Source organism: Scyliorhinus canicula, chromosome 15 (genome assembly GCF_902713615.1).
Source record: "Scyliorhinus canicula chromosome 15, sScyCan1.1, whole genome shotgun sequence".
Lineage (NCBI taxonomy): Eukaryota > Metazoa > Chordata > Chondrichthyes > Carcharhiniformes > Scyliorhinidae > Scyliorhinus > Scyliorhinus canicula.
Window position 1 is genome coordinate 139,788,132 of NC_052160.1, and position 144,179 is coordinate 139,932,310.

General features: G+C 47.5%; 4 protein-coding genes across 4 annotated transcripts in view; 1 reads left to right on the top strand and 3 right to left on the bottom strand.

The window, feature by feature from the left end:
- Positions 1 to 1,628: 1,628 nt before the first annotated feature.
- LOC119978187 lies at positions 1,629 to 94,245 on the bottom strand. The gene is made up of 18 exons (XM_038819617.1): positions 94,059 to 94,245; positions 93,497 to 93,662; positions 88,808 to 88,925; positions 88,569 to 88,687; positions 84,546 to 84,745; positions 80,754 to 80,876; positions 77,839 to 77,983; positions 76,496 to 76,594; positions 73,639 to 73,792; positions 20,015 to 20,144; positions 17,928 to 18,090; positions 16,348 to 16,465; positions 11,900 to 12,018; positions 8,528 to 8,727; positions 6,933 to 7,052; positions 4,235 to 4,379; positions 3,908 to 4,006; positions 1,629 to 1,865 (listed from the first exon to the last, which is right to left on the bottom strand). The coding sequence occupies exons 1-18, from the start codon at positions 94,112 to 94,114 to the stop codon at positions 1,719 to 1,721; spliced, it is 2,421 nt and encodes an 806-aa protein (XP_038675545.1). The 5' UTR covers positions 94,115 to 94,245; the 3' UTR covers positions 1,629 to 1,718.
- Positions 42,452 to 59,760, top strand: LOC119978023 (gastricsin-like). The gene is made up of 9 exons (XM_038819349.1): positions 42,452 to 42,572; positions 44,349 to 44,514; positions 46,238 to 46,355; positions 46,472 to 46,590; positions 47,760 to 47,959; positions 50,211 to 50,333; positions 51,031 to 51,175; positions 57,089 to 57,187; positions 59,306 to 59,760. Exons 1-9 carry the CDS (start codon positions 42,517 to 42,519, stop codon positions 59,459 to 59,461), a joined length of 1,182 nt encoding a protein of 393 aa, XP_038675277.1. The 5' UTR covers positions 42,452 to 42,516; the 3' UTR covers positions 59,462 to 59,760.
- Positions 94,246 to 103,982: 9,737 nt separating the features above from the next.
- Positions 103,983 to 127,375, bottom strand: LOC119978025 (pepsin A-like). The gene is made up of 9 exons (XM_038819351.1): positions 127,248 to 127,375; positions 125,710 to 125,872; positions 124,525 to 124,642; positions 122,178 to 122,296; positions 117,593 to 117,792; positions 116,653 to 116,772; positions 115,447 to 115,591; positions 115,113 to 115,211; positions 103,983 to 104,420 (listed from the first exon to the last, which is right to left on the bottom strand). The coding sequence occupies exons 1-9, from the start codon at positions 127,301 to 127,303 to the stop codon at positions 104,274 to 104,276; spliced, it is 1,167 nt and encodes a 388-aa protein (XP_038675279.1). The 5' UTR covers positions 127,304 to 127,375; the 3' UTR covers positions 103,983 to 104,273.
- Positions 127,376 to 143,854: 16,479 nt separating this feature from the next.
- LOC119978022 (pepsin A-like) overlaps positions 143,855 to 144,179 on the bottom strand; it is a 12,914-nt gene continuing 12,589 nt past the window's right edge. The window contains exon 9 of the mRNA XM_038819348.1: positions 143,855 to 144,179. This exon is cut by the window's right edge and continues 341 nt beyond it. The gene's annotated coding sequence lies outside the window, so the exon portion shown is untranslated.

A 144,179-nucleotide genomic window follows, 5' to 3' on the forward strand; every position in this document is an offset into this window, starting at 1 on the left:
CACACTCAGCCATACACACACACACTCAGCCACACACACACTCAGCCACACACACACACACTCAGCCACACACACTCACACTCAGCCACACACACTCACACTCAGCCACACACACTCACACTCAGCCACACACACTCACACTCAGCCACACACACACACACACACTCAGCCACACACACTCAGCCACACACTCACACTCAGCCACACACACACACACTCAGCCACACACACACACACACACTCAGCCACACACACACAGACTCTGCCACACACACACACTCAGCCACACACACACACACTCAGCCACACACACACACACTCACACACTCAGCCACACACACACTCAGCCACACACTCAGCCACACACACACTCAGCCACACACTCAGCCACACACACACACTCAGCCACACACACTCACACTCAGCCACACACACTCACACTCAGCCACACACACTCACACTCAGCCACACACACTCACACTCAGCCACACACACTCACACTCAGCCACACACACTCACACTCAGCCACACACACTCACACTCAGCCACACACACTCACACTCAGCCACACACACACACACTCAGCCACACACACACACACGCACACAGCCACACACACTCAGCCACACACACAGGCACACAGCCACACACACACAGGCACACAGCCACACACACACAGGCACACAGCCACACACACACTGTGGTCTGTGCATGGGGTTCCTTTAGGCCGGTGGTCCCTGGGGGGGGTGATCCCTATTACAGGAAAAACTGGTGTCAAAAGGCCACAGATTCACCGCCTTGCAGGAGGCTAGCAGGCAGCTGTCTTGGAGCTCACAGCTCCAGCTACCAGTACGGCCTCCCCGCACTTCCCAGTCAGAGGCCGTGCATGCACATGGCGGCGGCCTCTAACGGGCACGCCGTGGTCCATGGCAGACTCAGACCGCAGACATGGACCACGCAAATAGTGCCCCCGATCGGAAATTGCTGAGGTCTTGACCCGGACCGCCCGCACATTAAAAGCCCACTCCCGAACAATGCCCCCCCTGCCGTCCAATCGGCCCGCCTCCCGACTGTGGCGGCAATGGACTGAGTCCACGGCAGGACCATGTTAGAATTACACCATCAGGAATTCGGCTAGTCGGGGCGGAGAGTAGCGGGGTGGACCTCTGGCAATGGCCTCAGGTGCTGGATACTTTGCACGGCATACTCCCCGAATACGTGCTATTAGGGGGTCGGCGAATCGCCGAACCGTGCCAGTCCCGATTTCATGCAGGAAACTGGATTCTCCGCCCCGTCGCCGAACGCGATTTCGCCATCGGGGTGCAGAGAATACAGCCTCAGACACATGTCTAATGCAAGCAGGAACTAGACAGCATCTCTTTCTCCTCCAATACCCATATCAAAAAAAGAGATCAGAGCTATTAATGCATTTCTGATACTTTAATGTTCATTTTTTAATATTCTCCATTAATCCTTTCCAATAATCATTTGCAAAGTACATCGGTACGCAGCTAAACAGGTAACCTTTATCTTGTTTGGTTTAATAACAAATGTCATCTTCATCTGTACAAATAATTACTAATAATATTTTTCACCATTTGTGCTGCTACTGTGTTGGCCAGTGCATTTGGAGATTGTGAGGAATTCAGGCGATGTTCGTAGTTGTGATTTGGAGAGAGGAAAAGGAAGCAACTTAAACAACGTCATGGAGGAATAAATTAGGCAGCCTTGGCGAAACCCACTTGGTTGTTTCCTCGGTCAAAAATGGAATAGTAGACTCCAATGAAGACATCTCCAAGAATCCAGACGTCGTCGTTCCTGTTCTCAAATCCGCTCCCACAATATTGTTTTCCATTCAAAGTTCTCTGCAAGTAAAGTAATAAAGAACAAATCAGCCGATTTTCCTATATTTGTTTGCTTCTAAGATTACACTTGCTTTTGCAGCATGCGGTATTACACGCAAACATATTGCATTACATACAAACATACTTAATTGACAGATAGGAAACAAAGTACTTGCCCCAAACTTCACGATGAGCAGAACACCCTGATGTTTCCTTGGGAAAAAGACCAAAGCGCTTTGCGCAATTAATTACTTTGAAGGGAAAGAGTCTGCAGTAAGGGAAAATCCAGCAGAAAACCTTCAACTTTAAAAATTAATTTAGAATACCCAATTTTATTTTCCAATTAAGGAGCGATTTAGTGTGGCCAATCCACCTACCCTGCACATCTTTGGATTGTGTGGGTGAAACCCACGCAGATACAGGGAGACTGTGCAAACTCCACACAGGCAGTGACCCGGAGCCGGGATTAACCCGGATCTCAGCGCCATAGGTAGCAGTGCTAACCACTGCGCCACCATGCCCCTGTTGAAAATATTCACATCACCACATGGATGAATGAACATTTCATCACAGTGGCACAGTAGCACATTGGTTAGCGCTGTTGCTTCACAGCTCCATGGCCCCAGGTTCGATTGGATTGGATTTAGCGTCCAACAATGTTGGGTAGGGTTACCGGGTTGCGGGTAAGGGGTAGACGTGTGGTGCTCTTTCTAGATGCTGGTGCAGACTAGATGGGCTGCATGGTCTCCTTTGGCACTGTAAATTCCATGATTTCTATGGTCATTTTGTTGCCGGTGCTGCTTCAAGGAGTGACAGGGGTCAGGACACAATTTGGGGAAGAACAAGAGGATATTCTCATTCTCAGGGTAGATGTGTTAGTAGCTGGTGGAAAGGTTCAGTCAGAACTCCCCTCCGTTATGGTGGGAGAACAAACCAGCCTGAACTCCCCTTCATGGTTACCATGCTGCAGTGTGTCCGGAGACATATTCTATTGGATTGGAGGACGGTGCAGCCACTGGGGATGTTGACGTGGCTGGGAGACGCAGCAGAATTCCTTGTATTAGAAAAGATTATGTTCTTCCTGAGGGGCTGGGAGGGGGTGCGGGGGAGGGGGGGGGGGGTTCTGGCCACGATGGAAGTTGTTCTGATGCCTGTTTGAGGGCTTGTTTGTTTCCAGTGTGTGGGAAAGGAGGGTTGGGGAAGTGTTCAGGGGAGAAAGCGAGGAACAAAATGTCAAATTGTGGGGAGTGGGTTATGTTTGTTGAATGACTGTGTGTATATGTTCATATATGTTCTGGTTTAAATAAAAATATATTTTTAAGAAGCACACTGGGCTGGGTTCTCCGATTCTGAGACTAAGCGCTGACCCCGGCGTGAGAACGGTGGCTTTTTACCGACCGAACAAACGCCGCAAATTGGCCACCAATCCTCCGACTGGCGGAGTGGGCTAGCAGGCACATAGCATCGAGCCCCTGGCTCTAGTTGCGGATACAGCCGGAGAATTGCCGGGTCCGTGGCCACACATGCGCAGGGCAGTGCTCGCACCGTGCAGCACGGTGTCGGCCTGCCAAATAGTGACCCCCCTTTGGCCAGGCCCGCCAGCCTTGGGCCAATCCCACCATTGCCCCAGCACCCGGCAAAACCCCCTCGGCCCGCGGATCGGCTCCCCCCGCGCCACCCCCCACCCCCAACTGTGGCTACGCTGGACTTAGTCCGCAGCTGCTACGCCGAGTTCCCGAAAATAAATGCCACACGGGACCGACGGCGTGCGGTGTACTCCTAAAGTACGCCGTTTCTGGTGGGGGCGAAGCATCGGAAAAGAGGCGTCACCTGCGATTTCGGCCCCAACATCGATTCTGCGGCCGATCATCGAACACGATTTCAGTGTCGGAGACCGGAGAATCCCACACACTGTTCCCGAACATTACACAGAGTCAGCTGGCATCAGGGTTCACTGTAAAAACTGGGCTATGCCATTGCACTGAAATCTGTTCTAAACCCAGTAACCCGGAGATGGTGTACGGTGCTGTGGGAATTCCAGCAGCTTAAGGGTTAAAGCATACCTTGAGCACATAAGCAGAAGAAGGAATGGGATAGTCAATTCCATTGATGACGAATGTCACATCGGGCATGCTGGACACGGAATTGCAGTAAACGTAATACTGTAGGACAGAGAAAGAAGAAGTCAAGAGTGGTATAATCTGAAGGGGCAGCTCACATCTATGTTTAAATTGAATTATTGACCAATTCTGATAATTTACTTAATTTTAGCATAATTGTGAAATATCGTTATCAATGCATCTGAACCTCCTTTAATATAAGAAACTTCTGTACTTTAAGATTTGAGATGAAATTATCTCCTTCCCATGATAAAATACAATGCAAATTACCCAATAATTATTTTCTGGGCCGGCGTCAATCGCGCGCAGAATTTTCTGAATAGGTGCGGTAGGTCCATAGATCAGCGAGGTTCCAGTATCAACAATGGCCTGACAACCACTTTGGCAAGCCACCATCTGGCCATTTAATTTCACACTAGGAAGTAAAAGGACATTCATAGTTAGGTGACCTGTTTTGGAAATCTAATTGACAACTGAGATTAATGTGCGCAAATGTGTGCATCGTGCATCAAGATGTTTATTATACTTGCGGTAAATATAAGACATAGCATTCGGATTGTATTTTTGAATCGCTCAGTATGGCTACTCTATTTTTCGTACACTTTCAACTATTGTCTTGCAATGTTTTTCCAGATCCATGTATCTTGATTCTCACTTTTCTGGTTTGCATTTGACTGTCTGTCATCCAGTGTATTGGCTTCAAAACCTCCCTCTTTCCGTTCATATTCCTCAACCGGCTTGCTTACCTCAATCATTGTGATCTTCTCCAACACTAAAGCACATGCCGTCAGCTGTGCCTGCCAATTACTCTGCATTCTTTGTTGGTTCTATCGGGCTTGTCTCTGTCGTATTGTTTTGCTGGGAATTCTGTTCCCTCACGGTAGCATGGTGGTTAGCATCAATGCTTCACAGCTCCAGGGTCCCAGGTTCGATTCCCGGCTGGGTCACTGTCTGTGTGGAGTCTGCACGTCCTCCCCGTGTGTGTGTGGGTTTCCTCTGGGTGCTCCGGTTTCCTCCCACAATCCAAAAGATGTGCGGGTTAGGTGGATTGGCCATGCTAAATTGCCTGTAGTGTAAGGTTAATGGGGGGATTGTTGGGCAACGGGTATCGGGTGGCGTGTCGCGTCTTTTCGTCCGACGTCATTTCGTCCAACGACACTTCGTCCACGTCTTTTGGTCCAACGTCTTTTTGTCCGCCCGTCTTTTGGTCCAACGTCACTTCGTCCAATTAACCAATTACAAATCAACTCCGTATAAAAGCATTTAATTGATAGAAAGCAGGCACAATACAGCAAGTGAATTTAATTGCTAAAATGCAAGTAATTGATGAAATGCAAGTAAAATGCAAGCTGAAAAATGCAGTTAAAAAGTTAAAAAATCTAAAAATGCATTTAAAAATATCTAAAAGTTTACTAAGGATGAATTCCCGAAATTACTTAAGAAATCAATTTTCGCTGTAGGAACATATTCAACGACCAATCTTTTGAGGCGTTCAGTTATTTTCTTGTATCGCGTACATGACGTCGACTGATCTCCCCGAAGAATTTGAGCCTTTTTGCCTATTATTAGCCCTTCCCTGAACTTTGCCATTTCTGGATGGGCGAATTCGGGATTAGGAAAGAGACCGATAATATCTATCCTTTAACGAGGCTCGTTAAAGGGGAGAGAAAGATAATAACTATCCTTTAACGAGGCTCGTTAAAGGAAAGAGGCTGGTAATAAAGATCCTTTATTGTATATTATGTGCATTTGAGAAGATTTCTATTTACAAAAGTTAAAGTGGAGTGGAGTGCTACTAAGCAAGTTTGGCCATGCTAAATTACTATGCTACTAAAAAAGTCTTTGACAAAAAAAATCATCCGACAAAAACACGTAAAAAGTCAAAAAAATTCTTTGACAAAAAAAATCATTCGACAAAAACACTCAAAAAGTCACAAAAATTCTTTGACCAAGAAAATCATCCGACAAAAACACGTAAAAAGTCACAAAAATTCTTTCACGAAAAAAATCACCGGAAAAAAATGACGTTGGACCAAAAGACGGGCGGACAAAAAGACGTTGGACCAAAAGACGTGGACGAAGTGTCGTTGGACGAAATGACGTCGGACGAAAAGACATAGCACCATCGGGTGGATACGTGGGTTTAAGTAGGGTGATCAGGCCCTTCGGCACAACATTGAGGGCCGAAGGGCCTGTTCTGTGCTGTACTGTTCTAATATCTAATATTCTAAAAAAACATTCTTCATCCTCAAAAGTCTCTTCAAAACTCAATTCTTTAACTGTGCATTTAGTTCATTCCCTCTTTCCCATCCTTCAGTGACTACCATCCGGTGGCCCTGACATCAGTCGTAATAACTCTGGATTATGCATTTCCCAGCTAATTCCTGATATTACTCTTTGACACGCCTGTAATGTTAAACTACCCAGCAAGCACTGCAACATTTAACCTCTTTCCATTGGAAATTATTTTGGCACAAATCAGGGGCGGAATTCTTCGCAAAGGCCGACGCTGTTGTGAAACTCGGAGTATTTCACAACGGCGTCGGAGGCCACTCCTCGTGCACACCGATCGCGGGCCAGTCTCCTCCCGAGCACGGCCGTGGTGCTCGATCCCCTCTCCGACCCCCACAGGCCCCAAACTTACCATTCGCACGATCTTCACGCCGGCAGCGACCAGGTGGGTTCGCTGCCGGCGTGTACAGGTCGGGAACGGCAGGCCGCTCGGCCCATCCGGGCCGGAGAATCGGGGGTCGCCGTGAAAAACGGCTACCTGCGATTCTCCGAGCGGCATGCCGCAAAACGCGACACGCCATTTTGGGGGGAGGGGGGTGGGAGCATCACGGGGGGTGCCAGAGCGGTGCTCCCGCGATTCTCCCACCCGGCCTGGGGAGCGAGGAATCGCGCCCCACATCTTTGCAGCTGAATTCTATCGCGAACATGTAACATTTATTAATAGGCATTTACTCACCCGTCGAGTTGGATTTGCCAGTATCCTTGTACGGTGACGGGAACCCAGTTAATTTGACCTGTGTAATGGTTTGGATCAACTCCACCAAATGTAACTTCACTTCCAGACTGACCATTCTCTCTGTAAATCAAAGGTTAAAAATGAATTAAATCTGGAAGTATGCAGGTTCAGAATTTCTGTCAGCTTCTACGATCACATCATATTAGCCTTTTGTCAAATATGTGCCTGAAAATAGTTGTTAACCTCTTGGAAAGCTTGCTGGAATGTCTGGAGAATTTGATAACTTAAGTGTAGGATGCAACTATATCCTACCACAGCACAGTGTGAATCCACAAGGTTTTAAATGTTTGCATCGTGATCTGGTCAGATTTATTTGATTTGTTGTTGTGATGGGGAATGGGGAACAGCCTGGGCAGAAAATGGAAGCGGATTCAAGAGTAAATTGCAAAAGGGAATTGGGCATATGTTGGGAAAAGGATTATTGTGGATGGGCAGGGGAGTCAGACTAATTGGATAGTTCCTTCAAAGCGCTAGCACACGCACAATGGGCCGAATGGCATCTTTCTGTGCTGCATAGGATTCTATTAACCAGCACGGTAGCATTGTGGATAGCACAATCGCTTCACAGCTCCAGGGTCCCAGGTTCGATTCCGGCTTGGGTCACTGTCTGTGCGGAGTCTGCACATCCTCCCCGTGTGTGTGTGGGTTTCCTCCGGGTGCTCCGGTTTCCTCCCACAGTCACAAAGATGTGCAGGTTAGGTGGATTGGCCATGATAAATTGCCCCTAGTGTCTAAAATTGCCCTTAGTGTTGGGTGGGGTGACTGGGTTATGGGGATAGGGTGGAGGTGTGGACCTTGGGTAGGGTGCTCTTTCCAAGAGCCGGTGCAGACTCGATGGGCCGAATGGCCTCCTTCTGCACTGTAAATTCTATAATTCTATTCATTAAAGTTTACAGGGCTGGGTGGTGGGATGGGCCGAAGAATGATAGTCAGAGCAAAGCCAGAGAGGGAAACTGGAGCAGAACAAAAGGGGATTCTTAAAGGGGGCATAAGCAATTCAAAGACATCAAATATTTTTTTCCAAGTGAGTCTTTCCATGAGCTGTGGCCCTCCAGGAGAAACGATGAGCCCTAAGGGACGTAGTGATGACCAATGCTCGCCCTCACACTGCCAACAGAGCTTTTATTGCTTCCTATTTCTGCCCCATGATGTACTGCTGCCATATCTGGATTCCCTGTTGGTGATGGTCCCGAAGCAGAACGGAGGGAAATTGGCTGGTTTCCCTGACCCTGGCCTTCCCACCACCATTTGAATACACGGAGTGACAGACAGTCAGGCAGCTAAAACCCCTGACAGATGGGGCAGGGAGCTGGAGGAAACTTTGCTGCAGGGCAGATGGGGGGGTGGAGTTCTATCTACGGGCATCCCATCCCTACATTACTCAATTTCCCAATGCTGTATCGCCTATTGAATTATGCCAGAGAAAAATCCAGGTGTTGATAAAGAGGGGTTGAAGAAAAGGGTAAGTTTGGTGCAGGTTATGTTGGAAGCTCTTTATGAAGGGATTCATCAGTGAATGTTAAAAAATACTTCACCTGGTCAGGTAAAAAGCAAACAGAGGCTGCTCCAACAGATTCTTGGACATCATGTTATCGAAAACAGTTGTGGCGCCTGATACGGCATAATTTGGATATCCCAATCCCAGAATTCCATCAAATTTAGCGTAATAAAAGTAACTGCCAGGCTCAGTCATACTTATTGCAAATTCTTGTTGGGTGATATCAATGTTGCCGACCTAATTGAAAAGAAGACAGTTTAAATATTTACAGTCGGTCGTCCTGTAAGAAGGTCAAGTTAACATATGAACACATTAGGGTATTGCCACCTTCTTGGTCTCTGTTTAAAATTGCCCTTGGAAGGTATAGAGCCTCAGGCTGCTCCTCACTAGGTGAATGTCTTCGGAATGTGAAGATAGGGACATAAACACTCTGTTCTGGAGGTTTCTGCTGCAATGTCTCAGTCATTGGGCACTAATGTATCGAGTGAGGTGAGGCACTGCTGTCTCTAAATGGGCAGATGTGGGCCCCACTAACCCATCCCACTGAAGAGTTTTAAAGAGTTTCCGGAACATCGTGTCTTCCTCCAGGAGCTGAGGAAGATATGTGATGTGAGAAATAAAGGGTAAGCACGATTACTTTGAGTTGTAAAGTGAGATACATTTTTGAAAGCTGTTTCATTTGCTGTATTTGTCCAGAAGCTTTATCTTACACATTATTCTCGATACGTTTTGTTAGCGATGAAGTTACTGTAGCTGTTTTTGTTTATTTTTAACATTTCGCACTTTCCCACGAGCTGTGAGAATATGATGGGATGTGCTCAATGGGAACACATTGAAGGCCAAGAGCAGTCAAAATAACCTTTGGTACGCACCCACAAGAAGCTGTATTGTGTATAAATGTGTGTTATTGCAACTGCTCAGTGAGACATTTTGTGACTTGAATCTTTCCCTTGCACACTGTAAATAAACGATATTCTGACTTTAACTATTTCTGGACTCCAACTGGCTTTTGTCGCACAATATATGGAGAAGATGTCAGGGGGAACGCGGACAACCTTCCAAACTCCCAGGTGGCATCCGAGTTCATGACCACATGGGTCAGGTGTGCACCCATAGTTGGCAGTTGCACTGAACTCGTCAATTCTAATTACGTGCTCTTACACTAGCCTCAAAAGCTCGAGTAGGGCAACATGACAAAGATTGTGGACTTGACAATGTTTGCAAATTAAAGAAGAGAAAATTCTTTATTAATAAATTTCGAGTACCCAATTAATTTTTTCCAATTAGGGGGCAATTTATCATGGCTAATCCACCTACACTGCACACCTTTGCTTCTGGGGGCGAAACCCACGCAAACATGGGGGGAATGTTCAAACTCCACACGGACAGTGACCCAGGTCCGCAATCGAACCTGGGACCTCGTGCCGTGAGGCAACAGTGCTGACCACTGCGCCACCGTGCTGCTCCAGGAAACCTCTTCTTATGCTGCACCTTCAGAAATTGTTTAGATATCCCAAAATGTTTCCCAGCCAATGAGTTACTTTTGAAGTGCACCCAGTTATTGTCTGTCACTATGGTGTGTGTGATGCAGCACTTAAACAAATATGAACTGGACAGAGAGAGCCAATGTGCCTCTATTAAAGGTTAGGCATGTCTGTCCAAACCTGCCAAATCTTTTGAGTAGGATTGGATTGGATTTGTTTATTGTCACGTGTACTGAGGTACAGTGAAAAGTATTTTCCTGCGAGCAGCTCAACAGATCATTAAGTACATGGGAAGAAAAGGAAATTTAAGAAAATACATAATAGGGCAACACAAGGTATACAATGTAACTACATAAGCATCGCTTCGGATGAAGCATGCAGGATGTAGAGTTAATGAGGTCAGTCCATAAGAGGGTTATTTAGGAGTCTGGTAACAGTGGGGAAGAAGCTGTTTTACAGTCTGTTTGCACATGTTCTCAGAATTTTGCATCTCCTGGCCGATTGAAGAAGTTGGAAGAGTAAGTAAGCCGGGTGGGAGAGTCTTTGATTATGCTGCCCGCTTTCCCCAGGCAGCGGGAGGTGTAGATGGAGTCAATGGATGGGAGGCAGGTTTGTGTGATGGACTGGGCGGTATTCGCGACTCTCTGAAGTTTCTTGCGGTCCTGGGCCGAGCAGTTGCTATACCAGGCTGTGATGCAGCCCGATAGGATGGTTTCTATGGTGACCATAAGGGTAGATAAAGGTAGATAATAGCGATTTTACATCAGGGGCACCTCAAAAGGCATTGGATAAGGTTCCAAACAAATGATTATTGGAAAAAGTAAGACCACTCTTTGAAGATGGACATGTGGCTTTGGTTAGAAATGGTTTGGTAGGTAGGATGCAGAGAGTGGAGATAAAGGATATGTATGTGGAAGGTGGAATGTGGTAGGGATCTGCTCTGGGACCTCAGTTTTTTGCCATATTTTTTGATGACTGTTATAACCCACGCGTGTCTCACGGGGTAGGGATGATCGACTATCCCGTGGAGCTTGTACAATATGAGCTCCCTCGATAAGGGGACAGCGGACCCTTAACAAGGACCATGTGTCTTTGTATAAATAGAGTCGGCCAGTCAGGCACCGACTACAGAAGGCCCAGTAGGGACTATGTTAAATAAAATAAGTTTTGTTTCTCTCTAAAACGCGGTGTGGATTCTTCATTGCCCCCTTACAAAAATGACTCAGATGAAGGAATTGATCACTGTATAAGATTGCTGATGACATAAAGTTAGGAGTAACAGTACACAGTGCAGGTAGAAGGTCATTCTTGCAAAGGAACATAAATAGAATAAGTGAATGGCCATTCTGAGTTCAGTGTGGGCATGTGTGAAGTCATGCACTTTGGCAAAGATATTTCCCAAATGGTGAGGAATTAAAAATGGTAGAGGAGAGTGACTCAGGAGCCCAACAACACAAATCATTCAAAGCCAGTAGGTAGGTACAAAAATCAATCAGAAAAGCCAATGGATTGCTAGTGTATAAAAGGGGCTAAAAGGGGCTGGTTTAGCACAGGGCTAAAGAGCTGGCTTTTAAAGCAGACCAAGCAGGCCAGCAGCATGGTTCAATTTCTGTACCAGCCTCCACGAACAGGCGCCAGATTGTGGCGACGAGGGGCTTTTCACAGTAAATTCATTTGAAGCCTACTTGTGACAAAAAGCGATTTTAATTTCACTTCATTTCATTATAACTCAAGGACGCTGAAATACAAAGGGCAGGAAGTTGTTCTTCGGTCAGGTGCTCAAGGGCAATTAGGGATGGGCAATAAATGTTGACCTAACCGGCGATGCCCACATCCAACGAAAGGATAAAAAATCAATCTGTGAAGCTGAATTCAATCGGGGCAATGAGCCCCGCAGAGATGGGTAATCAACTAGTTTGACTTACATTGACAGTATCATATGACAGTATACCAGTCATGCTGCCACCGCCATATTGAATGGAAACAGATTTTGCGCCCATCCGAAATGTTGAGGAGGCTTCTGGAATGAACTTGGCATGATTCCCTACGAGAAAAGCACATTTTATCCACTCAGTGTTAGTAGTGATGAGACCATTAATTCACGAGATATGTGCTTTAAGATATGAACAGTGGTTTTAATCTACTTACAACAGAGCCAGCCTGTAACACGATGAACCCTGGATGAACTGGTCGGCTGGCTCTGGGCATCGATCTTTATACAGCAGTCCAGGGGGAGGAGCCGTAGGCGGAGCCAAGGGTGGAGCCCTGTACAAACTCGTATGCATTCCCAGTGCTGCTCCCCCTAGTGGTCAGGCAACACAACTGCGCTTACAATAATATGGTATCATATATATTACAGTGTGAATTACATTCACCACATTCACCCCCTACAAACAAATCAAGTCCGGTGGGGGTGGTGGTTCACAAATTGAGTCTGTCCGGTGGTCGAGTCGTCCGCTGCGATCTGCGGAGCACCGGGGTTGCAGCCTCTTGTGGTGGCTGGATGGGTGTTGTGGGTTGGAGTACGATGGCGGACTCCGGGGGGGTAATTGCGTCCGAGCTCCATACCCGTCTGGTTCGACTGGGGACTGGGGGCACTGGGAGCTAGCCGGTGCGGGTACGCGAAACAATTGTAGCGAGCTAGTGGGCTCAGGAGCGCGAGGGGGTGGCTGGGTGGGGTGTAGAGTGAGGGGTACCTCTGCAGTGATAGTGGGGGTGCTGGATCCTGCAGGTGCTAGGTCCCGGAGGGATACGGTGTCCTGACGGCCATCAGGGAACTCTACGAAGGCGTACTGGGGGTTGGAGTGAAGCAGGCGCACCTTCTCTACAAGGGGGTCAGTTTTGTGCGCCCTGACGTGCTTCCTGAGGAGTACAGGGCCCGGTGTCTTCAGCCATGCCGGGAGAGAGACCCCCGCGGTAGTGCCCCTGGAAAAACTAAAGAGCCGCTCGTGAGTGGTCTGGTTGGTCGCGGTGCATAAGAGGGACCTAATAGCGTGGAGCGCGTCTGGGAGGACATCCTGCCACTGGGAGACTTGGAGCTTTCTAGACCGGAGGGTCAGTAGGACGGTCTTCCAGACCGTCGCATTCTCCCTCTCCACCTGCCCGTTCCCCCTGGGGTTGTAGCTGGTAGTCCTGCTCGAGGCAATGCCCTTGTCGTGCAAGTACTGACGCAGCTCGTCGCTCATGAAGGACGAACCCCGGTCGCTGTGTACGTGGTTGGGGAAACTAAACAGGGTGAAGATACTATGCAGGGCCCTAATGACTGTGTGGGAGGTCATATTGGGGCACGGGTTAGCAAAGGGGAAGCGGGAGAACTCGTCTATAACGTTTAGGAAGTAAACGTTCCTGTTAGTTGAGGGGAGTGGCCCTTTGAAATCAATCGCGAGGCGTTCAAAGGGCCTAGAAGCTTTGACCAGGTGGGCCCTGTCTGGTCTATAGAAGTGCGGTTTGCACTCCGCACAGATCGGGCAGTCTCTGGTGATGGCTTTTACCTCCTCAGTGGAGAAAGGCAGATTTCGGGCTTTGATGTAATGGGCGAGCCAGGTGACCCCCGGGTGGCAGAGGTCGTTGTGGATGGCTTTCAGGCGGTTGTTTTGCGCGCTGGAGCACGTGCCGTGGGACAGGGCATCTGGGGGCTCGTTGAGCTTCCCCGGTCGATACTTAATATCGTAGCTATAGGTGGAGAGTTCGATCCTCCACCCCAGATTTTTATCATTTTTAATTTTGCCCCTTTGCGAGTTGTCAAACATGAAGGCAACCGATCTTTGGTCGGTGATGAGGGTGAACCTCCTATCTGCGAGGTAGTGCCTCCAGTGACGAACAGCCTCCACAATGGCTTGTGCTTCCTTTTCGACTGCCGAGTGTCGGAGTTCCGAAGCGGAGAGGGTACGGGAGAAGAATGCGACTGGTGTCCCTGCCTGATTTAATGTGGCTGCAAGAGCTACCTCTGAGGCGTCGCTCTCAACCTGAAAGGGGGTGGATTCATCCACCGCCCGCATGACCGCTTTGGCGATGTCCTCCTTGATGCAGCTGAAGGCCTGGCGCGCCTGAGCAGACAGGGGAAACAGTGTGGCCTTGAAGAGTGGGCGGGCTTTGTCCACATATTGAGGGACCCACTGGGTGTAGTAGGAAAAGAATCCCAAGCACCGGTTGAGGGCCTTGGGACAATGAGGGAGAGGGAGTTCTAAGAGGGGGCGCATACGATCCGGGTCGGGACCCAGGACTCCGTTTTCCACGACATAGCCGAGGATGGCTAGTCTGGTTGTGCGGAAAAAGCATTTCTCCTTGTTATATGTGAGATTTCGTTTCTGAGCCGTCTGGAGAAAACGGTAGAGGTTGGCGTCGTGGTCCTGCTGGTCATAGCCGCAGATGGTAACGTTATCCAAGTACGGAAACGTGGCCCGCAGCCCGTACTGGTCCACCATTCGGTCCATTGCTCGTTGGAACACCGAAACCCCATTAGTGACGCCGAAAGGGAACCCGGAGGAAATGGAAGGGGCGGCCATCGGCCTCGAATGCCGTGTAGTGGCGGTCCTCCGGGCGGATTGGGAGCTGGTGGTATGCAGACTTCAGATCCACTGTGGAAAAAATCCGATACTGGGCGATTTAGTTAACCATGTCTGCAATCCTGGGCAACGTAACGGCGCTTACAATAATATGGTATCATATATATTACAGTGTGAATTACATTCACCACAAGTAGATGATTCTGTTCATTTCAATATAACAAGTTGACCAGGACTAATGGTACAGAGATATGGTTAAATCTCACCTCAACAGCTGATGAATTTAAATTCAATTAATTAAAAATAGATATGGAATAAAAAGCTAGCATTGGTTGTGGTGATTCCTTCTTGGTCCCTCAGGGTCAAGGATGAATTTTTGGGTGGGTGGGGTAGGGTTGGGATGAAGATGCCTGTGTATGGATTTGTTTAACATGGGGTGGTCGTTACAACCTCCACACGGTCCCAACAGAGCGAGAAGTTGGCCCAATGGGAGGGAAATCTGAGATGACTGGAGACCGGGCTTTGCTATAGGACTGGGTCTAACACACACCCATCATCCTCACTCCCCGTTGCTGCTCCTCTCCCCCCGCTGCTGCTCCTCTCTCCCCGCTGCTGCTCCTCTCTCCCCGCTGCTGCTCCCCTCCCCCCGCTGCTGCTCCTCTCCTCCCGCTGCTGCTCCTCTCCCCCCGCTGCTGCTCCTCTCTCCCCGCTGCTGCTCCCCTCCCCCCGCTGCTGCTCCCCTCCCCCCGCTGCTGCTCCTCTCTCCCCGCAGCTGCTCCTCTCTCCCCGCTGCTGCCCCTCTCCCCCCGCTGCTGCTCCTCTCTCCCCGCTGCTGCTCCTCTCTCCCCGCTGCTGCCCCTCTCCCCCCGCTGCTGCTCCTCTCTCCCCGCTGCTGCTCCTCTCCCCGCTGCTGCTCCCCTCCCCCCGCTGCTGCTCCTCTCCCCCCGCTGCTGCTCCTCTCTCCCCGCTGCTGCTCCCCTCCCCCCCGCTGCTGCTCCCCTCCCCCCGCTGCTGCTCCTCTCTCCCCGCTGCTGCTCCTCTCTCCCCGCTGCTGCTCCTCTCTCCCCGCTGCTGCTCCTCCCCCCCGCTGCTGCTCCTCTCTCCCCGCTGCTGCTCCTCTCCTCCCCGCTGCTGCTCCTCTCTCCCCGCTGCTGCTCCTCTCCCCCCGCTGCTGCTCCTCTCTCCCCGCTGCTGCTCCTCTCTCCCCGCTGCTGCTCCCCTCCCCCCGCTGCTGCTCCTCTCCCCCCGCTGCTGCTCCTCTCTCCCCGCTGCTGCTCCCCTCCCCCCGCTGCTGCTCCTCTCTCCCCGCTGCTGCTCCTCTCTCCCCGCTGATGCTCCTCTGCCCCCTGCTGCTGCTCCTCTGCCCCCCGCTGCTGCTCCTCTCCCCCCGCTGCTGCTCCTCTCCCCCCGCTGCTGCTCCTCTCTCTCCCCGCTGCTGCTCCTCTCCCCCCGCTGCTGCTCCTCTCCCCCCGCTGCTGCTCCTCTCTCCCCGCTGCTGCTCTTCTCCCCCCTCTGCTGCTCCTCTCTCCCCCCGCTGCTGCTCCTCTCCCCCCTCTGCTGCTCCTCTCTCTCCCCGCTGCTGCTCCTCTCCCCCAGCTGCTGCTCCTCTCTGCCCGCTGAATCCTGACAGTATCTCAGGAGTTCTCTGTGCTGCTCATTTGAAGTTTTCCCACCTCCACGATCAGCTGCTTCCCACCCAGCCAAGTGGGGATTCAGTGTTTAACAATTGCACTATCAGCTCATAATGAAGCAACTCTAAGTCAAGAAGAATAACTGTATCACCTCAAGCTTCTGTAAACCGTTATGCGTTCAAAAAAAGCCAACATGTGCTATTATGAGAACTTCTGCTATTATCTGGAAGTACTTACTGCAGGCATAACTGTAGCAGTAATTCGATGGAACCCAAAAGTTTGAAGAGCCAGTGTCAATGATGACAAGGAAACTCTGAGGTGGAGTCCCAATGCTGATTGTAGCATAGTACGACAGCTGTCAGGAAATTGAAAGAAAAATGTATAATTAGGAATGTGTCTGTTTCTCAGATAGTAAAGTGCAGTAGAGTTGCGTTACAGGTCAGACCTGCTTAAATCTTTGGAGTTTTCTAAGAATAATTTAGGGAGTGCATACTAACCAACCAAAATGGGAACAAGTTTTGCATCCATTTTCCAACCAGCTAAAATGTTTCTGTCCTCAGAGTTTAATTAAAACAAACTCCTTTGGTTTTCAAATGTCAAGCTAAGATTTTGAAAGGTGGCGCAGCCACTTTTAGCAAATATTCCACAGGTTCACGTAGTGAGGCAGCTTAAAAACTTTGTAATAAATGTGTCGGAATGGCGAGTGGCTATTGTCAGTTTCATTAGCGATCTTGAAACTGAATTAATCAGATTCATTACCTGTTCTATTATTCTGGTAATGACAAAAGAAATTGTGTATTTAAACCGAACAACTTCAGGATATCCCGAAACACTTAGCCCAGTAAAGTATCTATGAAGTGTAGTCACTGTTATGGTGTAAGAATCATGATGACAATCAGGACAGAATGGCTAGGAGGAGAGATTGGGTAGGGTGGGATTATTTTCCTTCGAACAAAGAAGGCTGAGGGGGTGACTTAATTGAGATGTACAAAATTATGAGGGGAAGAGATAGAGTGGACAGGGTTGATTTATTTCCGTCGTGGAGAATTCTCGAACCGGGGACATAGATTCAAGATAAGTGGCAGAAGGTGTAGAGGGGACACGGGGAAGAACTTTTTTACGCAGAGGGTAGTGGGAGTCTGGAATTTGCTACCCGGGTTGGCGGTGGAGGCAGAGACCCTAAACTCTTTTAAAAATTACCTGGATCTGTACCTTAAGTGCTGTAAGGTACAGGGCTATGCAGGAAGGTGGGGTTAGAAAGGGCACCTGGGTGTCCTCAGGCTGGCATGGTCAAGATGGGCCGAACGGCCTCCTTCTGTGCTGTAACTTCTCCATGAAGAGAATGAGGAGCAGAAGTCAGCAATGCAGCCCCTCGGGCCTGCTCCAACATTCAATAGAATCATGGCCGATCTCAACTCAGCCAATCTGCGCACAGCACGATCCCACAAACAGCACTGTGATGACCAGCAGATTTTTATTAGTAACTTTGGTACAGTGATAACTGTTGGGTAGATCTCCCCTGCACTGCATCAAAAGGTGGCTCGAAATTGTTTACATCTATGTGACAGGGCAGACATGGTCCTGGTTTAATGTCCATTCTAAAAGAGGGTATCCCTGACAATGCAGCACTCCCTCAGGGCTGTGCTAATATATATCCATCGCAAAATGACCAACTTCAACACTTGCTGCACTTTTGGGTTTCAGATACACGTGGCAGTGTTAATAAAGGGCAGAATGCAATAAACACCACCGGGATGTGACTGTTTCAATTGTATTCTGTAAGCTGATCTCCTTTAAAAACAGTACAGATTACTTACATCCAGGTAGTTTACTAGTGGATCTGTTGAAGCCAATGACTGCCCCTTGGATGCTCCACGGAATCTTGGGTAGAGATTGTCTTTGTGTTCTTTCAGAAACTCCTCGAGTAAACCACGCTCTGCCAAGACATCGCGGACAGATTTACCCTTAAAGAGTTTCACTCTGCAAGGATCAGAGTGAAAATGGATCAACATTCAGGCAGATACGTCCTTCTAAATCAAACCAAATTTCTTTTTCTGCACCTTTCAGTTTCATGTGTACAAGCTATAACCTTCTGTGTACTATGTTGTGATTGGTAAACAAAAGAAGCATTTACAAAAAACAGAGATTGATGTATGAAGGTACACGTACAAACTGATTCAAAATTGGCTGCCTTAGTGAGGCTACAATATGATAATTGAGTCAACATGAAGCAGCTGGTTGCAACGTCCCTGGCAGAAGGGACTGAGGGTAAAGCTAATGGAAGCTTCTTCGCCCAATTTCCTGAGCTTTCGTAGCCATTTTATAACTGTGCAGACATCTGAGTGAAACATTGGGCCCGACAGCAAATTGGCCCATTAAGAACCCAGGCATTGTTACTATTGTGCACAAGTCACAAGCAGACAGAGAATAATCTAAAAGGCTCGTGGTGACCATTATGTCTATAGGACTACAATACATGGGGGTAGAAGTCATGTTTCGATATTCAAATCCCTCACACCCGGAGTGTTATTATAGAATTATAGAGAAATACAGCACAGAACAGGCCCTTCGGCCCACGATGTTGTGCCAAACTTTTGTCCTAGGTTAATCATAGAATTTTGGACACTAAGGGCAATTTATCATGGCCAATCCACCCAACCCGCACGTCTTTGGATGTAGGTTAGAGGTAGAGGTAGACAAACTCACCACAGTCCCAGATGACCATAGGCTGCTTTCCTCTTTGAGGGGCAACGCTGACTGGTGGAGATTTAACCTGAGGGTCACCACACCTCAGGCGAGGGGCAGGGTTGAGAAGGAGGGTCTGTGATGAATGGTTACTGCACCTTTAATGTAATGATCCCTTTAAGACCGGGTTTGGAATCCTGGGGTACACCGCCTCCGGTTCCAACCCCCAGGGAGCCATATATAAGGTAATGTCCAGTGGGCAGTGTGCAGTGAACACACTTCTCGATAGCTGTCTGGTTCTCTGCTAATTAAAGCCTTTGTGTTACCAACCATCTCTCTCGAGGTGTAATTGAGGGCATCTCAGGGTCCTTCATCAATCACCATAGATTTACCAGAATGACACCTGCATTCCACATGATTAATTATGAGAGGGCCTTGCACACACCAGGGTTTCATTCCCTTAAATTTAAAAGATTAAGAAGTAATTTGATCAAACTTTTCAGGATATTAAGGGGAAAAGATAGAGTAGATAGAGAGAAACCAGTTCCGTTGTTTGAGGTGTCACGGTCTAAGGGAATAGTCTACAGATTACAGCTGCTGAACCTTTCAGGACTGAAAGTTGATAAAACTTCGACACACAAAGGATGGGAGACGTTTGGAACTCTTCTCCACAACTGGCAGTGGCTGCTAGATCAATTGTATATTTTAAAGCTGAGATTGTTAGAATTTTGTTGCCCAACAGTATTAAGGGAATAAGTCAAAGGCCGCTATATGGAGATCATGCACAATCTCATTGACTGGCAGAACCAGCACGAGGGGATTAATGGCCCACTCCTGTTCCTACATTCCGAATGGTGGGAGAGAGAGAAACATAATTGAAGCGTTCAAACCAAACACCAAGTGTTTTGATAGCATTATTTTCTTCTGTGAGGATACATTCAACACATATCCAAACTTCAAAACCAAGGATGCTCACAAATTCCCAGCTGACTGGGCAGCTCGGTGGCGCAGTGGTTAGCACTGCTGCATCACGGCACCTAGGACGCGGGTTCGATCCTGGCTCTGGGTCACTGTCCAAGTTGAGTTTGCACATTCACCCCCTGACTGCATGGGTCTCACCCCCACAAACCAAAAAGATATGCAGGGTAGGTGGATTGGACCTGTAAATTGCCCCTTAATTGGAAAAAAACAATTGGCTACAATCGAAAAAAAACCTTACCTGACTAAACATTCAGAGAGCTGAATGCACGCAAGGGCAATGAGCAACCACTTCATTTTTGCCTCTTCGAGTAGTTGAAGAAAACCACAAGGAAATGTCAAATTCCAATGTGAATGGGTTCTGGTTGTTGCTGCTTTTATAGTCATCAGGATCAATCCATTCCGTGGTCGACAGATTTGGATCAGGTAATTAAAAGTTTATCCATAATGGGAAATGTCAATCATGATGACCTTGTTGAAAAAACAAATATTGCTTCCAATTTAAGTAACATCAAACCTGGGAAAGTTACAATTTATCACATGATTAAATGTCAATGGCACCTATTAATGCAATTGTAACCGATAAAGAAATCAAAACTCTATTTACAAACCCATGAGAAATGATTAGTGTAGTTACTTGGGGTGTTGGAACTTGTACATTTTGCCTCAGGTACTGATAAGCAATGAATTACTGTCTGGATGACATTGAGCTTATTTGTATATGGCAGGTCAGCTGCTGTGTAAGTTGTCCATTGAGTGGGAAAAACTCACAGTGTGGAGATGGCACCAGGACGGTATAAACACGGAGCACACAATCTGTAATCAACAATCGTTTAAGATTTAGTGATTTATGTATTGGACTAGACCACATGTAGTTCCATAACATCTTTTCTGTTCTGTAAGGGTCAGAAATGCAATGGTTGGCTCTGAATGAGCCTGCTGTCTTTGTCACCAGAATCCTTTGTCAAGGATTGGATTGAGTGATACACGTTTTGGAAAGCCATTGATGCGATAAACAGATGATCCAAACACCCTGGTGGACGCTGTCTCCACCACCTCCGCACAATGGCTCTGTTGGCTTCTCGCTACAACTTGACCTGCAGCAACTCACCAAGATTTTTCAAGGGCATCTTCCAAACTGGCAATGTCTGCCACCTCGAAGAGCAAAGGCAAATGATGAACACCACGATCCGCGCGCTTCTGTACAACAGATACAGAGCCAGAATTTCTGTCCTTTTGCCATTTTTGAATTCTCCGGCCTTAGCTGCCAATGCTCTCTTAAGTTTGTATGTCAGTCCCTCCCCTGGATACTCTACTTGTCATTATCCAAATCACTGTCCCTTTGATTTACTACACTGCCTCTGGCATGATTCCTTCCCCCTAGTATTGAGTTTCAAGCTCTTTCTGCCACCTTGGTTATATGACTCACCAGAACGCTGGTTCCAGCCTGGTTTCCGTGAAGACTGTCCCAATGGTCCAGCTCCCATTTCCCCCAGGACTGATGCCATTGCCTCATGATCAAAAACCCATTTCGCTCACACCAATCTTTGAGCCGCACATTCATCTCTCTAATCCGATTGACCCAACACCAGTTTGCTGGTGGCTGAGGTCATAATCCAGAGATCATGGACAGGATTCACAATCAGTGGGATCCTCCATTTCGCTGGTCCGCACACACGCCCGCGGATTTCCTGACGGCGTGAGGCTGCCCACAATGGGTAACCCCATTGGCTGGCTGCAGGGATGGAGAATCCCGCTGCCAGAGGGGGCACATCGCACCAGAAAATGGGTGCAGCGGGATGGAGAATCACACCCCATTTCTTTTCAGGTTCTTAATTGATGCTTTAGCTGTTCATACACCCTGAGTAGAACCTCTTTCCTAGTCCTATCTGTGCCTTTGGTGCCAGCGGGTAACACAACCAACATGTTCCTCCCCAGCTCAGAGCAGATATCTTGCACCCTGCCACTGCACAGGCAACAGAACCATCTGGACTGATACTCACGGATGCAGAGAATCCCTGATATAGCGTGCTCAAATACGGGTACATTCCTGTTAACTCCCCCTTGAATGTACCACATTGTCATGGACAGGTTGCTCATCCATTGACCATAGAACCAATGAAAGATTACAGCACAGAAGGAGGCCATTTGGCCCATCTTGTCCATGCCAGCCCGAGGAGACCCAGGTGCCCTTTCTCATCCCACCTTCCTGCACCCTGTCAGTAGCCCTGATCTTAGAGCACTTAAGGTGCAGTTCCAGGTACTTTTTCAAAGAGTTTAGGGTCTCTGCTTCCACCGCCAACTCTGGCAGCGAATGCAGACTCCCACTACCCTCTGCGTAGAAAAGTTCTTCCTCATGTCCCCTCTACACCTTCGACCACTTATCTTGAATCCATTTCCCCTTCTAGAATTCTCCACCCAAGGGAAATTATTTTATGTTGTCCATTCTATCTTTTCCACCTATACTTTCGTACACTTCAATTAAGCCACCCCTCAGCCTTCTTCGTTCCCAGGATAATAACCCCAACCTATCCAATCTCTCCTCATAGCTACACTTTTGCAGCCCTGGTAACATTCTTGTGAATCTCTCCTGCACCCTCTCCAAAGCCACTACGTCCTTCCTGTAGAATTCCAGACAAATGCTCCAGTTGTGCCTCACCAGTGGAAATAAAATTGCAACATTATATCCTGACTTTTATATTCTATCCCTCTGCCAATGAAGCAGAACATTCCATATGCTTTCTTAACAGCCTTGTCTACTGCAACTGCTGTCTTTAGGGACCTGTGTACTTGTACGCCAAGATCTCTCACTTCATCCTCTTAGTATATTCCCATTTATTGTGTACTCCCTGTAACTGTTTGACCTCCCTAAATGCATGACCTCACACTGTATTTAATTCTCTGTCTTAAAATCCATCTGCCACTTTATCGTCCATTCCACCAACCTATCTCTATCATTTTGGAGGTAATGGGTGGGAACCACTCCGCAGTCGGGCAGCCCGAAAGGTGGGGAATCCTCTGCACCTTCAGGGACTAGGCCGACGGGGCTGGCGCGGCGTCAACCGGCGCGGAAGTGGCTTGGCACTGCGCCGACCGGCGCCGAAGGCCCATGCGCGGGAATGCCAGCGTGTGCTGGGTCATCACACGCTGTGGTGGAGGACCACAGCAGCCGGTGCGGAGGGAAAGAGTGCCCCCACGGCACAGGCCCGCCCGCGGATTGGTGGGCCCTGATTGCAGGCCAGGCCACCGTGGGGGCACCTCCCGGGGCCAGAAACCCCCGCGCCTCCCCGAGGTTGCCCGCAGAGCCAGGTTCCGCCGGTAAGTACCAGGTCCCATTGACGCCAACGGGACCGGCCTAAAATGGGCGGCCACTCGGCCCATTGCGGGCCGGAGAATCGCCGACTGGCACGGTGCGATTCCCGCCCCCCGCCAAAGCCCCGGCGCCGGAGGATTCGGCAGCCGGCGGGGGCGGAATTCACGCCGCCCCCGGGCGATTCTCCGGCCCAGCGGGGGGGGGGGGGGGGGTCGGAGAATCCCGCCCTATAGCTATCCTCTACACTTTCGAATCAGCCAATCTTTGTGTTATCTGCAAATTTCCCAATCGTGGTCCCACGTTCACATACAAATCGATCATTAATATATACCACAAACAGTAAGGGTCCCAACACCAAGTCCCAAGGAACACCACTTGAAACAACTTTCCATTCACAAGGGCATTTTCTGTGAGGGTCAGGAAGGATCCAGCACGAGTTTGTAAAGTCAAACAGAAGAAACTTAATTTGCAATAATATGTACACAGGCCCAGTCTTTCACTACTTGTCCCCTCACTAGCCGGCACCACTCTGGCCAGCTCTATTTATCCAGCTGTACTCCTGATGTTTTCCACCGCCCTCTTATTGTGGGAGCTAATGTTCCTCATGTAACATGGGGTAGAATCAAAGAATCAGAGAATTTAGAGTGCAGAAGAAGGTCAGTTGGCCCTTCGAGACGACTCTTGGAAAGAGCACCCTACTTAAATCCATGCCCCCACCCTTCCCCCATAACCCAGCAATCCCACCTAACTTTTTTGGACACTAAGGGAAATTTAACATGGCCAATCCATCTAACAGCAAATCTTTGGACTGTGGGAGGAATCCGGAGCACCCGGAGGAAACCCATGCAGACACGGGGAGAACGTACAAACTCCGTTCAGACAGTGACCCAAGCTGGGAATCGAACCTGGGACCCTGGAGCTGTGAAGCAACAGTGCTAACCACTGTGCTACCGTGCTTTTGGGTAACCAGTTGTCCCCAGCCAATAGGATCCGTGCAGGTTATAACAGCATTTGCCGACCATTATCCTTTATTTCCAGTTACTGTCGAGTGAGAGGCATGTTGAGTGAGGGAAATGCAGAGTGAGAGAAATGCAGAGTGAGAGAAATGCAGAGTGAGAGAAATGCAGAGTGAGAGACATGCCCAGTGAGGGCAATGCAGAGTGAGGGATATACCGAGTGAGGGAAATGCAGAGTGAGGGATATACCGAGTGAGGGAAATGCAGAGTGAGGGATATACCGAATGAGGGAACTCCCGAGTGAAGGGTATGCCAAGTGACGGAAATCTGAGTGATAGATACGCAGGGTGAGTAATTTGAGGGGTGAGAGTGTGCTAAGTGAGGGAAATGCCGAGTGAGGGGTATACAGAGTGAGGGTATGCTGAGTCAGGGGTTTTCAGAGTGAGGGAAATGTCTGAGGGACATTACGAGTGAGGGGTATGCCGAGTGAGGGAAATGCTGAGTGAGGGGTATACCGAGTGAGGGGTATGCCGAGTGAGGGGTATGCCCAATGAGGGGTATGCTGAGTGAGGGGTATGCCCAGTGAGGGGTATGCCGAGTGAGGGGTATACCGAGTGAGGGGTATGCCCAGTGAGGGGTATGCTGAGTGAGGGGTATGCTGAGTGAGGGGTATGCCCAGTGAGGGGTATGCCGAGTGAGGGGTATACCGAGTGAGGGGTATGCCCAGTGAGGGGTATGCTGAGTGAGGGGTATGTAGAGTGAGGCAATATCCTCAGGACCGAGCCAGCTCAGTCTGAAACACTGCTCCAAACCACTACTGCTGATGAACAGAAATCCCTCAGCTGAGTGCATTCTGTGCCCTTGCCACACTGAGTACTTTTGTTAAAAAGTGGCTTTGATTTTCTTACATTTACAGGACTACGGAGAGTTGGGCTGATTTGATGATCCCTGAATACTCCACCAGCAGCACAATGAGGGAACAGCCCCTGTTGGTGCTGTACGTGTCTCTGAGAGAGTTGAGTGGCTTTCTGGGCTTCTTCAATGGTTTTATAACAATTAACCCTGTTAGTGTGAGACTGGAGTCACATAACACAGACAGGCTCCCTTCCCCAAAGGAGATTAGTGAACAGGTTACATATTCTGTGACAGCTCCATCGCTTTTTTGTCACTTTCACTGACACCAACTTTCGGTGACCAGTTTCTTTTCAAGCTGAATTCAAATTCTTAAACTGATAATGCGGGGATTTGAACACACACCCTCTGAATTAATAGCCTAAGCCATTGGGTTACTGGCCCAGTAACACAGCACTTAACTTCAATACCAATTAACCAGATTTTTAAAAATAGAACATAGAACATAGAAGATTACGGCGCAGTACAGGCCCTTCGGCCCTCGATGTTGCGCCGAACCTGTGAAATCACTCTAAAGAGCATCTACAATATTCCCTTGTCGTCCATATGTCTATCCAATGATCATTTAAATGCGTTTAGTGTTGGCGAGTCCACTACTGTTGCAGGCAGGGCATTCCACACCCTTACTACTCTGAGTAAAGAACATACCTCTGACATCTGTCCTAGCTGGATTCTTCGTGGCCCTCACAAAACTGGCGACAAGGGTTAAAGTGAATAGCTGTCTACACTGCTGAAGCCACCTCCCTGGATTTTTGTTGGATACAGGTTGGAAGTTGTTTTTTTATCACACCATGCCTCTGAAATGAAATGAATGAAAATCGCTTATTGTCACGAGTAGGCTTCAAATGAAGTTACTGTGAAAAGCCCCTAGTCGCCACATTCCGGCGCCTGTTCGGGGAGGCTGTTACGGGAATCGAACCGTGCTGCTGGCCTGCATGGTCTGCTTTCAAAGCCAATGATTTAGCCCAGTGTGCTAAACCAGCCCCTAACCAGCCCCTCTGTATGGACGTTTGGATGTTTTTGATGCTGCGCTGGAAAGCTGGAACCAGTACGCTCAACGGATGCATTACTATTTCCGGGCAAACAATATCACCGAAAACGAGCGCCAGGTGGTCATATTGCTCACCGCCTGTGGCCCGCATACGTTTGGGGTGATTAGGAGCCTTACGTACCCAGCTGTGCCGGACACCAAAACGTTTGATGCACTTGTGAACTTAGTGGGGCAACATTTTAACCCAACCTCATCCACGATAGTCCAACGTTACCGGTTTAATACCGCTGAGAGGACCCCAGGAGAATCCCTTGTCGACTTTTTACCCAGGCTAAGCAGGATTGCGGAGTACTGTGACGGTGGTGAGACCTTATCAGAAATGTTACGCGACCCTTTGGTTTGCGGTATTAACAATGCGGCCACCCAGAGAAAGTTGTTAGCCGAGCCAACATTGACTTTTCAGCAGGCCATTCAAATAGTATTATCCCGAGAGAGGGCAGAACGAGGAGTGCAGGAGCTACAGGGAATGGAGGTGCAGGCCTTGGGGCGCAACCCCATCCGTCCGAAAACGTCCCCCTGCACCCCTGTGGTACCTTGGGCAAGGCGACGTCCGGATCGACGCCAGTGGCCGTCGGACATTCCTCCCCGAAGGGAGCCTTCTCCAGAACCAATGGCTGAGGAGCCATGTCCGTGTCAGACTTTTAGGCGCCGACCCTGTCGCGGACGCCAGTCTTGGGGGCGCCAGAGGCGCCGTCGTTCCGACCGAAACTGGGGCCAGCCCAGGGGCCGTACCTTTCATTTGGATGAACCTGTGGCGACTACTCCCGAGGACGTGGAGACGGAGGACGACTGCCTGCAACTGCATTGTGTGGCAGCTCCCCGTGTGGCCCCCAATAAAGTGACAGTACGGGTCAATGGTCACCCGCTTGAGATGGAGTTGGACACTCGCGCAGCCGTCTCCGTGATCGCCCAGTGGGCATTAGACCGCATCAAGCAGCGTATACAGGCCCTTTTATTAACCAACACACAGGCCAGGCTGGCCACCTACACAGGGGAACCATTGGACATTGCAGGAACTACGATGACCTCTGCTGTTTATGGACTCCAGGAGGGGCGTTTCCCACTTATCGTGGTGCGCGGCCATGGGCCCAGCCTGTTGGGTCGGGACTGGTTGCGCCATTTGCTGCTGCAGTGGCAGCACATCCTCCAAACAGTTTCTGGATGGTTGACTGAGGTGCTAGGATGATACCCAGATGTAGTCCAGCCCAGTTTGGGGAAAATAAATGGGGCTTTAGCCCGTATCCAAGTCGAACCAGGAGCCACGCCGCGCTATTTCCGGGCGCGCCCGGTGCCTTACGCCTTGCTCGAGAAGGTAGAAGGGGAGCTCATTTGTTTGGAGACTTTGGGTATTATCAGGCCCGTCCGTTTCGCTGACTGGGCAGCACCAATTGTACCTGAAATGAAGCCAGATACCACAGTTCGCTTGTGCAGCAACTATAAACTTACAGTGAATACGGCTTCCCGACTTGACCGATACCCAATGCCTCGCATAGAGGATCTCTACATGAAGCTTGCAGAGTATGAGCTTCCCCAATGAGGGGGGCGGAGAAATCATTAGCAGACTCCCTGCATAAATAAAGCTGGCCAGTTTGGAACCAGCAGAGAGAGGAGTGAGCAGCAAGGGAAGTTGCTGCTGTTGTATATATATGTTATTGTAAATAAATGTTATTTCTTTGTATCTTGAAGACGCGTGCTGGATTTTTCATGGCCCTCACAAAACCACTAAAGCCGGTTCACCCACTGTTTTTGTGGGACTGCTGTTGCCAGCGTTAATCCTGACCAATTCTGACCCATATTTTTATCGGGTAGTATTCAATGCAGAGAACATAAGAACATAAGAACTAGGGGCAGAAGTAGACCGTCCGGCCCTTCAAGCCTGCTCCGCCATTCTATAAGATCATGGCTGATCTTTTCGTGGTCTCAGAACCACTTACCCGCATTCTCGCCATATCCCCTAATTCCTTTATTTTTCAAAAAAACATCTACCCTATCTTTAGATATATTCAATGAAGTAGCGTCTACTATTCCTTTCGGTAGAGAATGCCATACTTTAACCACGCTCTGAGTGAAGAGGTTCCTCCTTGATTCAGTCCTAAATCTGCTCCCCCTAATCTTGAGGCTATGCCCTCTTGCCCTACTTTCACCTACCAGTGGAAACATCCTTCCTACTTCAATCATATCCATTCCCTTCAAAATTGTATATGTTTCTATTAGATCCCCCCTCAACCTTCTGAATTCCAGTGAGTATAATCCCAATCTACTCAGCCTCTCCTCATACGATAACCCCCTCAACTCCGGAATCAGCCTAGTGAACCTCCTCTGCACCCCATCTGGTGCTAGTGCATCCTTTCTCAAGTGTGGAGACCAAAACTGCACACAGTACTCCAGGTGTGGCCTCACCAGCACCTTGTACAACTGCAACATTACCTCTCTACTTTTAAACTCAATCCCCTTTGCAATGAAGGACAAAATTCCATTTGCCTTCCTAATTACTTGTTGCACCTGCAGACCAACCTTCTGTGACTCATGCACAAGTACACCCAGGTCCCTCTGCATAGCAGCATGCTGCAGCTTTTTACCATTTAAGTAATAATCCGTTCTATTGTTACTCCTACCAAAATGCATGACTTCACACTTATTGACATTATACTCCATCTGCCAGACCTTTCCCCACTCACTCAATGTGTCAATGTTCCTCTGTAAGGTTTTACAGTCCTCAGTACACTTTGCTCTGCCACACGCCTTCGTGTCATTTGCAAACTTGGATACCTTACACGTAGTTCCCAACTCCAAATCGTCTATATAAATTGTAAATAATTGTGGTCCCAACACCGATCCCTGAGGCACACCACTCGTCACTGATTGCCAGCCAGAATAGCACTCATTTATTCCTACTCTTTGTTTCCTGTTAGACAACCAATCCTCTATCCATGCTAGTACTCTACCCTTAACACTATGCATCCTTATCTTATGCAGCAGCCTCTTGTGCGGTACTTTGTCAAAGGCCTTTTGGAAATCTAGGTACACCACATCCACTGGGTCCCCTTTGTCTACCTTGCTCGAAATGTCTTCATAGAATTCCGAGATTCGTCAAGCATGACCTGCCCTTCATGAATCCATGCTGCGTCCATCCAATGGGACAATTTCTATCGAGGTGCCCTCCTATCTCTTTCTTGATAATAGACTCAAGCATCTTCCCCACGACAGAGGTTAAGCTAACCGGTCTATAATTCCCCATCTTTTGTCTACTTCCCTTTTTAAACAGTGGCGTCACATTTGCTGTTTTCCAATCCTCTGGGACTGCCCCAGTGGTCAGCGAATTTTGGAAAATTACCGCCAGTGCATCTGCTATTAGTCCAGCCATCTCTTTCAGTACCCTGGGATGCATTCCATCAGGGCCAGGAGACTTATCTATTCTGAGCTCCATTAGCTTGCCCAACACTTGCTCTTCCGTGATAGTAATGGTTTTCAGGTCCTCACCTACCTTCTTCTCTCGGTCAATTGCTGGCATGTTATTAGTGTCCTCCACTGTGAAGACCGATACAAAATATTTGTTCAATGTCTCTGCCATTTCATCATATCCCATAACTAAATGACCACTCTCATCCTCTAACGGACCAATATTTACTTTAGCCACTCTTTTTAGTTTTATATAATTATAAAAACTTTTGCTATCTGCCCTTATATTCTGTGCCAGTTTTTTTTCGTGTTCTATCTTACTTTTCTTTATGGCTCTTTTCGCGGCTTTCTGCTGACCTTTAAAGTTTTCCCAATCTTCTAGTTTCCCGCTGATCTTGGCCACTTTGTAAGCCTTCTCTTTCAATTTGACTGCCTCATGTATCTCCTTAGACACCCATGGTAGATTACCTCTTTTCTTACAATTCTTCCTTCTCACTGGAATATACTTTTGTTGAGCACTATGAAAGATTTCTTTGAAAGTACTCCACTGCTTCTCAACTGTCCTACCATAAAATATTTGTTTCCAGTCTACTTTAGCGAGGTCCTTCCTCATTCTATCGTAGTCACCTTTGTTCAAGCATAGGACCCTGGTATTGGATTCTATCATCACACTCTCCATCTGTATACTAAATTCAATCATGCTGTGATCACTCCTCCCAAGAAGATCCCTAATGATGAGGTCATTAATTATTCCTGCCCCATTACACAGGACCAGATCTAGGATAGCTTGCTCTCTCGTCGGTTCCATTACATATTGTTCCAGAAAACTATCCCAGATACATTCAACAAAGTCCTCTTCAAGGCTACCCTGACCGAGCTGATTTGACCAATCTATATGCAGATTAAAATCTCCCATGATAACTGCTGTACCCTTTTCACAGGCATTAGTTATCTCTTCATTTACTGCCCGTCCCAGTGTGATGCTATTATTTGGTGGCCTATAGACTACGCCTATCAGTGTCTTTTTCTTAGAATTTCAAATTTATACCCAAATGGATTCAACCTCATTCTCCATAGAACCTATATCATCCCTCAATACCACCCTGATGTCGTCCTTGATTATTAGTGCTACTCCACCTCCCTTACATACCTGTCTATCCCTCCGAAACGTCTGGTACCCCTGGACATTTAACTCCCAGTCATGACCATCCTGCAACCATGTCTCCGTAATGGCTATCAAGTCATATTCATTCGCGATGATTTGTGCCGTTAATTCATCAACTTTATTACGAATGCTACGAGCATTCAGGTAAAGTGCCTTAATGCTGACTTTCTTATCATTATTAGAGAAATTGGACATCATGAGATGTCCTAAGTTATCATTCCTTTTTGCTTCATTCCTAGTCTGCCTTGAACTTAAACCCACCTGCACACACGCTAACCTGCTGCTTATCCTTTCATTTAACTCCCTACTCCCTGTCGCTTTCCCTTTCCCTTCCCCCCGACTCAGAAGTTTAAAGTCCTGCTGACCACCCTATTTATCCTTTTCGCTAGAACACTGGTTCCAGATCGGTTCAAGTGGAGACCGTCCCAACGGTACAGATCACCCCGGTTCCAAAACTGATGCCAATGCCCCATGAAATAGAATCCCTCTTTCCCACACCAATCCCTTAGCCACGTGTTTACTTCCCTAACTTTCTTATCCCTATGCCAATTAGCACGTAGCTCAGGCAGTAATCTGGAGATTATGACCCTCGAGGACCTGTTCTTCAATTTCCTTCCTAGTGCTTGATAATCCCCAGTCAGGTCCTCCACCCTATGTTGTTAGTCCCAACGTGGACCACAACAACTGGATCCTCCCCCTCCCGCTCCAGTATCCTTTCAAGCCGGTCGGACATGTCCCGCACCCTGGTACTGGGCAGGCAACACACCATGCGGAACTCCCTATCCGACTTGCAAAGGATACTATCTGTCCCTCTAATTATAGAATCCCCTATAACAACTACTTGTCTTTTAGCTCCCTTCTCTTGAATGGCCTTTTGCACCATGGTGCCATGGTCAGCTGGCTCATCCTGTCCACAGTCCTTTTCCTCATCCGCACAGGGAGCAAGAATCTCATACCTGTTGGACAAGGTCATGGGCTGAGGCTCCTGCAGTCCTGAACTCCGAATCCCCCTACCTGCCTCACTTACAATCACACCCTCTTTTTCCTGAACATTTACTGAATTTAAATTATTTAATCTACCGGGTGTCACTGCCTCCTGAAGCAAAACGTCCAGGTAACTCTCCCCCTCCCGGATGTGCTGCAGAGCTTGAAGCTCAGACTCCAGATCATCAATTCTGATCCGGAGTTCTTCCAGCAACCAACACTTGCTGCAGATGTGGTCACTGCCGTTCACAATGGGATCGGCCAGCTCCCACATCATACAGCTGCAACACATCACCTGTCCAGCCATCTCTACTTATTTAATTAACATTTACAAATTTATGTTAAATAATTTCTAGTACTTCTCTGCTAAATAAAAAGCTTAATTCAACTACTATAATACTCAATAATAAACTTAGACCAAATAAGAGTAAAAAAAAGAACAACTTTACCTTATCAAATTGGTTAGAGGAGGAGGGCGGGTGGGAGACACTAGACGTGTAGTGTCTCTGGATTAGCCACCGCCCAAATATATAGGATCACTTACCTACCCGACAGCCCTCCTGGTCCATGTCACCTCCGTTCCCACTCCTCCCTGCGAAGAAAAAAAAAGAACTCCTAAGAAAGAAAATGTCTCCAATTCCATGGTGCCAAAGTTAGTTGAATCTGTCATTTTCTGGCTGTTTGGAAGGAATAAACTTGTTATGATTTTCCTGAAACCCACGGTGGCCAATCATCCCGAGATTCTGGGGCCACTTCTTTATGAACCACTTTCCTGTTGGGGCTAATTCGGAGGCCAGTGAGTGTTGTAATATGTCTTTAAGAAATTGCAATATCACATCACAAAAAGCAAGTGTGCCGTGCAATCCAGTTTTAGCTCAACTTTTCTATTTAAGTAGAACTCACAGGCAGCACTACAGTTGGTGTTTTCCACCTTTCCCTCCATGTCTATCGGTACACATGTGCCTGGAATTAATAAATGGCCCCACAATGTGTTTGCACGAGGCATTATGGGCAAATTCGTGCAACATAACAAACATGACAGTGGGTTTTCTGAGGGCGGGAGCACAGGCCTCCAAGATATTGCCGGAAATTGTAACACTCTGGTGGGCTGGTGAATCTGGGACTTTAGCAATGCAGCCGATTGAAGCAGGATTCATCTCCAAAACCTCAAACTTGCTCAGAGAGTGTCAGCCAAGGCTCAGTGGCGGAAGAATATTGATATGGTTTCACATGACTTTTTTTTCTGTATGTTAGACAGTGTTGGTATACATTTTGTTTTTGAAAAGTTTGTATTCCCCCTTAGTTGTGAGTGATGTGAATGAAAGCTTTTGAGATGCATTCACCAGAGTTGTGGTGCGGGGGGAGGGGTTGTGCAGGGTGGGGGCTAGTGTTGTGTGTGGGTGGGTGGGGTAGGGGGGCTAGTGTTAGGCCTGGCAATATAAAAGGGATTGTGCTGCTCTGAGAAAAACACGATAGAAATGAAAGTTATTTTTTCTTTAGTTTGTTAACTCTCATGCCTGACATTTGTACCGAGGAGGAACAATAAGTGATAGAATTAAACAGACCCTCAGCATGAATATGTCAAACATGTTCACATATGGATGAACTGCTTTGTGATGAGGGGACTGAACAGCTTCTGCTGGGAGTGGGAATAAGAGATTTAGGGCTGGGTTCTCCGATTGCCGACGGCAAAATCGCGTTCGCCGATTGGTCGGAGAATTCGTTTTTAAGCCAGAATCGGCGGTGTCAGTCACCGTTTTACAGCTGCTCCACCCCCTCAAAAACTAAGTCATCGCTGAGTACGCATGCGCGCCGTTGGGACAGCCTCAGGACATCACCTGAAGGCCCTTCCCCGATGCTCCGCCCCCGATGGGCCGGCTTCCCGACGGTGTGGATCACTTCTGGTCTCAGCTTTTGTCAACCCCGCGTGGCGGCTGTGAACTGTGTTCAGATCCGCCACAGTCGGGTGGGGGGGGGGGCTTCAGCGGGTGCTGCGGGGGGCTGGTGGGGGGTTGGTCTGGGGATGGTGAGGGGGGTTACAGGAGGGCATTATCTGGCAGGCCGGGTCCTCACGCGGCCGGCGCCATGTTGTGTGCCGCCGCCACCGCAGGTCGCCCCCGTGCACAGCCATGGACCCGGCAATTGTCCACCTGTATCTGCAACTAAAGCCGGGAGCTTTACGTGGCACATCTGCTAGACACCCACCGGGCGTGGCATCAGTGCGGGGGCGCCGCCGACGTTTTGGTCGTCAGACCAGACATATTCAACGGACATAGGCCGGGATTCTCCGACCCTGCTCCAGGTCGGAGAAGCCCCGGGGGGAGGCATGAATCCTGCCCCGCCACCCGACGCCGGCTGCCCTATGTGTTTTTCGGGTAGGGTGGGATTCCCGGCACAGTGGTCGGGGGCCGATGACAGCGGCCCCCCCCGGCGATTCTCCGGGCCCCGATGGGCCGAGCAGCCGTCCATTTTTGGCCAGTCCCGCCGGTGTGGATTACTCACCTCACGCACAGCGGGACCTGGCAGGTGAGTATGGGGGGGGCAGTCCTCGGGCGGAGGGGGGGCACAGGGGGAATCCCCCACGGTGGCCTGGTCTGCGATCGGGGTCCACTGATCTGCGGGTGGGCTTGTTCCATGGAGGCACTTCTTTCCTCCACGCCGGGTCCCTGTAGGGCTCCGCCATATTGCCCCGGGGGCTAGCGCGGAGAAGAGAATCCCCCGCGCATGCGCAAGAATACGCTGGCCGGACCACGCATGCGCGAGAATACGCTGGCCGGTCCGCGCATGCGCGAATTCGCGGCGGCCCTTCGGCGCCGGCTGGAGTGGTGCCAACGACTCCGGAGGTAACCTAGCCTCCTAGAAAGGTGAGAATTCCTAAACTTGGGAGCCCTTGGTGCCGGAGTCGTTGGTGCTGGTTTTCCCGACGGCGTGGGGACATTGCCCCATTCTTTGAGAATCCCGCCCATCGTCTCAAAAACGGAGAATCCAGCCCTTAGTTTCAGAAACAGAGAATTCCGCCCGTAGACTTTTATCATTTTTCCTTTTTGTATTAATTTCTTTATACCCCTCTTTCCCTTCTGTGACTTCTGTCTTGTGTATGTAGAAGGTGGAGGTGAGTTAAAGAGAGGGGGTTAAGAATGAGATAATAGTTAGTGAGCGACAGTGGTATAGTGGTGAGCATTGCTGTCTTCAAGACAGTTGACCCGGGTTTGATTTCCGGCCATCGCAGCAATAAGAATGAGATAACAGTTAAACAGTTGTATTTACTAAGTGTTTAATTATCGATATCATTATTGATAAAAATTAATTGTTTAAATTTACAAACCTGGTGACTGATGTTATTGGGCAGCCAAAGACCAAGGACTTTGTGTATTTTCTAAGAATTAATAGACAATTTGAATTGTGTTGCGACTCCGGATCGAGTGGGAGCAGTGGGGCACTAGCCCAGGGTGTGATAACAATATGTAATCAATTCTCAGAGATCTATGCTATTTTGTTCCAGAGTTTTTTAAGGCTGAGTTCTCTTTATCCTTGTTTGTTGAAGGCACTGGCACTCGCGGTGTATCTCTGATTTTACTCACTTCGACCATTGGTGACCCTGTCTTCAGTTGTCTCGGACCTAAACTCTGGGATTTGCTCCCTCGAACCTCTCTACCCCTCACTCCTGTTTTAAGATAGTTCTTGTCCCTTTGATCAAGCTCGTGGTCGCTTGCCCTAATACCTTCCTTATATGGCTCGGTGTCTAACTTTGTATGGTAAAGTTCCTGCAAAAGTGTAGTGGGGCATTCTACTGCTTCAAAGGTGCATTAGAAATGCCCGTTGTTTGTTTGTTGTTTGTTTCACAGATGGCCATCACTTTCTAATGTTCTCAAGTATCAGTTATTCAAGTGTGAAACTTGACTGCGAATACCAAAAAGTTAACAAAGTGAGCAAGTGGCCACAATTGGGGATGTCCAGGATGTAGTCTCCCAGCAGGAATTGCTGCGTGGCAATCAGGAGCAGGAACAAGTGTTATTTTTCTCTTCCCTTACCCAGGAATGCTTTGACTAATTGTGTTCACCTTAATAGCACCTGACTGAGATCAGCGAACTCAGTATAAATTGGAGTTTATACATACAAATAAAAAACAAAGAAAAGTACAGCACAGGAACAGGCCCTTTGGCCTTCCAAGCCCGTGCCGACCAAGCTGCCCGTCTAAACTAAAATCTTCTACACTTCCGGGTTCCGTATTCCTCTATTCCCATCCCATTCATGTATTTGTCCAGATGCCCCTTAAATGTAACTATCGTCCCTGCTTCCACCACCTCCTCCGGCAGCGAGTTCCAGGCACCCACTACCCTCTGTGTAAAAAACTTGCCTCGTACATCTCCTCTAAACCTTGCCCCTCACACCTTAAACTTATGCTCCCTAGTAATTGACCCCTCTACCCTGGGAAAAAAATCTCTGACTATCCACACTGTCTATGTCCTTCATAATTTTGTAGACCTCGATCAGGTCGCCCCTCAACCTCTGTCGTTCCAGTGAGAACAAACCAGGTTTATTCAACCACTCCTCATAGCTAATGCCCTCCATACCAGGCAACATCTTGGTAAATCTCTTGTTCTGGAAAATACAGAAAAGGTGTAATTTGAAACATTGAAGTCTGGCAATATCTGGTCTGAGAGGGTACAGGGAAAGAATAAACATTTTAAATAAGACACTTTCCCTGCCCTTGGCGCCTGTCTGTCTCCCGTCCCAGTGCTCAGGCCCTCCCCCCACCATGCCCCTTTAAGCCCCGTAGCCCACCATGCCCCTTTAAGCCCCGTAGCCCATCCCCTATCGGAGGTCCCGATTTTTCCCGCCAAAAAGTAGCAAGTGCGGGCTCCTCCTTCCCCCCACCCACGAGGCAGCAGCATCAGGAGAGCAGAACGCGAGGGAGCAGCAGCTGGAGAGGTCAGAACGGAGCACAGAGGAAGGAGGACAGAAAACAGAGAACCAGCATCAGGAGAGAAGAGGAGGAGAGAGAGAGAGAGAGAGAACTCGGTTATGGGAAAGGCAAGGCAAGCAGCCGAGTGTAAACTGTAATAGATCTAAAGAAGGCTAGGATTTAAAGTTAAAATGTTAAGGTGGGTCTGAAGGTCCCCACAACCAACCAGACAGCATCCAAAATCACTAATCTGTTTACCTTTCTGTAAAGAAAGTGTTTGCAACTTATTAAAATAAAAGTATAATAATAAAATAACTTAACCTGAAAAAGTGGTTATTAGCTTACTTCACTTCCTTAATAACGCAGGACCCAGGACATCGATGCTATTAAGGGGTAAGTAGGTAAAATTCTTCGGTGAAGGTATGGGTTATACCGGGGGATAACTTGAAAAGATAGTTTGACCTGAATAGCACCCACTGAAGCCTGCATCGGAGTCAGGGAGTGAGAATCCCTGTTCACCATTTAGAATATTGGCCCTTTTTGGTATAGGGGGAATTCTAAGAAGAGTGGTGAATTTGCAAAAACATGGCGCCCAGCGTGGAGGCCTAGAATATTAGAAGTTTCTAGGTAAAGTGAGCCTAGAATATTAGAAGTTTCTAGGTAAAGTGAGCCTAGAATATTAGAAGTTTCTAGGTAAAGCGGGGCTAGAATATTAGAAGTTTCTAGTTCCCAAGAAACGGTTGGAATATTAGAAGTTTCTAACCGGCACAAAGGCTAGAATATTAGAAGTTTCTAGTCTATGTGTAAGTCAAACTTTATCTGCCGAGTTTAGTTTGGAAAGTCATGTGTGATTGGCTTTTGTAAGGATATTCTGTGGATCGAGGGGACTGAAGCTCAGGTTGGGTGTGAAAATCAGTAGACTAGAAGATACTGACCCTGAGAAAAGTCTGCAAGACATTTTGGTGACAGCACTAAAATCTTGCATCCATTACTGGTAAAAGAGGCCAAAGAATAAATCATCCTCAGAGTAAGGCAGATTGTGCGGACATTTTCTGGAAAATAGGGACGCTTATCTTCAGAAACCAATAACCAATCGACCCTTAACTAAAACAGGAAGATAGTGCCTTGGTCAGCCTTGGATAGGGCCCATAAAGTGCACCTGAAAGGGACAACCAGGAACAGAAGTAAAAAATCCGAAAAATGGCAATTAGGGTAATTCTCTTGCCCTGGAATACAGTCAAGAGAGATGCAGCAATGAAACAGGAATGGAAGAAATTAAAAGAGCAAAAGAAATCCTGGAAAAGAGAGATGTATCCAGACGGAGATATCTCCTTCTTTGTTAGAGTGCCCAAAGCCCTGCAATATACAGATTCAGTAGGGATTCTTAAAGCACTTTGTAAGTTTGCATTTGAAAAGCAAGCTGAATCACTAATCTTGTTCGGACACAGACAGAAGCATGCAGCTGCTCAAGTGGGCAAAGTGTGCTCCAAACTGATTAAATCATTGACGAAGAAAACATGAAAGAAATAATACAGATCCCTAGTGAACACAAAAGTAACTCTGAAGTGGCAAACAAATATATAAAACAACTGCAGAAAAATGAAACATTAGAAATGGAAAATGACGAGGAATCAGTCCTAGAATCAGATAGCACAGTAAAAACAGTAGGGTTTCAAACAAATGTGCCAAGTAAAAGTGCAGATGAATGGGAACAGACGAGACTTATAAAAAAATTATACATAGGAGGAAAGCAGATCCACTTAGTGGAAGGAGACTTTACAAATGCCCAAAAGGACGTACAAGTTAATCCTTCCAATAGAAAAGGGAAATTAGGGGCAGGAATTTCAGGGGTATTGGCTCATAGATACAATCCGGAGTTACAGCTACAAATGGATGAGGAGGTAGTTCTAAGAGGAGAATTTAAAGAAGGGATAGTTAGAGCCACAACTCTGAGCCATGGGACAATGATTATACATGTGGTATCACTAAACAATTCCGGACAGCAGTATGGTATCATGGAGGAGACAGAAGTAAATCAAGCTTTTTGGTATAGGGGGAATTCTAAGAAGAGTGGTGAATTTGCAAAAACACTCTTCTGCACCCTCTCTAAAGCCTCCACACCCTTCTGGTAGTGTAGCGACCAGAATTGAACACTCCAATCCAAGTGTGGCCTAGCTAAGGTTCTATGCAGCTGAAACATGACGTGCCAATTTTCATACTCAATGCCTCGGCCAATGAAGGCAAGCATGCCGTATGCCTTCTTGACTACCTTCTCCACCTGTGTTGCCCCTTTCAATGACATGTGGACCTGTACACCTAGACCTCTCTGACTGTCAACGCTCTTGAGGGTTCTATTCCCTACCTGCATTAGACCTTCCAAAATACATTACCATACATTTGTCCAGATTAAACTCCATCTGCCATCTCTCCGCCCAAGTCTCCAAACGATCTAAATCCTACTCTATCCTCTGACAGTCCTCATCGCTGTCTGTAATTCCACCAACCTTTGTGTCGTCTGCAAACTTACTAATCAGGCCAGTTACATTTTCCTCCAAATCATTTATATATACTACGAACAGCAAAGGTCCCAGCACTGATTCCTGCGGAACACCACTAGTCACAGCCCTCCAATCAGAAAAGCACCCTTCCATTGCTACTCTCTGCCTTCTCTGACCGAGCAAGTTCTGTATCAATCTTGCCAGCTCACCTCTGACCCCTTGTGACTTCACCCTTTGTACCAGTCTGCCATGAGGGATTTGTCAAAGGCCTCACTGAAGTCCACATAGACAACATCCACTGACCGACCTGCATCAATCATTTTTGTGACCTCCTAGAAAAACTCTATTAAGTTTTTTTTATAAATGTTTTTTATTGGGTTTTTGAACAAGGTATAATTACCGTTATGTACACAGAATAAGAAACATAGATATATATATATATACACATATATAGAAGAGAAGGGCACACCCCAACATACCAAGGAGAAGGAAAAAATACAATATAATGTGAAATAGAATAACTGGTAGGGTATTGTGCACCAGCTCGACAGCGGCAGCTCTGTACACCTGGCAAAATTATTTACACCACGTAAGTAGGCGACTGATTGCTGGGGGGGGGGGGGGGGGGGGGGCGGGATTTGGGAGGCAAATATACATTTGGGTGCCGGGGAGATAATTCCAGTGTGCGATACTTGGCTGCGTTTCGTGTTGTTGTCGCCTGCTTCTTCCGGACGGATCTCGCTGCCGTCCCGCGCTCGCCTCCGCTTCTGCTGCTCCCCCGTCCTCCATCTTCATTTTCATCGTTCCCCCGCTCCTGGAGATGTCATGCACATTTGGTATCCCGTGCCTTCCTTCCGGCTCCCGTTTCCCTGCCCCCCGCCCCCCCCCCCTGGTTCTCCTCTCTTATTCCCCCCCACCCCCCCCCCCCCCCCCCCCCCCCCCCCCCCCCCCCCCCCCCCCCCCCCCACGGTTCGCCTTTCTTTCCTCAGATTTAGCTGTCTTCCCCCCCCCCCCAGTCTATCTCTCCCTTTCATGCCTTGGCTACTTTCCCCTGATTCTTGACTACTTTCCCCTGATTCTTGGCCACCCGGCTATTCTTCCTCTTGTACGTTGGCCACAAACAGGTCCTGGAACAGTTGCGTGAATGGCTCCCATGTTCTGTGGAAGCCGTCGTCTGATCCTCGGATGGCGAATTTGATTTTCTCCATTTGGAGAGATTCCGAGAGGTCAGACAGCTTTGGGTGGTGCTGCTGACCGCCAGCCAAACAGGATTCTACGGTGGGCGATCAGGGAGGCAAAGGCAAGGGGTCCACCCTCCTCCCCAGGAATAGATCTGGCTGGTCCGAGACCCCGAAGACCGCCACTTTCGGGCATGGCTCCACCCTCACTCCCACCACTTTGGACATTGTCTCAAAGAAGGCTGTCCAAACTCTATTAAGTTAGTGAGACACGACCTCCCCTTCACAAAACCATGCTGCCTCTCGGTAATACGTCCACTTGCTTCCAAATAGGAGTAGATCCTGTCCCGAAGAATTCTCTCCGTTAATTTCCCTACCACTGACATAAGGCTCACCGGCCTGTAGTTCTGACTTTAACTCTGACCTTTCAGGTAAGACGAATTGAAGATTTCTGGTAAGTATTCTGTTTACCAAACCCGATTTTCTTTGCTGTAGTAATATGAGCTATATTTTCTTACCCTGTGGTTCAGGTTTCAAAAAATTTTAGAACCCATATTTACATCTATGCAGGTAAAGTCGCCATAGTCTCAGATGACCATAGGCTGCTTTCCCCTTTGAGGGGTGAGAGCTGACTGGAGGTGATTTAACCTGAGGATCACCACACCTCAGGCTAGGGGCAAGGTTGGGGAGCCTTCAGGAATAACCTCAGCGTGTACGGGAATTGAACCAGCGCAGCTGGCCTCGCTCTGCATCATGAACCAATCTACCCAAGTTCAGCTTTGTGATGCAGAGGGAGGCTAACAGTGTGGGTTCAACTCCCATGAGCCTTCTCAACATTTTTAAGACCTGGAGGATGAAAGGCCAAGACTTTGTAGAGTAACGGATGGTACATCAGTTCTAAAACTTGTACTTCTACAGTGAAATAAATACTTGGGAGTTCAACCACTAAATGTCACGGTTTGATTTCATTCTTTAGAGAAACCAGTCCATTTTATATGGAGGGACAGGGAGAATATGCATTGGTAGCTGTTTATGGTGGGAGATCTCAGTGCTTCATGCAATTGGAATGAGTGCACGCTTTAGCATATTCACTGCTTGTGCGGATCCTCAAAGTTTCTCAGCTTGAGGAACTGAAGGCAGTATTCTGTGGCATTTTGGCAGTTAAAGATTCTTGGAAAGCACATTATTGGGTGTGGTCAACCAATGTCGAAGTTTATTGCTGTGGTTAGAAGCAGGTGTTTGAAAAATAGTACCGAGGGCTGTAAAAGACCATTAGAAGATATCTTGTCCATGGGACCCACCTGCTGCTCCCTTGACTCTATTCCCACTAAACTGCTGTCCTCCTAACTTCACCGTCTGGCTCCCATATTAGCTGATGGTTATTTTCTTTCAAATTAATTCATGGGATGTGGACGTCGCTGGATGGTCCAGCATTTATCACCCTTCCCTAATTACCCTTTAACTGAATGAGTGGTTGCAAGGCCGCTTCAGGGGGGAATTAAGGGTCACCCATATTGCTGTGGGTCTAGAGTCACATGTAGGCCAAGGGGGCAGATTTCCTCCCCGACAGGACATCAGTGAACTAGGTGGGTTTTTTATGTCCAGAATGTTATTGGATTTAGGTTTTGCCACCTGCCGTGGTGTGATATGAACCTGGGCCCCCCAGAGCATTGCCCTCGGTCTGTGGATTAATATTCCAGCGACAATACTACCATCTCTCCAGTTGTTCTCGCTGTCCTCGCTGCTCAAGTTCTGAAACCCCTTCTCCAAATTTGCCACTTTCACCCCATTTCTCAAAAAGACCCCAACACTGAACCCCTTCGTCCTTGCAAACCTCTGCCTTGCCTCTATCCTGCATCCTTCAATAAATGCAAGACTTTTTGGGGGACAACTACAAATGCACGCACTGTTGTCAACTGAATGGAATAATCCTCATTCTCTACCGAATTATATTAATGATGTAACCTGAGGAAGGAGCTGCGCTCCGAAAGCTCGTGTTTGAAACAAACCTGTTGGACTTTAACCTGGTGTTGTAAGACTTCTTACTGAATTATATTAAAACACCTTTACCAGTCCAAACTGATCAGAATGGTTGATGCTTGTCATCACATGCAAGTCTTCTGACCACGAAGAATTTCAAATTTGAAAGAGATCAAGTACTTTAAGGTGACTTTGTTTGTATTAAAAAGAGAACAATGGAACTGTATAATTTATCATTGGAGATAAAATGACCTTCATTAGTGAAGTTGAAAAACAAACAAATCGCTTGCTTACTTGCGAGTATAAAAACACCCAGCCTACTGCAGTCTCCAGCACAATTCGAGGAATTGTGTGGACCGCAATTGCTTCCCATTTTCAGCGACACTACATCGAGAGGCAAAATGAAATGGTTAATCATTGCCTTGGTCTGTATCCAACTCTCTGAGTGCTTCCACAAGTAAGTAATCCAGCAATTTAATAACTGAATATCACTTGAAATTTTTACCAGATTATATGCCAGTTGTGCATTATATGTAGAGGGATGTTTGTTTAAAGGAAAAGTTAGTTCCATCAGATAACTAAGCTTAATTTATGGTCACCTATGTTAGAAGCAAACTAAGAAAAGGTTGGTTATTGTCGTACTTGCCAAAATGAGCGACATGCTTTGAAATTCTCAATCCCAGCGGGCTGTGCATGCTCTAACATTGAGCACACTCAAGACAGGTTGATAACTTCACCGTCCTGCACTAGCCCTGGCCATAAGGTTTAAAATCAGTCACAATATTGAACAGTGTGGCAGGCTGGAGGGGATGGATGGACTACAACTGCTCCAATATCTTGTGTTCTTATAATGGACAACCCAAGGATATGAGCAACATGTTTAAGGCAAGATGGGGATTGCCTTCTCCAGTTTGGATAAAGAAGTCTCTGTCTCATTGGATCGTGTCTGACCGCAATACCTATCCTGTCATCGGGGACATGGTAGGGTAGTAGCACCATCACTGGATTGGTTACCCAGTGGCCCAGTCTAAAGCTTTGGATTCATTGGTTCAAATCCCTCCCAAAGGCAGCTGGTGGGATTCCAATTCAATGAATAAATATGGAATATAAAGGTAGCCTCAGCAATGGCAGCCATCATTGATTGTCCCCATAAAACCCATTCACTAATGTCCCTTTCGGGAAGGAAATCTGCCACCCTCACCCGGTCTGGCCTATGTGTGACTCCAGGCCCACAGCAATGTGGTTGAGCCTTAACTGCCTCTGAATTATTCAGTTAGGTGTGGGAGACAAATGCTGGCCTTGCCAATGATGCCGGCATCCCAAGGGACAATAAAGACAAACTGTCCATAAACATGCACCGAAAAATAGAGGCAAGGCCTGAACATCTTGCATGGATAAAGGGATATCTGACAAATGGAGCACGGTACCCATGCAGCAGGTTGCTAACGACTAACCTGGATTGCATTACTTCAACAATCCAAGCAAATAGATAAGCATCTAATTAGGAGGGAGACTGAAACCTGCAGAGATAACTTTGGCAAAAGATGAGCAATAATTCCTGGAACGTCCTGGTTCCTGTGCAGCTGAGACTAAGGCATTGTCACCTGTGCTAATTAAGGAACCTTCAAGGCTAAATAGTGGAACGCAGAGCTCGAGGTACAGAAATTATGGGATACATTTTACAAACTTCCTATCAAGAGATTAAATAGGTAGAATCAATTGTACATTGACTGGAGTTGGTTACTGAAGAGCTAGAAGCCTGGGAATTATTCAAAATAATTACTGAAGCACAAAAACAAACTTGTATGAAGTCTGCAGGAATTAAATTTGATTCTGAACATGTCATTATGTGTATAATCCGGAAGAAGTAGCAAGTTTAAGGGCGCTATCTCAGTGGGCTAGATGGTTTTTGAATAAGACCAACAGGGTAGGTTCGATCTCAATTCTGGCTGAATTAGAACTGGGCCCTGCCTCCTCGCCCTGCCATGTAGCAAAGTTACAGTTGAAGCTGTGCTTCATTGACCCTCAAATAATCAAGGGTGTTCCCTCCAGAAGAAGTTTGTGTGAGAAAGGATCTAATTTCCCCACTCTTAATTCTCATGGGGACCTGAACTGTCTTGAATTGTGCCGAATCGTGGAATGACAATGCAGCTCATGATTCTAATTTTTAAAGAAAGCTTGCTCCAACCCATGATTATTTGATCAGCATTGATTTGGCTTTTTAACATTTCAGAGTGATTTTACACCATGGCAAATCTGTGCGTCAGATTCTGAGGGAGCGTGGGGAGCTAAAAGAATTCTTAAAAACTCACCAGCGTGATCCCGCCTTGAAGTACCGCCTCCTCTTCCCCGAATACCAGTCGGAGGCTGCTGGTGAACCACTCCAGAGTTATGTTGACGTAAGAAAAAGAAAATCAATATCGTGTGTAGAATGAGGTTAAGTTAAAATACTATTTGGTTTGAGTTCCAGCTGAGGCTGACTGTCAAAAACACATACCAGCAGGCACAGTGAGCAGTCAGACTGATGATTATAAGCTCTCATAGAGTCCCGACAGAAGGAGGCCATTCAGTCCATCAATACTGCACCAGCCCTTGGAAAGCCTACACCTCCACCCTATCCCCTTAACCCAGTAACCCTATCTAACCTTTTGGACACTTCGGGGCAACTGATCATAGCCAATCCACCTCACCCACACGTCTTTGGACTGTGGGAGGAAACCGGAGCACACGGAGGAAACTCACGCAGACACTGGGAAACAGTGAAACTCCACACAGACAGTCACCTGAGGTCGCAATCGAACCCTGTTCCCTGGAGCTGTGAGGCAGCAGTGCTAACCATCCAGCCGCCTGTTAGCTTCTGGCTGCTGTTGAGTAAAGAGTCAAGCGTTCTGCTTTATTTTCCTCGAACATACTCTGTACAAAAACTTTATCACCACACACACCACAAATGGCACCTGCAACCCCTTTACATAATCAGTGTCAATTATTGGATACTTAACATCAATTTGACATGTTATTGGATTGTTTCTTAACCCATTCTGAACACCTCTCATTCTGCCCACACTTTGATATCTCAGGGTTTATAATTGCTTCTAAAGCTGCCACTTTGCTAAGGAGACGAGCACATGAATGCCCCAGTGTAGGGGTCACCAACCTTAATAACAAGAACAGCTACTTAAAAGAAAATTCAGTCAAAAATGCAATAACACGAGAGTTGCCAACCTGCTACTCAATTGCAGAAATAGGCAAAAACAGGACAGAGGCACGTTTCAACATTTTAAAGGTTAAACAAAGTAAATTGTCAGCTGAATTGTACTTTCTCACAATGCGAACAATGATTTAAGAAAAGAATCAATCCGTGATTACCATTAAATGATCGATCAAGGTTGGTACCTGGGTCCGAAGCTGCTGTTTGTAGACCCATCCCCCAGTCTAATGAGCCAAAAGCCATGAGCCTTTCTTCAAGCTCTCATCTCGAGAGCTATGCCCTATTTAAACATTCCTATTTTTTTAATGACTGAAGCTTGAAATAATTTGAGATTGTGATATTTTGGCCTCTTCCACAGGTTAATGACAAAGTCTGATTCTTATCCAGAATGAGAGTCGCCGAGATTGATTCCGGGGATGAAGGGGTTGACGAATGCTGAGAGATTAAACAGTTTGGGCTTGTACTCGCTGGAGTTTAGGAGGATGAGAGGGGTCCTGATCGGGTGTATAAAATATGAAAAGGGATTGATAAAGTAAACATAGACCAAATGTTCCCCCTTGTGGGGCAATGTGGGATGAGTGGTCACAGGTATAGGTTGAGAGGCTGTAGATTTAGCACAGAGATGAGGAGGAACTACTGCCCGAGGAGGATGGTGAATTTGTGGAACTTTCTGCCTCAGTGCAGTGGAGAGTCAGCCATTAAATGATTTCAAGAGGGAGGTGGAGAGATTTCTGTTTCTAAAAAAATCAAGTTAAAGGGATATGGGAACGGGTAGGGAGGTGGATTTGAGATCAGGAAGACATCAGGAATGGTCTGATTGAATGGCGGTGCGGGCTCAAGGGGCAGAATTGCCAACTGCTGCTCATAATTTCTGTGTTAATCAGTTCTAATTTTTGTTTTTCAATTCACACCAGAACTTCTATTATGGAGCCATGACAATTGGTACCCCACCCCAGAGTTTCTTGGTCCTGTTCGACACTGGCTCCTCCAACCTTTGGGTGCCATCCATCACCTGCCAGAGCCCAGCGTGCAGTGAGTATACCTCAAACAAATGGCTATTTTCCCAGTTCTTCGCTGTCATTGGATGATCAGATAACTTGGCACAGTCTTTGAGAGAAGTAAATCATGGTTCATTCTTCTCTTTCCAGCAAACCATGCCAGATTTTATCCATCTCAATCCTCAACATACAGCACAAAGAATCAATACTTTGCCGTTGCTTACGGTTCGGGGAGTTTGACTGGATTCTTTGGATATGACACGGCTAATGTAAGTATTACACAGCACAAAGTGAAAAGGGTACCAGTCACTAAAAAAAAACTTTGCATTTTATGTCACCTTTTAAGGTCTTGAGACATTTCAAAGTGCTTTACAGTTAGTTTAAAATCTTTTGAAGTGTGTTCACTTCTTTAATACACGAATCGTGACAGCCAATTTGGGCGTAACCAGGTCCACGAAAAAAATGACGTAGTTACCAGGCAATCTGTTTTAATGGTTGAGGGGGTCTCTGCTCCTCTTTAAGATAGTGCCTGTGCGATATTTTACGTCCACTTGTGAGGTCAGGTGGGGCCCTGGTATTAAGGTCTCACCCAAAAGATGGCACCGCTGATGGTGCTGCACCCCCTCAGTACTGTAATCCAGTGTCTTTGGAGTAGGACGTGAACCCAGAACACTCTGGCTCCAAGACCAGAGTGCGATGTGCTAAGCCATTGCTAATTAGTCTACAATTAACACCTCCGTGATTGGTGAAGTGGCTCCTTCGACCTCCTGTCAACCTCCTGCTAATTCCAGCTGTATTTCCAATCCAAGGATGATTTAACTGTAGGAGGTGGGGTAGTACCAGGGTATACAAGGTTTGCCAGAGAGTTACGCCAGTATAAGAGACATATTGGAGGAAAATATCCAATTTTTTTCATCAGATGGTCAATTACCTTTCTCCAACCTTTTAAGAAACAGATGACATATCAAACCTCTACTTTCAATTCTTGACAGAAGAGTTTTTGTGCTAATTTCTGAATTTCAGTCTGCAGGACCTTGTGGCCAACGTTCAAAATGCACCAATCCATTTTTATTTAACATGGACGGCACGGTGGAACGGTGGTTAGAGCTGTTGCCTCACAGCTCCAGGGACCCGGATTCGATTCCGGTCTCGGGTGACTGTCTGCGTGGAGTTTGCACTTTCTTCCCGTGTCTGCAGGGATAGAGCCGGAGCCTGGTTAGCGGGCTCTTTCAGAGGGTCAGTGCAGATGTGATGGGCCAAATGGCCTCCTTCTGCACTGTGGTTGTTCTATGATTCTACGCAGCTGCCCGACGCAGTATTGTGGGTTCAGATGAATCAATCGATGGCTAAGGTTTTGGAATCATTAGTCAGTTGGATTTTAACTTCTTTCTAAGGTTAGTGTAATTTCTTCTGATTCTCTTTCTGTTTCCCACCCAAGGTTGCTGGCATAAATATTCAAAATCAGGAGTTTGGCCTCAGTGTGAATGAACCTGGGAATTTCTTTTATTATGCCAAATTTGATGGAATCCTTGGTCTTGCATTCCCAGCACTTTCATCAGGATATGCCACCCCAGTGTTTGACAACATGATCCATGACAATCTGGTGTCATCACCTCTGTTTTCTATATACCTGAGCAGGTAAGAGGAATTAGGACCATACTGAAGTCATGAAATCAACTGAGGAGGGCGGCCTACATTGAACCGATAGATTTTGGTCAAAGGACAGGGAGGTTTCATGAGAAATCATGGGGAATGTCACAGCCTGAAAGTTAAAAAGTTGATCAAAGGAGCGGCATGCGGCGCAGTGGTTAGCACTGGGACTGCGGCGCTGAAGACCCGGGTTTGAATCCCGGCCCTGGATCACTGTCCGTGTGGAGTTTGCACATTCTCCCCATGTCTGCGTGGGTTTCACCCCCACAACCCAAAGATGTGCAGATTCGGTGGATTGGCCATGCTAAATTGCCCCTTAATTGGAAACAAAATGTAATTGGATACTCTAAATTTATAATTTTTTTAAAAAGTTGATCAAAGCAAGATTTATCGCCAGCTAACAACCAAGAAAGAGCAGACATTGCTACGCAGTAGTGAAGGTAGCAGCTAACAACCCAGAAAGAGCAGACATTGCTACGCAGTAGTGAAGGTAGCAGCAAGTTTTTGCACAGTAAGATCCCATAAACAGCAATGATCAGGTTATCTGTTTTTTAATTACGGAGGTTGAGGGATATCCATTGGCTGAGGTCACTGGGAGGAATCCTAAAGTCTTTCTTCAAAATACTACCATGGGATCATTTACATCAATTCCAGAGGCAAACGTGGCCTTGTTGTAACACTGATCTGAAAGCCGACAACTTCATAGGTGCAGCACTCATTCCGAGCTGGAGTGGCAAGTGAGATTTCTTTGTGCGCACGTTTCTGGTGTGGAATTTCCACTTAACACTTTGACTTAATAGTGAGAATGTTACCAGTGCACCATGGTTGAAGCTGAACCATGTCCTGAAAGTTGAATCTCGCTCTAGCACACTTTTCACTAGGATCAGTATATCATCATGAGTTACTGAAACATGTTTGTATGGAGCAGCATCATGTGTGAGCAATAATCTTGATCAATGAGGGGATTTCTTGATCAATAAGGGGATCAATCAGGTGTTATGAGGAGAAGGCAGGAGAATAGGGAAGAAGAACATATCAGCCATGATCGAATGGTGGAGCAGACTCGATGGGCCGAGTGGCCTAATTCTGCTTCTATATCTTATGGTTTTGTGAGCCTATACTATAGACCACCCAAAAATGCTGAACCTTTCATAATGAAAACTCAGTGTCAGGAAATATAGTTATTTTGAACGGCGAAAGAATAATTTTCCTTTGAAAACGTAAAGGTTGAACAGGGTGATTTTTTTTTAAAAAAAGGACAGGCCAAAAACTGTTGACAAAGGTTCAGAAAACAGGTTAGGGGTTAACTAACAATGATCAAAACCAAAATTTGGACCATAAAAAGGAAGCACCGCATGACAATTGAGAAACGACACTTATACGTGAGAAATTAATCGTGCAGCTGAAAAGAATGATACATTTAGAAGCAAACTGGATAAGATAGATTCACATCACCAGCTTGGGGGAGCTTCATTCACTCGGCAGAATTAAGGAATATGTTACTTTGATATTTTATTGATATCCTTAAAATATTTTTCCTGGAACAATTAAAATGTGAAACTGGATTCTCTGTTAAATATAACATTTTACCATCACTTGTTTTCCTGGATCCTATCTAATGCTGTGATTCACTATTTCCACTGAGCCTTTCAGTTGGACGTTAAGTTCTTTACTGAACTTTTTATATTTTAGAATTTATATTGTCGCACGTTGTCTTCTAACCATGGTTGAAGCTGAACCATGTCCTGAAAGATGAATCTCGTTCTAGCACACTTTTCACTAGGATCAGTATATCATCATGAGTTACTGAAACATGTTTGTATGGAGCAGCATCATGTGTGAGCAATAATCTTGATCAATAAGGGGATTTCTTGATTAGTAAGGGGATCGATCAGAGGTTATGGATATCACCAACTCTTGAGCCTGACATTTTAATCCCATAGATGAGGGAATATAATGAGAAATTTTTACCACACTCATATAATATTTGAGAAAATTATAATCAGCAGTGAAGGTTATGATACAGTCCGCCACAAACTGTTGGCCACAGATTGTTGGATGCTAATTGTAAGGCAATATATTTAGCTCAAGCCAGATATGGGACTATGTCAGTGCGTAGAGTAGTCAGTGAGACTTGTGTTTCAGTCAGTAACTTGGAGCTGGATGACAGCAACTCATGTCTCAATATTGAAGCATTAGTTGAAGTATTAGTAAAGCTGAATATACTTCTTTTCTCCAGGGAACCAACTAGTCAAAACGGAGGTGAAATGATATTTGGAGGAGTTGACAATAGTCTTTACACTGGTCAAATTACCTGGGCCCCTGTTCTTCAGGAATGGTACTGGCTTATTGGCATGGAAGGGTAAGTGTGAATAAGTGATTACTTAATAGTGGCTTGTACTGGCAACAGATCACCTTGAAAAACAGGTGATATAACTTTAATGTATTAGAGCAGACAAGGTTCTATAAAACATAATTTCGACAGAACAAAAAACCCAGGGCAAGATTCTCCGCAAATGCGGAGAATCGTAAAGGCTGCCGCAGGACAGGCAGTGATGTCTTTCTCCTCAGCCGCCCGGCAAGACGTGGCGGCTTGATCTTGCCGGGCGGCGGAGGGGAAAGAGTGCGTCTGTTTTGAACGCTGGCCCGACGATCGGTGGGCACCGATCGCGGACCTGTCCCCTCCCGATCACAGTCGTGGTGCTCCCTTGCGAATCGGGCCTCTAGATGCCCCAAACAGGCATCTGGCACCTGTTTCACGACGGCAGCGAGCAGGTGTGTTTGCTGCTGTGTTGAAACGGGCGTGAAGGCCCGCCCACTCGGCCCATCGGCCTCGGCGAATCGCCATTCACCGTAAAAAACGGCGAGCGGCGATTCGTGGCGTGAGTCGGGCGTGGGGGGTGGAGAATAGCGGATTTTTTGAGGATTTGGCCTTGTTAAAATAGTGGGATTCAAAGAGGATATAACAAAAGCAGAGGTCTTGCAGAGTAACTGCCACGTGGTTCTAAATTACGACTTAACATGAATGAATACATCAATAATGGAATTCTGTTTTTCAGTGTGCTTCTCAATGGTCAGCCTGCCTTCTGTCGCCAAGGATGCCAAGCTATGGTCGATACTGGCACTTCCTACCTCACTGTACCAAGTCAGGAAATGGGGCAACTGTTTAAATCCATTGGCGTATATCAGAATGAGAATGGTGATGTAAGGTTTTGTAATAACTATTAATAGATACAGATTCTGGGACAGTATCATTAGAAGGAGCAGAAGTCAGCAATTCAGCCTCTCGTGCCCACTCCGCCATTCAATACGATCATGGCTGATCTCTCGGCCTCAACTCCACTTTCCCGCCCGTTCTCCACAACCCTTCAACCCATTACTAATTCAAAATCTGTGTGTCTCCTCCTGTCTCGAACTTTTGTCCTACATTAAGAACAAATTAATCTACACCCCATCATTCTACCATAATCCATGTACCTGTGCAATAGCCACTTGAAGGTCCCTAATGTATCCAACTCAACTACTTCCACAGGCAGTGCATTCCATGCCCCTACTACTCTCTGGGTAAATAATCTATCTCTGACATCCCCCCTGTATCATCCACCGTTCACCTTAAATTTCTGTCCTTTGTAATGGTTTGTTCTGCCCGGGGAAAATGGCTCCGACTGTCTACTCTATCTATTCCACTGATCATCTTATTAACCTCTATCAAGTCTCCCCTCATCCTTCTCCGTTCTAATGAGAAAAGTCCTAGCACCCTCAACCTTTCCTCGTAAGACCTGCTCTCCATTCCAGGCAACATCCTGGTAAATCTCCTTTGCACCTTTTCCAAAGATTCCACATCCTTCCTAAAATAAGTTGACCAGAACTGCACACAGTACTCCAAATGTGGCCTGACCAAGGTTTTGTACAGCGGCATCATCACCTCATGGCTCTTAAATTCAATCCCTCTGCTAATGAACGCTAGCACACCATAGGCCTTCTTCACAGCTCTATCCACTTGAATGGCAACTTTCAAAGATCTATGAACATAGACCCCAAAATCTCTCTGCTCCTCCATGTTACATGTATTAAATGCTGTGGTATGAAGAGGCAAAAGTTCTGCTCCTTTTTCACCAACACACCTTTATTTGTTGCCAACTGACTCTGCACAGAACTCTACACATCATCGGCAACAGAGGCCACCTGAAGCCCCTTTACATATCAGTGTCAATCATTGAACACTTAACATAAATGAGACAACTAATTGCAATGTCTCTTAACCCATTACTTAACACTGCACATTGCCAAGAACCCTACCATTAACTCTGTATTCCACATTCATATTTGTCCTTCCAAAATGGACAACCTCACACTTTTCAGCGTTAAACGCCATCTGCCAATTCACAGCCCAGCTCTGCATCCTATCTATGTCTCTTTGCAGCCGACAACAGCCCTCCTCACTATCCACAACTCCACCAATCTTCGTATCGTCTGCAAATTTGCTGACCCACCCTTCAACTCCCTCATCCAAGCAGAGGACCCAGAATTGATCCCTGTGGTACGCCACTGGTAACTGGGCTCCAGGCTGAATATTTACCATTCACCACCACTCTGTGACTTCTATTGGTTAGCCAGTTCGTTATCCAACTGGCCAAATTTCCCATTATCCCATCCTCCTTACTTTCTGCATAAGCCTACCATGGGAAACCTTATCAAATGCCTTACTAAAATCCATGTACACTACATCCACTGCTTGACCTTCATCCACGTGCTTGGTCACCTCCTCAAAGAAGTTAATAAGACTCGTGAGGCAAGATCTATATCTGACAAATCTATGCTGACAACCTTAATCAAGCAGTGTCTTTCCAAATGCTCAGAAATCCTATCCCTCAGTACCCTTTCCATTACTTTGTCTGCCACCTAAGTAAGACTAACTGGCCTGTAATTCCCAGGGTTATCCCTCTTCCCTTTTTTGAACAGGGGCACGACATTCGCCACTCTCCAATCCTCTGGTACCACCCCTGTTGACAGTGAGGACAAAAATATCATTGCCAACGGCTCTGCAATTTCATCTCTTACTTCCCATAGAATCCTTGGATGTATCCCGTCAGGCCCGGGTGACTTGTCTATCCTCAAGGTTTTCAAAATGCCCAACACATCTTCCTTCCTAACAAGTATCTCCTTGAGCATACCAGTCTGTTTCACGCTGTCCTCTCCAACAATATGGCCCCTCTCATTTGTAAATACTGAAGAAAAGTACTCGCTCAAAACCTCTCCTATCTCTTCAGACTCAATACACAATCTCCAGCTAGGCCCTTGATTGGACCTACCCTTGCTCAAGTCATTCTCATATTTTTAACGTATGTGTAAAAGGCCTTGGGGTTTTCCTTGATCCTGCCCACCAAAGATTTTTCATGCCCTCTCTTAGCTCTCCTAATCCCTTTCTTCAGTTCCTTCCTGGCTATCCAGCACCCTGTCTGAACCTTGTTTCCTCGGCCTTACATAAGTCTCCTTCTTTCTCTTAACAAGACATTCAACCTCTCTTGCCAACCATGGTTCCCTCACCTGACCATCTCTTCCCTGCCTGACAGGGACATACATATCAAGGACACATAGTATCTGTTCCTTGAACAAGTTCCACATTTCAATTGTGTCCTTCCCTGACAGTCTATGTTCCCAACTTATGCACTTCAGTTCTTGTCTTACAGCAACATATTAACCCTTCCCCCAATTGTAAATCTTGCCCTGCTGCACGCACATATCCCTCTCCATTACTAAAGTGAAAGTCACAGAATTGTGGTCACTATCTCCAAAATGCTCCCCCACTAACAAATCTATCACTTGCCCTGGTTCATTACCAAGTACCAAATCCAATATGGCCTCCCCTCTGGTCGGACAATCTACATACTGTGTTAGAAAAGCTTCCTGGACACACTGCACAAACACTACCCCATCCAAACTATTTGATCTAAAGAGTTTCCACTCAATGTTTGGGAAGTTGAAGTCACCCATGACTACTACCCTGTGACTTCTGCACCTTTCCAAAATCTGTTTCCCAATCTGTTCCTCCACATCTCTGCTGCTATTGGGGGGCCTATAGAGAACTCCCAACAAGGTGACTGCTCCTTTCCTATTTCTGACTTCAACCCATACTACCTCAGTAGGCAGATCCTCCTCGAACTGCCTTTCTGTAGCTGTTATACTATCTCTAATTAACAATGCCACCCCCACCTCTTTTATCACCTCCCTAATCTTGTTGAAACATCTATAACCAGGAACCTCCAACAACTATTTCTGCCCCTCTTCTATCCAAGTTTCCGTGATGGCCACCACATCATGGTCCCAAGTACCGATCCATGCCTTAAGTTCACCCACCTTATTCCTGATGCTTCTTGCATTGAAGTATACACACTTCAACCCATCTCCATGCCAGCAAGTACTCTCCTTTGTCAGTGTTACCTTCCCCACTGCCTCACTACACGCTTTGATGTCCTGAACATCGGCTACCTTAGTTGTTGGACTACAAATCCGGTTCCCATTTCCCTGCCAAATTAGTTTAAACCCTCCCGAAGAGTACTAGAAAACCTCCCTCCCAGGATATTGGTGTCCCTCTGGTTCAGATGCAACCCGTCCTGCTTGTACAGGTCCCACCTTCCCCAGAATGCACTCCAATTATCCAAATACCTGAAGCCCTCCCTCCTGCACCATTCCTGCAGCCACGTGTTCAACTGCACTCTCTCCCTATTCCTAGCCTCGCTGTCACGTGGCACCGGCAACAAACCAGAGATGACAACTCTGTCTGTCTTGCCTTTGAACTTCCAGCCTAACTCCCTAAACTTGTTTATTACAACCACACCCATTTTCCTACCAACGTCGTTGGTAACAATGTGCACCACGACTTCTGGCTGCTCCCCCTCCCCCTTAAGGATCCTGAAGACACCATCCAAGACGTCATGTACCCTGGCACCCGGGAGGCAACAAACCATCCGAGAGTCTTGCCCGTGCCCACAGAACCGCCTGTCTGTACCTCTAACTATTGAGTCACCGAAAACTAGTGCTCTCCTAATCTCCCCCCTTCCCTTCTGAGCCCCAGAACCAGACCTCGTGCATAGACCTGGTCACTGCAGCCCCTGCTAGGTAATCCCCCCCAACAGTATCCATAGCGGTATACTTATTGTTGAGAGGAACAACCACAGGGGATCCCTGCACTGACTGCTTCCTCCTCTTCCACCTCTAACTGTTACCCAGCTACCTTTGTTCTCAGGCATAACTATGCCCCTGTAGCTTCTATCTATCACCCCCTCAGCTTCCTGAATGATCCTCAGTTCATCCAGCTCCAGCTCCAGTTCCCTAACACGTCCTGTGAGGAGCTGGAGATGGCTGCACTTTCCTCAGGTGAAGTCAGCAAGGACACCGATGGTCTCCCTTATCTTGAAAATTCTGCAGGAGGAGCATTCCACTGCCCGAGCTGCCATCACCTCTACTTAGTCTCCCAGTAAAATAGAAAAAACAAGTAAATAGCTTTCCTGCTCACAGCACTGAGGTTTTTTTTGGTTAGAGGAGGAGGGAGGGTGGGAGATACTATACGTGTAGTATCTCGGGTTTCCTCACCGTTCAAATTTATTGGCTAATACAAACCTTCCCAGGTTTTCTGCTGCTCTGAGAAATAAAAAAGCTCCAAAAAAGTAAGTTAAAAATCAAAAACTTACCTTCCAGCTCTCCCCTCCAAAAATCGCTCCCCTCTCTGCCCGCTCCGCTGGAAGAATGAGTGTCGCAAGTAGGCTTACATTAACGCTGCAATGAAGTTACTGTGAAAATCCCCTAGTCGCCACACTCCAGTGCCTTTTTGGGTACACTGAGGGAGAATTCAGAATTCCAAGTTACCTAACAGCACGCCTTTCGGGACTTGTGGGAGGAAACCGGAGCAACCGGAGGAAACCCACGCAGACACGGGAAGAACGTGCAGACTCCACACAGTCACCCGAGGCGGAATCGACCCTGGTTCTTGGCGCTGTGAAGCAACAGTGTAAACCACTGTGCTACTGAACTGCCAGACCATTTATCATCTTTCAATACTCAATTAGATCTCCTCTCATTATTCTAAACTCAAGAGCACTAGGACAACAGTGACACTTTCTGGCCACAACAGCAGAGTGTATGTTGACAAGACTATTCTTACAGATCTAGGACCTGGGTATGGTGCAACTAGGTGTGGTGGATTACCATCTCTCCTATCTAATTGTTGGAGATGTCCTGCGAAAGATTAATTTCAGTTGGTCTCCATTGAATCCATTGGTGGATGTAAGCCTTACTTAAAATGAAGGACTTTCATCAGAACAAGTTCTTAATATCGATTTCTAGTGTCATATAGGGAAAACACAATGTATGACACTTTGCTTTAGTGAGCTAATTTAGTCTTCACAGGACCCAAATGAGAATGGCACATTTTTAGAACAATTGGCTCATTCATGTGGTTCAATAAAATGCAGAGTAAGACCCTCTCCTCTCTGGCAAAGCACCCCACACTGCAACAACTCCATGTGAAGAAACTTCCCCTGAATCATTTTCCTGACTGTCTTAATGCAGCTTTTAAATTGAGAAAGCATTGACTTGCGCTCCATATCTAATGGAAATGGTATTTTCCAATGCACTATACAAAAGGCCTTCAATCTAATAACTTCTCTGAAGGTCCACCTTCTCAACCTTTCCCCTCACCTGAGGTGTGGAGATCCTCTGGTTAAACCACCACCAGTCAGCTCTCCCCCTCAAAGGGGAATGCAGCCTATGGTCATCTATAATAATAATAATCTTTTATTGTCACAAGTATGAAGTTACTGTGAAAAGCCCCTAGTCGCCACATTCCAGCGCCTGCTCGGGCAAGCTGGTACAGGAATTGAACCCGTGCTGTTGGTCTTGTTCTGCATCACAAACCAGCTATCAACCCCACTGAGCTAAACCAGCCCATCATCTGGGACTACGACGACTTTACCATACATTTCCCTTTATTAGCTAAAATGAAGCTGCACGAGATAGGTTATCTGTGGAATAATACTTTACCCAATGATTTCTTGCTGTACGTTGTTTATTCAAGTTAAGAACACAGGTATGCTGAATGTTTTCTTCTTTATGTCCTAGAACTTGGTCAACTGTGATACTGTCGGAAACCTGCCTTCATTGACCTTTATAATCGAGGAAGTTTACCTCACTATTCCAGGCTCAGCTTACATCCAACAGGTATGTCCAACACCTGTCTTTTATTCATTAAACCAACATTTGACGTGACTCAGTTTAGTCAAAATAGCTGGGAAATCTGCCTGCTTTATTAATTCAGGGGATGTGGGTATCACTGGCAAGGTCAGAGTTTGTTACCCATCCCTAAGTGTCCTTGAGAAGGTGTGGGCGGCCAAGCCACTGCATTGGATACAACTGAGTGGTTTGCTAGGCCATTTCCAATGTCAACCACATCGCTGTGAGCCTGGAGTCACATGTAGGCCAGATGGGGTAAGGGTGACCGCTTACAATCACTAAACGACACAAGTGAACCAGATGGGTTTTGTAACAATCTGGTAGTTCCATGATCGCCTGTACTGTTGGCAACTTTTTAAATCCAGATTTCATGGAACTAATTGAATTAAAACTTCCCCTTTGAACTAATATCTCTGGATCATTATTCCAAGCCTCTGCTTTACTAGTCCAAGGATATAACCCTGTTCTACTTCACCCTCGTTAATACTTTGTTAACAGGGAAGCATTGGAAATACAGTATTGGACAGAGATTTCCTTTGCATCCTGGTTGCAGTAAATTCACAAACCCTTTATAAGGAAGATGTTTATGGAGTTGCTGTTCTGTGGAAGGGTCATATTGACTTGAGACGTTTACTCTGTTTCTCGCTCCACAGATTCTGCCTGACCTGTTGAGCATTTTCCATTTGTATTAAAGGGAAAATGTTATTATTTGAGGGCGGACAAAAAATTACATCACTTCTGCAATCTAACTTTAATTCAAATTCTCTTCATTATATCAGCTTTCAATGAGGCGTTGTGCGATAATTTCTTTGAGGTGTATTTAATGAAGATAGTAATATCTAACAGGCACTAATTCTATGGGCCGGGATAGACCTTGTGGAAGATTTATTTCTCCCCATGTTGCTCGTTATGCTTTCCCTTAATTTACTCTGTTTTAATTACCTTTGCTCAAGAGTCGCCAGGTATCTTTCTGATACCACCACAGGGTTCAAAGCCAAGTACTGATCAATGACTCGATACACCAGTTAGTGAGTTTGAAATCAATACACCTTTATTTACACACACAGTCAATTATTACTCATGCATAAACTCTGCTCGCTAAACTACAACTACTACTAAAAGCCTATACTTAGCTTTGAGTGGTCCACTCAGTCAGAGGAACAATGGCCGTTGTCCGGTTCTGATACTGCTGGTTCGAACTAGTACCGAATAGTAGCTAGGAGCGCCTATCTCGTAGCGTGCGTTGACCTTAGACTAACTTGATTGGTGCTTAGCGGGCCTCTCGTCGCTGAGAGCCAAAAGCCAAGGTGAAGATGGAGAGGAGTCAGGGTAAGAGAAGAGAACGAACTGACCTTGGAAACTCTGTTTTATAGTCCCCAGGGGTTTCGTGCCCTGCTGGGCGGACCCCGGACTTGGTCCCAATTCATTGGACCATGTCCCAATCGTTCGTATTGATTTTCTCCAATACCGGAGTTGTTCCCTGATCGTTGGGCGGGCTCTAGGTAACCGTTAGCCTGCCTTTGTTTTAGCTTCCACTGGCACCGGGGAGTTTGTCCTGGTCTCGATTGTTTCAATGTTTCCTTTTTGTCTCCGGAGATAGCTCATTAATATGTTAATGGCTATTGGTTTCAGTTCTGTCTGAGTTCTGCAAATCTTAATACACAGGAAACCTTGCACCTGCTTGTTTTCCCTAGTGTTGTCCGTTTTTCCCTGCACTCTCTGCGGGCATCCATTTTGGAATCGGGACGTGGCCACCTCAGGTGGCTACACCCATCCCTTCCATCCCTTCCTCCTTGATTCCCCTCTTTGGAATCCATGCCATCGTGCCACAGACCATTCTACTCACTGGTGCAAGAATCATAAAATTCCCATTTTCAAAAGGCTGAAGAATTGAAGACCCAAACGTGAGCTATTTGAATGGGAGTCAAAAGCCTTAAAGTCACAGATGGCTGACTACCAACTAAAATAATGCACAAGAGGTGCACATTAACATTAATCACTTTGAGCAAATAATCTTTCTTTTGCCAGTCTTCTAATAAGGTTAGAAAAGTGTAAACTTAATCTGTTCATGAGTGTAATACAGTGCTGTCATCTCATGTTTTCCAGGTTTCTGGCCAGTGCCTAGTTGCCATTTCGTCCACCTACGTGCGTCCCCCTACCCGAGATGGACCACTGTGGATCTTGGGTGATGTCTTCCTGCGGGAGTTCTACTCAATTTATGACCGAGGCAACAACAGAATGGGATTCGCTACGGCTGCCTAAACTCTTGTCATTTATGCATCTAACCCTGCAAGTAAAGCAGTATCTTCAATTGACTCCCTGTCTGACATCAATTATCTTCCTTCATGGACTGATTGCAGTGTATTCCGTCAAACATTTTGGAATGTCCATAATTGCAAATTAGGATATTACCCGGGTGTGACGGTACTTGTTTTGGCCAAGTGTCTGCTACTTTTTTATTGAAATATTTCTTTTTTTATTTGAGAAAACCTTTTCTGCTGAAGATTACCATTTCTTCTTGTGTATAAACAGGGAACACAATAAAGCATTGCTTAATATTCTTCCTGTTTTGTTTGCTTCTTGTCATGTTGAAGTTCAGATATGGTCAAACGCCTAGGGCGGGATTCTCTGCCCCCTGCCAGGTCGGAGAATGGCCGGGGGGGGGCGGCGTGAATCCCGCCCCGTCGACACGGGCTGCCGAATTCTCCGCCGCCGGCTTTTGGACGGGGGCGTGGATTGCTCACGCTGGTCGGGGGCCGTTGGCAGTGCCCCCCCCCCGGCCATTCTCCGGGCCCCGATGGGCTGAGCGGCCGCCCGTTTTCAGCCAGTCCCGCCGGCGTGGATTAGACATGGTCCATACCGGCGGGACCTGGCTTGGAGGGCGGCCTGCGGAGTCCTCAGTGGGCCACAGGGGGATCCTGCGGTGGTCTGGCCCGCAATCGGGGCCCAGCGATCTGCGGGCGAGCTTGTGCCGTGTGGGCACCCTTTCCCTCCACGCCAGCCTCTGTAAAGCTCCGCGACGGCTAGCGTGGAGAAGAAACCCCCTGCACATGCGCAGGAAACACACCGGCAGTTCTGCGCATGCACCAGAACACACTGGCGCTCCTGCGCATGCATCAACTCGCGCCGGCAGAGGCCCTTTGGCACTGGTTGGCACGGCGCCAAGCACTCCCACGCAGGCCTAGCCCTCGGAGGTGCAGAGGATTCCAAACCTTCCGGGTGGCCCGACGCCGGAGTGGTTCATGCCATTCCTCGGCACCGGTACGGCCCACCCCGCCAATTGCGGGTGAATCCCGCCCCTGTATGCTGATAGATTTCCTATTCCAGTCAGTGGTAAAGTACAGTTTTTCCTTCTCAAACCTTTATCTTTTTCAAATGTATCTTTTTTTTTAATTTTGCATGCCATATTCTTTTTTTTCCAAGTAAGGGGCAATTTAGCCTTGCCAATCCACATACCTTGCACATCTTTGGGTTATGTGGATGAGACCCAGGCAGACACCTGGTTAAAGGGTTAAAGGGTTCAGTTCTGAGCTTAGGTTGAACAGATCAGGCTTGTGTTCCCTGAATTACTGAAGATTAAGGGGGATTTGGTTAAAGTATTAAGATGAGAAAATGATTTGATGGAGCAGATAGAAACTATGTCCTCTGATTGGGAGTCCACAACAATAACAATGATCAATACAGCACAGGAACAGGCCCTTCAGACTTCCAAGCCTGTATCGGTCATGATACCAACCTTGGCCAAAACCCTCATCACTTTCTAATGCCGTTTCCATCTATACCCATCCTGTCCATGTATTCATAGAGATGCCTTTTGAACCCTGTTAATGTATCTGCTTCCACAACGTCTCCTGGCAGTGCGTTCCAGACACTCACCACCCTGCCTCGCACATCTCCACTAAACTTTGACCCACGAGTCTTAAATCAACGGCCCCGAGTGATGACTGCCCCACCCTGGGACAGAGTGCCTGTCCATCCACACTATCCATGCCCTTCATTATCTTGTGGACATCTATTAGTTTGCCCCTCAACCTTCGCCATTCTAATGAAAATGGACCAAGTCTATTCAGCCTCCCAGCATAGCTAACACCCTCCAGACCAGGAAACATTCTGGTAAATCTCCTCTGCACCCTCTCCAAAGCCTCCACATCCTTCTGCTGGCGTGGCGACCAGAAGTTTGTGCAATATTCCAAGTGTGGCCTTACCAAGGTTCTGTACATCTGTAGCATGACTTGCCAGTTGTTACACTCGATGCTCCGTCCAATGAAGGAAAGCATTCCATATGCTTTCTTGACTACCTTGTCCACTTGTGTTGCCACTTTCAAAGATCTGTGGACCTGCAAACTCAGATCTCTCTGACTTTCTATATTCCTAAGAGTTTTGCCATATACTGTATATTTCCCCTCGATGTTCGCCCTACCAAAATGCATTATCTCACATTTCTCCGGATTAAACTCAAATTGCCATTTCCCCATCCAAGTCTCCAACCTATCTATGTCCTGCTGTACCCTCTGACAATCCTCAACACTATCTGCCACTCCACCAACCTTGGTGTCATCTGCGAACTTACTAATCACACCAGCTACATTTTCCTCCAAATCGTTTATGTACAAAGAACAGAGGCCCCAGCACCAATTCCTGTGGAACACCACTAGTGACAATGTTCCATTCAGAAAAACACCCTTCTACTGCTCCCCATGCTGCCTTCTGTGACCGAGCCAGTTCTGTATCCATCTTGCCACATCACTTCTGATCCCATGTCGCTTCACATTTTGTACAAGTCTGCCATGAGGCACCTTGTCAAAGGCTTTACTGAAGTCCATATAAACAACATCCATCACCCTCCCCTCATCAATCATAAGACCATAAGACATAGGAGCAGAATTAGGGCACTTGGGCATCGAGTCTGCTCCTCCATTCAATCTTGGCTGATATTTTTCTCATCCCCATTCTCTTGCCTTCTCTCCATAACCCCTGATCCTTTTATTAATCAAGAACCTATTTATCTCTGCCTTAAAGACACTCATTGATTTGGCCTCCACAGCCTTCTGCGGCAAAGAGTTCCACAGATTCACCACCCTCTGGCTGTAGAAATTCCTCTTCATCTCGATCTTAACAGATCGTCCCTTTGGTCTGAGATTGTGTCGTGCTCCTAGTTTTTCCTCCAAGTGGAAAACATCCTCTCCACTATCCAGGCCTTGCAATATCCTGTAAGTTTCACGAAGATCCCCCATCATCCTTCTAAACTCCAACGAGTAAAGACCCAGAGTCCTCAACCGTTCCTCATATGACAAGCTCTTCATTCCAGGCATAGTTCTTCTGAACCTCGTCTGGACCCTTTCCAAGGCCAGCACATCCTTCCTTAGATACAGGGCCCAAAGCTACTCACAATACTCCAAATGGGGTCTGACCAGAGCGTTATACAACCTCAGAAGTATCTGCTCTTGTATTGTAGCCCCCTTGACATGAATGCTAATATTGCATTTGCCTTCCTAACTGCCAACTGAACCTGTACATTAATCTTAAAAGAATCGTGAACAAGGACTCCCAAGTCCCTTTGTATTTCTGATTTCCTAAGCATTTCCCCATTTAGAAATTAGTCTATGCCTAAATTCTGTTTTCCAAAGTGCATAACCTCACACTTTTCCACGTTGTATTTTATTTGCCACTTCATTGCCCACTCTCCTAGCTTGTCCAAATCCTTCTGCAGCCCCCTTGCTTCCTCAATATTACCCTTCACTCTACAGACCTTTGTATCATCTGCAAACTTAGCAACAGTGCCTTCAGTACCTTCTTCCAGATCATTAATGTATATTGTGAAAGGTTGTGGTCCCAGCACAGACCCCTGAGACACATCACTAGTCATCAGCTGCCATCCTGAAAAAGACCCCTTTATCCCCACTCTCTGCCTTCCGCCAGTCAGCCAATCCTCTATCCGTGCCAGGATCTTGCCCTTAAATACCATGGGCTTTTAACTTATTTAACAGTCCTCTATGTGGCACCTTGTCAAATGCCTTCTGGAAATCTAAATAAATCACATCCACTGGTTCTCCTTTGTCTAACTTCCTTGTTACCTCCTCAAAGAACTCTAACAGATTTGTCAGACATGACATCCCTTTGTCAAAGCCATGCTGACTCAGTCCTATTTTACCATGCACTTCCAATACTCTGTGATCTCATCTTTAAAAACAGACTCTAAAATCTTACCAATGACCGAAGTCAGGATAACCGGCCTATAATTTCCCGTCTTCTGTCTCCCTCCCTTCTTAAACAGTGTTGTTACATTAGCCACTTTCCAGTCCTCTGGGACCCTTCCTGCCTCCAGTGATTCCTGAAAGATTCCTCAACTCTACCCACAGAGATTCTAAGCCTTCTGATTCTATATCGCTCCTTGGCATCGCTTTAACCTCATTCCTTACTAACAATACAACCCCGCCCCCTTTGCCCATCTGCCTGTCCTTTCGCTAAGATATTTAGATTCCAGCCCTGATCCCCATGCAGCCACGTCTCGGTCATGCGCCCAACATTGTACTGGCCAATTTAAATGTGCGCAACAAGCTCATTTACCTTGTTCCGTATACTGCGCACAGTAAATCATCTTTGTCACCTCCTCCAAAAACTTAATTAATTTAGTGAGGCACAACTTCCCTTTCACAAAACCATGCTGTCTATCGCTCATGAGTCCATTTGTTTCCAAATGGACATAAATCCTGTCCCTGAGAATTCTCTCCAATAATTTACCTACTACCGACGTGAGGCTCACCGGCCTATAGTTTCCTGGATTATCCCTGCTACTTTCCTTCAACAGCGGTACCACATTATCTATTCTCCAGTCCTCTGGGATCTCACCTGTCGCTAATGAGGATATAAAGATGTCAGTCAAGGTCCCATCAATTTCTTCCCTTGCTTCCCTCAGTATTCCTGGGTAAATCCCATCTGGCCCAGGAGACTTATCTACCTTAATGTCTTTTAAAACACCCAATACTTCCTCCTTTTTGATGTCAACATGACGCAGAATATCCACACACACTACCCAAGAATCATCTTCCACAAAGTCCTTTTCTTTGGTGAACACTGATGCAAAGTACTTATTTAGTACCTCACCCATTTCCTCTGGCTCAACACAGAGATTCCCCCCACTGTCCTTAAGTGTTCTAATCTAAATCTAATCATGGGTTTCCTCCGGGTGCTCCGGTTTCCTCCCACAGCCCAAAGATGTGCAGGTTAGGTGGATTGGCCATGATAAATTGCCCTTAGGTTAGGTGGGGTTACTGGGTTACGGGGATATGGTGGAGGTGAGGGCTTAAGTGGGGTGTTCTTTCCAAGGGCCGGTGCAGGCTCAATGGGCTGAATAGTCTCCTTCTGCTCTGTAAATGTTATGTATCTATGTATCAATAAACTGCAGTCACTAGCATTGTAAAATTTAAACAGAAACAACCTTTAATTATTTAACAGTAATATAATTAATTAAGCTGACAAAAAATGTAACTGATTACAGACTATCCCTTTTCCAACCTCTCCCTCCAGTCTTTCTAACTACTCCCACTCTTTAAACACACAGACAAATGGCACAGAGAGAAAAAGAAAATATCAATAAAATAAAAGGATGAAGGATCTTTGTATTTGGATGGCTTCCAGTTAATGCATTCTGGAGTTTGGGCTTTTATTCTTCCTTCTAAGTTTGAGATGGTTTTCTCTAGCGAGGCTCTCTACTTTCTCTGTAGATTCAGGGTCATTTCAAATTGATAGGTGCTCATTGCTCACCTCTCTCAGAAGCATCCCACAGGAACCAATCACTGACTGTTGTCAGGCTGAACACAATCCCTGGCCAGCCCAAAGGCTGCAAGCCAGCCAATCATAACTGACTTCCTTCAAAGCTGGTTCTTAAGATTCACTCGGCGCTGTCGAGTCCGTTTCCTCCTCTTCAAAATTCAAAACCTGGCGCATACTGTCCTGACTCGCAGACTGCCTCAGCTAGAGTCCACCGTTTTAAGGCGCATTCTGATTCTGGGCCCATGGACCAAAAGTAATAAAATAAAAGAGAATGGGAACAAATGGAAATCAAAAGGAATGGCTTTCATAAAAGGAGACTACCGACTGTGCGCAAGTTAAGGTACAATCTTAAAGCGAGAGCAAGGCTCTGCGAGGAAGATGTCAGCAAGAATTTCTTTACACAACAAGCAGTAGGAACAGCGCCGGCCCTAGGGTTGCTGGCGCCCCGGGCAAGCTGAACGTCGGCGCCCTTCGGGGCGGGGGGGGGGGCGGGGGGCGGGGGGCGGGGCCGGGGCCGGGGGGGGCGGGGTTGGAGGGGGGGGGGCCGGAGGGGGGGGGGCCGGAGGGGGGGGCAGAGGGGGGGGGGGGCGGAGGGGGCCCGAGGAGGGGGGCCGGAGTGACCACCGGCGAGCCTGGATCCATCCGCCATGTTTGTGCGGGGAGGCCTGAGGGAGGGCGGCTACCGCGCATGTGCTGGTTGGCACCGGCCCAACTGCGCATGCGCGGGACCCGAGTCTTTTACGCGGCGCTGGGTCTCTGACGCCGGTCACGCACTCCTTCATGGCGCCCCCTAGCACATGGCGCCCCGGGCGACTGCCCGAGTTGCCGGTACCTTGAGCCGGCCCTGAGTAGGAATCTCGAACTCTCTCCATCAATAAAGTTGTTGAAGCTAAAACATTAAAGTTTCAACACATTCTGTTTGGTCAAGGGTATTAAAACAAAATCAGCTGGCTGTCGTTAAAACATACATTATCCATTCGTGGGGGTGGTCCACAAGACCTCCAAATTGTAGAGGTAATGCTGGGACTAGCAATAGGCAGGAAATCAGAGATGCATAGAGAAAGGAACCATCTGTTATTATGGATGACCCCAATTTGCATATAGATTGGGTGAGTCACTGTGCAATAAAGGAGGAATTTCTGGAGCTTTACGGGATGGTTTTCTGGACAATATGTTGGGGAGCCAATGGGAACAGACCCTCTTGGACTGGGTATGGTGCAATAAAATATAATTAGTTACCAATCTAGTGAGAGAACCCTTGGGGATGAGTGACCATAACATGATTAAATTCTTTATCAAGGTGGATAGTGAAGTAGTTGATTCTGAGACCATAGTTTAAAGGTAATTATGATGGTATAAGGTCTGATTCGACTGGGAAAAATTACTGAAAGGAAGGGCAGTGGGCAGGCAATGGCAGCATTCAAGGAACAAATAGGTGAACTACAAAAGTTGTTTATTACGATTTGCCAGAAAAGTTGAAAGGAAACCATGGCCAAAACATGGTTTACAAGGGAAATTAGAGGTTGTATTAGATTCAAAGAAAAAGCATACAAATTAGCAGGAAAAAGCAGTAGACCTAAGGATTGGGAACAGTTTAAGGGGAAAATAGAGTATGAAAGTAAGTTAGTGGGGAACATAAAAACTAACTGCAAAAGTTTGTATAGGTATGTAAAGAAACAAAAATGAAAGCAGGTCCCTTACAGTCAGAAACGTGTGAAGTCATAATGGGATGTGGCGGGGGGATCAGAAACGATGCAGGAATATGGAAGGTAGTAAAAGAAGGGCAGAAACAAAAGGCAGTGAGGGGGAAAGTGTAAGGCAGAGAAGACACAGTCAAAAATCAAAAAGGGCGACAGTACAAAATACAGTGACTGAGGGGAGCTCAGTGAATAGGCCCAGTAATACTAAAAGGAATAAAACGGGTAGTCAAAACATAAATGGAAAGCGATTCGGCAGGTTGTTGCATGAAGATATGGGTTCAACGACAAGGAAAATTAGGAGAAACGTTAAGAGGAAAAATAACTTAGGAGAGGTTACTGATCAAGGTGTTAAGATTCAAAACAGAGGTATAAAAGCCAACATAAGTGTACTTTACCTGAATGCTCGTAGTATTCGGAATAAGGTAAATGAGTCGATGGCGCAAATCATCGTGAATGACTATGATTTAGTGGCTATTACTGAAACATGGTCACGACTAGGAGTTAAATATCCGAGGGTATCAAACTATTTGGAAGGACAGAGTGGATGGTAAGGGAGGTGGTGTTGCTCTGTTATTTAAGGATGACATCCGGGCAATAGTAAGGGATGACATCGGTGCTATGGAGGATAAGGTTGAATCCATTTGGGTGGAAATCAGGAATAGTAAGGCGAAAAAGTCACTGATAGGAGTAGTCTATCGGCCACCAAATAGTAACGTTATGGTGGGGCAGGCAATAGACGAAGAAATAACTGATGCATATAGAAATGGTACAGCAGTTATCATGGGGGCTTTTAATCTACATGTCAATTGATTTAACCAAGTCTGTCAAGGCAGCCTTGAGGAGGAGTTTACAGAATGTATCCGTGATAGTTTTCTGGAGCATTATGTAATGGAACCTTCGAGGGAACAAGCGGTCCTAGATCTGGTCCTATGTAATGAGATGTTTATGTGCAAATTGGGGCGAAGTTGAGTTTGTGAAGGGATTGCTGGGAGCGATTCCAGACATGGACATAATCAGTTGATTATGGGGGGGGTGATTTTAATTGTGTAGCGGAGCCGAGGGTGGATAGGTTGAGCCCTAAGTCAATGAGAAGGTTGAAGATGGCGAAAGAGCTGTGAGGGGTTATGGAAAGGATGGGAATGGTGGATCCATAGAGGGTTAGGAACCCGGGATTGGATTTGTTTATTGTCATGTGTACCGAGGTACAATGAAAAGTATTTTTCTGTGAGCAGCTCAAACAGATCATTTAGTACATGAAAAAAAAGAGGATCTATTTGGGAGAACTCACAGGGAGTCGCCATACTCCAGCGCCATCTTGAGGGGAGGGGGAGTACTCCGTCTTCTCACACGTATCCAAGGTATACTCCAGAATTTACATTTTTTTGGTGAGTCGAGCGATGTTGGTGTGGGTGGTGGGTGCGGAGTTTGCGGGAATCATGATCTCTGACCATGTGCCACACTGGCTGGAGGTTAGACAGAGGCCGGGACGGAGATTAAACTTGGGGCTTCCAGCGGACAAGCGGTTCTGTGAGAAGGTTCAGTCAATGATCAGAGACTACGTGGAGTTGAATCAGAACAGCGACGTATCAGTGACCACATTCTGGGAGGTGTTGAAGGCGGTGGCTCAGGGAGAGGTTATCACGTTCAAGGCGCACAGAGATAGGAGAAGGAATGAGGAGTATGACCGGTTGTTGGATGAGGTAGTCGAGGTGGACAAAAAATTTTTGAAGGCCCCCACCAAGGAGGAGAGAAAGTAGTTACAGGGGCAGTTTGATAGGCTGATGATGGGGAGGTAGTGGGGCAGCTACGGAGGGTGAGGGGGGTGTAGTCTGAATGTGGACAGAAGGCGAGGCACATGCTGTCCCATCAGCTACGGAGCCAGCCTGCGTCCAGGGAAATCCTGAGCGTACGGACAGTAAATTCAATAAAATCTGTAATTAAAAGTCTAAAGAAGACCTTCAAACCCTTGTCGATTTTTGTAGAAAATCACTAATGTCTTGTAGGAAGGAAATCTGCCATCTTTACCTGGTCTTCGCTGGCCTACATGTGACTCCTGATGTGGTTGAAGGGCAATTAGGGATGAGCAATAAATGCTGGCAATCGGCTTTTCAGCAGGTACGGGGCAGGGACAGGGAGGGGAAAGAATGAAAGACGATGGGTGGGATTCTCCATTTCGGAGCCTGTGGGCTGGATTCTCCATTCCAGCGTCTAACTGCTGACACCAACGGAGGATCCGTGGAGTTCCACGATGGAATAATCGGTGCCATACCCGCACCGATTCTGTCTCCGATGGGCCGACTTCCCGATGGCGCGGCCCACGAGTGGTCTCAACAATCGTGAGCCTGGCCAGTGAGGGTCGAGCACCGGCGCCGCGTGAAACACCCGTGGAACATCCGGAAAATGGTGGGAGAATCGCCGGGTCCATGCTGGACACGTACAGGGCTGAGAAACTAGCAGCCGCGCGTACACTTACACCACCCACACACGCACTGATCATTCTGGAAAAGAAGGAGCCGGTTCTGCTGGACCGCGTACCCGTCTACCACAACTCCACAGTCCACCTCCTGGCACCCCCGACTACTGCCCCCATCCCTGGCAGAAACCCCCTGGCCAGCGGCACGACTGCCAGCGAAGTTTGGCGGTGCTGGACATTGTCCGTACGCTCTCTCTCTCTCTCTCCGCAGCCGACACGCCAGGCTCATGCCCGTTGAGACCATCGGGAACTTGGCCCATAGGAGGCAGAGCATCGCGGGTGGGCCCAATAATGAGATGCGGACGCGGTTGCAACTGCGAGCATCGCGCATGGCGATGATGCTGATTTGGAGGGGGCGGAGTATTGGGACCCGGCGTCGGGAGGAGCTTTTCTCTGTCCGATGGCTGTTCCCGATTTGGGAGTTGGGCAATGGAGAATCCTGCCCTGTGTGCTGATGCCAACGGAGGAGTATCAGTGGACTTTTACAACCGGAACATCTGCGCCACTCCTGCACCGATTCTGCTACTGTTAAGGGGTTAGCACCGGTGCTGCATGGAACACAATCGATTCCAGTGAGAAACGGTGCGGGATTCACCATGTCCGTGATTAACACTCAGGAGGCTGACAAGCTGCAGCCGCAGATAAACGATTCTCCCCCCAACACACCCTCATCCCAGTCAACAAGATGGCTGTGAGGAGAGCGACCCCACACTGGGTATGGAGACTCTATTACATTTTAGGGATAAGATTTATCAAAAGGATGACTTGTTAAGTGCGTATGAAGCCTGGTCAGAAATTGATAGATTCCGGAAAACAGATGATGTCTCTCTGGAGGACTATATAACGGAATTTAGCAGACTAGACAAAAGGCCGCACAGGCGCCGCCTGGAATTTCCACAGTCTGTGTTGGCATTTAAGTTACTGGACTGTGCTGGACTGAGCAACCAGAATAGGCTTCTGGTTTTGACAGGAGTTAAGTTTGCAGATAATGATACTTTATTCAATCAGATGACAGAGGCCTTAAAGAAGTTTCTGGGGAAACATTCAATTTCTATGGCTCTTCTGATACAAATAGTCAGCAATAAAGCAGACTATAGAAGATACACTACTGACAGGATGGCGAAATCATACGGCTACAAACAGGTTATAAGACTACGGAAGGAAATCGGGACCCGGAAATTATGATGACAGAAACCCATTTAAAACCTAGAATAGGAGGGCGGACATGGAGAATGGAAATAGGAAAATGAACCCCAGGGTATGATAAATCAATGTTTACGGTGTGATTCTCAATACAATTATGCTTTCAAATCACTAGCTTTCGGAGCACCTGAGGAAGGAGCAGTGCTCCAAAAGGTAGTGATTCGAAACAAACCTGTTGGACTTTAACCTGGTGTTGTAAGACATCTTACTGTGCTCTGATGAATTAGAACAGCCCATTTTTCTGAAATGACAACTGCCAAAAGTTGGTACAAAAGTGACGTACTTGCCTGAAGGGTCTAATCAATAGGAGGATGTAACTGTTATTAGTAGAGCAGGGAAGGCCACTGGAAAGTATAAACACTGGTTGAATGTACAGCATTCAGGGGAGGGTGTCAAGACAATGGATTGGGAACATGAAGTTCAAAAATGGAGGGCACAGAAACGCAGTGCTAGTTCAGATAGTACATCGGATAGAGAACAAGTTTAGAGGAAAAGGTTGAGAACTATTGAAAGGACATCCCGCATCAGAAGGGAAAGATCAAGCAGCAAAAGTACGGAACGAGATACCAGGCGGGAGAGGGGTCGTAGTTTGTCAAGGTCTCGGAACATGGGTAAGACTATGAATACTACTAGAGGTAGAAGCCCACATGCACGTGAGATTTTGGTGGCTTCCAATAAATTAGATGAAAAAGTTATCAAAGGTGCCAAACAGCAAGAACTGCATAGTTGGAGTGAATTTGGGGTATACACGGAAGTACCAGATAGGGGACAAACAGCTCTATCCCACAGATGGATTTGCACGCAGAAGGTTCTTCCGGATGGCAAAGGCCAGGCTTGTGGCAAGGGGATTTGGAGAAAACTTAAAAGATCAGGATTTAAGGGTAGATTCACTGACGGCAGGAAAGGTTATTTTAAAGATCTTCTTGGCTCTATTAGCCACAAAGGCATGGGAATGCAAATCTATAGATATAAAAGCTGCCTTTTTGCAGGGGCATCAGCTTCAGAGAGACATTTTTCTCCATCCTCCTAAAGAGGCAGCTAACACAGAAGGGGTACTGTGGAAGGTGAACAAATGTGTATATGGATTAAATGATGCATCTAGAGTCTGGTACTTTTCGGTAAGGTCAGCTTTGCTAAGGTTAGGCTGTTGCCAGTTGAAAGCAGATCCAGCAATGTTTTACTGGCACTATAAAGGAAATAATTCTGGCATCTTTATGATGCATATCGATGATTTTTTGTGGGGTGGGACTAGTGATTTTGAAGCTATTGTAATCTCCGGTTTGAGGAAAGAATTCAGGGTTGGAAGTCAGGCTTCCGGTGCATTTAAATATATTGGACAGACTAAGTTAGGGGCAACTTTACGTCAGCAATCATATTTGGAGAGCATCAGCCCAATAGCAATTAGTCATGGTCGGGTTTCACAAAAAGATGCAGTGGTTTCAAAGATGGAAAAGGAGCAACTGCAAAGTTTAATTGGGCAACTGAATTGGTTAGGTAGACAGACTAGACCAGACGTTAGTTTTGATGTCTTAGAGTTGATTACAAAAATGAATGATTCCAAAGTGGAAGACATAATAAGAGCAAATAAAGCGTTGGTTAAACTAAAAATGCAGGAGTGTGTTTTGAGGTTCCCGGTTTTAGGTGACCTTAGGCATTTGAAACTCATAGTTTGTAGTGATGCGTCCTATGCAAATTTATGTGATGGGGTTTCAAGTGCAGGAGGTTTTATACTTTTCCTTTTGGGGAATAATGGTAAATGTTGCCCTCTTGTGTGGGAAACAAAGAAAATAAGGAGAGTGGTCGAAAGCACTTTGGCTGCTGAGACGTTAAGCCTTGTAGAGGCGGTGGATATGGCCTTTTATATATCTCAGATATTGACAGACATTTTGTGATTAGGGGATTTGGGTAACATACCCATTGAGTTTCACATTGACAATAAATCCCTGTGGGAAAATGTGCACTCGACAAAAAGTGTCAATGAGAAAAGGTTAAGGATAGACATCGCAAGTTTGAAGCAGATGTTGGACAGAGGGTAAATAGCAAAAATTAAATGGGTCGACAGTAGCTATCAATTGTCCGATTGTTTTACGAAAAGAGGGGCTAGCTCACAGAAACTTTTGATGAAGGCAGCCTGTTTCTGTGACTGTTTGTTTTTCTTCCAAAATGAAAAAAAAAAGAAGGGGGGAAATTGCGTGTGTTTTTGATTTGCTTGTAATTTTGTTTTCACCAAATTATTTTTTCTCCCCAAGGAAGGGGAGACTGTTAAGGAATGGGTTAAGAGACATTCCAATTAGATGTCTAATTTATGTTAAGTATCCAATAATTGACACTGATATGTAAAGAGGCTCCAGGTGGCCTTTGGGGCCTGTGATGTGATGATAGAGTTTTGTACAGAGTATTTTAAAGGAAAATAAAGGTGTTTGTGAAAAGGAGCAGAACTCTTGACTATTTGTACAACAGTAGCCAAACGGCTAACATGCGGGGGTGGGGGCACCCATAAGGGCGGTGACACAGGTCAGAATCAGAGGTCTGGGTGGGTGGTCACTGGGTGCAAAGAAATATGGTCACTGTAATATCGCTCCATGCCTGGACACCGGCCCAGTCCCATGGGAGGTCATCTGGCAACTCAGCCTGTTCCACCCGCCCCGTGTCCCCCACCTCAGCCAGCGCGGCCAGTATCGGGCCCTGCAGCCCATAGTCGCTCCTCTCCATGTCCTACCTCCTCTCTCTCTTTCTCAGCTGCCACCACGCCAGGTTCAAGAGTTTTAATAGCACATGTGGACCACGCCGTGGGGAACTCGACCCATTGGGGCCGAAGAATCGTGGGTGGGCCCACTAATGACAAGCAAACGGTGCTTAAAGTACGCATGGAGTGAAATGCATTGACGCCATTTTCAAGGAGGTGGGAATTGCGATTTGACTTCAAACCGCTACCCGCCGCGATTTTGGCTTCGGAGCCTATTCTCCGCCCGATTCCGGCGCCGGCTAACGGATAATCCCGCCAGCGTCTTTGATAGGGTGGAAGACAGATTAAATGAGAAGAGGATGAAGCCCAACAAATCCCATAACTGCAGAGTTACAATAAACAATTTGGAGCAGATTCACAACTTGATATCTGGCTGTAAAACTGACTTTCCCCACCTTCTGCTAATTGTAGAAACTGCCTGATACTCATCCGTATTGAAATCAGTGTGTCAAAGAATTGAAACCTAGTCCAAGAAAATTGTATGCTTTAGAAGGTCTTGCTTTATTCGGTGAAATATGGATCGAAATTAGAACACATGTCCCTTAGACAGCTGTAGCGAATCCCATTCTGTTATTCCCCCTGTCAAAAATAGAATAGAACGCTCCGAGGAAGACATCTCCCAGAATCCACAGAGGTCCATCATTGGTCGGGGGATAGACGTAGGTTGGCTCAAACCCAGCAATACAGTATCCATTTTGCTGTAAAATAATGACACGACATTAGCTGAGGTTCTTGTCTGATTTAACCATCTTTTCTTAAGCAAATCAATCAACATCAGGTCAGGCAAATATGTTCACTGAAATCTATCCTTCCTTGTGCCAAGTTCTCTAGGCATGTGATGATCAATCATTCTAGAACTTTACCAGATAAACTGAAACACTGGGCGAGATTCTCTGATCCTGAGTCTACGTATTGACGCCATCGTAAATGCCGCCGCGTTTCCCGACGAGATCCCTACAGGAGGCCAGCACGGCACTGGAGTGACCCACGCCACTCCAGCTGCCGATCCCGGCGTCAGATAGGCACTGCAGGTCTGCGCATGGACAGTGGGACAGGCGTGATTTTCGCGCATGCGCGGTGTCTCCCTTCTCCGGGCCAGACCCGACGCAACATGGCGTAGGGCTACAGGGGTTGGCGCGGAACAAAGGAGCCCCCCCCACTGTGGTAGGCCCCCCTCCTCCCCCACAGGCTGCCCCCGGATCCTTTCACGCCAAGGTCCCGACAGGTAAGACCAGGTTAGAACGGCGCTAGCGGGACTCGGGTTTTTTTGTACGGCCCTTCAGCCCATTCCGAGCAGAAAATCGCCAGGGGAGCCCCGGAGAGCAGTCCCCGACTGGCGCCGCACCGACCCCGCCTGCGCCAATGCCGCTGATTCTCCGCTGTCCAGAGAATCGCGTCCCAGTGGCGTGGCGCGATTCGCGCCGGTCGCAGAGATTCTCTGGCCCGACCCCGGGGTGAGAGAATCCCACCCATGTTATGTTCTCCTGATGTCCTTTCCCTGGTGGAGAGGGCCAGACAATCAAGGTGAACATCTTGTCCAAGTTCCTCTTCCTGTTCAGATCCATACCGATCTATATCCCCAAGGCCTTCTTTCACTCAATAGACAAGTTGATTCTGGTGTTTGTGTGGGGGTGGTGGAAGAATCCAAGAATCCCCAAAACAGTTCTGCAAAGGAGAAAATTGGGGACCTGGCCCTCCTGAACTTGCAATACTGCCACGGGACAACCCCAGCGGAAAGAATGAGTGAATGGGTGAAGGACACGGAATGGGTGAAGATGGAAGAGTCCTCACCAAGGCAGCACTCCCATCTCCTTTGTAGTGATATCATGGCTGTGTTGTAATTCACTGAATAACCACTAGGAGTCTCACGAGTATATAAGCGAATGTGAGTCAGCTGACCCCTCACACTGGCTGGAGGAAGTAAAAGAGGGAGCTTGCATGTGCATGATTTTGCTGTTGTTCATCTGTTGCCTTGTATATAGTTTACCCACAGTTACAGTTAATAGATCGATTATAACTTCAGCTACAAGTGTTCTTGTAATAAATCAGGCCATCCAACAGGAACATTACACCTGCCTCTGAAACAATGAATGAGGGATGGGTGGTGGGGGGGGGGGGTACAAGGTGGGTGGGGGAGGGGGCGATCGGCACAGAGGAAAAAGACGTGTACATTGTGACCGGCGTATTTATCCTGATTGAATACATCGTGTATCAAATGTAAAAACTTCTATAAAAACATTTAAAAATCTATTATCCTGATGTCTTTCTTTCTTCAACACAAGTTTAGATTGCTACAACATAGATTGCTACAACCCAGAATAAGCTTCCCATGTTGTCAGTTCATCCAATTATGCAAATCATTGGCTGAGGGTGGCTTATTGGTTCTCAGTCAGTCCCTCGAAAGGGAGTGTAACACACTCGGGCCCACAGCTTTCTGTTGATCCAGGGGGAATGACACGGGAGAATCAGCAAACTGGGCTGAAGGTAATCAGAAGACCCATGAATCTATATCCCCTTCCCTATTGGCTGAGAAATTACAGCATGGAGCCAATGTTCCCTCTAAGCTGTGCGTTGTTTGGTTGCACAGCTCGACACCAATCTGGATCAGACCATAACGTGCAACAAACAGTACGCGCACAAAAATGAAAAATTAGAGAGAGATGAGAGTATGGGAGAGATGAGGATGGTGAAGTGAGTTAAAGCAGAAAAACATCATTCTCCTTTCCCCTAATGTTAGTCCATAAACAGCAGCCAAACATCTAGCGTGGGACCATTCTGACCCACCTTTACCTAGTGACAGGGAAACTAATCCACCGCGACTTGTTTTTGTTGTCCACTTGAACACCTCTGGTTATAACCGCTCCACCATTTCTGGCTGTGCCCTCAGTTGCCTAGGCCCTGAGCCCAGCATTTCCCTTCTTCAACCTCTCCACCTCTTTTCCCTTCTTTAAGACTCTACTTAAAAACCTATTTCTTTGACTATAACATTTGGCCATCTTTCTAAATATCACCATGCGCTGCCATTTACACACCTACCTGTGGTGATATGCCTGTGCACAGCCCTATATATAGTTAGCAGTGCAACCTCCAACCAGCTGGTGGCGATAGGGATCTATCACGTGACTCAAGACACCCGCCAGTTGGTAGTAAGACGTACAAGAGGTGGTCACACTCAGAGTAGCTCCAGGAGAATTCACTGCATTCATTTAGCAGCCATAGTCTGTATTGGAGTTCCACAGTTATCTTTTCCACGTGTTTATTAATAAATTACCTTCATAGTTAATCAACGATATGTTCTGTATACATCATTCCAATGCATACATCACAAAACACAACACAAGGGACATTTGATGACATCAAAGGGGCTATATAAATACAAGTTGTTTGAAGTACATACATACCCGAAGGATGTATACTGATGAAGGAATTGGGAACTCAACCCCATTGATCACAAAGGTCAAAGTAGGCATGTTTGGGACGTTGTCACAGTTCACAAGATACTGTTGAATAGAGCAGATGACACTGAAAAGTCACATATGATTGATACAAATGGAAAATTAATAGCATGAGACATAACATGTTTTTCACAAACAATCTGCCAAATGAATTATCAAACTCAAGTTTGAAATGGTGCTAATGCTACACTTCAGGGCCCCCCACTATATATTCTCTTCAGATTGCATGAACATAACTATGCAGATCGAGGTACTCGAGTAATAATCTAACGTAGGAAAACTGGTTTCAAGATGTTGCTGTCATGACAACTGGTTCCTTGGTGAATGAGCTTCTATGGGTTGGATGGAATCCGAAGTATCAAATTGAAATAAAATCATAAAGATTTTTTTAAACTACAACTTATAGTCCTCGAGGTTTATGACCAAGCACTTTGAAATCAAACATTTCTCTTTATGACACCCATTTTGAGCATCAAGATACCCAGCAGTGTGTTTGGCATCATGTAAATTAAACAATGAAGCTCGCACTATACTGAATTGCACCTTAACTAGAACCAAAGATGAACACTCCCTATTACATCAATGTTATTGGCCCCATTTCCTACCACACATGACATTTGAGTTCTTTGTACTCGGGAGCCCATTGTTACTGAGGCAGATGTTCAGGGAATTGAAGTTTCACCTCATTTTCCTTAAGGTCCTTCCAACTGCCAGAGAGAAGAAACTTTAGTTCTGTCATTTTGAATCGAATTTGAATCTATATTCGCAGAACTGAATACGTAGACACCTAATCCTCTGTGTCATCCCATTTTACTTTAAGTGCCGTGAGACAATATTAATCCTTAAAACAGGATCCATGCTGTTTGGAAATATATGTCATTGACCATTTTCATGGCCCTGTGGTGCAGTGGCTAATGACCCTGCCTTTGAACCAAAAGTTCCCGGTCTGGGTCCCACCCCAGAACTTGACGGCCAAGGAGGTTGCGTTCACAATGCGGTCAAACAGCTGGAGCAACAACCTGCAAATCCTTTCAAACAGGCTAATGGCTGGTGGTGAGGGTGGCAGAGACACCTGGTGAGCCACACCTGATGTGGAGTGGCACCTGTCAAGCTTGGGAAACACTTTCATTAATTATTGAAATATTATTTTATGGTGACAAACGTGACCAGATAAACATTAATTATTGATTACATCTAGTGATTTGCAGCCCTTCCACTGTCAGCATGGTACAACATTCCCAATTGTGCTGCCAGTCCAGAATTAGTTGGTATTTGTTACAACAGCTTACCTCATTACTCGGATCCTGATCCGCACCAATTTCCTGCAACAATGTAGTGAAGTACTGATGTGGAACAGTGATTCGGGAGGTTCCAGTGTCGATTGTCGCTTGGCACCCTTGGGAACAGAAGGCACTTCGGCCATTGATAAGCACACTGAAAAGAAGAATTGCATTGATGATAGTTCTTGTAGCAAAAACAGGGCTGCAGTGCGGTTGAGCAGTACTTACAATCATAGAATTATACCAGAATGATACAGCACAGAAAGAGGCAATTTAGTCCACCACGCTTTTTCCGCGTCTTTGATAGAACTGTCCAATTAGCCCCACACCCCCTCCAAATGATTTCCACTTTCCCCATCCTGTTGAGCACATCTCACGAAAGACTGTGCAGGTTAATATATTTTCCACTTCCCTTGCGAACCATCATTATGGGCTGGATTCTTCGGTTGCCCAACCAGGTGTTTCTCAGCCGCGCACCCTTCGCTGGCTGCGGGATTCTGTCTCCCCGCTGCATGTCAGGGGGATTTCACATTGAAACCACCTCATTCTGCCGGCAAACCTGGGGGCTGGGAAGGGGTGCGCTGCCAGTGGGAAAAGTGACATGCAACGGCTGGAGAATTCCGGCCTGTAGCTTTTCTGAGTGAAAGGCAAATTGAGGACGTGTTTTGTGCCCTTTATTCGTACTCTCAAAGGTGTCTGACAAAGACTGCCCAAAATTATTTCACACAGGCAACCAAGATAGGACTTTCAAGCGATTTAAACTTAATATGAAACACAATTCCTCCACAAATTAATAAAAGTACGTAATTTGATCTTTCGCTTAGGTAAAATGGAATAAAGAACTGGAAGAAATATTGACATTCGCGGAACTCTTGTGCTGTTATTGAGCACTGAAATCGCTATAAAATCATCAAATTACAGAAAAACTCAAAATCTGCAAAGGAATCATTCCCCAAAGTTCTTAATGATGAAAATTGAAAAGTGGTTTCTCCTTAGTTCATGCTCGTCAATTACACAGTTAATTTGAGCAAATTGTTCATTATGCTGAAGAGTTGAGATAGAATTTGGGAAGTTGGGAGAGAGAGGGAAAATAATAAAGATTTATTGAATGCAATCTTGCGCAGTAAGTTATTCAAGAAGTAATAGAAGTATAATTGGCTTCAAGACACAGCAAGATGCATTTCAGGTGGAAGAGATTTCAGGCTGGGATGAAAACTTGAGTTTATGGGATTGAGTTTGATTTAAAAAGGGTGGGCTTGTGGTGATGAATGGTGATTCTATTTTGCCACAAATTCCTCCAGGTCTAGAATTAAATCTCAAGCAATGTGTAGAATAAGGCAGTGTAAGGAACCTACTGTTAATCCCCATCTGTCCCTTGTTGTCTTTTCAATTTTTTTGCCTGGCCAATTAATGAGTCCTATGCCGTTAAGATGGACTTTACCTTTAATTTTAAAATAACAGGGCCCTCCAGCAGGATGTGCTGTTTGGTCTGACATTAGTGATGTCACCTCTTGATGGACTTGGCAGGCGGCAAATGAGCTACTTCAGATTTGTGCTGACCATTCTGGAGTGTTCTTTCCTCTGTGAGACTCAGTTTCCAGGGTTTAGTTTCATTTTGTACGGAAGCTGGAGGCTCACAGCTCTCATTTCTCTCTCACCTGATCGATTATTTCTGAAGGTCCAGGGGAAAGACTTTTCTCTCTGCACAGCCAGTTTGAGCTGCAAAGAAAATCCAGTCCAGCACCAACTGCAGGCAGGGTCAGTTGTTTCAAAACTCTTTTTGAATTCTCGTGTGGGGAGCTCTGCTCTTAACTTAGAAAGGTTTTTAGACATACCGGGGGAGTTGAACATAAATACGAATTACACAGACTTGAGGCTATTCTTTTGGGGTTAATAAAGGTGATAGTGACTCCCCACAGGGAATTCTGAAGCCTGGGAGTTCTGACTGAATTTTACTGGAAGAAGATCCTCATTAGTAATCCAACCACTGGTTTCACTCATTCTGCATCCTGGAAAGACTGTTTATTGCTGTAATGGGTTGGTTTAGCACAGTGGGCTAGATGGCTGGTTTGTAATGCAGAACAAAGCCAGCATCGCGGGTTCAATTCCCGTTCCAGATTACCCGATCAAGCGCCTGAATGTGGCGACTAGGGGCTTTTCACAGTAACATCATACTGTGACAATAAAAGATTATTATTATCCGAAGCAAGGACACATATCTTCCATTTCAGATTTTAATTCCCATTATTTTTACCTCTCCCCCTCCCTCTGTGTGTGTCTGTCTTGTGTGTGTTTGGTTGGAGGGTGGGATGGAAAATGTGGGAGTAGTGGATGAGCTGGCCATTGTCCTATTATAATTATTGCGTGCCTTATCTCGATTTTTGTTATAAATAAACAGTTTTGTGTTTCACTTACAAATCTGCCTGTAAGTCGTTGAAGCAATCAAGCGGCAAAGATCTCTGAAACTTTATATAACTTATTGGTCAATACATTGTGTTGGGACACTGGGACCTGTAGGGCTGGTATTGACCGCACATTCGTCCAGGGTGTCGTAGCAGCAGCAACAACAACAAAATTACACTTCAATTATTCAGTATGCAGAACAACAATCCATTTCCTGTTTGCAGAATCAAACCCTTCATCAACAAGCAATCTGTTTATTTCAAAGGTTGAATGTCCATTAAAATAGCAGACAAAAGGAATTCATACGAATATTTGATGCATTTGTGCTAATATCTGCACATCATTACTTCAAAGTCAGAATTTTATGATGGAGTGTCAGTAAAAGATTCTTTTTACTTTTGAATGGTAATCTCATTACAGAAATGTGCTGTAATCCTTCAAGGGATTTGCACCCAGGACCAGTCTGCTGAGAGGGTATATGTTCAACTGTATTGTTACTGTATCATTTGTTTCTCACTCACCCTTGCATGGCAATGCTCCAGAACACTTCTTGAATAAGTGGCACCCAGGTAATCTGACCTGAGTAAAGGCTATAGTCGATTCCACCAAATATCACTTCACCTCCATCTCGGCTATTTGAATTCCTGGAATAAATGAAATATTTCAGGGTCACTTAATGCATTTCATAGTCCAATACAACTCTCCCCCTTAGTTACTTTCTAACTCCTGACTGAAACTCGTTTCCCTCTTCCCCAACCCTCTGAAACATTGGGTGGAATTCTGAGCCTGTTTTAGCCAGCAGTGAAAATGGCAACACGCGCAATGAATCCCACAAGGATCAGGAAACGCGGCCATGGGTTTACCGCCAGAGAATTCCCCATCTCCAGATGTCAGAGGTCCAATGCCAGAGAAGACGGCATCTGTTCCGAGGGGTAGACCAACTGTGCCAGGTGCTGCAAGGGTTGGCACCAGATGGACTGGGAGGTTACCCATTGCCTGTGGCCCTGAAAGAAACTACCGCTCTGAACCTTTGTGACTGCAGCTCATTTCTGGGCTGCATGGGTGACCTATGCAGCATCTCCCAGGCCGCCACACACAAGTGCATAAGGGAGGTCACAGATGCGCTATTTGCCAGGGCCCACATGCTCACCAACTTTGACCGGAACCGGACGCTCCAGGATGCCAGGACCATGGGCTTCACCTGCAGAGCTGGCCTGTCCGAAGTGCAGGGCGCCATTGACTGCAGTCACCTATCTCTGCGTTCCCCATGGCAGAATGGAGTGCCACTTGGAAACTGCAAGTCTTCCCACTCAATGCTCGGAGGGTGTGGAACGGCTATGTAGGTGTGTGCCCGTTTCCCTTGGAGCATCCATGAAACCTCCATCCCGGGAGGCTTGCAGATCCCAGCCATTTCTGAGGGCGAGCAGTGGCTGGAAGGACGGCTTGTTGGGGACAAACTGTACCCCCTCAGGAGGTGGGGGATGACGTCAGTGTGGAGAACCCAAACACCCGCTCTGACTCGCGACAGTGAGGCTCATGCGTCACCCTGCGCGCTGGTCGAGCGGGTAATTTGTTTGCTCTGGATGCAGTTTCAGTGTTTAGACTGTTTGGAGTGAGCCCTCCAACACAGCCCCAGAGGGTATCCCACATCATTGTTAATCTGCTGCTCTGTGCCCCACGTGACACTGTAGCATCGCTATGGATACACCATTCACGGGCAGGGTGTTAAAGCGACTGGCTGGAAACTGCAGGGGGATGATGATGCCGTGCAGCGAGGACAGGGCGATGCTCCTCGTTCCCTCAGTCAAATCTCTGACTTCTGCCTGACAGAGAGCTGGTCGCAACCAGCCACTGAACGGGGTGACCTGGGGCCCCAGAGAGGCGGAATGACACATCGCAGCTGCTACTGCCTCCGCCAAGGTCAGGGGTCCCGAGGTGTTACTGCACCTACAGGCGAGGTGGACAGACTCTCACACATTTTCAGCCCCTCGAATCCTCATAACAAGAGTATTCTGGCAGACAGGAGAGGTGTGTATGTGTGTATATGTGTGTCTGGGGAGGGGTGGGGTATCTTTTATGGATAGTGCTTGGAGCTGGGGGGGGGGGGGGGGGGGGGGGGGGGGGGGCTGTGCCGAGAGCGGTGTGACATCCCTGCATCATCAGCCTGGGAGATGGGAGAGACAGAGCATTGCCATTCTCTCACTGCACAGGGAGGAAGCGGGGAGTTTGCGTTGGGGTTTGCGGAGCAGGGCACCATGACATGACAGTGTGGTGGCATTTTATGGGTGATCAAAATGATTTTTAATGCGAGCTGGCTATTACAATGATGCCTTTTCTCTAATAGCGCCCTCGATTCACCTGTGCCCACACCAGGCTGACAGTTTCTTACTCTTCCTCACACTCCCGCTGTGCCTCGGTGTATCCCCGGTATCCACAGCTGAGGCTGAGGCGGCCTGCTGACTGCCAGGCCTTATTGCCAGAGGTGACCTTGGCGGGCGTCCCCTGGGGGGCTGGGACCTTGAAGGCCTGAACCCTCACTGGTTCCTAGGCTTTTGGGGAGCACGGGTTTGGCCCTCGTTGACGTGCGAGTTGGAGGGGTGTTACTCACAGGGTCTGCTGGGTGGAAGTCCCCAGGTTGCACTCCTATCGATCCACTTCCCTTCGAGTCCAGGACGTCTGCCTGATCAAGGGTCAAGGGTTTCCCCCTCTGCTAGACCCTATCCAGAAGCTTGCTGAGGGCTCCCTCGGTGAATTACGGTGCAGTCTTTCTGTGAGACCCCCCCCCCCCCCCCACTGCCCCCCGATTGAGCTTGGAACGAGTGCTGGGGAGCCATTTAAATAGTGAGCCCCACTGAGGGCAGAGATTAGGAGGTGGTGGGGTGAGCGAATCAGAGGCAGGTCGCCATGGGCAAGGTTTGAAACTTGTGGGGGGGAAAAATTCCCTTGAAGAGGTTGAATACACGGCGAGTTTTCTCACCAACAGTGCTAGCGGGATTCTCCCTAGTTTTCCCGTCGAGACCCACACTAATACCGGAAAATTCTGCCCATTAAATGTTCACTCAAAAGTTTGCAAATTGACAGAATTCTGTTGCCCCAGGCAGCTGTGGATATTCTGCCGTTGAATATATTCATGGCTGAGATCGATACATGATTGAACTCCAAGGGAATCATGGGATATGGGGATTGGCGGGAATGTGGAGCTGAGGCCAAAGATCAGCAATGATCTTATTGAATCAGCAATGATCTTATTGAATCAGCAATTATGTCATTGAATCAGCAATGATTTTATTGAATCAGCAATGATGTCATTGAATCAGCAATTATATCATTGAATCTGCAATTATGTCATTGAATCAGCAATGATTTTATTGAATCAGCAATGATGTAATTGAATCAGCAATGATGTCATTGAATCAGCAATGATCTTATTTAATGGTGGAACAAGCTAAAGGGGCTGTATGGCCTATGGCTACTTCTATTCCTTCTTAATAGTCTCGGTCAGGGACTATATGTTGAACTGGCGTATAAAACAACTCAATTTCTTCGGCCTCCATGTTTTTGCATGTACTCGGTGTACAGCCAAAACTCCCTTTTCAGCCAGGACGTGCTATATTCTTATCAGTAGCCCCAATTTTTCGCCCTACAAATGGATGTTTTACTTAGCGGTATTTTGTAATTGGACACAAGGAGATCAAGCAGACGATACAGACTGTGTTGCTAAGGTGCACGGGAGTTTCATACTGAGCAGACAGCCACTTATATTTGTGATTCCCTTTTGAGGGCTCAAGAAGGTACAAACTGAAAATTCTCTATCTCTGCGGGACAGGTGGACAAGGTCAAGACAGCCTATGGAATGCTTCCCTTTATTGGGCGAGGGATTGAATACAAAAGCAGGGATGTAACGCTGGAATTGTATAAAAAGCTGGTTTGGCCACAGCTGGAGTTGTCTGTCCAGTTCTGGTCACCACATCACAGGAAGGACATGATCGCTCCGGAGAGATTCCAGAGGATATTTCCGGGGATGTTGCCGGGGTCTGAAACTTGCGAGGAGAGATTGGACAGGCTAGAGTTTTCCTTCGAACAGAGGAGGCTACACGGTGACTTAATTGAGGTGGGATTAAAATGAGCGGCTGGTTTCTTTTTTCTCGTTTTTGGCCGGAACAGAGACGATGGGCTGAATGGCCTCTTCCTGCGCAGTAACCTTTCTGTGGTTCTGTGGTTCCTACCCATCGGTATCGGCCGAAACTGCCATTAATCCGTGAAATGCTATTGAAGGCATCTTAATCTATTGGTCCCTAACTATTATATTTTACCTCTTCAAATACACAGAAAACAGAGGCTGTTCCACTAGGTTGTCGTTTATCATGTTGTCAAACACAGGCGTAGCTCCACCGTTTGCGAGCGCTGGGTATGCCAGACCAAGAATCCCATCAAATGGAGCATATCCAAAATTACTTCCTGGTTCAATTTCACTCAGGCCCAACTCTTGATGTGGAATCGATATGCCGGCAACCTTGGGAAGGAGAAAATAGAAAGAAAAATAGTGGATTGATTGCAGAAGCACTGTGTGACCGAGCTGACAATTGACTCCATCCATTAGCCTGCTGACTGACCCCTTCTCAATATAGTTTTGGCAATTTGTGCCTCGCTCAAATTGCTCACAAGGCGAGATCACTTCTAATCGAGAAGAGAGGCATTAACTTGCACAGCGATGCTATTCTGCAACACAAACATGGGGCACATTTCATTTGTTCTAATTTTACTCTTCCATTCTCCATCTTCCCATATGGCTCAGAATCAGACTGAATAGTCAATACGGAAGGGGGAATGAAATCTGGAACATCATTTACTGCCTTGTGACACAGCAGCTGAGAATCCAGGGCACACAATTATACTAATAACAATATCAAATAAAAACAGAAAACGCTGGATCAACTCAGCAGGCCTGGGAGCACCTGTGGAGAGAGAATCAGAGTTAACCTTTCGGGTCCTGTTCTGTAGAACAGTCAATTCGACCGGAAGCGTTAACTCTGTGTCTCTCTGCACAGACGCTGCCAGACCTGCTGAGTTTATCCAGCATTTTCTGTTTTCATTTCAGAGTTCCAGCAGCTGCAGCTTTTTGCTTTTATCTCAGAAGTATATTACCTGGTCAGTTGAAGAAGGTTTGGCTTTGGATGGGTGAGCTAAGCTGAGTAATGTTCTAGTTTTCTTTTTGTTTAACCGGCGATGTTGGTTTAAATCAGTTGACTGTGATACGGCCCACCCATACGTTACCCAGTTACATTGCAGACTGCAACACATACTTTTACACAAGTACATTGTGCTATGAAACTACCAATGAAAATAATTATGAAAATTAAGCTCAATGCGTATTGTAGCCTTAATTTAAAATATTAGTTAGTGAACTGAAAATACATTGAACTCTGATGAATAGTGAAACTTTATTACAGGATAGAGAGTTACATTACTATCCTGGAGCTAAGGTCTCATTCTATATTTTTTAAATATAAAATGTATCTATATAAATCAGAATGGTTAATTGCTAAAATCTTTAAAACTGGAAAAAGGCTTTACAATGACGGAAGCCATTGCTGGCTATGACTCAAACACTAGGAACTTCCTGACATTCACAACAACTACAGTCTCACCACCTCTGTAGGCATCTAAACCCTGTTTTTGCATGCAGACACTAAACTCCAAAGTGATTGTATAAAGGTAATTTGCATTTCTAAGGCCTCAACTAGCCAATGGAGACTACCTGACTAATGGGACCAAGAACGCTGAAATCGCCTTTGAAATTATTAATGGTTGAAACGTTGACCATTTCAAGAATCTAGGCAAAAAATTGTACACCCCTTATCTAAACCAAGGTGGAGAAGGGAGAGTCATATTAAATGGTGCCTTCTCCACACCCCACATCCTCCCTTTCTGGGAGAACCAACTATCCTGCCTTGTGGATCTGCAAAGGCAATCTGCTATCTTCTATCAGCCAAACAACACCATGTCCATGTCTTGTTTCCACAGGAACGTCCGAACTGTACAAGTGCCACAAGACTGAACCATCTTTATGTGCCTATTCCCATCATGGTAGGCATCGTTACTGGAAAAGTCTATTATCCAGCATCTGGTTTCAACCTGCCGACCCTGTGAAAGTGTACACCATTGGACTTTGATTCTGAAATTGGACTTAGTGAAACAATAATTCTCACCTTCTCTGTTGTCTTTACCCTGTATCTCTTTCTTCTCCTCATCCCTCTTTTATTGTATGAATGTACCGGGGGCTAGATAGCGACATCCCCTCCCTCGTTTTGAGTGTGTGTAAAATGAACAAATCCCTTTGAGTTCACCCTATGTCGGGTTTGCTGTGGGGCTATGAGTAGACGTTGAATCTCACCAAAACCGAGGAGTTGGGAAACATACCACTATTTACAAAAGGGGAAATCAAAAAACAAAAACACCTATCTGATTATGTTCGGGTGGTGAGAAGAGAAATTAGGGCTGTCAAAATTAAACTCCCCCCTCGTCCTCAGCTTAGGACTGCTGCCGGAACCCCCAATAAGTGGAAATTGTTTCCTGGTTTGGGTGAATGTCTAAAATGAACACTGTTCCAATTTCTGTGACATTGTACTTCAGGTGCATTTTGCAACCAGTCTTTGTGGTGCCTCAGGTCGTAACAGTCGGGCCTCTCAGTTAGAGGGTTGTGAGTTTAAGTTCCCCTCCAGCAATCCAGCACAAAGATTTGGCCTGGTGCTCTGGCCCAGTACTGAAGGAGGAATTTGCTGTTGGAGGTGCCATTTCTTGAATGAGACAAGAGCCAGTCTGTTCTCTCAATTGATGTAAAAGACAGCTTGGCACCACGTTGAAGAACATAGGAACTTTGGAATTGGGAGAAGGAGCAGTCCATTCGGCCCATTGAACCTGCTCTACCATTCAATTAAATTGCGATTGATCATTTACCTTTCCCACCACTTCCCCAATATTCCTACATCCCGTGATGTCATTCGTATCTAATCTGTTGATTCCTGTCTCGAACACGCTCTGTGACTGAGCTTCCACAACCCTCTGGGGTAGAGTCTTCAGTGGCTGCCTGCCCCTTATTCTGAGACTGCGTCTCCTGTCACTAGACTCACCAGCCAGGAGAAAACATCCTCTTCACACCTACGAACAGCTTGGGAGAACTCCCTGGTGCCTTGGATAATATTAACCTTCAATCAACTTCACAAAGGAAAGTACCCAGTTATTATCGTGTTGCTGTTTATGGGAGCTTGCTGTCTGTGTATTGAGTGCTGCTTTTACTTTATGACATTACTTCATTATTTTAAGACACTTTGGGATATGCTCTGAGTTCTTGAAAGGTGGTATATAAATGTAAGCCTTTCCTTCTTTTGGACTGTTGTCATGTGAGAGTATCTTTAAGAAATAGGTGTTTATAAATGGATGTGTATATAAATATCTGCAGTGAGAGTATCTTTAAGAAATGGGTGTTTCTTACTGCAGTGATGTCAGAGAGTGGGTGGAGCTGGGCGCTGCAGGGTGTGTTTTAGTTTCGTTTTCAGTGTTGGAGCTGAAGCCAGACAAAGCAGGTGTACTGCTGTTCTCTCTGCCATGAAAAGGCTATCTCTTGATCATTTGGTGAATTCAGAATTATAAATGTTCTCAATAGTGAACGTAAACATAATGTGCTTCTGTTAAAAGATGTTTCTTTTGTCTTCTGGATGTTGTTTGGGAAGTTATTAAGGATTACTTAGTGTTGTATTCTTTGGGGGTTGTATTTGAATTAATGGTTGCTAAGATGTTCACTGTATGTTTTAAAAAGGTTAATTTGAGTTCATAGAATAAACATTGTTTTGCTTTAAAAAATACTTCTCCATTTCTGCTGTACCACACCTGTAGAGTGGGCCATGTGCTCCCCATACCACAATCTATTAAAAGTTGTGGGTCAGGGGAATTCCATGATACACTTTGGGGTTCTCTAAACCCTGGACCATAACACTGACAGTACAATGCTGTATGAAGAAATGCAGGTTGGGTGTATTGGCCATACTAAATTGCTCCTAAGTGTCCAAAGGTTAGGTGAGGTCACGGGGATGTGGAATTGGGACTAGGTAGGTACCCTTTCGAAGTATCGGTGCAGACTCAATGGGCTGAATGGCCTCCTTCTACACCGTAGGGATTCTATGGTTCTATGAATGTTACTTTATTCAATTAACATGGGATGACGCTAATACACATTGAAGACTGAACATTGAGACAAAATCATTGCAAAACTGATGTCCAGGGGTAACTTGGAGATGAGGTGCTCAATGCATATTGGTAACGTATTGTTCACTACTTACATTCACTGTATCATATCCAAAATATCCAGATAGACTGCCAGAGCCATAAGATATACTGAACTTTTTTCCATTTGAACTGAATGTTGAGGATTGAGAGGGATCAAATTTTGGATGGTTATCTGAAAGAGATAAAGGAATCATCACCTATTACTTCAGAATTTAGGTCCAATAGAAAGTCATTTGAGTTTGAATTTTAAAAACATGCTCTAATCAAGTAATCACGTGTTATCTTCACTTACCACATGATGTACTGTAACAGTAAACTGATGGGACCCAAAGGTTGGATGAACCAGTATCAAACAGGACAGTGAAGCTCTGGGGTGGGGTACCCACAGTAATGGATCCGTAGTAGTAGGTCTAAACAGTGATTTGAAAAACAAGAACAGGATTTTATTTCCATGAATTCAAGGCTAACGACCAGAGCTGAAACCAAAGATCTCCATAAAAAACACCAAAACAGTTCATTTTCTGATGAGCTCTTGCGCTTATCAAAGTGATGATCAAGCTTTGTGGTACCTGCCTGTGGTACCATGGTGAATGTGGAGATGGAGGGTGAGATTCTCCCATCGGGAGACTAAGTCCCGACGGCAGAGTGAAAATCGGAGTGTTTCACTCTGGCGTCGGAGGCCGCTCCTCGCCCCCTATTCTCCCAACCCCGGGGGGGCTAGGAGCGGCGCCGCATCATTTACGCGCGTCGGGCCTTGGCGCCGCGTAAATGCGCCGCCGCGTAAATGACGTCACCCGTGTATGCGCAGGTTGGCCGGCGCCAATCTGCGCATGCACGATCGCGGGCCAGACCCCCTTTGAGCCCCCCCCTCCACCCCCCCGCCCACAGGCCGCCTCCTCCAGCATTCCCGCGCTGTTCCAGCCGGCAGTGAGCAGGTGTGGGCGGTATCTCACTACCTCTGATAAAAATCAACATTCTATTTGCTTTCCTTGATAAGTATGTACCTGTCAGGCAGGGAGGAAGTTGTCGAGCAAGGGAGCCGTGGTTTACTAAGGAAGTTGAAGCACTTGTCAAGAGGAAGAAGAAGGCTTATGTTAGGATGAGACATGAAGGCTCAGTTAGGGCACTTGAGAGTTACAAGTTAGCCAGGAAGGACCTAAAGGGAGAGTTAAGAAGAGCGAGGAGAGGACACGAAAAGTCGTTGGCGGATAGGATCAAGGAAAACCCTAAGGCTTTCTATAGGTATATCAGGAACAAAAGAATGACTCGAGTAAGATTAGGGCCAATCAAGGATAGTAGTGGAAAGTTGTGTGTGGAATCAGAGGAGATAGGGGAAGCATTAAATGGATATTTTTCGTCAGTGTTTACACTGGAGAAAGACAATGTTGTCGAGGAGAACACTCAGGTTCAGTCGACCAGGCTAGATGGAATTGAGGTTCAAAAGGAGGAGGTGTTAGCAATTTTAGAAAATGTCAAAATAGACAAGTCCCCTGGGCCAGATGGGATTTATCCTAGGATTCTCTGGGAAGCCAGGGAGGAGATTGCTGAGCCTTTGTCCTTGATCTTTATGTCGTCTTTGTCGACAGGAATAGTGCCGGAAGACTGGAGGATAGCAAATGTTGTCCCCTTGTTCAAGAAGGGGAGTAGAGACAACCCTGGTAATTATAGACCTGTGAGCCTTACTTCGGTTGTGGGTAAAATGTTGGAAAAGGTTATAAGAGATAGGGTTTATAATCATCTTGAAAAGAACAAGTTGATTAGCGATACTCAACACGGTTTTGTGAAGGGTAGGTCATGTCTCACAAACCTTATTGAGTTTTTTGAGAAGGTGACAAAACAGGTGGATCAGGGTAAAGCTGTTGATGTGGTGTATATGGATTTCAGTAAGGCGTTTGATAAGGTTCCCCACGGTAGGCTATTGCAGAAAATAAGGAAGTATGGAATTGAAGGTGATTTAGCGGTTTGGATCAGTAATTGGCTAGCTGAAAGAAGACAGAGGGTGGTGGTTGATGGCAAATGTTCATCCTGGAGTTCAGTTACTAGTGGTGTACCGCAAGGATCTGTTTTGGGGCCACTGCTGTTTGTAATTTTTATAAATGACCTGGAAGAGGGTGTAGAAGGATGGGTTAGTAAATTTGCAGATGACACGAAGGTCGGTGGAGTTGTGGATAGTGCTGAAGGATGTTATAGGATACAGAGGGACATAGATAAGCTGCAGAGCTGGGCTGAGAGGTGGCAGATGGAGTTTAATGCGGAAAGGTGTGAGGTGGTTCACTTTGGAAGGAGTAACAGGAATGCAGAGTACTGGGCTAATGGCAAGATTCTTGGTAGTGTAGATGAACAGAGAGATCTCGGCATCCAGGTACATAAATCCCTGAAAGTTGCCACCCAGGTTAATAGGGCTGTTAAGAAGGCACATGGTGTGCTAGCCTTTATAAGCAGGGGGATTGAGTTTCGGAGCCACAAGGTCATGCTGCAGCTGTACATAACTCTGGTGCGGCCACACCTGGAGTACTGCGTGCAGTTCTGGTCACCACATTATAGGAAGGATGTGGAAGCTTTGGAAAGGGTTCAGAGGAGATTTACTAGGATGTTGCCTGGTATGGAGGGAAGGTCTTACGAGGAAAGGCTCAGGGAATTGAGGTTGTTTTCGTTAGAGAGGAGAAGGCTGAGAGGTGACTTAATAGAGACATATAAGATAGTCAGAGGGTTAGATAGGGTGGACAGTGAGAGTCTTTTTCCTCGGATGGTGATGACCAACACGAGGGGACATAGCTTTAAATTGAGGGGTGAGAGATATAGGACAGATGTCAGAGGCAGTTTCTTTTCTCAGAGAGTAGTAGGGGTGTGGAACGCCCTGCCTGCAATAGTAGTAGACTCGCCAACTTTAAGGGTATTTAAGTGGTCACTGGATAGACATATGGATGAAAATGGAATAGTGTAGGTCAGATAGGCTTCAGATGGTTTCACAGGTCGGCGCAACATCGAGGGCCGAAGGGCCCGTACTGCGCTGTAGTGTTCTATGTTCTATGTTCTAATCATTGGCTATGCCCATAGATTGACTTTATGGCCAGGATTTTACAGATTGTGAGATTTCCCAATGCCCTTCACTCATAAGGAAGTCCCGCCTTCGGGATTTGTCGTCTAACCCGATTGGCTGGCAGCTCTCTTGGCCCTGCAGCGCCAGAAGATGAAGTGGACACAAGTGGAATTACAGGTGTTGCCTGTGGGCCTTTCTCCCAGGAGTGCAGGTAAAGGTGCTTTTCCAGGCTCTCACAGTGGGGGAGCATTGGGAGGCCCAGGCGGCTGGACAGTGGGGGATTGGGGTGTTGGGGGAGAGACCGTGGGGGGGGGGGGGGGGAGAAAGGTCCACTGGCCACGAACCTTAAGGGGGTGGGCGTGCCCAACGTTAGAAAGGGGGTTCTATTGAAGGCCCCCACCTACCCACGCAAGGCCTAAACTCAATTATTTTGGGGCTTCTCCCATAACCCAGCATAAAATCACTGAAAGGATGGGACGAAGGGGGGAGCTTAGCGGGAAGCACACTCACGCTGTTTCACACCTATCCCCCTGTCTAAAACCTGCTGGTGGGTGAGTGTGAAATTCAGGCTAATACGATTCATGTACCGAGATGCCCAGGTCTCCCTGTACCACTGAGTTATGCAAACTCTCTCCATTTAAATAGTACTCCGCTTTTCTAATCTTCCTGCCATTTCCCGCATTATACTCACCTGTCAAACTCTTGCCCACTCAATTAACCTGCTCCGTCCATTTGCAGACACGTTACTGTCCTTCCTACCGAGGTGTCATCAGCACATTTAGCCCTTATACACTCGGGCACTTCATCAAACCATTGATGTAAATTGTGAATAGTTGAGGATCCAGCACTGGTCCCTCTGGTCTTCCGCTAATTCCAGTTTATCAATCTGAACAAGACTGAGGGTTTTGGCCAAAGTACAGGCTTGGAGGGCCGAAGGGCCTGTTCCTTTGCTGTATTGTTCTTTGTTCTTTGTTAAGACCCATTTATCCCCGCTCTCTGCTTCCTGTTTGCAACCAATCCTCCATCCACGCCGATATGTTATCCCCTCCACCATGTGCTCTTATTTTGTTCAGTGAGCTTCGAGGTGGTACCTTATCAAATACCTTTCAGAAATCCCCCTTTAACCACTTTGAATATTATATTGTCAAAAAACTCTGATAGATCAGTTAACCATGATTTCCCTTTCACAGAACCATATTGGCTTTGCCTGATCAATTCCTGATTTACATGTCACCTCCTTAATAATGGATTCTGACACTTCCGTAACACAGACATCAGTTAGACCCACTGGCCCAGTTTCCTGCTTCCCACCTTGCCCTGTTATTGAATTAGATCTGTTGCAGCAGCTATTTTCCAGACTGCTGGAACCTTTCCAGAGTTGATGAAACTTAGGACGATTATAGCTAATGAACCTGCAACCTGTGCTCCCAATTCTTTTAAGACTCTAGGATGTAGACCATCTGGCCCGGTGACTTACCTCATCATTTTCAAATATCTTTGGGAGGTTCGCTAAGTTCTCTGCCATAAAGATAGACACAAAGTAGAACCATCGAACCACTAAAAGAGCACCTTACCCAGGCCCACTCTCCCCCCCCCCCCCCCCCCCCCCTCCACCCTCCCAACCCTCCCCCGCTCTAATCTGCACATCCCTAGACACAAAGAGGCAATTTTGCACGGCCACTCCAGCTAACCTGCATTCCTTTGGACTGTGGGGAGGAAACTGGAGCACCCGGAGGAAACCCACACAGACACGGGGACAACGTGCAAATTCCACACAGACAGTAATCCAAGGTCGGAATTGAACCGTGTCCCTGGCTCTGAGGCCCCCTGAATAGCTAGATGTGGAGGATACTCAGCCTCTGCTGAAACACATTCCCTTTGACATATGAAGTAACCATAGGTGTTTTAATTCTTTCTAAAGTGGAATGTCTTCATACTTACATTCAAGGAATTCAGAAGTGGTTCATTTCCCATCTGAGCTGGTAAATCTGGGAACAACGCTCGGTATTTCAAGGCTGGATCGTACCTGTGAGTTTCTAGGAAATGCTTCAGCTCCCCGCGCTCCTCCAGGACGTCTCGCATAGACTTTCCCCTGTGTAAAGGCATTCTGAAATGATAAAGAGTGAATAGGTGTGATGATCACTGAAGTAGTCATACCGTTTGATCTTCCTTCTGGTTTGAACATCTCAGCTCACAAACACACCATCAAAGCAGCAACAGTAAGTCAATCCATGTGGCGTTTTACTAAACTCAACAAGTTCAAATAGATCACAGGTAGGATTTTCTTAATCAATTCCTGAATGGGCAAATCCTGTGAAATTATTGGAAGATAGTAGGTGCCTGATGTATGCAATGGTGCAAGCATTGGCTGATATCAATTTGATTGGATTTGGATTGGTTTATTGTCACGTGTACCGAGGTACAGTGAAAAGTATTGTTCTGCGGCAGCTCAAACAGATCATTCCGTACATGAAAATACACAGTTGCTAGTTTAACAACAAACCTGTGGAGACACTCAGAGAGCTGGATGCAGAGCAGTGAAAGGATTAACCACTTCATGTTGCTTCTTGCTGTGAGGTTGTGGAAAACTGTAACCGGCTGACGTGATTCGCACAATTTCTTCAATTGTGCTGGAGACGGACGCAGCCTGGGTGTTTTTATACCTGTGACTAATCAATGATTTGCTTCTCACCTTCACTGCTGAAGGCCGTGATATCTCAAGCTAAAAATTTGTTCCATTCTTATACAAATAAAATAGCATCAAAATATTTAAGTAGCTCTTAACCTCAAACAAAAGGCTGAGGTCAAGCAATATAAGAAATAAGATAAACTGCGTAATAATAGAACAATTAGTCTCATGACATTTTTGAGAACGCTCTCAGAATGCATAACACGAGGCAACCTTAGCGAGAAGCAACACGTGGTTAATCATGGACAGCCCCATGGAGTAATTCCTGGCAGATTCACTTGAACAAGTGGCCAATCCTTGGACAACTCTGGAAAATTCTCTCTGATGCTTGGAAGCAAATTAAAAAGTTCCGGGAAGCCTTGATAATCCTTGGCTCATTATCGCAACTAAAATTCAACTGACCGCCAAGACTGGAAACATCTTGTTTCTCTCAGTAATGCGGCTTATTTGACTTTAAAGATTGTAGTGACTGCCTATGGAATCACAGATAGAATCATGATCCAACACACCAGGAGGCCACTCGCCCCATCCTGGTTGTGCTTGCCCCTTGGGAAGAGCTATCCAATCAGTCGCATTCCCCATCACTTTCTCCTCTGCTTTCTAATTTTTCCTTTTCAAGTACAAATTCCCTGTTGAAGGTTACTATTGGATAAGCTTCCGTTGTACTTTCAGTCAGTGCATTCTCGAATATAACAACTTTCTCTGTAATTTTTTTCCCAAGGTTCCTCTGGTTGTTTTTCCAATGGCCTCAGATTTGTGTCCTATTGTTATTGAACCTTCTGTCTGTGGAAACAACTCCTCGTTATTTATTATACCAAAACTATTCTTCATTTTGAAACCTTCCATCAAATCCCCCTCTTCATTATCTCTGTTCTGAGGAAAGAAGCTTTTCTATTCTCTTCACAGAATTGAAGTCCTTCATTCTTGTTCCAATTCAACACAATCTCCTCTCCACCCCCTGCACGGCCTTTATAACGTGTGGTACAAGGAACTGAACCTAATATTCCAGGTGAGGCCCAACCAGTGTTTTATAAAGCTTTGTTACCATCCCAGTTGATGGAGGGGAAGATCCCAGAATGTAACCACGGCTCAGGGGCCGGATTCTCCGTTTCAGAAACTAATGTTGATGCTGGGAGAGAATCGGTGGATTCTACCACAGCAACATTGACGCCGCTCCTGGGCCAATTAATGGGCTAAAACAGGCGCCACGTGGAACACAATCAATTCCAATGAGGTGTTGGATTCGCCGGGGTGGGGATTGACACTCGTGAGGCTGACAGAGGTCATGAGCGCCGTGGGCCAGATGCCAGGACCAGCCAACAGTGCCATAAAAACCTGCACGACCTCCTGAGGGCAGCCAAGGTGACAAGGCAGCACTGTGCCTCTAACACAACCCCCCCCGTTCAAATACCCATAAACCTCCCCTCCCCCACCCACCGGGCGACCGAACCCCCACCTTGCTCCACCTGCCAGCACCCATACCGGCCGCCATGGCTGGGTGCCCTGGCCACGAAGGCTGCCAGCTACCCACCCCTGTGCTGCATGCACCACTGAACATCTAGTTCTTGACTAGTTAAAATAATTTATTATGAAACAACTACATGGTAAAGATAACTGGAATAAATATATAACAAACTACTTGCACAAACTAACTATTCTAGAGCTACTGGAAAATACGTCTGTCCACCAAGGCGACTTACGCCCAACACCCCGAGGCACAGAGTCACATGGTAGGTTTACACTGACACCTGGTGTTCGGAGGTCATGTACAATATTGCATACAGAATTGCTTATGCATATCATCACAGATAGCAGTGAGGAAAAGGACTTGGACAGCGTGGTGCCAACTATGGGCGCCATTCAGACCAACACCGCAAGGGTGACGTCCGTGGTGGAGGCCTTGTGGGCGAAGGTATCGACCATGGATCAAGATGTCCAAGGCCTGGGGCAGTCTGTGTGGGCAGTGTTCGAGGCCCAGGACAGGGCTGCTCTGTCACAGGGAGGCAGGTACCAGGACCAGCTGGACATTGCACTCCAGAGTGTGGCCCAGTCACAGCAGGCCATGGCTGAGGGCATTGGTGGCATTGCCCAGGTGCTGGCCGATGTGGCACAGACCCAGAGGGAGATGGTCCACTCCCTGTGCTCCATGGCCGCGAGCATGCAGACCCTGGTTGAGACCAGAGCGGGCCTCCAGGTCTGGTCGCGCCAGGTGGTGGAGGAGCTCAGGGGATAGCTCCGCTCGCACCCCCATCCCATTGAATAGCCCTGGCACCAGCAGTCAACCTGAGGGAGGAGGAGGTGATGGGCCTGTGCCGGTAACTCCCGCAGGGCAGGTGCCGGAACACCGCAGCACCTCGGACTCTCCGTCTCCTGTCCCTGGCGCATCCGATGGGCAGTGAGCTGAATATGGTGGCAGCACGCCACCTGGGTCACCCGAGCAGCAGCCGAGCTCATCCCGCCCACGTCGCCCAAGAAGATTCCTGCCAAAGGGATCGCAGGGCGGGAATTGCAACAGGCCACCTCCACTCCTCATGTACCACCTGAGAATCCACCTGGGCAAAGCGTTAGGGCCCGTAAGGCCAGAAAGGTAGACACCAGTTAATTTAGCATTGGTGCAGCACAAACTATAGTGTTATGGACTAGGGCACAAACCTGTATATATATATATGTTCACCGTTGCACAATAAACACATGGAATCACAGAATCATAGAATCTCCACCATGCAGAAGGAGACTATTCGGCCCATCAAATCTGTTCCAGCCCTTGGAAAGAGCACCCGACTTTAGTCCACACCTCCACCCTATCCCAGTAACCCAGTAACACCACCTAATATTTTGGACACCAAGGGGCAATTTAGCATGACCAATCCACCGAATGCACATCTTTGGACTGAGAGAGTAAACCCAAGGCAGACACGACGAGAAGGTGCCAAAACACCATAGACAGTCATGCAAGACTGGAGCTGAACCCGAGTCCCTGGAGCTGTGAGGCAGCAGTGCTCGCCACCGTGCCACATGTTCACCATGTTTCAATCTGCCTTGGTGTTAACTGCAGAAGGTTGAGGGATGGGCTGGGCTGGCTGCAGAGGGGGTAGATGGGGGTGGGGCAGATATGATCAGACGTTGGGATTGGGCGTGGGCCATGGACCCCAGTTCACCCAGAGCTCACCGCTCGAGTGCCCCACCCCCACCCCCTCCTCTTTTCTGCTATCCTCTTCAGACTTCTAAAACCAACTGCTTTAGCACAGCTTTTTCTCTCATTACCAATCTCCAACCTCCCAGAAATTCAGCCAAAACTAAAACCTAAAAGCTTTTCTACCTCACAAGGTCCCAGTTGCTAAGCAACACCTGCTAATTCTATTTATTTTTCACACTGTAACCCTCTCTAAGCACCATTGAATCTCAGTTGTAAATTAAAATCAACCCCTCCCACATGCAAACACCTTTGCCCAACATGAATCTAACTATAGGTATTACTCCAGTTACAGAAACATTAAATTAAATTAAAACATAGAACTTCTTTCTTTTTGTGCTCCAATCCTTAATTAAGAACATAAGAACTAGGAGCAGGAATAGGCCATCTGGCCCCTCGAGCCTGCTCCGCCATTCAGTGAGATCTTAGCTGATCTTTTGTGGACTCAGCTCCGCTTTCCGGCCCGAACACCATCACCCTTAATCCCTTTATTCTTCAAAAAACTATCTATCTTTATCTTAAAAACATTTAATGAAGGAGCCTCAACTGCTTCACTGGGCAAGGAATTCCATAGATTCACAACCCTTTGGGTGAAGAAGTTCCTCCTAAATTCAGTCCTAAATCTACTTCCCCTTATTTTGAGCTACGCCCCCTAGTTCTGCTTTCACCCGCCAGTGGAAACAATCTGCCCGCATCTATCCTATCTATTCCCTTCATAATTTTATATGTTTCTATAAGATCCTCCCTCATCCTTCTAAATTCCAATGAGCACAGTCCCAGTTTACTCAACCTCTCCTCATAATCCAACCCCTTCAGCTCTGGGATTAACCTAGTGAATCTCCTCTGCACACCCTCCAGCGCCAGTACGTCCTTTCTCAAGTAAGGAGACCAAAGCTGAACACAATACTCCAGGTGTGGCCTCACTAACGCCTTATACAATTGCAGCATAACCTCCTTAGTCTTAAAGTCCATCCCTCTAGCAATGAAGGACAACATTCCATTCGCTTTCTTAACCACCTGTTGCACCTGTAAACCAACTTTTTGCGGCTCATGCACTGGCACACCCAGGTCTCTCTGCACAGCAGCATGTTTTAATATTTTATCATTTAAATAATAATCCCTTTTGCTGTTATTCCTACCAAAATGGATAACCTCACATTTGTCAACATTGTATCTGCCAGACCCGAGCCCATTCACTTAACCTATCCGAATCCCTCTGCAGACTTCCGGTATCCTCTGCACTTATTGCTTTACCGCTCATCTTAGTGTCATCTGCAAACTTGGACACATTGCCCTTGGTCCCCAACTCCAAATCATCTATGTAAATTGTGAACAATTGTGGGCCCAACACTGATCCCTGAGGGACACCACTAGCTACTGATTGCCAACCAGAGAAACACCCATTAATCCCCACTCTTTGCTTTCTATTAATTAACCAATCCTCTATCCATGCTACTATTTTACCCTTAATGCCATGCATCTTTATCTTATGCAGCAACCTTTTGTGTGGCACCTTGTCAAAGGCTTTCTGGAAATCCAAATATACCACATCCATCGGCTTCCCATTATCTACCGCACTGGTAATGTCCTCAAAAAATTCCACTAAATTAGTTAGGCACGACCTGCCCTTGATGAACCCATGCTGCATCTGCCGAATGGGACAATTTCCGTCCAGATGCCTCGCTATTTCTTCCTTGATGATAGATTCCAGCATCTTCCCCACTACCGAAGTTAAGCTCACTGGCCTATAATTACCCGCTTTCTGCCTACCCCCTTTTTTAAACAGTGGTGTCACGTTTGCTAATTTCCAATCCGCCGGGACCACCCCAGAGTCTAGTGAATTTTGGTAAATTATCACTAGTGCATTTGCAATTTCCCTAGCCATCTCTTTTAGCACTCTGGGATGCATTCCATCAGGGCCAGGAGACTTGTCTACCTTTAGTCCCATTAGCTTGCCCATCACTACCTCCTTAGTGATAACAATCATCTCAAGATCCTCACCTGTCATAGCCTCTTTTCTATCAGTCACTGGCATGTTATTTGTGTCTTCCACTGTGAAGGCCGACCCAAAAAACCTGTTCAGTTCCTCAGCCATTTCCTCATCTCCCATTATTAAACCTCCCTTCTCATCCTCTAATGGACCAATAATTAATTAATAAAGCCAAGCCTCCCACCTACTTTTATTAACTGTCCTGTCCAAACCGTTCCACTATCTTCACAGATTTGTATATCGTCATCTCCAGATCACTCCAATAAAAGCAAAATCCTGCGGATGCTGGAAATGAGAAATAAAAACAGAAAATGCGGGAAAATTCAGCGGTTTTGGCGGCATTTTCTGCCTTATCCCCGATCACTCTGCTCCTGCTCTCCTTTAAGGATTCTGCCATTTACTTTATACTGTCTCTCCTCGATCCTCTTTATCCACAGATGTGCAGATTGGTTGGATTGGCCATTTCTAAATTGTCCCGTAGTGACCCAAGGTGAGGTGGGGTTATGGGGGTTGCAGGGGAGGGGCTGGGGGACCCGATGGGCCGAATGCCCTCCTTCTACAATGTCGGGATTTTATGATTCTTACCAAAATGCTTCACTTCACATTTTCCTTTATTAAATCCCATCTGTGATGTTTCTGCCCCTATTCTCCTCATTGTTTACTACGGGCAGGATTTATTGACCACTCCGCCGCGTGTTTTTCGGTGGGGTGGTGGCCCACCAGCGGGATCTACCAGTCCCGCCGTTGTCAACTGGATTTCCCGGTGACTGCACCCCTCACCATCGAGAAAACCGTGCGCCAGTGTTGGACCAAACTTTCCTGCCGACACGAACAGCCGGTAAATCTGGTTCCTTATTTCCGAGTTTGCCAACTTTGCATTTATGGGAGATACAACTGAGTTCAGGTCATTAATATTTTATTTCTTCTTATTATTTTTAAAAATGTTTTGATTGGGGTTTTTTGGCCTGTGCAACAAATATAAATACGAATGGAACAATGAGAATTGTGCAAGAGAGCACGTCGGGAATGCCATTCGAATTATTTACATTGAGATTGGTTTTAACTATTTACGTTGATTTGTCACAGTTTCTTCTTTTTGTTCCTTTGTCCTTTCCTCTCCCCGACAATTTCGCAGGCTTCCATTTCCCTGAGATTGACGAAAGACAGGGATCCGGAGCAGTGTGGGCCGTACAGCCTGATATCGTGATTGAATGTAGACACCAAGTTGTTGGTGAAGGTGTTGGCTTCGCGAATCGAGGACTGTGCCCCAGGGGGGGTGAAAGGCAAGGACCAAACGGGTTGCGTGAAAAGGAGGCAGCTGTGTGGAGGCTACTCAGTGTAATTATGATACCTTCAGAGGGACAGGAGGTGTAGGTGGTGGTAGCGATGGACACGGAGAAGCCGTTTTTCCTGGGTGGAGTGGGAATATCTGTGGAAGGTGCTGGGGCGGTTTGTGAACTGGCTCCGGCTTCTGTACAAGGCACCGGTAGCAGTGTGCGGACGATCCGAGTGAGTTGGGGATATTTTGGGCTGCATCAGGGGATGAGGCAGGGGTTCCCGCTCTCCCCGTAACCCTTTGCCTTGGCAATCGAGCCGCTGGCAATGGCACTGAGGGCGTTGAGGGATTGGAGATGGATTGTGCGGGTGGTGCGCTGAGCACAGGGCCTCGCTGTATACAGATGACCTGTTGTTATACATTTCGGACCCACTGGGGGCTTGATGGTGGTTCTGGAGGATTTGGGTGGGTTCTCTGGGCACAAGTTGAACATGGAAAAAAGCAAGGTGTTCCCGATTGAGGTTAGAGGGTGGGAGAGGAGATTCGGAGAGCTGCTGTATAGGTAGTCCGGATGAGTTTTAGATACTTGGGCATTCACGCGGGTTTGGGCACAGTTGCACAAGTTGTCTTTGACCCAGTTGGTGGAGCAGGTGAAGGGGGACTTTAAGGGGTGGGATGTGCAGTCGCTGTCACTGGCGGGAAGGGTGCAGACAGTGAGAATGACGGAGCTGCCAAGGTTTCTGTTCGTGTTTCTGAACCTCCCAATCTTTGTCCCAAAGGCATTCTTTGAAAAGGTCAATGCATTGATTTCTGGGTTTGTGTGGGCGCGGAAGACCCCACGGGTCAGGAGGAGGGTGGGTGTGGTGGGGCGGGAGGGGGGGGAGGCCGGGGTGGTGCGGGCGGCTGGCATTGCTGAATATAATGAACTACTCCTGGGCGGCGAATATTGCAATGGATAGCAAATGGGAAATGGGGGGGTGGCGTCGGCTTGGGGGCATATTGAGGGGGCTTCCTGTCGGGGAACGGACTTAACGCCATTGTTAACAGCGCCTCTGATGTTCTCCCCGGCCAGAAACTCCGTGAGCCCAGTGGTGGTGTCGGCCTTGAGGGTCTGGGAGCGGTGGAGGCAGAATCTGGGGCTAGAGGGGGCCTCGGTGTGGGCACCAATTTGTGACAACCAGAGGTTTATGCTGGGGGGGGGGGGGGGGGGCAGGATGTGAGATTTCTGGGGTGGCAGCTGGCAGGGATTTAGTAATTCAGTGACCTGTTAATAGGGGGCAGATTTGTGAAGTTGGAGGACCTGGAGGAAGAGTATGACTTGCCCGGGGGAACAGCTTTAGGTTTTCATGAGGAGAGAGGTGCCATCCTTTCCCGTATTGCAGCCCCTGGGGTGGCAGGATAAGGTGCTGTTGAAGGGCGATTTGGGTGGGGGGGGGGGGGGGGGAGGGGGGGTGATGCACAATCAATGGACACGTAACGTAGATGAAGTCCGAACGATAGGCTTTAATGCACAAGAAGTGTACCCGGCAGCAGATGTACAGAAGAAAGGCCGACTGCCGGGAAGCACGGGTTCTTATATCCCGCTGCATAGGCGGGGCTACCTACCTATCAGCCAATCGGCTGAGAGGCACATGACTTACCCAGGCCAATGGGCAGCGAGTCCTCTGCACCAATAGCAGCTCACTTCCAGGTACCGTCATACCCCTAGTCATACTGAGAATGTGAAGCAAGGGTTAATAGCTAGAACAGCCAGAATGAATATGGGATATGCTAGTGGAAAATTACAAGTGTACAAGCTTGTTATTGAAGAAGAACAAACTTGCTGAAGTAAGGGAGTTGAATAGCCTTGAGAAACAAGGAAGATGGCCAGGTGACAGGGTATGAAATATGGGAGCCGCTTGCAATTATAACTAGCACCTGCTAATTAAGCTAAGACTGCTACATACTCATGTGCCAATAGATAACTTTAAAGTCTGTATAATTATGTACTGGAACTATTGCAATAACGAATTAATACCAAATTTATGCTTTGTAATGGGGGCGAGCTCAAGTGAATGTAAGAAACAGCCCCTTAAAAAACATATAAAAAAGGGATGTTTTGAGCAATACTTTGGCACTCTCCGAGGTGGTTCTCTGGAATACCTAGAGAGCTGTCCCAATCGCAATAAAGAATATTCTGAAGTACGAACGTGTTCGAGACTGTTTCCTCCGGACAGAGAGACAAGTGAATTAGAGACGCATTCACAATACTACCACAGGGGGAAGGTTGTCTGAGGTCTATAAGGAGGTGATGGATTGGGAGGGGGCCCTGGGGACATAAAGCCTATGTGGGATGAGGAGCTGGGTGGGAGGTGGAGGCTGGGACGTGGGTTGAGGCCCTGCGGAGGGTGAATGCGTCCTCGTTGTGTGCAAGGCTAAACCTCATTCAGTTTAAGGTCATTCTTAGAGCACATATGAAGGCAGCGTGGATAAGTAGCCTTTTTGAGGGAGTAGAGGACAGGTGTGGGCTGAATCACATCCACATGTTTTGGGCATGTCTAAAGCTAAAGGGGTTCTGGCAGGGGTTTGCAGATATAATGTCTGACCTGCTGGGGGTGAAGTTGGCCCCAAGTCGGGAGGTGACGATATTTGGGATGTCGGATGATTCCGGAGCCCAGGGGAGGAGAGAGGCCGATGTTTTGGATTTTGCCCCCCTGATAGCCCGGAGTTGGATCTTACTTGGATGGAGGGGCTCGGAGCTGCTGAAAGCGGGGTGTGTGGCTGAGTCACCTGACAGAATTACTGAGGCTGGAGAAGGTCGCTACCAGCTTGGCCCTGCCTTGGTGGCATTACCCCCTTGGCCCACCATGAGGTCCACCACGTCAGGTTCACGGTTGCTGAGACCACAAATGATCCGTGCGCACATGATTTTTGGCCGCGGGAACAGGGGAATCATGGGAGGACGGAGCATAAAGACTCATTTACATTTATTTACGTCCCCCTGTCGGTGCGGATTGTGGACCTCGCTCACACCGCCAGCGGGGGTTCCGAGCGTGGCATTCAAATTGGCCCCGGGTACCGATCCCAATTTTCCCCCAACGTCCGATTCTTCATCCCATCAGGGAACACATTCCGGGTGCCCGGAATGGAGAATCCGGCTCAAGAAATGTTAATTTGACTGAAAGCTGTATTCAGTGGGTACTTGGTTTGGGAAGAAATATCGGAGATCAGACATTTGTCTAGAAACTGGGCGGCATCTCGTTCACCTCCAATACCAAAAAAAGAGATCAGAGCTATTAATGCGTTTTTGATACTTATATTTAATTTTTAATATTCTCCACTAACCCTTTCCAATAATCATTTGCAAAGTGCAACGCTACACAGCTAAACAGGTAACCTTTATCTTGTTTGGTTTAATAACAAATGTCATCTTCATCTGTACAAATAATAATTACTAATATTTTTCACCATTTGTGCTGCTACTGTATTGGCCATTGCATTTGGAGATTGTGAGGAATTCAGGCGATGTTCGTAGTTGTGATTTGGAGAGAGGAAAAGGAAGCAACTTAAACAACGTCATGGATGAATAAATTAGGCAGCCTTGGCGAAACCCATTTGGTTGTTTCCTCGGTCAAAGATGGAATAGTAGACTCCAATGAAGACATCTCCAAGAATCCAGAGGTCGTCATACATGTTCTCAAATCCACTCATACAAAGTTGTTTTCCATTGTAAGTTTTCTGCAAGCAACAAAATAAAGAACAAATCAGCCGATTTTCCTACATTTGTTTGCTTCTAAGATTACACTTGCTTTCTTATCAACTTAGCATCGCACAAGCTTGCCACCTTCACATTGATTCTATCTACACCTCCCGCTGCCTCAGGAAGACAGACAGCGTTATCAGTGACCCCTCCCACACAGACCTTGCCTTCTTCCAGTCTCTTCCATCAGGCAGAAGATACAGAAGACCTGCACATCCAGCCATAGGAATATTTTCTTCCCCACAACTACAAGACTCCTCAACGATTCTCCCTCGGACTGATCTGTTCGCTGTAAGAACACTATTCACGACGCCCAATGCTGCACTGCTCATGCATTTGCTTTGTTTGGCCCCTTGTTCTACACTGTATCCAATCATTGTTTTGTCAATGTACCATTTGTCAATGCACTCTGTCAATTATTCTTTTTTGCCTACTGTGTGTGTACTTGGCCGCAAAAATATAGGGCGAGATTCTCCGGACTCACGACGGGTCGGAGAATAGCGGGCGTCGGAAATTTTTACGGCGACGCTGTTCCGACGCCCTCCCGCTATTCTCCGAACCCCGCAAATTGTCGGAGTCGCGTTTCCCGACAAACGCCTCCTTCCCGCCCCTGACACGACCAGAATCGCCACTGTGAGCCCCCCCGCTATTCACCGGCCCGGATGGGCCGAAGTCCCGACGTCATGGCGCCCTGTTTGGACGTCGTGAAACACACCTGCTTTTTAAATTCGTCAACCAGTCGGCCTGGCTGACGACAGCTTGGAGGAGGTCAGGGCACCACTCTGCGCACCGCTCAGCGCACCGCTCAGCGCACCGCTCGAGTCTGGCCACAACGGGGAAGGCATCCCTGGGAACGGGAGGGGGTCCAGAACGGGGGCGGTGGGGGGGATGGAGGGGGCAGTGGGGGAGACGGAGGGGGCAGTGGGGGAGACGGAGGGGGCAGTGGGGGAGACGGAGGGGGCAGTGGGGGAGACGGAGGGGGCAGTGGGGGAGACGGGGGAGGCAGTGGGGGGCGACGGAGGGGGGGGGGTTTAGGTAGAGAGTGAGCCGTCCAACCCCGTAACAAAATGTCTGCCACCATGCCATGGTGTGCAGGTGACGAGGACACGGCCGCTGGTTCCCCTGTGGCTTCCGGCCACAGGCCACTGACGCACCCGTGAGGAGGACATAGTTTACTGGCCGTTGGATGCAGGAAGTGACCAGGGGTTAGGCTGACCGCGTGTCAGCAGCGCGACCAGGCCACCGGGACACACTGGTATCCCATGGCTGGCGGCTGCCGAGGTGTCGACTAACGTCCGTCTAACATGTCCCGTTTCTCCGCCCCCCACCACCCTTCTGTAGGTTAGCACGATGCATGGGAACAGAACGGCTATGTTCTGCGCAGTGGTTGGGGCAGCTCTACTGGATTTGGAGATGCAGCAGCATCCACACCCACAACCCGCAGTGGCTGCAGGGCCAGCTGCAGCAGCAGAGGGAAGGGCCGAGGAGTTGCCAGTCGTCGAGCAGCAGGGGGGGGGGGGGGGGAGGAGGAGGAGGAGGAGGAAGAGGAAGAGGAGAGAGTGAGGGTGCAGCCACGGCGTCAGAGGCGACGACCAAAGCCGAGGGTGTACCGTGTCCGGGTCTCTTTCCTAACAATGCCGGACATCACCTGCAGGAGAAGACTCCGGCTGAGTAGGCAGACGGTGATACATATCTGCGAACTCCTGTCGCACCTCGCCCCACGTGGAACGGGGGGAGGACACGCGATCCCGGTAGCCATCAAGGTGACGGTCGCTCTGAACTTCTATGCTACCGGCTCCTTCCAGTCTCCGAGCGGGGACGTCTCTGGGATCTCCCAGTCATCGGTGCACAGGTGCATCCGGGATGTGACCGACGCCCTCTATGCCATCGCCGATCGCTACATCACCTTTCCCGAGGACCGAGCAAGTCAAGACTCACGAGCCCGTGGATTTGCCAGTGTGGCCGGGATACCGAGGGTTCAGGGGTCAATCGACTGTGTTCACGTCCCCATGCGCCCGCCTGCTGTGGACAGGGACGTGTTCACAAACAGGAGGGGGACATACTCCATTAATGTCCAGGTGGTATGCGACCCCCACATGAGGTTCATGAACGTCTGTGCAAGGTTCCCAGGGAGTGTGCATGACTCCTACATACTAGCGCAGTCGTTCATCCCTGCGATGTTTGAGGGACGTCCCCCCCGGCTGAGGGGCTGGTTGCTAGGTGACAGGGGTTATCCGCTGAGGTCTTGGCTGATGACGCCGATACGGAGGCCTCAGACCAATGCGGAAACACGATACAACGAGGCCCATGCAGCAACCAGGGGTGTGGTGGAGCGCTGCCTTGGCCTCCTGAAGATGAGATTCAGGTGCCTGGACCGCTCCGGAGGGGCCCTGCAGTACCAGGCCGACAGGGTCGCTCGCATTGTAGTGGTCTGCTGTGCGCTGCACAACATCGCGATGCAGAGGGGAGATGACCTGTTGCAGGAGCCGGAGGGAGAAGCTAGTGGCAGTGGTGCCAGCACAGAGGAGGAGGAGGAGGAGGAGGAGGAGGAGGAGGAGGAGGAGGAGGACGCTGGCGGAGTGGCGGGCGCAGCACGCAGACACGACCCAGGTGCTGGTGATGTCCAGGAGGCGGCACGACGGACCCGGCAAGGACGGCGGGCACGCGATGCCATGGTGGCAGCACGGTTCACGCATCGCATGTGACGTCCCCGATGAACACCAAACCACCATCTGCATCGCTAGTCATGCAGAGGGTCACCACACAACTGCCACCACCAAACCCCCCCCCCTCAGTGTACACTGCTCCACTTCGACATGACGCTTATCACTGGGTCCAGACGGAATGGCACAACATTGATGGCTGTGTCAGCGGGTGTGATCAGTGCCATGTGGAATGATGACAGCCCGCTCTGCGAAGAGCTGTGAGCTCAGAATCGTTAGAGAGAGTCTGACCCATGGCAATAGCTGAACCATCCACCTTGGTGGCCGCTGAGTTCGTCACTGACACTCCATCACGTGCCCGCGTGGGCTAGCTGTGGGAGGGGGGTAGGGGCAGGGACTGCACACCCGGCACCGAGGTTTCACCACCCGCCACCCCCAGCGACACTCGGTCACCATCACGATTCCTGTGGCTGTGGAACAATCACACGGTATTACAAGTAAGGTGGAACAGTGTGTTTAATATTAACAATTATTTACAGGTGCCCTACCCCTACAACTAAACTGTGCCCTTCACCCGTGCCAACTTACTCAGTGTCTATCTTAGTTGCCTTACGGGCCCTACCACTACGTCTAAGTGAATCCCCAGATGATACAGCAGGAGTGGAGGAGGATTGCTGCGAATCGCCCCCCTCGACTCGTTTCTCCTTGGCCAAGTGTTTCCTGGGGCGACCCGGCCTTGATGGGCCAGGCTGCTCTGCGGGCGTCTCGGGTGACATTGTGCCACCCTGCTCTGCCTGCTGCCCACCCGATGCACCAGGGATGGGACGGGGGGAGGCCGAGAATTCCGGGACGTCCCGTGATGGAGTTAATGGGACGGGCCCCGAAACCTCCTTCTCCCTCGGGGAGCCCGGTGGCCCCCGGGCCTCACTTTGGGACAGAGGTGCGAGCGGGGAGGTTCCCCGTCGCACCACCGACACCTGGCGCTGCCAGTCCTGGAGGCCTGCAACGGTATCCACCAGGATCCGAAGGTTTGCAGAGACGGAGTCCAGGGAGTTAGACATTCCCGCCAGGGACTGTGCGATCTCAACCTGATTGTGCACGACGCCATCCAGCACATGTGTCAGGCGGTTGATGCTCTCGGCGACTGACTGCTGCGACTGGCCAATGACCTGCTGAGACTCGGCCATGGCCCGCAGGGCGCCGGCAATGTCGGTTTGGCTCTGGCACATTGCTGCCTGTGAGAGGGCAACCCTGTCCAGGGCCGAGGATGACGCGTGCACATTAATCCCAACGTCTTGCATAACCTGACCCATTGCCTCCACCGCGGATGCCACCCGTGCGGTGTCGGACTGGGTCTCTGCCATGAGCGGCACCACTCCCTGCTCTTGGACGCGGATCGACTCCTCTAACAGCGTCTGCAGAGTCTGGAAGGAAGCCCTCATCCCGTCATTGTTTCCCTGGGTTTCCTGAGGCATCGGCTGTGCGGGTGGGTTGAGAAACTCCAGGAACTCCGAAAACGTCTGGGAGCCAGCTGCATCCTGGGCCTGGTCTGGCCTCCGCGAGTCCGGGCCCTCTGTTGCTCCGACCTCCACCTGCTGTACCTGCTCATCTGTGATGTGCCAACCAGACTGTGCCCCAGGAGACTCATCACTAAATAGGCCCGCCGGGGTGTGTATCTCTGGGATGATGGAAGTGGTGGGAGAAAGCAGTGCCGCAAGCCCGACGCTCTCAATGGTTAGGTCCTCGTCCAGGGTGTGGGGCCACTCAGCGACAGGAGGGTTGTCCCTGGCCATTTCTGGTGGTGGTGGTGGACCTCGAACCCTCTGTGCGTCCTGGTCCGCAGATTGGGTTGGGGCAGATAGGGCTGCCCGCTGATCGGGCACCCTCTGTTGTGAGGCCCCGGGTGAGGTGGCGGCAGATTCGTGTCTCCGTCTGCAGCCAGACGGCCCTGGTCGTTCGGCATCACGTCCTAGGGAAGAGAATGAGACGGGTTATTTCGATTTGCTCGGCAGGCCGCTGGACGGTCCCAGTGGGCAGGGTGTGTGAAGGGACAGAGGATGGGGAGGTGTCCCAGTGGGCAGGGTGTGTGAAGGGACAGAGGATGGGGGGGGGGGGGAGGGTGTTTGTCAGGGAGGGTTGTCTCACTTGCTGCAGTTCCGCCAACCTCGCATTGCGCGATATCGCGGGTGGCAGACCCCCCAACAAGGTCCAGTGCCCTCTGTTCAAAGGTGCTGAGGGGGTGCATGTTGGGCGAACCCCCTGCAGTCTTGTGCCGCTCACGGTGGTTATGACCGGCCTTGGCCTGTTGGGGGAGGAAACATAGGTAGATCATTACAAAACGGTAGGTCTCAGAAGTCCGTTCTGATACTGGCACAGTTTGGGGGGGGGGGCAAGTTGTCATCAGATGATTGCATCTCTCCTCGGGGCCAGAGCGCTGGGTCTGTGACAACTTTGTGAACCACCCTCAAATAACTCTGCCCCAATCCCTCTCCCCCCCCCCCCCCCCGGGCAGTTAAGGGGGAGGGATGGTTGTGACTAGGGGGCACCCTCATGGCACTTACCCTGGCAGACCTGGTGAGGTCATGTAGCTTCTTTCGGCACTGCTCTGCTGAGCGAGGGGTCTGCCCCACAGCACTGACGGCAGCAGCCACGTCACGCCAGGCCTGGCGTACCGTGCTGGCAGGTTGGCGATGCCCTCTCCGCGGGCGGATGATGCCCCTCCTCTGCTCCACGGCATCGAGCAGCGCCTCGACGTCTGCATCAATAAAGCGAGGTGCAGCTCGCCTAGGCTCCGACATCCTGCCCGACAGATTCTGTGGTCGCCCGCGCCTTTTTACGGCGTCGGGCGGCGTCACATGGGCGGGTTCGTGTCGTCGTCGCGTTCCGTCGTCATCACGCACGTAATTGACGCGGCCGCGCTGCTAGCCCATTTCCAGGAAGTGAATCGGTCGGGAAATGAAGCCTTCGCGACCGTCGTAAAACGGTCCCGATTTTTACGACCGTTTGCCGACTTTCCGCGGGTGCGGAGAATTTCGCCCATACTTTTCACTGTACTTTGGTACATACTTATTTGACAGACAGGAAACAAAGTACTTGCCCCAAACTTCGCGATGAGCAGAACACTCTGATGTTTCCTTGTAAAATGGGCAAAATCACTTTGCACAATGAATTAATTTGAAGGGAAAGAGTCTGTGGTAAGGGAAAATCCAGCCGAAAACCTACACTTTTAAAAATTTAATTTAGAGTACCCAATTTTGTTTTCCAATTCGGGAGCAATTCAGCATGGCCAATCCACCTACCCGGCACATCTTTGGTTTGTGGGGAAGAAACCCACGCAGACACAGGGAGAATGTGCAAACTCCACACAGAGATTGAACCCGGGTCCTCAGTGTCATAGGCAGCAGTGCTAGCCACTGCGCCCCTGCTGAAAACATTCACATCACCACTTTGCACGTTTGGCAAATAGATGAAGAAAGAGTTCATCATTTTGTTGGCGGTGCTGCTCTAAGGAGTAACAGGGGTCAGACCCCATTTCGGGAAGAACAGGAGGAGATTCTCATTCTCAGGGCAGAAGTGTTAGTAACTGGTGGGAAGGTTCAGTCAGAACTCCCCTACGTTCTGGAAGGAGAACAAACTAGCCTGAGCTCCCCCTCATGGTTAGCACGTTGCAATGTGTGAACACAGGTAAAAGGAGAATTGGCCTCAACTGCGGGACACTGTTGAATAACTTGCTGTCCTGATTTACACTTTCACAAAGACTATTTGAGGACAGGTATCCTGTCCAGGATTGTATTTATAGACTCAGAGTCTTACAGCACAGAAGGAAGCCAGTTAACCAGTCGTGTACTTGTACTTCAACAAAGACTGGTCAGAGAAAGTGGAGTGGAGAAAATTATGTACCAGCCGCTTTACGCCTGAAAGGCAGCGCAGCGCAATGTGACCAGTAGGTGCCGGGTGATCCCTCTTCCGGGATCTAACTGGCTCACTACGCCTCGTGCGATCAAACATGATCTTGCAAGAAGTCGCAATGTTTTTCGAGGAGGTCACAAAGATGATTGATGCAGGTAGGGCAGTGGATGTTGTCTATATGGACCTTTGTCAAGGTCCCTCATGGCAGACTAGTACAAAAGGTGAACTCACAAGGGATCAGGGGTGAGCTGGCAAGATGGATACAGAACTGGCTAGGTCATAGAAGGCAGACTGTAGCAATGGAAGGGTGCTTTTCTGATTGGAGGGCTGTGACTAGTGGTGTTCCGCGGGGATCAGTGCTGGGACCTTTGCTGTTCGTAGTATACATAAATTATTTGGAGGGAAATGTAACTGGTCTGATTAGTAAGTTTGCAGACAACACAAAGGTTGATGGAATGCGGATAGTGATGAAGACTGTCAGAGGATACAGCAGGATTTAGATCGTTTGGAGACTTGGGTGGAGAGATGGCAGATGAGTTTAATCCTGACAAATGTGAGATAATGCATTTTGGAAGGTCTAATGCAGGTAGGGAATATACAGTGAATGGTAGAACCCTCAAGATATTGACAGTCAGAGAGATCTAAGTGTACAGGTTCACAGGTCACTGAAGGGGGCAACACAGGTGGAGAAGGAGAAGGTAGTCAAGAAGGCATACGGTATGCTTGCCTTCAATGGCCGGGGCATTGAGTATAAAAATTGGCAAGTCATGTTGCAGCTGTATAGAACCTTAGTTAGGCCACACTTGGAGTATAGTGTTCAATTCTGGTCGCCACATGACCAGAAGGATGTGGTGGCTTTAGAGAGGGTGCAGAAGAGATTTACCAGGTCTGGAGGGCATTCGCTATGAGGAGAGGTTGAATAAATTCGGTTTGTTCTCACTGGTACGACAGAGATTGAGGGCGACCTGATAGAGGGCTACAAAATTATGAGGGGCATAGACAGAGTGGATAGTCAGAGGCTTTTTCCCAGGGTAGAGGGGTCAATTACTAGACGGCATAGGTTCAAGGTGCGAGGGGCAAGGTTTAGAGGAGATGTACAAGGCAAGTTTATTACACAGAGGGTAGTGGGTGCCTGGAACTCGCTGCCGGAGGAGGTGGTGAAAGCAGGGACGATAGTGACGTTTAAAGGGCATCATGACAAATACATGAATAGGATGGGAATAGAGGGATACGGACCCCGGATGTGCAGAAGATTTTAGTTGAGGCGGGCAGCATGGTCGGCACAGGCTTGGAGGGCCGAAGGGCCTGTTCATGTGCTGTACTTTCTTTGTTCTTTGTCCTTTGAATTCTGCTCATTGTGGGTGGGATCACTTTTGGCAAATCCGTATATTAGAGTGAGGCAGCTAGTCTCACTCTAATACCCATTCCCTCGATCTACTCAAGGCACGGGATCTAACTCCCTCACCTTGGAGATCTCAGGTGAGTGCCGTTCAGTGCTGGTCTCCACAAATGGGGATCAGGTGGAACGGCATTCGTGGGGGTCTCCCAGTGAACCAGAGGCGCCCAGCTGCTTCCCCTCTGGGCATGCGGCACCCAGGCACTGCCAGTGCCAGCTGGGCACAGACTGGGGTAGTGTCATGGTGCCAGGCTGGTAGCGCCAGGCTGGCATTTTTCCTGTGCTGCGGATTGGACCTCGATTGCTCTATGCAGGTGCAGGGGGACGCTGAGGGCTCTCTTATTGGTGAGTTGGGGGAACATCGGGGCATCACCAAGCGTCCTGATCTCTCCCTGCACTGAGGAGTTATAGCAAGCGGCGCTGCTCAATGCAGAAAATGGGACTAAGTTCGGCCTCGGCTGCACGTTCCCCACTGAGGGCCCCATAGGTCATTCAATAGCACGGTGTTTCACAGCGATCTGAGCGCCGGCAAACACCCGGTTAACCGCGCTACGGGACTCTGTTCCCATTTGGGTAGATCGCATCCTGTCAATAAAGATTCCATTTAAACATGACTGCAGTTTCTTGAAAGGTCAATAAAAATGAGTATTTTGTTTGTGGATGGATGAATCATTTGAGACAGATTCAGCAGTGATTACGCAACCACACTGTTCCCGCTTCCATTCGCGACCACGTGCCGATTGGCCGTACGCCGGGTGGCTCCTACTTGAAGGATTTGGTTTGGCCCTTTTTCCCTGATTAATGGGCTCTTTGGTCAGAATTTGTGTGGAATAAGTGTTGGGAATTGAATTCTCCTCTGAGGTGGAATGTGGATGGGTTACTTTAACCAACATAAGTCGAATAAGGTGAGGGTGCTGGAGGTGGAGGGCCGAAGTGGAACTAGCTAAGGCAGCAATTTCCTGTGGGGCGGGTGTCGGTGCTCATTCCTATTTGTGCGAATCACAGGGTCGCCCCGGCAAGGATGGATGTGACATATCGGCGGTAGTGTAGGGAAGGGGTGGAATGAGTGAGGAACGTGTTCATGGGAGGAAAGTTTGCAAGTTTGGGTGAATTGCAGGAGAAATGTGAATTGCCGAGATGGCGGCCGTTCAGGTATGTGCAGTTACGGGGTTTTGAGCGGATGGAGGTGCCCTCGTTCCCTCGGTTGCCAGAGCTCATTCTGTTGGACAGGTTGTTGGCGCCAGATGAGCTAGGGGACGGGAAAATTGCGGATATTGACGGAGAGCTGGTGGGCACAGGGAAAGTGCCAATTGTGGAGGAGAAGCAGAAGTGGGAGGAGGAGCTGGGCATGGAGTTGGGATGGGGGAGCGTGCAGAGTGAGATCATGGGCCGAGTAAAGGAAACGTTGTCCTGTGCCAGGATGAACTTGGTACAGTTTAAGGTGGTGAACAGGGCTCACATGATCTGGGGGCGGAAGAGTGGGTTCTTTTCAGAGGTAGGGGGTAAGTGTGAGAGATGTGGTGGGGGACGGGGCGGCAAATCACGTCCAGATGTTTTGGTCTTGTCCGAGATTGGTGGGGTTTTGGGGCCCGTTATTTGAAGCATTATCGAACATTGTGGAGATGGAGATGTTGCCGGACTCTCTGGTGATGATCTTTGGGGTGTCGGAGCTGCCAGGGCTGCTGGAGGGGAGTGGGGGGCTGATGTCGTGGCCTCCACAACTCTGATCATACAGCGGCAAAGTCTACTGGATTGGAGGTTGGTGCAGCCACAGAGGATGTCGGCGTGGCTGGGGGGCTTAGCAGAATTACTTAAATCAGAAAAGATTATGTTCTCCCTTAGAGGCTGGGAAGGTTGGGGGGGTGGGTTGGCATTCTGGCCACGATGGAAGTTGTTGGTGCTGTGACTCAGATGGTTAAAGCGGCTGTCTTGTAAACAGGAGATGCTGAGTTCGAATCTCAGCACTGTCTTCATAGCTTTCAGTCAAAGCAACTAGCTTGAGAAGAAATGCTCCCATTTTGGGCGGCATGGCAGCGCAGTGGCTAGCACTGTTGTTTCATAGCTGCAGGGTCCCGGGTTCAATTCCCGGCTTGGGTAACTGTCTGTGTGGGGTCTGCACGTTCTCCCCGTGTCTGCGTGGGTTTCTTCCGGGTGCTCCGGTTTCCTCCCACAAGTCCTGAAAGGTGACTGTTAGGTGATTTGGGCATTTTGAATTCTCCCACCGTGTACCCGAACAGGCGCCAGAGTGTGGCAACTAGGGGATTTTCGCAGTAACTTCATTGCAGTGTTAATGTAAGCCTAATTATGACACTAATAAAGATTATTATTATTATTACAATAAAAAATTGTTATTACAATAAAAAGTGTTTCTTGTGCCTGTTTGAGGACTTGCTTGTTGCCAGCGGGTGGGGGTGTGGAAGCGCGTTAGGGGAGAAAACTAGGAAAAAATTGGTAAACTGTGGGAAGTGTGTTATGTTTGTTGAATGATTCAGTGTTTATGTTCATGTATGTTCTGGTTTGAATTTTTAAAAAAATTTAAACAACCACACTGTTCCTGAACATTACTCACATAGTCAGCTGACGTTAGGATTCACTGTAAAAACTGGGCTATGCCATTGCACTGAAATCTGTTCTAAACCCAGTAACCCGGAGATGGTGTACGGTGCTGTGGGAATTCCAGCAGCTTAAGGGTTAAAGCATACCTTGAGCACATAAGCAGAAGAAGGAACGGGATAGTCAATTCCATTGATGACGAATGTCACATCGGGCATGCTGGACATAGAATTGCAGTCGACATAATACTGTAGGACAGAGAAAGAAGAAGTTAACAGTGGTATAATCTGAAGGGACAGCTCACATCTATGTTTAAATTAAATGATTGACCAAACGTTAGCTCTGAGAATTGACTTAATGTTAGCATAAGTGTAAAATATCGTTATCAATGCATCTGAACCTCCTTTAATATAAGAAACTTCTGTACTTTAAGATTTGAGATGGAATTATCTCCTTCCCATGATAAAATACAATGCAAATTACCCATCCCCCATTGAATGAGCCGGCGCCAATCGCATGCAGAATTTTCTGAATAGGTGCGGTAGGTCCAACGATCAGCGAGGTTCCAGTATCAACAATGGCCTGACAACCACTTTGGCAAGCCACCATCTGGCCATTTAATTTCACACTAGGAAGTAAAAGGACATTCATAGTTAGGTGACCTGTTTTGGAAATCTAATTGACAACTGAGATTAATGTGCGCAAATGTGTGCATCATGCATCAAGATGGTTATTCCACTTGAGGTAAATATAAGACATAGCATTCGGATTGTGTTTTTAAATCTCTCAATATGGCTACTCTATTTTTCGTACACTTTCAACTATTGTCTTGCAATGTTTTTCCAGGTCCATGTATGTTGATTCTCACTTTTCTGGTTTGCATTTGACTGTCTGTCATCCAGTGTATTGGCTTCAAAACCTCCCTCTTTCCGTTCATATTCCTCAACTGGCTTGCTTACCTCAATCATTGTGATCTTCTTCAACACTAAATAACAGCACATGTTGTCAGCTCTGCCTCCCAATTACTCTGCATTCTTTGTGGGCTCTATCGGTCTAGTCTCTGTCATTTTATGTTGCTGGGAATTCTGTTTCAAAACATTCTTCATCCTCAAAAGTCTCTTCAACTCTTCAAAACTCAAGTCCTTAATTGTGCCTTTCGTTACTTCCCTCTTTGAATTCCCTTAATCCCCGCTTCATCCATTGTTTAACCTTTAGAGTGCCTTAAGATGTTGCTGTGTGGCAAAACTGCACAACATACCTGGTTGTAGTTGACTTGCATTTAAGGAGCCCCAACATTAATTGGGGATGTTGTCGTTACAAGCAGTTGGATCAATAGTTGTTGATTAGAGGGGTTGAGGGTTAGAGAGGTATTGATCATGCTGTGTGATCTTCCAATCAGATAGGGAAGGTGTAGAGAATCATCAGGAGGTAGGGGCAGAAGTCCATGAGAGCACAATGGAGCAGGGAGTACAGGCCAGTACTTGCTTTGAACCTGAATAATTCTGGATTATGCATTTCCCAGCTGATTCCTGATATTTCTCTTTGACACGCCTGTAATGTTAAACTGCCCAGCAAGCACTGTGCAACATTTAACCTCTTTTTCATGATGAATTATTCCGGCACAAAACACATCTTTGCAGCTGAATTCTATCTCGAACAGGTAACATTTGTTAATAGGCATTTACTTACCCGTCCAGACGGATTTGCCAGTATCCTTGCAGGGTGACGGGAACCCAGTTAATTTGACCTGTGTAATGGTTTGGATCAACTCCACCAAATACAACTTCACTTCCAGTCTGACCATTCTCTCTGTAAATCCAAGGTTGAAAATGAATTAAATCTGGAAGTATGCAGGTTCAGAATTTCTGTCAGCTTCTACGATCACATCATATTAGCCTTTTGTCAAATATGTGTCTGAGAATAGTTGTTAACCTCTTGGAAAGCTTGCTGGAATGTCTGGAGAATTTGACAACTAAAGTGTAGGATGCAACTATATCCCACCACAGCACAGTGTGAATCCCACAAGGTTTGAAATGTTTGCATCGTGATCTGGTCAGATTTATTTAATTTGTTGTTGTGATCGGGAATAGGGAACAGCCTGGGCAGAAAATGGAAGCGGATTCAAGAGTAAATTGCAAAAGTGAATTGGGCATATGTTGGCAAAAGGGTTATGGTGGATGGGCAGGGGAGTTAGACTAATTGGATAGTTCCTTCAAAGCGCTAGCACACGCACAATGGGCCGAATGGCCTCTTTCTGTGCTGCATAGGATTCTATTCATTAAAGTCTACAGGGATGGAATCAATTCGAGAGTGGGTTCACTGCCGAGGGTGGCGGGATGGGCCGAAGAATGATAGTCAGAGCTAAGCCAGGGAGGCTAAAATCCCTGACAGATGGGGCAGGGAGCTGGAGGAAACTTTGCTGCAGGGCAGATGGGGGGTGGAGTTCTGTCTACAGGCATCCCATCCCTACATTACTCAATTTCCCAATGCTGTATCGCCTATTGAATTATGCCAGAGAAAATTCCAGGTGTTGATAAAGAGAGGTTGAAGAAAAGGGCAAGTTTGGTGCAGGTTAAGTTGGATACTCTTTATGACGAGATTAATTAGTGAATGTTAAAAAATACTTCACCTGGTCAGGTAAAAAGCAAACAGAGGCTGCTCCACCAGATGCTCGGACATCATGTTATCGAAAACAGTTGTGGCGCCTGATACGGCATAATTTGGATATCCCAATCCCAGAATTCCATCAAATTTAGCGTAGTAAAGGAAATTGCCAGGCTCAGTGATACTTAAACCAAATTCTTGGTGGGTGATATCAATGTTGCCGACCTAATCAAAAATAAGACAGTTTAAATATTTACAGTAGGTCGTCCTGTAAGAAGGTCAAGTTAACATATGAACACATTAGGGTATTGCCACCTTCTTGGTCTCTGCTGTTTAAAATTGCCCTTGGAAGGTATAGAGCCTCAGGCTGCTTCTCACTAGGTGAATGTCTTCGGAATGTGAAGATAGGGACATAAACACTCTGTTCTGGAGGTTTCTTCTGCTATGTCTCAGTCATTGGGCACTAATGTATCTTCTGAATTCTCCCTCTGTGTCCCCAAAAAGGGCCGGAATGTGGTGACTAGGGGCTTTTCACAGGTACTTCAGTGGAGTGTTTAATGTAAGCCTACTTGTGACGATAAAGATTATTAGTGAGGTGAGGCACTGCAGTTTCGATATGGGCAGGTGTGGGCCCCACTAGCCCACCCACTGACGAAACAAATCATATTTTGAAACAGTTTCTGGAACATTGTGTCTTCCTCCAGGAGATGAGGAAGTTATGTGATGTGAGAAATAAAGGGTTAGCACGATTACTTTGAGTTGTAAAGCGAGATACATTTTTGAAAGCTGTTTCGTTTGCTATATTTTTCCACCACCTTTATCTGACACACTGGCTTGTTGGTCTAGTGGTGTTCTCAAACTGTAGGTGTCTTTCTTTATTTTTGACATTTCGTACTTTCCCACTAGCTGTGAGAATATGATGGGATGTGCTCAATGGGGACACATTGAAGGCCAAGAGCAGTCAAAATAGGCTTTGGCACGCATCCAGACAAAGTTGTACTGTGTATAAATGTATGTTATTGCAACTGCTCATTGAGAGATTTTGTGACGCTAAATTTAAAAAATTCTGATTTTACCCATTTCTGGTCCCACAACATATGGGGACGATGTCGGGGGGGGAAACCTTCCAAACTGCCAGGTGGGCATTGAAGTTCCTGACCACATGGTTTAGATGTGCACCCATAGTTGGCAGTTGTATTGAATTAGTCAGTTCTAATGAGATGCACTTGCACTAGCCCCAAACGCTCGAGTGGGTCAACATGCCAAAGATTGTGGACTTGACAGTGTTTGCAAATTAAAGAAGAAAAAAACTTCTCATGCAGCATCTTCAGACATTGTTTAGATAACCCAAAATGTTTCACAGCCAATGAATTACTTTCGAAGTGCACCCAGTTACTGGCTGTCACAAAGATACGCGCGACCCAGCACTTAAACAAATCTTTTTTTTTTCAAAATCTTCTGATTGGCTTTTCTCATATTTATAAACAGTTGTCCATATGCATTATATTCATCTTGCCCGCGCGAATTTACTTTATTATACAGAGAGGTTTGTTCTGTCCTTCATTTAACTAACTCTATGTACATTGTGTTGCCCTCTGGATCTATCTATGATTCCCCACCTCCTCTCTCCCTCCCCTCCCCCCCCCCCCCCCCCCCTCCACCCCATTGACTTCAGCACCCATCCTCTTCTCTTGTGGTTACCCCACTTTGAGCTGCATTAGGCTTAGCCTTGCGCAGGAGGAGGTGGAGTTCACCCTGCTCAGTGCTTCGCTCCAGATTCTCCATCCTACCTCTGTCTCCAGTTCGTCCTCCCATTTCTGTCTGGTCCTGTCCAGTGGTGTTTGGGCTCTGTCCAGTAGCTGTCCATATATTTTCCCACATAGCCCCCCCTTATCGCTACTTGTGCCTATCAGGTCCTCTAGTAGTGTGCTTTCTGGGGCCCCAGGGTACCCTACTGTCTCTTTGCGGAGGAAGTTCTTTATTTGGAGGTGTCTCAATTACTGTCCTTTTGCTGGTTTCCACTTCCTCGTCAGTTCGTCCAGTGTTGCCAGTCTGCGCCCTACGTAGAAGTCCCCGACCGTCAGTGTGCCCCCATCCCGCCTCCAGATTTTGAAGGTGGTATCTAGCATGGCTGGGGGGAATCTGTGATTGCCACAGATGGAGACCATGGAGGACATTTTAGTTATCCCGAAGTGCTGTCTCAACTGGGTCCACGTTCTCAGCTGGGCTCGTTGTGTACCTTGTTGAGGAGGATGGGAGTGTTGCTGTGGCCAGGGTCCGGAGGGTTGTTCCTTTACAGGATGCCTCCTCCTTGTACCCAAACTGTGTCGGGTTCTTGTACCCATCCCCTCACTTTTACTGCCGTTGCTGCCCAGTGGTAGGATTGTAGGTTTGGTAAGGCCAAGCCCCCTTTGACTTTTCCTCTTTGCAGTGTTGGTTTGGGAATACTCGGGTTTTTACCCCCCCCACCCAAAACGCCATGATTAGACTGTCTACATTTTGGGAAAAGGCCTTGGGGATGAAGATCGGGATGGATCTAAACAGGAAGTGGAGCCTTGGCAGTACATTCATCTTGATCGTCTGCACTCTCCCCGCCAGGGAGAGTGGGAGTGAGCCCCATCGTTGAAGGTCTTTTCTTACTTCCTCCACCAGGTTAGTCAGGTTCCACTTGTGGATCTCAAATCATAGATTCATAGAATTTACAGTGCTGAAGGCCTCTGTGTCCAGTCTCTGGCTATTTAGATCCCCAGGTAACGGAATCTGTTCTGGGCTATTTTAAATGGGAGCCGCTATAACTCTGTCCCTCCCCCTTTTGGGTTCATTGGGAATGCCTCACTTTTGCCCAGGTTAAGTTTGTAGCCCAAAAGGTTCCAAACTCTTTCAGTATTTGCAGTATTGCCTTCAGTCCCTCCTGTGGCTTTGAGACATAGAGGAGCAGGTCATCTGCATAGAGTGAGACTCTGTGCTCTCTGTCTCCTCTCCGGATTCCCTTCCAGCTTTTGGTACGCAGCCCTCCAACCTTTTGGCCAGGACCTTTGCGAGTATTTTGCACTGAAACAAATATGAACTGGACAGACAGAGCCAATGTGACTCTATTAAAGGTAAGGCAAGTCTGTCTAAACCTGCCGAATCTTTTGAGGAGGTCACCCACAAGGGTAGATAAAGGAACGTCCATGGAGGTTTTACATCAGGGGCACCTCAAAAGGCATTGGATAAGGTTCCAAACAAAAGATTATTGGCAAAAGTCAGATCACTCTTTGGAGATGGACATGTGGCCTTGGTTAGAAATGGTTTGGGAGATAGGATGGAGATAAAGGATATGTATGTGGAAGGTGGAATGTGGTCGGGATCTGCTCTGGGACCTCAGTTTTTTGCCATTTTTTTTGACAACTGTTATAACACACGTGGGTCTCACGGGGTAGGGATGATCGATAGCCATGGAGCTTGTAGAATATGAGCACCCTCGATAAGGGGACAGCGGACCCTTAACAAGGACCATGGCCTGGATTCTCCCCTACTCGGCGGGGCAGGGAGTCCCGGCGGGACGGAGTGGCGTGAACTCTCCGCACCTTTAGGGGCCAGGCCCGCGCTGGATTGACTTCCGCTCCGCCGGCCGGCGCGAAGGGCCTTTGGCGCCCCACCAGCCGGGGCCGAAAGGCCTTTGCCAGCCGGCGGAAGTCCGCGCATGCGCCGGTGCATCAGCGGCTGCTGACGTCATACCAGCTCATGCGCAGGGGAGGGGGTCTCTTCAGCGGACGAAAAAGAGTGCCCCCACGGCACAAGCCCGCCCAGGCCACAGTGGGGGCACGGCCCGGGGCCAGATCTCCCCACCCCCCAGGACCCCGGCGCCGGGCTTGAGAATCGCCGCAGGGGGCCCGCCGACCGGCGTGGCTCGATTCCCACCCCCGACGATTCCCGGGTGGCAGAGAATTCGGGCCACTGCGGGGGGCGGGATTGACGCCGGCCCCGGGCGATTCCCCGCCACCCCAGGTCGGAGAATTCCGCCCCGTGTGTCTTTGTAAAAATAGAGTCGGCCAGTCAGGCACCGGCTACAGAAGGCCCAGTAGGGGACTATTGCAGCTGCACATAATAGTTAACGTGTTAAATAAAGTAAGTGTTGTTTCTCTCTAAAACGCAGTGTGGCTTCTTCATTGCCCCCTTAGTACGCAGTGCAGATGGAAGGTCATCCTTGCAAAGGAACATTAATAGAATAAGTGAATGGCCATTCTGAGTTCAGTGTGGGCATGTGTGAGGTCATCCACTTTGGCAGAAGATAAAGAATATTTCCCAAATGGTGAGGAATTAAGAATGGTAGAGGAGAGTGACTCAGGAGCCCAACAGCACAAATCATTCAAAGCCAGTAGGTAGGTACAAAAATCAATCAGAAAAGCCAATGGATTGCTGGTGAAATACAAAGGACAGGAAGTTATTCTTCGGTTTTGGTCACCCTTGGTCAGGTACTCAAGGGCAATTAGGGATGGGCAATAAATGTTGACCTAACCAGCGATGCCCACATCCAACGAAAGGATAAAGAAAACACGATCTGGGACCCTGATTTCAATTAGGGCAATTAGCCCCTCAGAGATGGGTAATCAGCTAGTTTGACTTACTCTGACAGTATCATATCCCAGTACACCAGTCATGCTGCCAGTGTCATATCGAATGGAAATATATTTGTTGCCCATCTGAAATGTTGAGGAGTCTTGTGGATTGAACTTGACATGATCCTCTACAAGAAAAGCACATTTTACCCACTCAGTTTCAGTAGATGATTCTGTTCATTTAAATATAACAGGTTGACCAGGACTAATGGTACAGAGATATGGTTAAATCTCAGCACAACAGCTGAGGAATTTAAATTCAATTCATTAAAAATAGATATGGAATAAAAAGCTAGCATTGGTTGTGGTGATTCCTTCTTGGTCCCTCAGGGTCAAGGATAAATGTTTGGGTGGGTGGGGTAGGGTTGGGGTGAAGATGCCTGTGTGTGGATTCGTTTAACATGGGGTGGTCGTTACAACCTCCACACGGTCCCAACAGAGCGAGAAGTTGGCCCAATGGGAGGGAAATCTGAGATGACTGGAGACCGGGCTTTGCTATAGGACTGGGTCTAACACACAACCATCATCCTCCATTCACCTGCCTGCCTGTCAGTGACGTCAATTCTAAAGGTGGTTGTCATTTCCCTCTCCCTCATGCCTTGCAGTCTCACCCCTGTTAGCACTGCTTCTCTCACCCCTGCTCTCCCCCCGCTGCTGCTCCTCTCCCCCCTCTGCTGCTCCTCTCCCCCCGCTGCTGCTCCTCTCCCCGCTGCTGCTCCTCTCCCCCCGCTGCTGCTCCTCTCTCCCCGCTGCTGCCCCTCTCCCCGCTGCTGCCCCTCTCCCCCCGCTGCTGCTCCTGTCCCCGCTGCTGCTCCTCTCTCCCCGCTGCTGCTCCTCTCCCCCCGCTGCTGCTCCTGTCCCCGCTGCTGCTCCTCTCTCCCCGCTGCTACTCCTCACTCCCGCTGCTGCTCCTCTCCCCCCACTGCTGCTCCTCTCCCCCCGCTGCTGCTCCTCTCTCCCCGCTGCTGCTCCTGTCTCCCCGCTGCTGCTCCTCCCCCCGCTGCTGCTCCTCTCTCCCCGCTGCTGCTCCTGTCTCCCCGCTGCTGCTCCTCTCTCCCCGCTGCTGCTCCTGTCTCCCCGCTGCTGCTCCTCTCTCCCCGCTGCTGCTCCTGTCCCCTCGCTGCTGCTCCTCTCCCCCCTCTGCTGCTCCTCTCCCCCGCTGCTGCTCCTCTCTCTCCGCTGCTGCTCCTCTCCCCCGCTGCTGCTCCTCTCTCCCCGCTGCTGCTCCTCTCCCCCCGCTGCTGCTCCTCTCCCCCCACTGCTGCTCCTCTCCCCCCGCTGCTGCTCCTCTCCCCCCCTGCTGCTCCTCTCCCCCCGCTGCTGCTCCTCTCCCCCCGCTTCTGCTCCTTTCCCCCCCTGCTGCTCCTCTCCCCCCGCTGCTGCTCCTGTCTCCCCGCTGCTGCTCCTCTCCCCTCGCTGCTGCTCCCCTCCGCCCCGCTGCTCCTCTCTCTCCGCTGTCGCTTTCTGAATCCTGACGTCGTGTAGAATTATTCAATTTACAGAAGGAAGCCATTGAAAATGAAATGAAATGAAAATTGCTGATTGTCACAAGTAGGCTTCAAATGAAGTTACTGTGAAAAGCCCCTAGTCGCCACATTCCGGCGCCTGTTCGGGGAGGATGTTTCGGGAATCGAACCGTGTTGCTGGCCTGTCTTGATCTGCTTTCAAAGCCAGCGGCAGGCCAGCAGCACGCTTCAATTCATCCCATTGAGTCTGCACTGGTCCTTGGAAACAGCACCCGATGGAAACTCAAGCATCCACCCCATTCCCATAACCCAGCAACCCCACCCAACCTTTTTCTTTTGGACACCAAGGGCAATTTAGCATGGCCAATCGCACATCTTTGGACTGTGGGAGGAAAACGGAGCACCCGGAGGAAACCCTCGCAGACACGGGGAGAACGTGCAGACTCCGCACAGATAGTGACCCAAGTCGGGAATCGAACCTGGGACCCTGGAGATGTGAAGCAACAGTGCTAACCACTGTGCCGCCGTGCCGCCGAGAGACCCGCAGCGGATGTTTTACCGTCAACGGGATCGGAAGATCCGGACGGGGAGAACGTCTGGAATATTCTGAGCACAGAGCTGGATCAATCCAGCTCCCAACTTCTTTCAGGCACCAGCCATTCCTGATATTTCAGAGGCTTTAATTAGCCAATCATTTGAAATACACAACACGATGTAACAAAGCCAAGTGGGGATTCAGTGTTTAACAATTGCGCTATCATCTCATAATGAGGCAAATCTAAGTCAAGAAGAAGAACTGTATCACCTCAAGCTTCTGTTAACTGTTAAGCGATCAAAAAAGCCAACATGTGCTGTTGTGAGAACTTCTGCTATTATCTGGATATACTTACTGCAGGCATAACTGGAGCAGTAATCCGATGGGACCCAAAGGTTTGAAGAGCCAGTGTCAAAGACGACAACGAAACTCTGAGGTGGAGTCCCAACGCTGATTGTTCCAGTGTACGCCAGCTGTCAGGAAATTAAAAGGAAAATGTATAATTAGTAATGTGTCTGATTCTCAGACAGTAAAGTGCAGGGATGCTTAAGACCTGCTTAAGTTTTTGGCGTTTTCTAAGAATAATTTAGGGAGTGCATACTAACCAACCAAAATGGGAACCGGTTTTACATCCATTTTCCAACCAGCTAAAATGTTTCTGTCCTCAGAGTTTAATTAAAACAAACTCCTTAGGTTTTCAAATGTCAAACTAAGATTTTTAAAGGTGGTGATGCCACGTTTAGCAAATATTCCACAGGTTCACGTAGTGAGGCAGCTTAAAAACTTTGTAATAAATGTGTCGGAATGGCGAGTGGCTATTGTCAGTTTCATTAGAGATCTTGAAACTGAATTCATCAGATTCACAGCCCGAGTTGATGGTGGAGGCAGAGACCCTAACCTCTTTTAAAAATTACCTGGATCTGTACCTTAAGTGCTGTAAGGTACAGGGCTATGGACCGGGTACAGGAAGGTGGGGTTAGAAAGGGCACCTGGGTGTCCTCAGGCTGGCATGGTCAAGATGGGCCGAACGGCCTCCTTCTGTGCTGTAACTTCTCCATGAAGAGAATGAGGAGCAGAAGTCAGCAATGCAGCCCCTCGGGCCTGCTCCAACATTCAATAGAATCATGGCCGATCTCAGCTCAGCCAATCTGCGCACAGCACGATCCCACCAGCAGCACTGTGATGACCAGCAGATTTTTATTAGTAACTTTGGTACAGTGATAACTGTTGGGTAGATCTCCCCTGCACTGCATCAAAAGGTGGCTTGGAATTGTTTACATCCATGTGACAGGGCAGACATGGTCCTGGTTTAATGTCCATTCTAAAAGAGGGTATCCCTGACAATGCAGCACTCCCTCAGGGCTGTGCTAATATATATCCATCGCGAAATGACCAACTTCAACACTTGCTGCACTTTTGGGTTTCAGATACACAGGGCAGTGTTAATAAAGGGCAGAATGCAATAAACACCACCGGGATGTGACTGTTTCAATTCTATTCTGTAAGCTGATCTTCTTTAAAAACAGTACAGATTACTTACATCCAGGTAGTTTACTAGTGAATCTGTTGAAGCCAACGAATCCCCCTTGGATGCTCCACGGAATCTTGAGTAGAGATTGTCTTTGTGTTCTTTCAGAAACTCCTCAAGTAAACCACGCTCCGCCAAGACATCGCGGACAGATTTACCCTTAAATAGTTTCACTCTGCAAGGATCAGAGTGAAAATGGATCAACATTCAGGCAGACAGATCCTTCTAAATCAAACCAAATATCTTTTTCTACCCCTTTCTGTTTCATGTGTACAAGCTATAACCTTCTGTGTACTATGTTGTGATTGGTAAACAAAAGTAGAATTTCCAAAAAACAGAGATTGATGTATGAAGGTGCACATACAAACTGATTCAAAATTGGCTTAGTTGCAGTAGACAGTGGGTGATGACAGACGGCTGCTTTAGTGACTGGAAACAGTGTTCAGTGGCGTAACACAGGGATCTGTCCTGGGTTCCCTGTTATTCATTATTGATATAAGCAACTTTGATAACTATGTGAGGGGTAGATCAGTCAGCTCGCGGATGACACAAGGATAGGCCAGGTGACTAACAGTGAGGATGAGCATCTGGGGTTACAGGAAGATATAGACGGGATGGCCAAATGGGCAGATTAAGTGGCTGATGGACATTAACCCTGAAAAGTGTGAGGTGATGCACTTTGGAAAGAGAAAGTTGACAAGGAATATTCAATGAACGGCATAACACTGGGAGGTTCTACGGAACAAAGGGACATTGGTGTGTTTGACCATAGACCTCTGCAGGTAGAAGGGCAGGTTAATAGGGTGGTGAAAAAGGCATAAGAGACACTTACAATAAGGGGAAAAGATAAGGTCGATAGAGAGAAACCAGTTCCGTTGTTTGAGGTGTCACGGTCGAAGGGAATAGTCTACAGATTACAGCTGCTGAACCTTTCAGAACTGAAAGTTGATAAAACTTCGACACACAAAGGGTGGCAGACGTTTGGAACTCTTCTCCACAACTGGCAGTGGCTGCTCGATCAATTGTATATTTTAAATCTGAGATTGATAGACTTTTGTTATCCAAAGATACTAAGGAAATACGTCAAAGGCCGCTATATGGAGATCACCCACAATCTCATTGACTGGCAGAACCAGCACGAGGGGATTAATGGCCCACTCCTGTTCCTACATTCCGAATGGTGGGAGAGAAACATAATTGAAACATTCACAGCAAACACCAAGTATTTTGATAGAATTATCGTCTTCTGTGAGGATACATTCAAAGCACATCCAAACTTCAAAACCAAGACTGCTCACAAATTCCTGGCTGACTGGGCAACACGGCAGCGCAGCAGTTAGCACTGCTGCCTCACGGCGCCCAGGACCCGGCTTCGATCCTGACCCTGGGTCACTGTCCAAGTTGAGTTTTCACATTCACCCCCTGACTACGTGGGTCTCACCCCCACAAACCAAAGGATCTGCAGGGTAGGTGGATTGGATGTGCTAAATTGCCCCTTAATTGGAAGAAAACAATTGGCTACTCTAAATTTATAATTTAAAAAACCTTACCTGACTAAACATTCAGAGAGCTGAATGCACGCAAGTGCAATGAGCAACCACTTCATTTTTGCCTCTTCGAGTAGTTGAAGGAAACCACAAGGAAATGTCAAATTCCAATGTGAATGGGTTCTGGTTGTTGCTGCTTTTATAGTCATCAGGATCAATCCATTCCGTGGTCGGCAGATTTGGATAACATATCAGTTGATTAAAAGTTTCTCCACAATGGAAAATGTCTGGGAAATGTCAAACATGATGACCTTGTTGGAAAAGCAGATATTGTTTCCAATTTAGGTAAAGTCAAACTTGCACGGTGGCGCAGTGGTTAGCACTGCTGCCTCACGGCACCGAGGTCCCAGGTTCGATCCCGGCTCTGGGTCACTATCCGTGTGGAGTTTGCACGTTCTCCCCGTGTTTTCCCCCACAACCCAAAGATGTGCAGGGTAGGTGGATTGGCTATGCTAAATTGCCCTTAATTGGAAAAAATGAATTAGGTACTCTAAATTTATTTTTAAAAAGGTAAAGTCAAACTTTGAAAAGTTACAATTTGTCACATGATTAAGGTATAGAACCTTAGTTAGGCCACACTTGGAGTATAGTATTCTATTCTGGTCGCCACACTACCAGAAGGATGTGGAGGTTTAGAGAGGGTGCAAAAGAGATTTACCAGGATGTTGCCTGGTATGGAGGGCATTAACTATGAGGAAAGGTTGAATAAACTTGGTTTGTTCACACTGGAACGAAGGAGGTTGAGGGGCGACCTGACAAAGGTCCACAAATTTATGAGGGGCATAGGCAGAATGGATAGTCAGAGACTTTTTCCCAGGGTAGAAGGGTCAATTACTAGGGGGCATTGGGTTAAGGTGCACGGGGCAAAGTTTTGGGAGTTTCTCAAAATGGAGAACTGTGACCAGTGGTGTTCCACAGGGATCTGTGATGGGACCACTGTTCTTTGTTATATACATAAATGATCTGGAGGAAGGTATAGGTGGTCTGATTAGCAAGTTTGCAGATAACACTAAGATTGATGCAGTAGCAGATAGTGAAGGGGACTGTCAGAGAATACAGCAGAATATAGATAGATTGGAGAGTTAGGCGGAGAAATGGCAGAGGGAGTTCAATCCGGGCAAATGCGAGGTGATGCATTTTGGAACATCCAATTCAAGAGAGAACTATGTGGTAAATGAAAAAGCCCTGGGAAAAATTGATGTACAGAGAGATCTGGGTGTTCAGGTCCATTGTACCCTGAAGGTGGCTGCGCAGGTCGATAGAGTGGTCAAGAAGGCATACAGCATGCTTTCCTTCATCGGAAGGGGTATTGAGTACAAGAGTTGGCAGGTCATGTTACAGTTGTATAGGACTTTGGTTAGTCCACATTTGGAATACTGCGTGCAGTTCTAGTCGCCACATTACCAAAAGGATGTGGATGCTTTGGAGAAGGTGCAGAGGAGGTTCAGCAGGGTGTTGCCTGGTATGGAGGGTGCTAGTTATGAAGAGAGGTTGAGTAGATTAGGATTATTTTCATTAGAAAGATGGAGGTTGAGGTCTACAAAATCATGAGAGGTATAGAGAAGGTGGATAGCAAGAAGCTTTTTCCCAGAGTGGGGCCTCAATTACTTGGGGTCATGAGTTCAAGGTGAGAGGGAAAAAGTTTAAGGGAGATGTGCGTGGAAAGTTCTTTACGTAGAGGGTGGTGGGTGCCTGGAACGCATTGCCGGCGGAGGTGGTAGAGGCGGGCACGATAGCATCATTTAAGATGTATCTAGACAGATACATGAATGGGCAGGGAGAAGAGGGATACAGATCCTTAGAAAATAGGTGACAGTTTTAGATAGAGGATCTATCTAATCTGCAGAACGTTTGAGGTGAGGGACGCCATCAGTGTACCTGCTGTTTTCACCTGTGGGAAGTGCACCCATCTCCAGCTCCTCAGAAACTGCATTAGGGAACTGGAGCTGGAGCTGGATGAACTTCGAATCATTCTGGAGGCAGAGGTGGTCATAGATAGTAGCTTCAAGGATATAGTTACTCCGAAGAATCAAGATAGATGGGTGATGGTGAGAGGGGCTGGGAGGAAGCAGTCAGTTCAGGGATCCTCTGTGGTCGTTCCCCTCAGTAACAAGTATACCGTTTTGGATACTGCTGAGGGGGACGACCTACCAGGGCTAAGCCACGGTGAACGGATATCCAGCACTGAGTCCATCCCTGTGCCTCAGAAGGGAAGGAGGGAGAGCAGGAGAGTAATAGTTATTGAGGACTCGATAGTTAGAGGGACAGATAGGCTGTTCTGTGGCAACAAAAGAGACTCATGGATGGTATGTTGCCTCTCGGGTGCCAGGGTCCGTGACGTCTCGGAACATGTTTTCAGTAACCTTAAGGGGGAGGGGGAACAGTCACAAGTCATGGTACACATCTGTACCAACGACATAGGCAAGAGAAGGGACGGGGGTTTAAAATAGGAATTTAGGGAGCTAGGGTGGAAGCTGAGAGCCAGGACAAACCATGTTGTCATCTCTGGTTTTTGCCGGTGCCACGTGCTAGTGAGGTAAGGAACAGGGAGAGAGTGCAGATAAACACGTGGCTGCAGGGATGGTGTAGGAGGGAGGGTTTTAGGTACGTGGATAATTGGAGCACATTCTGGGGAAGGTGGGACCTGTACAGACAGGACGGTTTGCACCTGAACCAGAGGGGCACCAATATCCTGGGAGGGAAATTTGCTGCGGCTCTTCGGGGGGGGGTTTAAACTAATTTGTCAGGGGCCCTGAAAATGAGCTGTATTCCAGAAGCCAGTGTTGAGAGTAGTGAGGTACTGAGGAGGGTATCAAGGTCGCAGGAGTGTACTGCAGATAAAAAGGTGGGTTGAAGATGTCTACTTCAATGCAAGCAGCATCCAGAATAAGGTAGATGAACTTGGAGCATGGATTGGTATTTGGGACTACGATGTTGTGGCCATTACGGAGACATGGTTCGAACAGGCACAGGAATGGTTGTTGGAAGTTCCGGGGTATAGATGTTTCAGTAAGAGTAGGGAAGGTGGTAAAAGAGGTGGAGGGGTAGCATTGTTAATTAAGGATAGTTTAACGGCTGCAGAAAGGCAGTTCGAAGGGGATCTGCCTACTGAGGTAATATGGGCTGAGGTTAAAATAGGAAAGGAGCAGTTACATTGTTAGGAGTTTTCTATAGGCCCCGAAATAGTAATAGTGGAAAAAGATATTGCAAAACCGATTATGGTAGGTGTGGAGGTCTCAGGGTAGCTGGCATGGGTGACTTTAACTTTCCAAATATTGATTGGAACCTCTATAGGTTGAACAGTTCAGATGGGGCAGTTTTTGTACAGTGTGTGCAGGAGTGTTTCCTGACACAACATGTGGATAGGCCGATAGGAGGGGGGGGGGGGGCCACATTGGATTTGGTACTGGGTAATGAACCGGGCAAAGTTTTAGATTTGTTTGTGGGAGAGCACTTTGGAGATAGTGACCACAATTTGGTGTCTTTCACTATTGCAATGGAGAGGGATAGGGCCATATGGCAGGGCAAGGTTTATAATTGGGGGAGGGGTAATTATGATGTGATTAGGCAAGAATTAGGGAGCATAAGGTGGGAACAGAAACTGTCAGAGAAAGGCACAAATGAAAAGTGGAGCTTGTTCAAGGAACAAATACTGCGTGTCCTTGATAGGTATGTCCCTGTCAGGCAGAGAGGAAATGGCCGTGTGAGGGAACCACGGTTCACAAAAGAGGTTGAATGTCTTGTCAAGAGGAAAAAGGAAGAGTATGTAAGGATGAGAAAACAAGGTTCAGTTGGGCCGCTGGAGGGTTACAAGGTAGCAAGGAATGAGCTAAAAAAAAGGGCTTAGGAGAGCTAGGAGGTGGCATGAGAAGTCCTTGGCGGGCCGGATCAAGGAAAACCCCAAGGCTTTTTACTCTTATGTGAGAAATAAAAGAATGACCAGGGTGAGGTTAGGGCGGGTCAAGGACAGTAGTGGGAACTTGTGCATGGAGTCAGAAGAAATGGGAGAGGCGTTGAATGAATACTTTTCTTCAGTGTTCACCAAGGAGAGGGGCCATGTTTTTGAGGATGAGAGTGTGATACAGGCGGGTAGGCTGGAGGAGGTAGATGTTCTGAGGAAGGATGTATTAGCAATTTTGAAAAACCTGAGGGTCGACAAGTCCCTTGGGCCAGATGGGATATATCCAAGGATTCTTTGGGAGGCAAGGGATGAGATTGCAGAGCCTTTGGCTTTGATCTTTGGGTCCTCACTGTCCACGGGGATAGTGCCAGAGGACTGGAGAGTGGTGAATGTTGTTCCTCTGTTCAAGAAAGGGAATAGGAATGAGCCTGGTAATTATAGGCCAGTCAGCCTTACTTCGGTGGTCGGTAAGTTAATGGAAAAGGTCTTGAAGGATAGGATTTATGACCATTTGGAAAGATGCAGCCTAATCTGAGATAGTCAACACAGATTCGTGAAGGGTACGTCTTGCCTCACAAATTTGATTGAATTCTTTGAGGAGGTAACTAAGTGTGTCGATGAAGGTAGAGCAGTTGATGTCGTATAAATGGATTTTAGTAAGGCATTGATAAAGTTCCCCATGGTCGACTCATGAAGAAAGTAAGGAGGTGTGGGATAGAGGGAAATTTGGAAACAGGGATCAGTGCTGGGTCCTCTACTATTTGTGATTTTTATCAATGACTTGGAGGAGGGGGTTGAAGGGTGGGTCAATAAATTTGCTGATGATACCAAGATTGGTGGAGTAGTGGATGAGGTGGAGGGCTGTTGTCGGCTGCAAAGAGACATTAATAGGATGCAGAGCTGGGCCGAAAAATGGCAGATGGAGTTTAACCCTGATAAGTGCGAGGTGATTCAATTTGGTTGAAAAAATTTGAATGCAGATTACAGGGTCAATGGCAGGGTTCTGAGGAATATGGAGGAACAGAGAGATCTTGGGGTTCATGTCCACAGATCTCTGAAGGTTGCCACTCAAGTGGATAGAGCCGTGAAAAAGGCCTATAGTGTGTTAGCGTTTATTAACAAGGGGCTTGAGTTTAAGAGCTGTGAGGTTATGCTGCAACTATACATGACCCTGGTGAGACCACATTTGGAGTATTGTGTGCAGTTCTGGTCACCTCATCATAGGAAGGATGTGGAAGCATTGGAAAGGGTGCAAAGGAGATTTACCAGGATGCTGCCTGGTTTGCAGGATAGGTCTTATGAGGAAAGGTTGAGGGAGCTAGGGCTTTTCTCTTTGGAGCGGAGGAGGATGAGAGGCGACTTAATAGAGGTTTATAAGATGATGATGGGGATAGATAGAGTGGACGTTCAGAGACTATTTCCTCGGGTGGATGTAGCTGTTACAAGGAGGCATAACTATAAGGTTCAGGGTGGGAGATATAGGAGGGATGTCCAAGGTAGGTTCTTTACTCAGAGAGTAGTTAGGGTGTGGAATGGACTGCCTGCTGTGATAGTTGAGTCGTACACTTTAGGAACTTTCAAACGGTTATTGGATAGACACATGGAGCGCACCAGAATGACAGGGAGTGGGATAGCTTGATCTTGGTTTCGGACAATGCTCGGCACAACATTGAGGGCCAAAGGGCCTGCTCTGTGCTGTACTGTTCTATGCTCTATCTGGATCGGAGCAGGCGTGGAGGGCCGAAGGGCCTGTTCCTGTGCTGTAATTTTTCTTTGTTCTTCTTTAGAGAAGATGAACGAGGCATGTTTTTTACACAGAGTGTAGTGGGTGCCTGGAACTCGCTGCCGGAGGAGGTGGTGGAAGCTGGGACGATGTTGACGATTAAGGGGCATCTTGACAAATACATGAATCGGATGGGAATACGAATAGGGATACGGACCCCGGAAGCATAGAAGATTTTAGTTTAGACGGGCAGCATGGTCAGCGCAGGCTTGGAGGGCCGAAGGGCCTGTTCCTGGGCTGTACTTTCCTTTGTTCTTTGTTCTTTGTATTAAATGTTAACGGTACCTATTAATGCAATTGTAACCAACAAAGAAATCAAAACTCTATTTACAAACCCATGAAAAATGATTAGTGTAGTTACTTGGGGTGTTGAAGCTTGTGCATTTTGCCTCAGGTACTGATAAGCAATGAATTACTGTCTGGATGACATTGAGCTTATTTGTATATGGCAGGTCAGCTGCTGTGTAAGTTGTCCATTGAGTGGGAAAAACTCACAGTGTGGAGATGGCACCTGGACGGTATAAACACGGAGCACACAATCTGTAATCAACAATCGTTTAAGATTTGGTGATTTGTGTATTGGACTAGACCACATGTAGTTCCATAACCTCTTTTCTGTTCTGTCAGGGTCAGGAATGGAATGATTGGCTCTGAATGTTGCTGCAACAATAGAATGAGCCTGCTGTCTTCATCACCAGAATCCTTTGTTAAAGATTGGATTGAGTGATACACGTTTTGGAAAGCCATTGATGCGATAAACAGATGATCCAAACATCATGGTGGATGCTGTCGACACCACCGGCGCACTATGGCCAGGTTGTCTTCTAGCGGCAAGATGACCTGCAGCAACTCATCAAGGATTTTTCAAGGATATTTTCCAAACTGGCAATCTCTGCAACCTAGAAGAACAAGGGCAAGTGATGAGATGAAACACCACCATCTGCACGTTCCTCTGCAACAGATACAGATTCAGGCGGCTGGATTCTATGCATCCCAATGCCCAAATCACGCTCGTTGACAGGGCTGATAATCCGTTTTCCCGCACGTAATCGTGTCCGGTGCCGGTTCAGCGATTCTCCGCCTCTGAAAAGCAGCATACACGGGGGATTACACCGCACCACGTATCCACCGCCTCAGGCCATTGCCAGAGGCCCGCCCCGCTATTCTCTGTCCCTGACTGGCCGAATTCCCGACGGCGTACCTCTAATGTGGTCCCAGCATTTCGGGAAGCTCGCGAGGTGGCTGCGGATTCAGTCGGGGGCGGACTGATTGGAGGGCGGGGGGGGGGGGGGGGGCTCATTCGGGACTGGGGGCTATGTGTGCGGGTGTTCTGGGTCGGGCGAGCAGCCAATCGGGGTCACTATTTCCGCGGTCCAGGTCCGTGGGCTGTGTCCACATGGGGCACGGTGCGGCTCCTGGATGCCGCCGCCATGCGCATGCGCGACCTCTGACCCGGATGTGCGGGGGGCCATATTGGCTGCGAGCTCGGAGACAGCTGCCTGCTAGACCCCTGCAAGGCTGTGAATATGTGGCCTTTTGACGCCAGTTTTCCTGGCGCAAAAACCCACAGTTTTCACTACGGCTTGGGGACATAGTCCTTGAAACGGAGAATCCAGCCCAGAGTTTCTGTCCTTTTACCATTTTTGAATTCTCCGGCCTTAGCTGCTGATGCTCTCTTAAGTTTGTATGTCAGTCCCTCCCCTGGATACTCTACATGTCATTATCCAAATTGTTGTGTCCCTTTGATTTACTACACTGACTCTGGCATGATTCCTTCCCCCTTGTATTGAGTTTCAAGCTCTTTCTGCCACCTTGGTTATATGACTCACCAGAACGCTGGTTCCAGCCTGGTTTCCGTGAAGACTGTCCCAATGGTCCCGCTCCCATTTCCCCCCGGATGGATGCCAGTGCCTCATGATCAAAAACCCATTTCGCTCACACCAATCTTTGAGCCGTACATTCATCTCTCTAATCCGATTTTCCCAACACCAGTTTGCTGGTGGCCGAGGTAATAATCCAGAGATCATGGACAGGATTCACAATCGGCGGGATCCTCCATTTTGCCAGTAACGCACACACGCCCGCGGATTTCTAGATGGCTTGGAGCTGCCCACAATGGGTAACCCCATTGGCTGGCTGCAGGGACGGAGAATCCCGCTGCCAGAGGGGGCACGTCGCCCCAGAAAATGGGTGCAGCGGAATGGAGAATCACACCGCATTTCTTTTGAGGTTCGACTATTGAATTGACCCCTTAGCTGGTCATACACTCTAGTCCTATCTATGCGTGTAACACAGCCAACATGTCCCTCCCCAGCACAGAGCAGATATCCTGCACCCTGCCACTGCACAGGCAACAGAACCATCTGGACCATTACTCGGTTTCAGAGAATCCCTGATATAGCGCGCTCAACAACTCAGGTGATTCACCTGAGGAAGGAGCAGTGCTCCGAAAGCTAGTGTTTGAAACAAACCTGTTGGACTTTAACCTGGTGTTGTAAGACTTCTTACTTAGGTGAATTGGACATTCTGAATTCTCCCTCAGTGTACCCGAACAGGCGCCGGAAAGTGGCGACTAGGGGATTTTCACAGCAACTTCATTACAGTGTTAATGTAAGCCTACTTGTGACAATGAAGATTATTATTATTTATTGTGTACTCCCTACAACTGTTTGGCCTCCCTAAATGCTGACCTCACACTTCTCTGTGTTAAAATCCATCTGCCACTTTATTGCCCATTCCACCAACCCATCTATATCGTTTTGGAGATTTTTGCTATCCTCTACACTATCCACCAATCAGCCAATCTTTGTGTTATCTGCACATTTCCCAATCGTGGTCCCACGTTCACATACAGATCGGTCATTAATATATAACACAAACAGAAAGGGTCCCAACACCATGTCCCAAGGAACACCACTTGAAATAACTTTCCATTCACAAGGGCATTTTCTGTGAGGGTCAGGAAGGATCCAGCACAAGTTTGTAAAGTCAAACAGAAGAAACTTCATTTCCAACAATATGTACACAGGCCCAATAGTTTTAACTGGTCCCCTCTCTAGCCGGCACCACTCTGGCCAGCTCTATTTTTCCAGCTGTACTGCTAATGATTGCTCCCCCTCCCCTCTTTGGGGAAGCTCATATTGCTCAAGTAACACGGGGGAACCAGTTGTCCCCAGCCAATAGGATCTGGGTAGGTTATAACAGCATTCATCGACCATTACCCATTGTTTCCAGTTACTGTCGAGTGAGGGACATGCCAAGTGAGGGGTATGCCAAGTGAGGGGTATGCCGACTGAGGGGTATGCCTAGTGAGGGGTATGCCGAGTGAGGGGTATGCCGAGTGAGGGGTATGCCAAGTGACCGGTATGCCAAGTGAGGGACATGCCGAGTGAGGGGTATGCCGAATGAGGGGTATGCCGAGTGAGGGGTATGCCGAGTGAGGGGTATGCCGAGTGAGGGGTATGCCGAGTGAGGGGTATGCCAAGTGAACGGTATGCCGAATGAGGGGTATGCCGAGTGAGGGGTATGCCGAATGAGGGGTATGCCGAGTGAGGGACATGCCGAGTGAGGGGTATGCCGAGTGAGGGGTATGCCGAGTGAGGGGTATGCCGAGTGAGGGGTATGCCGAGTGAGGGGTATGCCGAGTGAGGGACATGCCGAGTGACTGGTATGCCGAGTGAGGGACATGCCGAATGAGGGGTATGCCAAGTGAGGGGTATGCCGAGTGAGGGGTATGCCGAGTGAGGGGTATGCCGAATGAGGGGTATGCCGAGTGAGGGACATGCCGAGTGAGGGGTATGCTGAGTGAGGGGTATGCCGAGTGAGGGGTATGCCGAGTGAGGGGTATGCCGAGTGAGGGGTATGCCGAGTGAGGGATGTGCCGAGTGAGGGGTATGCCGAGTGAGGGGTATGCCGAGTGAGGGGTATGCCGAGTGAGGGGTATGCCGAGTGAGGGGTATGCCGAGTGAGGGACATGCCGAGTGACTGGTATGCCGAGTGAGGGACATGCCGAATGAGGGGTATGCCAAGTGAGGGGTATGCCAAGTGAGGGGTATGCCAAGTGACTGGTATACCGAGTGAGGGACATGCCGAATGACAGATATGCCGAGAGAGGGGTATGCCGAGTGAAGGTTATGGCGAGTAAGGAGTATGCCGAGCGAGGGACATGCCTAGTGAGGGACCTGCCGAATGAGGGATATGGCGAGTGAGGGGTATGCCGAGTGAGGGATGTGCTGAGTGAGGGGAAAGCAAAGTGAGGGACATGCCGAGTGAGGCCATTATTAATGGGGGTGGCGGGCCCAGTGACAGTTAATTTTGGCCACAGCTCCTGCTGACCACTGAAGCCGGTTCGCCCACTGTTTGTGGCAGTGTCAGTGGGACTGCTGTTGCCAGTGTTAATCCTGACCAATTATAACCCATATTTGTACCGGGTACTATTCAATGCAGAGCTCCTAAGAAAGAAAATGTCTCCAATTCCATGGTGCCAAAGTTAGTTGAACCTGTAATTTTCTGGCTGTTTGGAATGAATAAACTTGTAACGATTTTCCTGAAACCCACGGTGGCCAATCATCCCGAGATTCTGTGGCCACTTCTTTATGAACCACTTTCCTGTTGGGGCTAATTCGGAGGCCAGTGAGTGTTGCAATATGCCTTTAAGAGATTGCAATATCACATCACAAAAAGCAAGTGTGCCGTGCAATCCAGTTTTAGCTTAACTTTTCTATTTAAGTAGAACTCACAGGCAGCACTGCAGTTGGTGTTTTCCACCTTTCCCTCCATGTCTATCGGTACACATGTGCCTGGAGTTAATAAATGGCCCCACAACGTGTTTGCACAAGGCATTATGGGCAAATCGTGCATTTTCTGTCATCACAACAAACATGACAGTGGGTTTTCTGAGGGCGGGAGCACAGGCCTCCAAGATGTTGCCGTAAATTGTAACACTCTGGTGGGCTGGTGAATCTGGGACTTTAGCAATGCAGCCGATTGAAGCAGGATTCATCTCCGAAACCTCAAACTTGCTCAGAGAGTGTCAGCCAAGGCTCAGTGGTGGAAGAATATTGATATGGTTTCACATGACTTTTTTTCTGTATGTTAGACAGTGTTGGTATACATTTTGACTTTCTAAAGCTTGTATTCCCCCTTAGTTGTGAGTTATGTGAATGAAAGCTTTTGAGATGCATTCACCAGAGTTGTGGTGCGGGGGGAGGGGTTGTGCAGGGTGGGGGCTAGTGGCTAGTGTTGTGTGTGGGTGGGTGGGGTAGGGGGGCTAGTGTTAGGCCTGGCAATATAAAAGGGATTGTGCTGCTCTGAGAAAAACACGATAGAAATGAAAGTTATTTTTTCTTTAGTTTGTTAATTCTCATGCCTGACATTTTTACCGAGGAGAAACAATAAGTGATAGAATTAAACAGACCCTCAGCATGAATATGTCAAACATGTTCACATATGGATGGACTGCTTTGTGATGAGGGGACTGAACAGCTTCTGCTGGGAGTGGGAACACGAGATTGACTTTTTCCTCGCGATGGAAGGAATTGACTGAAGGATGTTGCACATGCAGCATATGGCAAGAGGTGATTACAGCTGTAAATTCCAACAGTACTGCCCACTAGTGATGGATATTGTTCAGAAAGGAAGCACATATCAAGCTGGGCGCAAACCCCTTGACACCAATCTGGTACATCCTATCCCGCCATGGCGTGTCCTCCCTCTAATTAGATGCTGCAAGTCTACTGAGTGTCTTATCCATTTTGGAACATTTCTATAGTTGTAATCTACATACACTCCACGGGCAATAGACACAAGCACAAACTGCTACTTCATTCCAACTCCTTACGTTTTAAAAATTAATTTACGGGATGTGGGCGTCGCTGGCTAGGCCAGCATTTATTGCCCATCCCTAGTTGTCCTTCAGAAGGTGATGGTGAGCTGCCTTCTTGAATCTCTGCAGTCCTTGAGGTGTAGGTTCATCCACCGTGCTGTTAGGGAGGGAGTTCCAGGATATTGACCTAGCGACAGTGAAGGAACGGCGATATATTTCCAAGTCAGTATGGTGAGTGACTTGGAGGGGAACTTCCAGGTGGTACTGTTCCAATGTATCTGCGACCCTTGTCCTTGTAGATGGTAGAGGTCATGGGTTTGGAAGGTGCTGCCAAATGAGTCGTGGTGAGTTCCTGCATTGGATCTTGTAGATGGTACACATGTCTGCTGCTGTGTGTCGGTGGTAGAGGGAGCAAACGTTTGTAGAAGGGGTGACAATCAAGTGGGCTGCTTTGACCTGGATGGTGTTGAGCTTCTTGAGTGTTGTTGGAACTGCACTCATCCAGGCAAGTGGGGAGTATTCCATCACATTCCTGACTTGCGCCTTGTAGGCAGTGGACAGGCTTTGGGGAGTCAGGAGGTGAGTTACTTGCTGCAGGATTCCTAGCCTCTGACCTGCCCTTGTAGCCACAGTATTTATATGGCCAGTCCAGTTCATTTTGTGGTCAGTGGTAACCCCCAGGATGTTGATAGTTTGGGCTAGTTTCTCTAGCCAGCAACTCTGTAGAATTAAAGCTGTTATCAATATAGGTGGTCTTACTAAGCAGATGAAATAAGCAAAATCAAGACAGCACAGGTCACTTGAGTGTAGCTAGTCATGGGGTGTGAATTTTGGAACTAGGTAAGTAAGGGAAATCAGTGCGCTGAGGGAGGAGGGGTACAGGTAAAAAACCTGGTGAGCAGATCACTCATTTATTTTTCAAAATGTGCAAAATCTATTATTGTAAGTTTTCATAATAAGGTTTATTAGCAGTAGTGAAATTTATCGGGAGTAGTATGGTTTATTAAGTATAAAATGATAAAGAAAATAACCCTAAATTAAATACCATATAATTTAGACAGCAGGTGAAGTGTTGCGATTGCAAAATGTGGGTGTTCCTTGGCACCAGTGTGGCCCAAAGGGCAAACACACCTGTCAAAAGTGTCAATGGCTTCAGGAGCTTCATCTTGGATTCATTGAGCTGGTAGAGGCAGAGCAACACCCGTGATGTATCAGAGAGGGGGAAAGTTACTCAAGCACTTTATTCCATGAGGTGGTCACACCTCTTTGGTTCAGGTCTTCTGATAGCACTACAGTCTCACAGCGCCAAGGTCCCAGGTTCGATGTGGAGTTTGCACATTCTCTCCGCGTCTGCGTGGGTTTCGTCCCCACAACACAAAGATGTGCAGGGTAGGTGGGACTGGCCATGCTAAATTGCCCCTCAATTGAAAAAATTGAATTGGCTGCTCTAAATTTATTTTCTTCAAAATGAAGACATAACAATAATAATAATCTTTATCAGTGTCGCAAGTAGGCTTAAATTAACACTGCAATTAAGTTACTGCAAAACTCAAGAGAAACCGCTTGACCCTCAAGGTGGAAGCAGCTCTCTCTCCCTCTGCTCTGCTGACTATGACCTGAAGGAAGCAGCTTCTAGACCCTAAGAGAAGAAGCTGCCTACTTCTCTCTCTCGCTCTCTCTCTCCGTCTCTCTCTCTCTATCTCTCGCTCTCTCTGTCTGCCTGCTATTCCTGTGAGCCGACAGCAAAAACCATTACAAGCTGAAAGAAAAGGTAACTTACCTGAAAGGTGAGACTGAAGAAGAAACTAACTGGGAGACGTCCATCCGACACAAAGCGTCGTATCCTTTTACTCTCATCATTATATTGCACCCCTCTTTCCCCTCTGTGTTTGTTTGTCTGTGTGTGTGTGTGTGTGTGTGTGAAGGTTGGGGCAAGTTATAAGTGGAGGGGGGGTGAGTTAGAGATTAGTTAGTAGTTAACCAGCTGTATTTGTTGCCTATTTAATTATTGTTACTGTCAACGATAAAAAGTTAATTGTGCTTAAATTTACAAACCTGGTGACTGTAGTTTTTGGGCAGCCGAAGACCTCGGGTGATTCAAAATAAAAGTGAATTTAAACCGTACTGCGACTCTGGGTCAAGTGGGGCTGGACACTCCCTCACACTAGCCCAGGGTGTTGTAACACAGTGGATTGGAAAGTAAATAATGTAACTCTTTTATTGAAGAAAGGAAGCAGGCAGGAAGCTGGTAACCACAGGCCAGTTAACCTAACGTCTGTCCCGGGGAAATTTCTCGGAAATTATTAAGAAGGCTATGTCAGGACACAGAGAAAGTAATAATCTAATTTGGATGTTCACTCGGCAGTTAGGAAGGCAAATGCAATGTGCGCATTCATTTCGAGAGGGCTCGAATACAAGGGCAGGGATGTACTGCTGAGTCTGTATAAGCCTCTGGTCAGACCCCATTTGGGAGTATTGTGAGCAGTTTTGGGCCCCATATCTAAGGAAGGAAGTTCTGGCCTTGGAAAGGATCCAGACGAGGTTCTCAAAAATGATCCCTGAAATGAATAGCTTGTGGTATGAGGAACGGTTGAGGACTCTGGGTCTGTACTTGTTGGAGCTTAGAAGGTTGAGGGGAGATCTTATTGAAACTTTAAAGATACTGCGAGGCCTGGATAGTGTGGGCGTGGAGGAGATGTTTCCACTTGTAGGAAAAACTTGAATCAGAGGACACCATCTCAAACTAAAGGGACAATCCTTTAAAACAAGAAGAAATCTCTTCAGCCAGAGGGGGGGGGTGAATCTGTGGAACTCTTTGCCGCAAAAGGCTGTGGAGGCCAAAACACTGAGTGTCTTTAAGACAAGAGATGATTAGGTTCCTGATTGACAAAGGAATCAGGGCTTATGGGGAGAAGGCAGGAGAATGGGGATGAGAAAAATATCAGCCATGATTGAATGGCGGAGCAGGCTCGATATGCCGAGTGGCCTAATTCTGCTCCTATGTCTTATGGTCTTATGGTCTTATGGTAGAGTCGACATGCGCTTGTGAAATGGAAATCATGTTTAGCTCATTTGGGTGAGTTTTTTAAAGAAATTAACAAGCAAGGTAGATAAAGGAGGACCTGCAGATGTGCTTTACTTGGATTTCCTAAAGGCATCTGATAAAGTGCCACAACAAAGGTCACACCACACAATAAGGAAACATATTATCAGGGTTACAAATTAGCCAGCTAACAAGAAGCAGAGAGTGGGGATAAATGTATATTTTTCGGGTTGGCAAAGCAGTGGAATGCAACAGGGATAAGTGCTGGGGCCTCAATGGTTTACAATCTACCTCAATGATTTGGATGAAGGAACCAAAGGTGTGCTAGCAAATTTACAGAGGGGGCAGAGAGTTTTCAAAGAGATATGCACTGGTTAAATAAGTGGGCAAAGAATTGAGAGGTGGAGTGTAATGTGGGAAAATCTAAACTTGCTCACTTGGGCAGGAAGAATAAAGAAGCAGAATGCTATTTAAATGGAGGGAGATTTCAAAACTGAGCAGTACAGGGGGATCTGGGTGTCCTGGTAAACAAATCACAAAATGTTAGTCGGCAGGTGCAGCAAGAGATGAGGAAGGTAAATGGAATGTTGCCGTTTATTGAATGAGGAATGGAATAGAAAAGTAGGGGATTTTTCCTACAGGGCCTTTGCGAGACCACATTTGGACTACTGTGTGTAGTTTTGGCCTCCTTATTGAATAAGGATATCAATGCATTAGAAGCTGCACAGAGAGGGTTCACTGGACTCTTTCCTGGGATGAAGGGCTTATCCTGTGAAGAAAGGTTGAATCGGTTGTGTCCATACTTGGAGTTTAGAGAATGAAAGGTGATATTATTGAAACATATCAGATCTGGAAAGGGCTTGCAAGGCTTCGTACAATGAGGATCTTTTCACTTTTGGGGCAACGAGAACAAGGGGACAGAGTTTAAGGATAAGAGGTCTCCCTTTTAAGACTGAAGACTTTTTTCCTCTCAAGGGGTCATTAGTCTGTGGAATCCTCTTCCGCAGGGAGCTCTGGGGGCTCTGTATTCTATACAGAGATTGACAGGTTTTTTTAATAGACAAGGGAGTCAAGGGTCATAAGGCAGACAAGAGAGTGAGATTGAGATCACAACCAGTTCAGCCATGATCTTATTGAAGATGGAGCAGGTTTGAAGGGCCGAATGGCCTATTCCTGCTCCCATGTCCTCTGTTCCATTGTTCACTGTGTACAGTTTGAGCTTGAGCTGCAACGGTCACCAAATCCAGAAATGAGAAGTCGAACATCACAAAGTCACAGAAATGACAGAAAGGAAGACATTTTATGAAAATTCGAACATTATAGTGGAATGTAGCAGAGAAGCAACTTGAGACACAACATAGGGGCCTCACGGTAGCATGGTGGTTAGCATCAATGCTTCACAGCTCCAGGGTCCCAGGTTCGATTCCCGGCTGGGTCACTGTCTGTGTGGAGTCTGCACATCCTCCCCGTGTGTGCGTGGGTTTCCTCCGGGTACTCCGGTTTCCTCCCACAGTCCAAAGATGTGCGGGTTAGGTGGATTGGCCATGCTAAATTGCCCGTAGTGTAAGGTTAATGGGGGGAATTGTTGGGTTACGGGTATACGGGTTACGTGGGTTTAAGTAGGGTGATCATTGCTCGGCACAACATCGAGGGCCGAAGGGCCTGTTCTGTGCTGTACTGTTCTAATTCTAATTCTAAATACTCGGTGCAGCATGTTGCAGAGGAACAGGTGACTTTAGATTTATGGGAATTGGGTCACGTCGCATCCATTTTATACCTGCAGAGGTAAGGTAAAAAGGCCTAATTTTAATGTCTGATATTCTGTGTCCCAAGGAGGTCTGAATAAATGTGCCGCCTGATATCGGGGCAGGTAATGTATCAAAGTTGTTCCTGGTGGTCGCTTAAAACAAATGGCAAGTCCCATCCATATGCAAAAGAAATGGGACAATCTCAGGCAGCTGGCGAAGATTATTCAGAGGAGGCCGGAGGCTTAATGTGTTTGTAAATTAAGTGAAGTGCAGCCCACCATCAGAGCGAATGAAGACACTGACAACAGTGATATGCTTGCAATTCATCTGAGTTTATTGTCATTACATTCCTTAAGAAAGAAAGAAAAGTTCCCCAGTAATGACTTGAATAAAATACCTGGTGTACACCAGAGATGAAACTTCATGACACAGTCTTAGGAAAAATCAAAATGCCGGTAACTGTCACAATCTGTTTAGAAACTGGCAGAGTGGATTTCCCGGCCAACATTAACCGGGAAAATTCTTTAATGATGGGCAAAGCCACAAACCAACTTGCCAGCTGAGATGCGAAGGCAACGGCCATGAAATCATGTGAAGGTTCTTGATCGGCGACTTGACGAACGATGAACACTTCTG

Coding starts and splice junctions, on each gene's coding strand:
- LOC119978025 (XM_038819351.1), bottom strand. CDS start 127,303: ATGAAGTGGTTGCTCATTGCACTTGCGTGCATTCAGCTCTCTGAATGT. Junction 125,873..127,247: donor CTCTCTGAATGTTTAGTCAG/GTAAGGTTTTTT, acceptor TGATCCTTGCAG/AGTGAAACTATTTAAGGGTA. Junction 104,421..115,112: donor CTTCTGCTTATGTGCTCAAG/GTATGCTTTAAC, acceptor TGTTGCTTGCAG/AAAACTTACAATGGAAAACA.
- LOC119978187 (XM_038819617.1), bottom strand. CDS start 94,114: ATGAAGTGGTTAATCCTTTCACTGCTCTGCATCCAGCTCTCTGAGTGT. Junction 93,663..94,058: donor CTCTCTGAGTGTCTCCACAG/GTTTGTTGTTAA, acceptor TTATCATTTCAG/AATGCCTTTACACAGGGGAA. Junction 73,793..76,495: donor CATCAGTATACATCCTTCGG/GTATGTATGTAC, acceptor ATTATTTTACAG/CAAAATGGATACTGTATTGC.
- LOC119978023 (XM_038819349.1), top strand. CDS start 42,517: ATGAAATGGTTAATCATTGCCTTGGTCTGTATCCAACTCTCTGAGTGC. Junction 42,573..44,348: donor CTCTCTGAGTGCTTCCACAA/GTAAGTAATCCA, acceptor TTAACATTTCAG/AGTGATTTTACACCATGGCA. Junction 51,176..57,088: donor ATCAGAATGAGAATGGTGAT/GTAAGGTTTTGT, acceptor TTTATGTCCTAG/AACTTGGTCAACTGTGATAC.